We start from the raw sequence: 140,270 nt of genomic DNA on the forward strand, positions 1-140,270 counted from the left end.
AGTAAAAAATATGAGGGGGGCAATCAGAAATAAATAAATACATACATAAAATAAAAAGGAAAGTCATTCGATGTTGTTACAGGATAATGTATCATCTTAAATAAAACATTTTTTGCCAGTTGCTGGTGGCTCATGTCTGCAATGCTAGCCACTCAGGAGACTGGGATCTGAGGATTGCAGTTCACAGCCAGCTCGGGCACTAAAATTCATGATACTTTTATCTCCAATTAACCAGCAGAAAACTTGAAGTGGTGCTGTGGCTCAGTATGGTAGAGCAGGAGCCTTGAGTTGAAGAGCTCAGGGACAGGGCCCAGGCCCAGAGTTCAAGCCCCACAACCAACCAAAAAATTTATTCCAAAATCAATGGATAAACAATTTTTTTCAAATATAAAAAAGTTAGCCAGGCACTGGTGGCTCATGCCTATAATCCAGGTACCCAGAAAGCTGAGGATCACAGTTTGAAACTAGCCCAGGGAAGGAAAGTTCATGAGACTCTTATTTCCAATTAACCACCAGAAAAACAAAAGTGGAGTTGTGGCTCAAAATAGTAGAGCACTAGCCTTGAGCTGAAAAGTTTGGAGACAGCACTTCAGCCCTGAGTTAAAGTACCATGACCAACATAGAAAAAGAAAAGTAAAAAAGTAACATTTAAAACATATTTGCAAGAACATTTTCCAGAAATTTTGGTTAAGGATAATAATTAAAAAAAGAGAGAACATGCAGTGACACTGTCGCTCAAGGGTAAAGCACTAGCCTTGAGAAAACTCAAGGACAGTGCTCAGGACCTGAGTTCAAGCCCCAGGACTGTATAAAAAAATAAATAAAGGTAAGATAAGCTAGATGCTCATGTCATTAATTCTAGCTACTCAGGAAGCTGAGGTCTGAGGATCAAGGTTCAAAGTCAGTCTAGGCATACAAATCTGAGGGATGCTTATTTCCAAGTAACCATCTAAGAGCCAGAAACAGATGTGTGCCTCAAGTGGTAGAACACTAGCCTTGAGCAGAAAATCAAGTGGGAATATGAAGCCCTGAGTTCAAGGCCTATACTGCCACCAAACACATGAAAGACAAAATGATGATCATCTTTAGTAGTGAAGGAAGTAACTGAGGAACACACAGGAGCTTGCTTTCATTTTAACTTTTTTTGCCAGTCCTGGGTCTTGAATTCAGGTCATGAGCACTGTTCTTGAGCTATCTCAAGGTTAGAGCTGTACCACTTGAACCACAGCACCACTTTTGGCTTTTTTATATATGTGGTACAGTGGAATTGAACCAGGGTCTCATATCTCGGCCTCCTAAGTAGCTAGGATTATAAGTGTGGGCACTGGTACTTAGCACAGTGTCTTCTTTTTGATAGGTTTGAATATTGGAAATACGTTAAATGTGTATTTTTAAATTTTTATTAAAAGATTAAAATAACCTTTTGTGATATCTATGATAAGAGATATAAATAAAATTAAGACAAAGAACAGAATGAAAATTTCTTATTATATGTAAAAAAATTAAAACTTTAAAGATATGAGGAAGTCCAATAAATCAATGGAAAAAATTCAAGTAACCTATCAGAAAAATCATTAAATAACATCAATATATAGGGCCAGGCATAGTGGTATTCATTTGTAATCCCAAGTACTTGGAAGGCTGAGGCAGGAGGATCATGATATTTTTTTTGCCAGTCCTGGGCTTGAACTCAGGACCTGGGCACTATACTTGAATACTTTCTGATTAAGGCTAGCGCTCTGCCACTTGAGCCATAGCACTACTTCCAGCTTTTTCTATGTATGTGGTACTGAGGAATTGAACCTGGGTCTTCATGTATGCTAGGCAAGCATTCTACCACTAGCCCAAACTCCTGACCAAGGATCATGATTTTAAGGATAGCTTGGAAAACAACTCCACACTTCAAAAAAATATATAAATAGTTGACATGAAAATATATTTAATCTCACCATTATTTAGGGAAAAAACAAATTAAACAATAATGGAATGTTATTTTTATCAATGTCATTAGTAAACAACATAAAAGTATAATTTTATTCATTTAAAACTATAGATGTGTTTATATATATATATATAAATCTTTGAAATACATTCAAATAAATTGTTCACTGGAGTTATATCTTTAAGAAAATCATAACTTGAGGAAGATTAGCAATTGTAATGTATAACTTCTATATAATTTAAGTGTATCTGAAGATTTCCTAAGCCACAAAACATAAAAACATTAAGGTTTGCATAGTAAAGGGGGAATTAACCACAAAAAATAATATAATGTATAATTTAGAATGAATTTGATTGGGACATATTTAATGAGTAATCCAGATACTTTTTGTTCTAATACACTATGGATAATATGAAATCACAATCACAAAATTATTTATCTCTGACTCCTCCACCATCTGTTCAGCAGTTATAAATAAACCCTCCTTAAGATCTTCTTGACTATTTCCAGAAATAAGTACTCAGAGGCTATCTCCCATGTGTTCTGAAAATGAGCTTGCTTTGCTAGCATGTGGTGCATGTCATTTTCCTTCAGTAATGATGTCTCCTGTTCCTGTCATCACCAACAGTGGCTATGTCAACAATACACATTAACTCTGCTCAGACAGATGTCTGAGATAAAAGTCATTACTGTTGTTCCTCAAAGACAAGGCCAACAGAGCTGTAGTCGTTAACAATGGCACTGCTTATGAGAACCTAAAAATTCCAAGCTATGAGACCCTGAGAAGATTAGGAGTTTAGAGGGCATTCTCCAAGCATACTCTTCTGGAAAGGTCAATCACTACTGGCTTAAAGGGAATTCAGATTTCTATCCTAGATGTGAGCTAACTCCACCCTAAACTGTATGGGAGCCAGAATATAGACTTGGGTTTATGCAAATTGTCAACTGTTTACTGTATAGCTCCCCTCAGCATAAGGAGGTCATGTACTACTTGTATATAAAATATTGTCACCTGTTTATACCTTACTTTCTGCACATACTTCCCTGTACAAGACCAAAATAAACCTTGGTGAATGGAACTCTGGGATCTGAAGCCATCAGAAGGCTACAGGTCCCCTGGTACCCTAAACCTCAGTTCCATGGTCTTGTCTCTGTTATTGCCTTGTTCCTGGCCATAGCAGATTAAGGAGCATGCTTCAGGTTGCTACAACTGCTAATACTTCTGCTTCCATAATCTGTCTTCCCTCACCTACAAAGGACTCATGAATTTAACCTTCAAAATGTATCATATATATATATATACACATATATATATATGAAATTCTTTCCAAAGCCACTCTTAGCTATCTTGATTCAAGCCACCAACAAATCCTACTATTGCAATATTTTACAAATACTTCAATGGCCTTCCTGTTTCCATTCATGCAACAATCCAATACATTTTACCAAACAACAAGATGAATGATCATCCAAAATGGAAATGACAGGAGGCTGAGATCTAAGGATTACAGGTTGGAGCCAAGTAGGGCAAGAAAGTCCATGAGTGTCTTATAAAGTCTAAAAACCCAGAAGTAGAACTATGGTTTAAGTGGTACAGCACGAGTTTCAAGCACAAAAGCACAGGACAGCATTCAAAACCTAAGTTTAAGACCCAGGATTGGAACTGAAAAAAAATTGGAGATATGCCTGTTAGGTCTGCCTGGGGGGAAATGGCCTCTTCTTTTGTTTTCTCTTCAGGCAATGTTATCCTTAAAAGATCTCACGTTTATCTGAATTAGGGAAAGGAAAGGGAATAACAAGATGGTGAGACAAAGGGGGCAAATCAATGCAACAGAGATACTCATAAGATAGTATGTTGGAAATGAACTTTACAACAAGGTGTGGGGAGACTAGGGGAGGAAAAGTAGGAGAAAAATGAGGGGAGGGATAGCAATGTTTGACAAGAAATGTGCTCATTGCCGGGTGTGGTGGCTCAAGTCTGTATTCCTAGTTACTCAGGAGGCTGAGATCCGAGGATCATGGTTTGAAACTAGCCGGCTCTTACCTCCAATTAATCACTGGAAAACCGGAAGTGGTGCTGTGGTTCCAGGGATAGGCCTTGAACTGAAGAGCTCAGGGACAATGCCCAGACCCAGAGTTCAAGTCCCACGACCAACCAAAAAAAATGTGCTCATTACCTCTGTACATCACCTTGACAATAAAATTAAATTGAATATTAAAACACACACACACACACACACACACACACACACACACACACACACACAATTCTATGTGGCTCTCCTTAGAAGTCCCTGCCCAGAACCTGTAACCCAAGTAACAAGCACACCTGGAGACAGTGGGAGGTCCCCAAAGTTTGCGGTCACTTCCTCATCTGCCCTAGGCACACCTACTTCCAGCACTGGGAAGTCTGTAGGCTCTTAGGTCTCCTCCTCCACATATGCTCCCCCTACATCTCATCCTTTCTTCCCCTTATATAATTTCTCTTCACCATTAGTTCCCTCTCTGCCTACCTACAGCTGGTGCCAGCCAGCAGTTTGGTTCCCCAAATAAATTCTTTTCTGCCTAAACTGCAGGGAAGTCTCCTGCCTCCCACCTTTACAATACCTTAATTACCCTGCTCAGAACCATCTTTTTTGTTTTGCTAATCCTGGGTCTTAGACTCAGGGCCTGGGCACTGCCCCTGAGCTTCTTTTTCCTCATCACTCTACCACTTGAGCCACAGTGCCACTTCCAGATTTTTCTGTATGGGGTACTGAGGAATCAAACCAGGGCTTCATGTATGCTAGGCAAGCTGTCTGCTACTAAGCTACAATCCCAGCGCTCTCTAACATTCTTAAAGTTCATATTCCTTGCCATGATTTTCTAGATTGTATAAGATGGGGCCTTTGACTACTTGTAAAACTTTTTGTGCTTCTCTCTCTCTTTAATCAGTTTGGTTTAGCAGCACTTTCCTTTCTATTTCTCACATGTACCAAATATATAAAATGCTGTAGAACAAGTAGCATAGTCTATTTTGTTCATCTCCACATACTAGTTTCCATGATCCAAGAGAAAGAAGACAGTCCACCCTGTTTACTACCATGCCTTCATCATCTAGACTAGTGTTTGGTGCATAGCACATGTTCTCAGTAAAATTGGAAGAATCAACAGGTCACCATTTTCAACATACTGTATTGCTAATGCCAATGCCAAAGCTGTTGACTACTTGTGCATTTATTATCCTACTGAATTGATAGAGCATACTATTATTTCATCTTTTACTCTTATTATAGTCCCCTAGATCTGAGACTCAAGGTTTGACAATTCAAGTATGGCCTCAGGTCTGATACCCAGAAGCTCCTACAGACAGTCTGCTAGCTAAACATATGGCCAAGCCCTACTCTACCCCTGCCACTCTTGCCAGCATCCCTGCCTCATACATTTCCATCTGTAGGCTCTCATGTACTTCAGCAGAAACTCCCAACCAGTATTACCTGTGGGTAATAATATTTAAAAAAAAGTCAGACGCTGGTGGCTTACTCTTGTAATCCTAGATTCTCAGGAAGCTTAGATCTGCGATTCAAAACCAGCCTAAAACCAAAGTCAGTGAGACTCTTATCCCCACTCTTTTCTCTATCAGAAAATCAGAAGTGGCACTGTGACACAACCTTGACCTGAATAGCTCAGGGACAGTGGCCAGGCCCAGAGTTCAAGCCCTACAACTGACAAAAAAATGTACATAGATAGATAGATAGATAGATAGATAGATAGATAGATAGATGCTACTTTTAAAATAATATTACTATTGAATTTTAAATAATTGTATTATTAACACTAACATTAAAACACTAGTATTTTAACTAAACTCAGGATCCTAAACATTCATTTTATGATGTTTGAGTTAGGGCATTTTTAACAAATGTGGTAGGAGCAGGGTACCATTGTCTCCTGCCTATTATCCCAGCTATTCAGGAGGCTGACATCTGAGGACTAGTTCAAAGGTAGCTTGAGCAGAAAAGTCTGCAGTACTCCATCTCCAATTAACTAGCAATATGCCTGGTTGAAGGCATGGCTGAAGTGGTAGAATGACAGCAGTCATGGAGCAAGCAAACTGAGCAAGAGCACAAGACTACAAAAAGGAAGAGAATTCAAAATATATAAAAAAAGAGAAGTGTAGTATGTGCTTGTTGTCACTAGAGGGCTGTCAGATAAGGTAAGAAGAGAGGAAAGGATATTTTCAGAGACTCCATTTCCTAAGTTCTTATCATTATGATTACAAATCTAAGCATTTTGTCTCTAACCCTGTCTGCTTTGTAAATCTCCAGGGTTGTGGTTTCAAAAGCATCCCTGTTCACTTGGTCCAGATTGTCCATTACCTCACATTTAAGGAAACACAACAATGAAAACATGTTAATTCCCCAATCTGATTTCCCTTAGTGATTTCTTATTCTATTATCTTTGTATAACGTGAAACTTCTTGGTCCTGGGCTTCTCCATTTCCATGTGTGCCCTTCCTCCATGTTCCAAGCTGAGTTTATTTCCCAGGTACCTCCTACATTTCCCCTTCGTCCCCAATTCCATGGCCTAACTGCACGCTCACACCCACAGGACTTCTCACCTGGATAATTGTACTATCCTCCTAGCCGGTGTAGATGAGTCAGTATGGAGTCATCATTTCCTTCCGATACACTGCCCCAAACATGAGATTTTAAAACCAAAACACCTGGCATGACTATGACGGTTCGAGACATAAAACCCTTTTCTTACAGCTTCCATAATAAATTCATAAAGTATAAATATCAAGCCAAGTTCTGGTGGCGCCCAGCTGTAATCCTAGCTTCTCAAGAGGTGGACATGGGATTCAAAGCCAGTCCTACAAGAAAGTCCATGAGACTCTTGTCTCCAATTAATCCCCACAAAGCTAGAAATAGAGCTGTAGCTCAAGTGGCAGAGGAATAGTCTTGACCAGGGGCAGTGCCTAGGGACAGTGCCTAGGCTCTGAGTTCAAGCTCCAGGAGAGGTACAAAATAAAGTAAGTTCAAATATCTCTTCAGGATTTTTTTTTGTGGGGAGGAGGTCGTCATGATACTTGAACATTGGCCTGAGAGATCTCCCTGAGCTCTTCAGCTCAAGCCTACCACCCTACCCTAGAGCCAAAGACCCACTTCCCATTTTCTAGTAATTAATTGGAGATAAGAGTCTCTTGGCTTTGTATTGTCTGGGCTGGCTTTGAACCGTGATCCTCAGATCTCAGACTCCTGAGTAGCTAGGATTACAGGTATGAGCCACTGGCACCCGGCTTTCTTCAAGTTTCTTTATGATTTGGCACCTGAGGCACCTGCAGGTGCACAGGTACTGTGCAAATGCTATTTCCTCCTCTTCTTAATCTGATACTCAACATTCAAGATTCAGTTAAAGAATTTCTTTCTTGGGGCCAGGAGTGTGGCCTAGCGTGTACAAAGACTGGGGTTCAATTTCCGGCACCACATACATAGAAAAAGCCAAAAGTGGTGCTGTGGCTCAAATGCTAGAGTGCTAGCCTTGAGAAAGCTCTAAGACAGTCAGTGCTCAAGCCAGGACTGGCAAAATAATTTCCTTCTCTTTCTAGGTAATAGTAGTTACCTTTGGTGCCATCTGGACATCAGGATTTGGAAAGCTGTCCAGCCGGGATTGGTGGCTCACGCCTGTAATCCTTCCTACTCAGGAGGCTGAGATCTGAGGATCACAGTTCAAAGCCAGCCCGGGCACAAAAGAACTTTTTTAAAGTTATTTTTCCTTTTATTTAAATTTTACTATAAGAATGATGTATGGAGGGGCTACAGTTACATTTGTAATGTAGTGAGTACATTATTTCTTGAACATTGTTATACTTTCCCATCTTTTTTTTCCCACTTTCCCTCCTCCCACCCCTCTCAAACTGTAAAGACCATTTCCAGCATATTGTCTTCTAAATCGCACTGTTACACTGTTTCATCCTTTGTCCTTTGTCTTTTTTAATCTTTTCTTTTTTATTGTAATTAATAGAAGGGTTATATTATATTCACCAGATAGAAGGTGCATTCCTTCACAAACACTGATACCCCTTCTCATGTTTTTGTCTGAGACTCTTATCTCCAATTAACCTCTAGAAAATGGGAAGTGGGACTTTGCTCAAGGGTAGGGAGGAAGCCTTGAGCTGAAGAGCTCAGGGACGGTGTCCAGGCTGAGTTAAAGCCCTATGACCAAATAAAATAAAGCTTCCCAGGTGTCTCTGCTATGTACCCAAAGTTGAGAATCACTTCTATCATATACCTTTAACACTATAACAACCAGATAATTTTTGTAGTACTTGGCTTTGAACTCGGTGTCTAGTGCTTTGTAGGCACTCTGCCACTTGGACCACAGCCTCAGCCTTTTTTGCCATAGTTTTCTTTTCCTAATAGGGTCTGGCATTTTTGCCAAGGCTGGTATCAGACTGCAATCCTTCTACTTGTACCTCTCACATAGCTGGGATTATAGATGCAACCACCATGCCAGGCCTGTTTCACTTAGGCTGGCCTTGCAATGTGATCTTCCCAAACTTGCCTCTCAAGTAGTTGGGATTAAAAGCATGTACCACCATGTCTAGACTTCAAACAATAGTCTTCAGTTTATCTGCTCTCCCTTCTAGCCTATAAGGTCTTTTAAGGAAGAAACTGTCTTATTCACTTTTGCAATACCAGTAACTGATAATATAAATGAATGAATGAATGAATGAATGAATCCTACCAGTGATACAAACCCACAAATTTCCATTCATACTTTTGCCATATCATGACCATATGTAGTTGTCTTTTGTAAAAGTGTGATATGCTTTATAAAAATATGATTCCCTTATAAGACAGAAAAACTGTCCTGTACATTTGTACCTAAATATTGCCACCAATAGTCTAAAAAATCATATCCTCTTCAGGGATCATCTCAAAATGCTCCATGATATGCATATAATAAATTCTAACTTCCTTTAATAATTTATTGTAAAACCACTGTAGATAAATTAATAAATCTCTCCAGAACTTATTATTTTAACTGGTCATGTGTCCTGAGGATATATTTACTAGTGGCATGCAGCAACATTCCAGGGTCTGCTGGTGGACACAGAGTGTAATGAAGCCATCTAAAAATGTCCTTTTCTAGTTAGAACTTGATCTGGGCACTAAGAACAATTTATCCCAGAGCAGCTTCCCTACATGAGTTCATTACACCATCACATTCTGATCAACAGCTGCTTTGTTAAAAAGTCCTGAGGACATCTCAGCCAGCCCAGCTCCAAAAAAAAAACCAAAAAACAAACTTGAACGTATTTCTGGAATCACAAGGCAGTTTAAAAGACCATGGAAATAGAGGGCACCTGTTGTTGTCATTCCACAACAAAGAATATACCAGAAAACTTGAGCCTCTATCCTTGGTGAGAATGTTTAACCAGTTTAGAGGTCACTGGACATGGAGGCATGGGAAAACCTAACCTGTGTTGGATCTGACACATAACCTCTAACCTGCACCTTACTTTGGCAGAGGTTTCCTGGTAGAGGCCTTCTAAAGTCCTTCACCACCATGTGCTAGTAGAAAGAAAACTGTCTTGGTTTATTTTTAGTCAGATCATGAAAGACAAGATTGAAAAGTAATTGGGAAACATCACCACATATTTTTGCAGAAATATAGCCTGAAGTGTCAAACACAAGGAAACTAGTTACTGCTTCCAGTAAGCAGAAGTTTGGGGGGGGATTTAAAAAAAAAGACTATTAGGCCAGAAGTTTGGCCTAGTGATAGAGTGCTTGCCTAGCATGCACGAAGACCCGGGTTCAATTCCTCAGTACCACATACATAGAAAAAAGCTGGAAGTGGGGCTATGGCTCAAGTGGTAGAGCAGTGGCCTTGAGAAAGTCCAAGCACAATGCTCAGGACCTGAGCTCAAGCCCCAGGACTGGAAAAAGAAAGAAAGGAAAAAAAGCTGAAATTGGAGCTGTGCCTCAAGTGTCAGGGCACTAACCTTGAGCAAAAAAAACTCAAGGACAGTTTCCAGCCTCTGAATTCAAGACCCAGAACTCATTCATACACAGACACAGACACAGACACACACACACACACACACACACACACACACACAATGCCAAATGGATGGTTCAAAGGAAGTGGTAAATATAATGAAATGGACTTGATTTATTATGCGTGTGAGGAGGGGCTATGCGCTACCTCTTAAGTTGTTGTTTTTTTTTCTCACAGCTAGAATTTCACCACTTGAGTCACAGCTCCACTTCTGGCTTTTTGGTGGTTCATTAAAAGTAAGAGTCTCTTGGACTTTACTGCTAGGGTTGGTTTTGAACCACAATCCTTGCATCTCAGAATCCTAAGTAGCTAGGATTATAGGCATGAGACACGGGCACCACTACTAATGAACTTTCTCAGTCTATTCCCAAACTTAAACTGAAAGCATTGAGAAGACAATTTGGGGAAAGGTTACTTAATTTACATGTGCATTCATAGCAAATAGTGCTCGACTCTGCACAGGGTATTCACTGTTAACAGTGAATAATTCACTGTTACAATAGTCTTTCGATGCCCAACTTGCAGTTGTAGTTTTCCAAATGAATCTTCTCTCTCTGTGTCAACCCATTCTAGCTTCAACTATAGGCTTTAACTTCCTTTTTCATCTCTCTAGGGACAAAGTTCTTTGTTATCTGACTTTGAACAGACACATTTTTTTTGGCTTAATGTTGACTACTTCTCCTCACCCGGTTGGCTAGCTTCCCTCTGGCTGCTCCTAAGGTGTCCTGTTTCTCCTTATCTCCTCTCCCTGCTTATGAAAAAGGCCCTGTTCCCACACTGCTCCTGGGCCTCTCCCTCAGGAATATAATATCCAGAACTGGGAGCAGTTTTCTCGCAATGCCACCTTTCTCCCTGGCTCCTGTATATTGTACCCGCCAGCATGTATTCTGTACCCAGCTATTTTCATAAGCTTTCTGCCTCTGTGCCAGTAAGCCTACATGAATTCTGTCTCTTCTTTTTACACAAAAACACTTTTGGAGTTTGGATTTGTTTGTTACACTTAGATATGTCCTCTTTTGTCATGTCAGGCTGTATTTCGTTATTTCTCTGCAGTTTAACTTTTCTCCCTATTCAGAATTCAACAATATACATCTTCAAGGGTCCTTTCACAGGCACTTATTCTCATCCAAACATTTACAGATAGGGAAGCTTTTTTTTTTGTCAGTCACGGGTCTTGAACTCTGGGCCTGGGCATTGTCCCTGAGCTCTTCAGCACAAAAGCTACCAGCATACCCCTTGAGCACCACTTCCAGTTTTCTGATGGTTAATTGTCGATAAGAGTGCTACAGACTTTAGTGCAGGGGCTGGCTTTGAACCACGATCCTCAGATCCCAGCTTCCTGAGTAGCTAGGATTTCAAGTATGAGTGAGCCACCACGCCCAGCATGGAAGCTTGCGTGTGTGTGTGTGTGTGTGTGTGTGTGTGTGTGTGTGTGTGTGTGTCTGTCTGTCTGTCTGTCTGTCTGTCTGTCTGTCTGTGTCTCTATGTGCACTACTCCTGGAGGTACAATTCCATTTCTGGGTTCTGTCACTTAGCTTTTTCCATTCAAGGTTGACACTTTATCACTTGAGCCACAGCTCCACTTCCAGCTTTTTGCTGGCTAATTAGAGATAAGAGTCTCACAGACTTTGTTGCCCAGGCTGGCTTCCAAGAAAAATCCTCAGATTTCAGCTAGGACTACAGGCGAGAGCCACCAGCCAACTCAGGCAGGAGACAATGGAGGCGCATTTTCAATATGTTGTCCTTGGACAACCATCAGTTTGGAATCAAAGCTGAAAACAAATTCTTCCGTTTCATTCATTACAGAGGTCCATAGAACAACTTCCTTTTGACATTGCAAACATCCTCCTCTACTACCATTTCCAACCCTTACTTCTATAGTGGAATTAGCTCAACATATTACTAATCACTTCTTAATTTCTAGCCCTATCCTTTGATCTAAAGAATGGCTTTTGTTCTATAATATGAGTATATTCAAAGATCAGTAGATTCAGTGATCCTCAGTGCCAATATGAAACACAGCTTAGATTTCAAGTTTCACATATGTGGTACCTGACAGGGGAACTTATTTCTATTATTAGCACAGTTCAATTCTATCTACATTTATCTGTCTAGTAAATGTAGATTCAAAGGAAGAAGACAGACTCTGATCAAAGAAATAAATGACTCCTTTTTAAACAAAAGTTATGGCTCCTTGGTAATCAATAAATAATTCATTTTTAGACAAAGATTATGGCTCATTGAAATATATCAAAGCTTCACACTTCATCTTTTACCCAGTGTTTGACCAATTTTCTCAACTTCTCTAACCCAGAAAGTAACTGGTCTCTTCAGGAACTGATGTTAATAGAAGTAGCTCTGCAACCTAGGTCTAAAGGAATAGATATTCCCAGCCATAACAGTCAACCAATATGTCACACACAGGCAGGTTAGCAAATGGTAGATCAGATGACTGAAGCAGGCAAAGAGATCCTGCAGACAAGCTTGATTTTGAATCCTACACTTCCAAGGAAGATAGGGAGACCTGCAAGAGAAGGCTAATATCCAGAAGATTAGGCTTCAAAGGAGAAAATCATAAAGCAAATCCCATAAAACAAGTAAGGAGTTTGCATTTTTTGAGTAGAAAATGACTAATGAGTGCCCCATCCCCAAAGGACAGGAGTCAAATGTGTCAGAGTCCAGAAATAAAATACTGGAGCTACAAGTCAGAGCTCAAATCAAAAAGCTCTCGATGCCAGAGATAAGAAGTACAACCCAGAAAGGACTAAGCCATACTTTTGTCTACATAATATGTAGTATTCTACCTGGCCTAGAATGAGCCCTTAATCTGTTGTTCAAGAAAATAAAGTAGAAGGGTCCGTAGTAGATTGTCCATGTGTCCTAAATTGTCATAATCTCAAACTAACTGATATGGAATAATGCTATTTTTGTTGAAGAAGATATAAATGGTCAAGCAACCACAATACAACTAGATAATGACACTAAAAAGTCAGGACACTAGCATTAAGGAATACTGAGCAGACTTTAAGAAGAAAGAAATTAGCCAGGTTCAGTGGAGCATGTCATAACCCCAGCACTCTGGATATTGAGGCAAGTGGATCACCATATGGACTACATAGTCCAAAATAAGAAAAAAAGGGCGGGGGGAGGAGGCTGGGAGTATGGCCTAGTGGTAGAGTGCTTGCCTAGCACGCACGAATACCCGGGTTCGATTCCTCGGTACCACATGCATAGGAAAAAGCTGGAAGTGGTGCTGTGGCTCAATCGGTAGAGCGCTAGCCTTGAGAAAAGTCCAAGGACAGTGCTCAGGCCCTGAGTTCAAGCCCAAGGACTGGCAAAACAAAAGAAAAGAAAAAAGGGGGGGAGCAAATCCTGTCATTCCTAATGACCAGTCAATACAAAAGATAATATGTTAAGTAAAATAAATCAAGCACAGAAAGATAAAGATTACACCTTGTGGACTTTTTAAAACATCAAGCTTATAGGATAAGCCAGTAGAATGATGGTTGTCAGAGCTTGGAAGAAATAAGAAGAGAGCTCCAAAATAAGAGGAGGTCAAAGGCACAAAAGTTCAGTTAGACAAAAAGAATAAGTTCTGGGATCTATTGAACAATAATAATGTATTATATATTTAACAAATTCTAAAAGAGTATATCTTATCTCTTCCCACCACAACAAAATTGTAAGTTCATTAAATGATGGATATATGAATTAGCTTGATTTAATCATTTCACAATGCATAAGTTTATCAAAACATTAAACCAAACATCTTAAATATATACAATAATTAGTTCTCAATTACATGTTAATGATGCTTTATAAACTAATTTGAAATTAAAAAGAAAGAAAGAATTAGGCCCGAAGCTGGTGGTTCATGCCTGTGCTACTAGCTACTCAAGAAGCTGAGATCTGAAGATTGCAGTTCAAAACCAGACTAGACAGGAAAGTTCATGAAACTCTTACCTTCAATTAACTACCAGAAAATTACAAGTAGCACTGTGGCTCAAAGTGGTAGAATGCTAGCCTTGAGCAAACTAGCTCAAGTACAGCACCCAGATCCTGAGTTTAAGACCCATGACAGATAAAAAAAAAAAGATTAACATTGAAACTAAGCCTTAGTTCAAAAGTAAGTAGTTTTACTGATGGATAAAGATGTTACAGTAAGAATCAGTTTTTAGCCAGGTGCTAGTGTTTCACGCCTGTAATCCTAGCTACTCAGGAGGCTGAGATCTGAGAATCATGGTTCAAAGCCAGCTCAGGCACAAAGTCAGTGAAATTCTTATCTCCAATTAACCACCAGAAAATCAGAAGTGGCACTGAGGATAATTGGCAGAGCATTAGCCTTGAGCTGAAAAGCTCAGGGACAGAGCCCAAGCCCATTGTTCAAGCCCCACGACTGACAAAAAAATAAATAAACCAGTTTCTAACACCACAACAGTAGCAAGATGTCTGGGGTTCTGGAAAATATTTTGAATATTTTGTAAGTAGAGTTTTGCACTAGGCACAATGTACATGTGAGTATACAGGAAAGCAGACATTTCTTTTACTTTTTTTGTCAGTCATGGGGCTTGAACTTGGCCTGGGGACTGTCTTAAGCTCTTCAGCTCAAGGCTAATGCTCTACCATTTTGAGTCACAGTGCCACTTCCTTTACATTTTAAATGCATTTTAGTTTATCTTTTCTAAATTCATTGTTTTTATTTTCTGTTACATTACAACTTAATGTTCACCCAGTGTTCCATTAAATCACAAGTGCACTCAAGGACTTCAGAAAGCAAATATCTCTTGTTGATATATTGTACTTGTTTTTTTTAATCATGACCTACTTATGTCTATCTATGTTCTTACCTAGGAAACAGACTTTAGGATTATTTACCCCTGTATCACTTTTCTAAGAGTTCACAGCAAATTATCACAGATTAGTAGCTGAAATAATACCAATTTGTCATTTTATAGTTCTGTAAATCTGAGAATAGCTTGGCTAGGATCAGAGTCTCACAAAGTGAAAAACAAAGTGTAATCTAAGCTCCATTCTCATTTGAACATTTGGGTCCTTTTTCAAGCTCATTGAAGTAGCTGGCAGAATTCAAATCCCTGTTGTCATAGAACAGAAGCCCTGATTTCCTTGCAGGATATCAGCTGGGGGCCATTCTCTGATCTAGAGACACCCCACAACCCACACCCCTGTGGCCGGCCTATGAGGCAGCTCACAGCAGAGATATTTGCTTTCTTCCTGGTCAGCCACAATGCTTCTCTCTGACTTCCTCTGCTCTACAAGCCAGAGCTTTTAAAGAGCTCATATGATTAGATCAAATCCATCTGCATAATCTCCCTAATCTTAAAGTCAACTGATTTGAGATTCAAATTACATTTGCAAAATCCCTTCAAGACACTATCTAGATTAGTATTGGTTTGAATAACTGGGAAAAGTTGTGCATACAAGGTGGGAATCTTGGAGCAATCATTGAATTTGGCCTACCACATTCCCCAATGAAGACAACCATTTAGTTATAGCATACCATGATATGAGAGAGACAGAGACAGAGACAGAGACAGAGAGACAGAGACAGAGACAGAGAGGGAGAAAGAGAGAGAGAGAGAGAGAGAGAGAGAGAGAGAGAGAGAGAGAGAGAGAGAGAGAGAGAGAGAGAGAGAGAGAGAGAGAGAAGGCAGGCCAGGTACCCATGGCTCCCGCCTAAAATCCTAACTACTCAGGATCACAGTTTAAAGCCAGCCCAGGCAGGAAAGCCTGTAAGACTCTTATCTTCTTATCTCCAATTAACTAAAAAAAGTTAGAACTGGAGTTGTGGCTCAAGTGGTAGAGCACTAGCTTTACTGAAAAAATCTCAGGGACAATGTCTAGGCCCTGAGTTCAATTTCCAGGACTGTCAAACATTCACAAAAAAAGAGAAGTATCAAACTATTGCTCTAATTTTTACGTGTTGCAATATTATTCTGATAGATACTTCACTTATCAACATGAATTGTTACTAGTTATCAAAACTAGAACAGGGTCTGGAGAGATAATGATAAAAATGAAATAGTAAAAAAAAAAAAAAACCCTCAAAGTGAGGCTTGGCATGTGGCTTAGTGGTAAAATGCTTACCTAATATGCATGAAGCCCTGGGTTCAATTCCTCAGTACCACATAAACAGAAAAGGCCAGAATTGGCACTGTGGCTCAAGTGGTAGAGTGCTAGCCTTGAGCAAAAGAAGCTCAGGGACAGTGCCTAGCTCCTGAGTTCAAGCCCCAAGACTGGCAAAAAAAAATCCTCAAAGTGTGACCTTGACCCTGAACATCTAAACATGTTAGTTTTCACACTTATAAAGTGAAGATGATACGTTTTTTCCTTCCCTAAAGGGTAAGAGTTCAGGCCCCATATTCAGACTGTTTTGGCCCTAAATCCTAATCACTACATATTGTGAAACTTTGGAAAAGTTATTTACTTCTTTAAACCTATAAAATGAGGACAACATAAGCATCTTCCTCATATAGAATATGGGTTTACTGAAATAGTATACACAAATACTGTATCTAGTAAGCACTAATTTAATGATCATAAACATTATTTTGTCATTAAATAATAGATGAACTGTTTCAGAAAGTATGAAGTTATTCCAACGAAATATATTATCACAAGATTCACACAGATAAAATACCATTCATCATGTGCTCTATGTGTTTTAGTTGTGTTCAGTATGTATACACAACGTATATTTATTTTAATGTATCATCTTACAGTTTAAATTTTCATTTACTCTATCTCTAAACACATTCAACATAAACATATCAGTGTATATTCCTGTGATACACAAGGAAAACCAATCATTGCTATAGTTTGAAATGTGTCTTCCAAAGTTCAGAGGTTGGAAAATATTTTCAGAACAACAGTATGAGGAGTCAGAGCCTCATAATGGGTGATTAGGTCATGAAGTGATTAATGAACTGAACTGATTCATGTTTTCATGGCATAGGTTAGTTATTGAGAAAGAGTTTGTAATAAATGTAAATTCGGCCCCCTGTCTCCCTCTGTCTTGGCCATCTGCCTTCAACCTGGGGATAATGCAGCATGAAGTCCCTCATCTTGGGCTTTCAGATTCTGGAATTGTAAGAAATGAACTAATCATTACAGATTACCCAGTCTCAGGTATTCTGATATAGCAATACAAAACAGACCGAAGCGGGTGTCTTTAAATAGATGCATAGACATGGTAACCAAAGTTAGAATTAGTAAGTGTAAAATAAAGAACTGTAGATTTGGGATAAATAAAATAATCTGTTAAATGTTATTAAAAGATAGATTGAGCTGGGGGTTTGGCCTAGTGGTAGAGTGCTTGCCTAGCATGAATGAAGACCCAGATTTGATTCCTCGGTACCACATACACAGAAACAACCTGGAATTGGTGCTGTGGCTCAAGTGGTAGAGCTTTAGCCTTGAGAAAAAAAGTCCAAGGACAGTGCTCAGGCCCTGAGGTCAAGCCCACAACTGGAAAAAAAAGATAGATTGAGCCATGTGCTGCTGGTTCACACCTGTAATCTTAGCTAGTCAGAAGGGCTGAGATTTGAGGATTACAGTTCAAAGACACCCTGGGCAGGAAGGTCCATGAAACCACCACAAAACTGGAAGTGAAGTTGTGGCTCAAAGTGGTAGAGCACTCATCTTGCACAAAAAAAAAGCTCAGGGAAAATACCCAGGCCCTGAATTTAAGTACCACAACTGACCATGAAAAGAGATTGGGTAAATAATTTCATGTTCCTTGTTTAAAAAAAAAACATTTCTCAGGGAAGTTTGTAGAAGAAATTATGCATTGGACAGAAAGCTTGACTAGAAACCTCTCTAATGTTCCTTTCCTTCCCAAAGCCAAATACCATATGGATTTTGAGAGAAACAGTCTATTAACAACCTGTTATTCAAGTTATTATTTGTGAGCATGCATGAAAATGTGTATGTCTGGTGATGAAAATTTCTTTATAAAGTTGATTCTATGTAAATGTAAATGCCTGCCATTAGACTAAGTTTTAGCAAATATAAATGTATATAAGTATATGTGTATATGCGTGTATGTATGTATATATGTATAATACATACACATATATACACATTAAAAATATAAAATATGGATTTAGCATTTCTCCAAAGTTGCCTTTTCCAAAGGCAGCCAGTTCTAAGGACTGCTCACTAGCGACTAGGATTTATGGGTCTGAAGAAATATTCCTCCTTATAAACATCATCTGCTGAGATGTTGCACACACAAACTACCTATCCTTTTCCTTTCTCCATGGACCTACCTACTTGGATAGCATGTATCTGTCTATCAGTCCCAAAGTAAAACTACTTGTCTCCAGCTCTGAAGAGAGCAGAGTGATGATGAAAGAAGAAAAGAATTAAGGTCCAGGTTAAGAAACAGATGTGGACTGTATTCTCTCTGACTCAACTGACTATATTCAACATTAGGTTTCTGACACAGAAAAGTACCTCTGACTTCAGTATGTACCAAACCTTTCCAGCATACTCAACTAGAGGGTGATATATGAGATGACAGGAAAGTAAGTAGCTTAAGAATAGCAACAGTGTGACTCAGAAGTACCTACAGATTGTCCAGGCCCTCATTTTGTATATTACCAGAGGTGTCTGTTGAACACATCTGGATACCTTCCAATGTGGACTGACCAGACCTGGAACAACATGACATGGAATGTCTGGACCTGAACAGCCAGTTTAGGGACAACCAACCATTCCTGGCACATTCAAACCTGGAACAGGCCATCCTGGAACAATCCATTCTGTAACTCTGAAGAATCATCTCCACAGCCCTACACTCAGTTCCAACAAAAACTTTTTCTGTCTGTTATTTGGAGGTCACCTTGGAAACTGCTAGTGAAACACATAAGTATTTTAGTATTTCACAGGCCTTGGACTTCTTCCTAGATTACTTTGTGATGTGTGATTACTTAGTTTCTGTTGGGGCATTGACTGAATTCCTGCCTCCCTTGTAGGAATTTTGTTTTATTTTGTTTTACAATGAAGTATTTCTTACTGAAGATCTCACAGTGCTGGTTGTGTCAATTTAGGGAGTGAGGTAATAATTGAAATTCAATCCAATAACTTTACCAGCTATAGATGGCTCTAGCTACCGATAAGTAGATCTAATACAAGTATGGAAGGTTTTATGATATAGACTTTAACCCCAAATGTAAGAACTGAAAACTACAAAGACACATAATGAAGGATCATTCCCATTATTCATTATTGAGAGGCTTTAGTTATTTAAAAAAAAACACCAATTTTCCAAATGCTTAATATCCAGTATTTACAGGGAACTCAAGAAACGAATCCCTCCCCCAAACCCAACAAACCAATCGTTAAATGCGCAAGGGAACTAAAGAGAGACTTATCAAGAAAATAGGTTAAAATGGCAGAAAAGCATATGAGAAAATGTTCATCATCCATGGTCATAAAAGAAATGCAGACAAAAAAACCCTAAGATACCCCCTTACCCCAACAAGAATGGCCAAGATTTTGAACTCAGACAATGACAGATGCTGGTGGGGTTGTGGAGAAAAAGGAACCCTACTGCTAGTACAGCCACTTGGGAAAGCAGTGTGGAGGTTTCTTAAAGAACTGAAAATTGACCTTCCCTATGATCCCGCCATACCACTTCTGGGCATCTGTCCTGAACATCATAACCCAAGATATGATAGGGACACCTGCTCAGCTATGTTCATCTCTGCACTATTCACAATAGCCAGGCAATGGAAACAATCCAGATGCCCTACTGCAGATGAATGGATACAAAAGATGTGTTACATATATAAAATGGAATTCTACACAGCCAACAGACAAGATAAAATAGTGGCATTTGCTGGGAAGTGGATGAATCTAGAGCAAATCTTGTTGAGTGAGACAAGTCAAGACCAAAGGAACAAAAGGATACCATGTGGTATCCTTAATATGTGGATATTAGATCCAAACAGTACAAGAGCAATGACTCAATACTTGGGTACCCAAGGTTATGTACATGGTCTTGGAGATATTAACATAACTACATAGACATAAAAAAACTATGATGGGCTATATATTCTATAGACATAATGTTTTATTACATAAATTAATATGTATCTATGACATACAAACACTTAGGTTAATTTTAATTATGTTCTAAAATCTATGTGCCAGTGATTGTATATAGAGATTTCCTTCTTGATAGCTGGGCATGGTGGGTCATGCCTGTAATCCTAGCTACACAGTAGGTTGAGATTTGAGGATCAAGGTTCAAAGCCAGCCTGGGCACAAAAGTACCTGAGACTCTTATCTCCAATTAACCTCTAGAAGTGGGGCTTGTCTCAAGTGTAGGTCAGTAGCCTTTAGCTGAAGAACTCAGGGTCAGTGTCCAGGCCCGGGGGAAGGGTGGTAGACTTGAGCTGAAGAGCTCAGGGACAGCACCCAAGCCTAGTTTCAAGCTCCATGACCCGCCCCCCCCCCACAAAGATTCCCCTCTTGAATACTTGTTTGTTAAACATGACATTTGAAATATAATGTAAAAATCAATGTTAATAAAATCTTTTAAAAAAATAAATTGTTCAGGGGGCCAGGATTGTGGCCTAGTAGTAGAGTGCTTGCCTAGCATGCATGAAGCCTTGGGTTCAATTCCTCAATACCTCATACACAGAAAGAGCCAGAAGTAGTACTGTGGCTCAAGTGGTAGAGTGCTAGCCTTAAGAAAGCCAAGTACAGTGCCCAGGCCTTGAGTTCAAGCCCCAGGCCTGGTCAAAAAAAAATCTATGTTCGAATGAAGGGTCTTTATACATTGTACTTCACTGATTTCCTCCTTTGGGCTCATTTAAGTACAAACTACTGATTTTTACACACACATACACACACACATACACACATATCGTATGACAGTATGACATTGAAGGGAACTGCAAAAAAGTCTCCAGAGTGATTTTTTGAAGCATAAAGTTCATATGTTTATTTCTCTTTATATTAGGCCCTAGATACTGCTTATTGTTTTGGAAAACAAAATTATATTTAGTCCACATTATTAGATTAGAAGTATAGTATGCCTTGCTTTCAGGAGGTTCACTTTAATCCATCATTTTATAACTGCTTTGGAAAATTATCATTACTTATTCTACTTATGTATCAGGCCACTAGTGAAGGAAATGTGACATATCACCAGCAGACTATTTGCATTCAAAAATGTTCTTTTGAGTTGAGCTCAGTGGCTCATGCTTATAATCCTAGCTACTCAGGAGGCTGAGATCTGAGGATCACAGTTCAAAGCCAGCCCGGGCACTAAAGTCCATGAGACTCTTATCTCCAATTAACCACCAGAAAACCGGACGTGGCACTATGGCTCAAGGAGTAGGGTTTTAGCCTTGAGCTGAAGAGCTCAGGGACAATGACCAGGCCCAGAGTTCAGGTGCCATAACTGACAAAAAAAATTTCTGTTGGTGGTTTCTTCAAATTTATTGAGCAGTTTAACAAATAGTCAAACAAATTAACAGTTCAATAGTTTTTAATAAATACTACTGGCATTTATTGAACTATTATAGAAACTAAAGTATATCTACAGTAGGCCCATGACTTATAAGCATACAAGACATTGCAGATAATTTTCAGATCTTAATTTTTATGCAAATATTCAAATATATAATGGGTTATATATGTTCATTCAGTATTTTCAATTGTGAGTGACATTCGACATAGTCACTAGAAAATTCAGTCTTTACACAAAAGTACAAGTAAGGCACAAGTCTCCTGTTTTAATCAGCAACCCAAGATTAGCACCATCAATCCTTCATGAAAATTCTGCAAGAATTCTCTACATATGCAGTTATACACACATAGAAAAATGGGTAAATGATTTCTCATGAATGTAGTATCCTATAACATCTGCTTTTATTTAACATATCTGGGGATCTTCTCATGCAAATGAATATAGTAATTTTTACCAAAGAACTAATAGTAAGAATGTTGCTCCTGTCTTCTAGTGTCCTTTCCTTGTAAAATCACTCATTGCATAATCCATGTAATATGAATGAGGAAGACAATCAAGATCCACTTTCTCCACTTGGTGTGTGGCAGCATATCAATTAACCCAGGCCTGACAAATCAGTTTTCTTATGTCCCTAGTTAGGGGCTTCCTAAGTCTCCTTGAAACTTAATATCTAAAAGACAGTTGAAGAACATCCTACTTCCTTAAGGATTGAGTATTAACATATTATAATCTGAATTGATATTTACTAACTACAGGAAGGAAGCTATTTGCAATAGAAAAATTAAGACTGGATCACAGAGTTAGCAAAAGACGAGAGATGAACTTCAGGAGAGTACTGACCTAGATTGAGCCCAGAGGCAGTCATAGCTAAACAAACTTCATCTGCAATACTGTCTTGTCCAGCTATAAAGTGACCATTCCTCAAAATCACTCCACTGTGAAAAATGGATAAATAAAAGCTACAGAGATGCAGAGTGCTGGTGATTCATCCCTTTAATCCTGGCTGCTCTGGCAGCAGAGATCTGAGGATCTCAGATTGGGCAGGAAAGGCCCTGAGGCTGTTATTCCAATTAACAACAATAGCAAAAAAAAAGCCAGAGGCTGGGAGGTAGTTCAGTGGCAAAGTGCTTGTTTTGTAAGTAGAATATCCTGTATTCAATCCTCAGAACCGAAAAAGAAAAGACAAAACAAAACAAAGACTGACCAAAAAAAAAAAGCAAATACCCAGAATTAGAGCTATGGCTCAAGTAGTAGAGGACTAGCTGTGAGCAGATAAGGTCAGGGACAGCACCCCTTTCCTGAGTTCAAGCTCCAGAATTGGCACCAATAAAAAGCTACATGAAGCGGGGCCTATGAGCTGTACTAGACATTGATGAAATGGTACTAAGGAGCACAAGGGTGGTGATGGGAGGGAGGGAATGAAAGAAAGGAAGGAAGGGAGGAAGGAAGGAAGGAAGGAAGGAAGGAAGGAAGGAAGGAAGGAAGGAAGGAAGGAAGGAAGGAAGAAAGAAAGGAAAAGAAAAGAAAGATAGAAAGAAAGAACAACTAATACTAAGCAAAGGAAAGAAATGTATATATCACCCAATCTGGAAGAAATAGTTTTATTGTTAATATCCAAAGAGTTAAACTTTTTTCTTATGTAAAATTTGAGGTGTGTTTTTTGTTTTGTTTTGTTTGGATGTTTTGGTTTGAGTCAGTCATGGGACTTGAACACTGGGCCTTGGCACTGTCCCTGAGCTCTTCAGCTCAAGGATAGCGGAGTTACAGTACCACTTCCAGTTTTCTGGTGGATGACTGGGAATAAGAGTCTCAAAGACTCTCATGCCTGGGGTGGCTTTGAATTGTAATCCTCATATCTCAGACTTTTGAGTAGTTAGGATTACAGTTGTGAGCCACCAGTGCCATTTATTAATTTTGTAGATTAGAATGATGATGCTTATCATTGTGAAAGTTAAAATGTGTTTGTGATAAATCTTTGGAGGAAAAAAGCTACAAGACTTATGAAGAAAGTGGAGTTAGGGGTACAATATTCAAAAACAGCATCATTGATCTACACTATATACAAAACCTAAGAACCCAACAAAATGGTAGTACAAGTTTACACATGCTTACTAGGTAGAATATACTATAATAAATATGCCACTGCAAATATCTGAAGTAAATTTTTGGAGTGGCTATCAGAAAGGTTGCACTTAGTGAGTTACTATGAAGTGGTGGTAAGAATATAATCTGATGGGGCTGGGAGCATAGTCTAGTGGTAGAGTGCTTGCCTAGCATGCACGAAGACTTGGGTTCGATTCTTCAGTATCACATATACAGAAAAAGCCGGAAGTTGTGCTGTGGCTCAAGGGTAGAGAGCTAGCCTTGAGAAAGCCCAAGGACTGTGCCTAGGCCCTGAGTTCAAGCCCCAGGACTGGCAAAAAGAAGAGAAGTATATAATCTGAAGGCTGTAACACCAGTTATAGATAGATAGATCATAGTTCAAATATACAACACACAGAAATTGCTGATAAGACTTCCATTTTATGGATTCCATTTGTCTTGATTCAGCTTTCACCTAGTATTTTTTTTGGCCAGTGAAATTGTTCCTAAGGATATGTGAGACCAGGGCTGGGAATGTGACTTAATAGTAGAGTGCTTGCCTAGCATTCATGAAGCCATGGGTTCGATTCCTCAATATCACATAAACAGAAAAAGCTAGAAGTGGTGCTGTGGTTCAAGTGGTAGAGCTCTAGCTGTGAGCACAAAAGAGATTCAGGGACAGAGCCCAGGCCCTGAGTTCAAGCCTCAGGACCAGCAAAAGGAAAAAAAAGAAAAAGAAAAAGAAAGAAAATGTGAGAACAGTGCTGGTAATGAGGCTTAGTGTTGGAGTGCTTTCCTAGCATACATGAAGCCCTGGGTTCCATTCCTCAGTAACACATACACAGAAAAAGGTGGAAATGGTGCTGTGGCACAAGTGATAGAGTGCCAGCCTTGAGCAAAAGAAATTCAAGTACAGTGCCCAGATCTGGGGTTTACGCCCCAAGATTGGCAAAAAAAAAACAAACAAAAACCATTTTATATTTAACTTTAACCATTCTGTATATCACCTTTATGATAACAATAAAAAGGAAAAAAATTCATCTGAAAAGAAAATGCATTATTTATCTTATGCTTAAATTGTTCTCTAATATATTAAACACAATTGAACAAATGTGATAGAAATCTATATTTGATTTTGCAAGCTAATAAATTCCCTTCTTCTATTTAAGACAATCTGAGTTATCTTTCTTGCACAACACTGAACAATAGCAAATGCATGAATACATAGTATTCTTCATATAATAATGTATTTTGAATTTCAGGCTTGCTTTTCTCTGTCTCTTAATACATTTCTAGAGTTTAAGTTCTTGGTTGCTCAATGATTGAAAACTCCAATAAACATTCACATGAACTATCATGAAGAAGGTAAACTGAACCTGGAATCTGGTGGCTCACACCTGTAATTCTAAATACTCAAGATGCTGAGATCTGAGAATCACAGTTCAAAGCCAGTCCCAGCAGTAAAGTCTGTCACACGGTTTTTTTCCAATAAATCAACAGAAATGACTGGCCGTTTTAGATGTTTGGTTTTTTAAAAATTAATTAATTAATTAACTTTTCTGGTCCTGGGGCTTGAACTCTTGGCCTGGGAACTCCCTGAGCTGCTGCTGCTTTGTGTATGTGTGTGTGCATATGTGACAGTCCTGGGGTTTGAGCTCAGGGCCTGAGCACTGTCCTTGGGTTTCCTCAAGGCTAGAGCTCTACTACTTGAGCCAAAGCACCACTTCTGGCTTTTTCTATGTATGTGGTACCAAGGAATCGAACCCAATTGGGGGGCAATGCAAAGGTCCTGAGACTCTTATCTACAATTAATCACAAGAAAACGGGAAGTGGGGCTATGGCTCAAGGGTAGGGCGGTAGCCTTGAGCTGAAGAGCTCAGGGACAGCGCCCAGGCCCCTCCCCCCCAAATTTTTTAGAATACAAAATTAAATAATCATTAGGCTTTGACAAAGGTTTATACCCTAAGACTCCACAAATCAGTTAGTTGCAATTGTGGAAATGATAATGATTTGAAAGACAAGTTTTGTTTTGTTTTTAAGGAAATTATTTGACAATCGAATTAATCTGTCCTAAATTTATTTGGCAGTTGTATCTGATGTGGATTGAATGAATTTATGTATCAGTATTTACCTCATATAAACAATTAGACATTTAGTTAAAAAACTATTAGAAAATTAGCTTATGGAATGTTTTTTCATAAATACCTGATTGTGTTATAGAATATACAATATATGGTATTTGAATTTATACAAATTCATCAGATCTCACTAGATATTGCCTGAGATTAATTTAGAAGAGATTTGGAAACCCTGTATAGGCTTTCTTAAGGACAATTCCCTGTGCGCAATCTAATCGTTTTTTTTTTTTTTTTCTCCCATCATGAGTATCAGTTGAGGGTCTGGGCAAACAACTCCAACAGCCTTAGGTGTCATTCCGTGGGTGAAAGAAATGTATGTCATTCACAATTGATCAAAACGTCAATAGTATTACTGGTAGCCAATGAATAACCCTGTTCTTTATAGAAAGCATATACTGGTGTTTAAAAAAACACTATTCTATTGTCATCACTTGACATATAGACAGTCAAAGATTACAACTGAGTTACTGTATTATCCTTGCAATAGAATCTGCTCCGCAGATATTTACCATTTGGCTGAAGTACATGTTGGGCACTATGCCACTTGTTACATTAATGGGCAGCAATGGAAATGGGTGGAGAATACCTAACTGGAAGCCTTACAATGGCTCAACTCCAACTGTAAATCTATCATTACTCTATGGAACTGGGACACTCCCTGTGTATATTTCATGGACACCGCTCTCTGGTCAGCTGGATCATATGTAGGAATCTCAAAGATTTTTAATTGAATAGGACAAGGTTATCTCTGTAACCTTAGGGGTAGTGAAGCTGAGAACGCCCTAGAGATGGGTATTTCTAGCTTGGATAAGACAGCGTATGTACAAACCAAAATACCCAAACCAACGTTTGCGTTCTGCATATCTTCATAAGAAAACAAAAGCTGCATACTGAAAACCATGTGTCTCAAAAAGCCTCTCTTCTGACCTGTGGAGTAACTCCCAACAGCACACCGAACCACACCTAAGTCCCAAGCGCGCACTCCAAACCAAGAAACTCAGTGGCTACAGCGCAGGTTTAGACTCCGCCCCTTACCAGACTCATCTCCCTCTCTTGTCGACTATTTCCGGCCCCCACTAAATGTGCTCATGGCGCTTGCGCTGTTTTGATAGGCTTCTGGTCTATCATTAATCAGAGCTCTGCCGCTCTAGGACCGCCCCCGCCACCTCTTCGCTCCGCCCACGCCTTCCTGGCTCCTCCCGAAATCTCGCGAGGGTAAGGACGCGTCGGTATTTTGCGTGCAACTAGCTCTCTCCCAGCTGCTGCAATTGCATCGAAAGAAATTGGAGCTGCTGTCGCCGGGCACGTCCGCCCTCCCCCCACTCCGGAGAACCACCGCCTCTTCTCTGGTGCTGCTTATACACCTATCGCCAGGAGCGCCGGCAGCCACAATCCGTGGACTCACTGCCGCCTCCTCCGGCAGCCACTCTGCAGGTCATTCCCCGCAGCCGGGCAACTGAGAGCGACCCCCTGTCGCTATCCGGCGCCTCACTCCAAATCTTTTACTCCCTCCTCAGCCTTCTCTGGGATTCAAGCAATCTCCAGTGTCGCCGGGGTGGAGGACGACAAGGAGGGGACCAGAGAGTCACTCTTCCTCCAGGCGGCGTCGGCCCCCTCACCCGCGGGTGTGTCTTATAAATGGCGTCGGAAAGCGACACGGAGGAATTCTATGATGCCCCTGAAGATGTGCACCTAGGGGGAGGCTACCCTATAGGGTAAGTAACTTAAGCCATGGCCCACAAGTCCCGCATCCCAGGCCCCCAGGCCCCCGTTTTACCCTGCGCCTCCCCCCCACCTCCCCACCGCCAAATACCTCTCCCAAGTCCCACTGTGTCCGCCACAGCTGTTCCCCTCAAGCTCTCAGAACCCGGACTGGGTTTCTTAAGGCTGGCTGACTGGGTGGTAGGAGGATGAAAGTACCTTGGGTATCCCCCCCATACCTTTCCTGAGTGAACAGCATCAAGACACACTCAGATCCCTTTTCCCAGTGGTATCCAGCCTCCCAATGGACAGCTATATGCCTGAAAACCAGAAATACATATTTGTGGGGTTCAGAGTTTACCTTTCAAACATCCGTTTTGGCCTCAGGGTCCATGGATTGAAGGAGCAGTAATCGGAAGAATTACACTTGCAGTGTTTTGGTTCTGTTTGACCGCTAACTTACCTATCCATTTCAGCGGTATTGTAACTCTTCCCTATTTATCGTCCACTTTTCCTTGCACAGAAAGAGTGGGACAAGGTTGGATATTTATCTTACGAAGTCCTCTAGCCAATTTTTCAAGATCGACCGTTTTACTAAAATAGCCTCTTACTGTGAGCCAAAGGAAATCGCGGGCAAGGTCCTTACCATTAGAATAATGTGATCTAAGAGTAGCCGGAAACAAATGTACACAACTAACTACAGAAATGCAAACAAGTGCTGAGTAATCTGGGGTTTGGAGGGTAGCCTCAGCTTACTGCCCTTTATCTAATTTTGCAACATGCTTTAGTGGTGATTAATATGAGTAATTTGTACTAGGAAGTACAGTAGTGAGAAGTGCTTCGCTTGACCAGGACTCCTAACTTGCTTATCCACTCTTCAACTTTGCAAACGATGTTTGAAGCGATTCCACTCAACTTTTCTATTGTGTGTCTGAAACTACAGACAGAAATATCTTCTCATGCTGTAGGACCTTGAGAATTGATCAAATTAGTGTGTACATAGTACATGACTCTGTTCCACTGCCCTCAATTCTCTGCTTACTGTATTGTACAAATAGACTGACTTAAAGTTATTTGTACATTCTAGGAATTCTAAAATCGAATGTATTGTGAATAGCATATAGTTATATCAACAAAATCAGAAAGAAATCTATGTTGGTAAATTACATGTAAATGCATGTTTGTACCATCGACCTTCACATCACTATTGTGACATTTTGTGGTGGTAATGATGGCAATGCATCTCATGAAAATTTAATGTATGATACAAGTTCTTGACCACATACTAAACACTAAAGAGTGCATTTTGATTTTCACATATTTTAGATACTCCTGAAATTTGTATGTCTGTGTGTGCATGTTGGATTAGAAAAAGAGAATCAGTTTACAAGATTATTACTAGTTTGAATTTGGATATTGTTCCTTCTTATGAACTCTTTTTTTATATGCCAGTCCTGGGCTTGAGCTCAGGGCCTGAGCACTGTCCTTAGGACTTTCTCAAGTCTAGAGCTCTACCACTTGAACCCCAGCACTACTTCTGGCTTTTTTCTATGCATGTGGTACTGAGGAATTGATCCCAGGTCTTCATGCATGCTAGGCAAGCACGCTACCATTCGAGGCCTGGTCCTGGATATTGTTCTTTTTGACCAAATAAAATAAATTGAATCTAGAAGGATATTTATCTGAGGACCCATGTAAACTCTTTAGTATCTGGCACAGACAAAATGTTCAAATATTAATTCCTTTTCCTGCCTTTCTTGGCATTAGTCAGTTTGTTAACTTTATACAGTGCTTTCTACTTTGGAAGGGATTGTACACAACTTGAAGCTATTTGCTTACTTAAACCAAATGAGTCATTTTGATACAATTGATAATCTTCTCCCTGAGATAATGTAACTTCTCAAGCACTTGATACTGAGAAAAACCTTTTTTTTATTTTGTGGATTGTGAGGCTTGAACTCTTGGCCTGGGCGCTGTCCCTGAGCTTTTCAGCTCAAGACTAGTGCTCTTACCACTTAGAGCCACAGCACCACTTCTGGTTTTCTGGTGGTTAATTGGAGATAAGAGTCTCATGAACTTAAGTGCCCAGGCTGGCTTTGAAATGCAATCCTCACACCTCAGCCTTGTGAGTTGCTAAGATGACAGAAGTGAGCCACCAGTCCCCAGCTCAAAATCTTTCTTTTTTTTTTTACGTTGCTTGGGATCCAGCTTCCTAATTTTAACACTAACCTGAACAAACACTGAGCATAAGTGTGTATAGAATTCTGGAAATAAAATTATACGACCAATTTGGATTATGTCTCTCCAACCAGTGTATTGAGTGGATTGGGAAGAAAATAGACTTGTGGAGAATTGCATCTGAAAACAACTATTGATATTGAGAGGACTGTAAGGAAGTGAAGTAGCGTCATTTGCATTTTCCTCTGTCCTTTGTCATTTGCATGAACTATTGTGAGAAGACTCAGCCACACAGAAAACAACCTAGCGATTCTGTGAGAAATTTTGATTTGTGGAAACAGGTGGCATCCCTACATATTTGGTTACCTCAACTCCAACTGTCTAATGTTCATGAAGGAATGTCACAGTGTAAAAACTCTTAAGAGTTTAATAGACTCAAGAGTTTAATAGAACACATTGATGTTTCTTGATGTTGTATAATTTGGAAGTATGCAAATGATATCACCAAATTGTGGTAAATTGAATAGGCAGCTGAAAATTTGTTTAATTAATCAGCAGAATTTAAATAATTTCTTAAATTTAATTACTCTTGTCAGCTTTATCTTTCTCCTCTTTGAAAGCAACTTTAATAAGCTAAAGTCAATTTTTTTTATGAAGAGTTTAGATGCAGTCGACATCTCCATCCAAAATGGGCCATTTTCTCTTGTGTTACATTTATTATGCTTCATTTTAATTGGTATTTCATATCCAGTTTCCTTGTACTTATTTCATATAAGGAACCTCAGATTCAAAAATTAAGAGACACCAAGACATGTGGAAGGGTATCAATGTATGTGAATTAATGCACCTTCTATCTGGCAAATATCATGTAACTCTTTTATTAAATACAATAAAAAAACATTAAAACCAAAAAAACAAAAATTAAGAGACTTCTTAAAAGACACAGCCTTAAGTAGCACAGCTGGGTTTTGAAACTAGCTCCTTATACTGTAGGGCAGCATTTTTTTTCTAGCACAACAATTGCTACCCCACACTGTGTGGAAATAAGTAACAAAGATAGAGGAGTCCAATAGATTCAAAAGTGAAATGTCTTAGGATTGATCTGCTAAATGAACCATTGCATATATTTAAAATCAGCATTTCAGTTTTCTTGAGTTGAGATTACCACTTTCTCATTCAAGAATGTATATTTTTGTTTAATCAGATGGGTATTTTGTATGACCAAAATCTTATTCAGCTAAGAGGAACGTCTAGTTAAAATTTTATACAACGTTAAAACTGAAGCCCAGGGCTAGGAGTGTTGCCTAGTGTTTGAGTGCTTGCCTAGCATGCACGATGCCCTGGGTTCCTTAGTACCACATACACAGCAAAAGCCAGAAGTGGTTCTGTGGTTCAAGTGGTAGAGCACTAGCCTTGAGAAAGCCCAAGGACAGTGCCCAGGCCCTAAATTTCAAGCCCCAGGACAGGCAAAAGAGAAAAAAGAAACTGAAGCACAGAGAGGAAAAGTGATTTGTCCATGGTGCCACAGCAAACTAATGACAAAATTAGGGCTAGAGTCCAGAGCAGTTTCTCAATCTAGTCTTCTTTCTGCCACTATGTTTAATACAGCAGGAAAAGGAAGTGGAACTTTGTGATAGTAAAAAAGAGCCCCGGACTGTGAGTCATTTCATTTCCTCATCTTAAATTGAGATTACATTTTTTGAACCCTTCCAAACAGTGTCATCGTCTGTCATTGTATTGAGATTTAATAGTATGCCTTTACAGATAAGCTTATGTTATTGGAAAATCTGTATTTTATGTTGTACATACATATTTTTTTTCCTTTTAGTTTAACAGACTTGATGCCTTTTGTAGTGGTTCAAGATCTATGGGCTTGAGTTATTTACTGTGTAAATATTCTCCCTACAAATTCTAAAGGCTGTTACTAAGAATGTGTTATAAAAATAAATGTAATGAGCTACACAACTTGTGGGCAAGGGCAGAAGGGAGAATCTAGAAGAAAGTTAGGAATGGATGACATTGTCCAAAAGAGAAATTACCTTCCATACAACCTTAATAATAACAATACAATTATATTTTAACATTAAAGGTAACATTTCAAACACTCAACTTTTGTAATGATACCCAAAGTATTGTTTGAGGCCTTAGAAGAAACAGAATCATATGGAGATCATGTAGCCCAAGGGCCCCCCACACCTTTTTTGTTTTTGCTGGCTATGGAGCTTGAACTCTGCGCCTGAGTTTTGTCCCTGTACTTAACCATTTCCAGTTTTCTGGTTAATTGACGATGAGTCACATGGACTTTCCTGCCTGGGCTGGCTTTGAACTGCATTCCTCAGATCTTAGCCTCCTGAGTAGGTAGGGTTATACAGTGAGCCACCAGCACATTTAACCGAAAGTGAAACCTATGCTCAGAGAAAGGAAATAACATATTGCTGATCAGTGGTATAGTTAGAAATAGAACCCAAGTCTCTTGGTTCCTGTATCATTTGATAATGCTCCCATGACTGGAAGAAGGGAGAATAATAGATAATCCTACTACAGATTGTTAACACATCTACTATTAGCTAAGCAGCTAAGATCCTTTACTATCTAACATGACAATGCTTTGCCTGTCAAAGGACCTGGACAGTGTTGAGATCCTAACTATTGCTTGCTAATATATTTCAAGTCAAGAAGAAAAATGGTTGCAGAATAGCTTATATAAGAACAGTGGTTATATTATTTTGTTTTACTTTATGAGTGTCAAATGCAGTCAAATCATGTTAAGATTGGAATATTGGCAAAATCTTTTAAGTCATGGAAATTGAGATCAAAGTGTGTGGAAGAATTTTTAGATCTAAAAATCATCAGAAAGTTGCTCAGCTTTGTTGAAAACACGACATTATAATCATTTGTCCTTGAAGTGAACATTTATATGACGCTTTTCATTTGTTTTTTGGTTTGTTTGGTTTTGAGACAGTATCTCATTTTGTAACTCTGGCTGGCCTCGAACTCAGTCTTCCTGTCTTAGCCTCCCAAGTGCTAGTATTACTAGTGTATACCAACATGCCTTGTTCAGGTTTTAGTTTTAAAATATTGGTGTGACACAAATTAGGAAAATTTTCTTTGTAGTTGGATGTTTATGAGTTGGCATTTAATGGATTTCTGTCAACTTTGTAGATTGATAGAAATATAAGTGCTGTTTAATTACACTCCTAACACTGAAGTAGAGGAAAACTATATATATACTTATTAGAGATTTAAGTTCTAAATTTAGTGATCTCCAACTGTCAATAGGTGACTCATGGAGGTAGGACAGTTGATGGCAGTGTGGCAATTTGGGGGTTCAATTTGAATGTATACACTCTTTTTTTGCCAGCCTTGGGGCTCGAACCCAGGGCCTGGGCACTGTCCTTGAGCTTCTTCAGCTTGAGCCACAGCATTGCTTCTGGCTTTTTCTGTTTGTGTGGTACTGAGGTGTCAAACACAGGGCTTCATACATGCTAGGAAACTATTCTTCGACTAAGCCACATTCCTAGTCCAATTTATACATTCTTATAAGTCAAAAACTATTCTGTTCTTATGATAGCCTCCCTCATAATATAAAATGAATAAAATACAATTTAAAAAATGTTAAAAAGGATGTGTTCTCCTCCGTTTATTGTTAGAACTTTGACAAAGTTAGATCAGTTGTTACATCTCTTTAAGAACTGTTTCTTCAGTGTACTGTGATTATAGTCTTGGTAGTTGCTCCCTGGGTTTGCAGTGGTAGTAAGTAGAAAAAATGAGGAAAAGATCATACAGGTTGTGATGATAGAAGCAGAGGAGGTAAAAGCAATCCCAGCAGGGAGTGTAGGGTCCAGGTTCTATGATGCTGCTTCCTGGGGCCTGGATAACTGAAATAGCACAAATCCTACCACTTACTATTGTAGACATGTACATTCATAGTGTGAGTTCAGTAATTTTTTCTAAAATAGATTAATAACTTGCAAGAAGTACTTCAAGGATTACTTAAAGTGTAAAAATTATAGCTATTTTATGGTGCCCTATTTAACATGATAGCCTAAGTTTCTGTTGTCTATTCAGAGCTAAGCTTATTTTTATATATAAACTTCAGATATTATTCAGCTTAGTTGGGGACTGGGAGTTTGGCCTACTGGTAAAGTGCTTGCCTTCAATTCCTTGGTACCACATACATAGAAAAAGCTGGGAGTGGTGCTGTGGCTCAAGTAGAGCACTTACCTTGAGAAAGCCTAAGGACAGTGCTCAGGCCCTGAACTCAAGCCCAGGACTGGCAAAAAAAAAAAACCAACACCTTTAGTTGGTTGCTCTCATTTCCTATTCAGAATGGAACTGTATTATTTCAAACTGAGCAGTGTTTATGTTAATCTGTCATTTCATGATTCAATTTTGAGGAAAAAGCACCTAACACAAACAGTGGGCCTCATATCTGATAGCACCCCAATGATTTTTTTCCCAGTCTGTGTATAGTTTATCTTGGTTACTACTGTAACCAGTCTATCAGTTAGTCTTCTACTGTTTTGCTTTCTCTGATACTAAGATTACCATATAATCAGGTTCTGTTAAAGGGTTCAGAACTTAGCATTTTATTACCAACTGCAGGTTGACTACTTATTCTCATGGCCACCAATGGCCTTCCTTTACTAATATCAAGTAGGAAAAGATCACTGGTGACCACTTAGGAAATATACTTCCATATAGGACTTTCAGACTCAATAGCAACTCTAATTAGGTGAAGTACCTTGATCAAGTATCTTGATTCACCAGCAACTACCAAATAAATAATCAGGCTTTGAACAAAAAAGGTATTTATAAACTAGAAAGGATGTTTGGCCTTTAGATGAGTTCAATCTAATTTGAGAAAAATATATAGGTAATATTAGCTTTTGCAGCCTTTGGGTAAAAAGGAAAGGACTGAATAATTCTATGGCTCTTTAAGTTTTTCATGTTCACTTTGCATACTCATTTATCTCTTAAAAAAAATGAAATGGCAGTGTATGGAGGCGTGGTAAAGTGGGAGCCTTAAGAGAAAAAGCCAAGCGAGATTCTGAGGCCCTGTGTTCTAGCCCGAGTGCCACACCCTCAAAAGTTGATCATGTAAGCTGGGTGCTAATATTTTATGCCTGTTATCCTAGCTACTCAAGACTGTAGATTTAAGGATCATAGTTTAAGCCATAGTCTCTCCTTCAAAACTTATGTACCTAAAATATGTAGCTCTAAATTATAGTTATGTTTACTTGTCTTGCTGAAACATGATACCAAGGACATATTTGGAATATTTCAGTATATTTCAGTTGTTTTTTGGTACTCATGTTTGCTAATATTGCAAGGTGTAACTATAGCGTCTAAATGTACACTTGATCTCTTGGGTTAACAAAATTAGAGATGGTTATTTTGTCAATGACTTTAAAACAGTATTGGCATCATTCTCATAGGTAACATAGTCCATTTCTTTTTATAAGTCTGAAGGAAGCTGAGCCTAGTAACTTCTTGCAGCCATCCTGGTGCCTCTTGCTAGCAGAAGGAAGTTATCTACTTCCACCCAAGAGCTAAAATGCCAAAAGGTGAGAGAGGCCATTCATTGAATGCAAATGCCTAGCTCAAGGTCTGCTAAGAACCCAGCTTCATAGAAATGCAAATGACAAAGCCTCCACAAAGGTTTGCTTGTGATGAATGGGGGTCTGAGGACTGAGATTGTGGTGCCTCCCAACCCCCAGGTAATGGGTTTGCTTGAATCCCTGGAGGCTGGGGTAGGCACTGGACTGATGGGTTACTAGACTGTCAGTCCAGTGCTTGGGACTGGGAGTTTCCTGTGACCCTGTCCTGACCTTATTTAGGCCTACACCAGCGTAGTCACCATTATGCTGAGCTCCAACTTTGCATCACCATAGCATCCAGTTCAGCTGTCCATTGGCGCTGAATTGGTTTGTTGGTATTGTTTTAGTTCTTTCTTTCCTCTCTGGCCTGTCTGCTAACTGTATTAAGTGTATTTTCTAACTGCTGGTCTTTGAGATAGGAGTCCACCATGCAGTTACTGGCTTTTAATAAAGATTGCAAGATTAAACTCTCAAAATGTGGCTTCTCTGTATTCTCACCTTACAAAAAATCTAACTTAAATTTAAATATTTAGCTGTATATAAAGTTATGCAACATGATCATGTTTCAGTATTTGTACACATTGAATAAAATCTTTTTGTTTGTTTGTTTTCTTTCGGTCTGTCATGGGGCTTGAACTCTAGGCTTGGGTACTGTCCCTGAGCTCTTCAGCTCAAGGCTAGTGTTCTAACTGTAAGCCACAGTGCCACTTCCAGTTTTCTGGTGGGTAGAGATGAGTCTCATGTACTTTGGTGTTGGGCTGGCTGTGAACCCAGATCCTCAAATCTTAGCCTCTTGAGTAGCTAGGATTACAAGTGTGAGCCACCAGTGCATATCTAAACTGTATTTGGTCATATTGTGTAATCCTTAAATCTGAGTGAACTCATTCTCCTTTTCATGTCTTTATGATAAAAAAAATAACCAAAATTGGGGACTGGGAGTTTGGCCTAGTGATAGAGTCCTTGCCTAGCATGCATGAAGACCAGGATTGGATTCCTTGGTACCACACACATAGAAAAAGCCAGAAGTGGTGATGTGGCTCAAGTGGTAGGGGCTCTAGCCTTGAGAAAGCCCAAGGACAGAGTTCAGGCCCTGAGTTCAGTCCCCAGGACTGGCAAAAAAATCATTTTTCTAGCTTTTAAAAAATACTATACTGTATCTTAATATCTTCTGCCACCTTGTTAGATAATCACACACCAGAACTTGTGGGGGTTGGGGGTTTGGGCCCTAGCTCCATTTCTTGCCTTTTGGTGGTTAATTGGACATTGAGTCTATCCTGCCTTGGCTTGGTTTCAACTTTGATCCTCATATCTCAGCACACTTGGGAGCACCAGCACCAGGCCACACCAGAACTTCTTGCTCACTTACCTTAATGTAACTAAATATTTATTAATCATTCTTTTTCCATTCTACCTTTACTTCTTGTTTGTCCAGCCTCTGGACAACTATTCTATTCTCAACTTCTATTAAGTCTATTTTTCTTAATAAATGAGATCATTCTGTATCTTGCTTATTTTTATTTACCCATCATGACCTCCATTTTCAACCATGTTGTCACAAATGACAAAGTTTTGTTCTTTTTATAACTGAATACCATTCCATTGTATATCAGTACTGCGTTTTTAATCCATTTATCTGCTGTGGATACTTAGGTTGTTTCCACTTCCTGTCTATTGCAAATAATACTGCATTGAACATGGGTTTGACTTCATGCCCTTTGGAGAGTAGTAGGATTACTAGATCATATGATAGTTCTGTTTTTACTTTTGCGGAACTTCCATGGCGATTTCCATAATGGCTGTACTACTTTATATTCCCAACAATAGAGCATAAAGGTTCCTTTTTTCCCCCATCCTCACCAGTGCTTCCCATAATTTTTTGACAAGTATAGTTGGAGGAAAATCAATACTTCATTGTAGTTCTGATTTGCATTTTACTGCTGATAAGTGATGTTGAATATTTTTTCATGTGCTTATTGATAATTTGTCTTTTTAGAAACATCAATTTATGTCTGTTGCATATTTTAATTTTATTATTGGTGTTTTGTTCTACTGAGTTTGTTTTCTTTGTATGTTTTGGTTGGTAGACTTCTGTCAGATGTGTAGGTTACAATTATTTGCTCCCTTTTTGTACTTTGTTTCTTTAATTTGCTGATTGTTTCCTTTGCTGTATAGAAGCTTTCTAGGTTGACATCATTTCAGTTGTTAGTTTATTCATTTGTCTTTTTGGAGTCCTATCCAGAAAATCATTGCCTGTACCAATATCTTTTTTATTATACTTGTGTTTTGAACTCAGGGCCTTGTACTTGCAACATAAGTGTTCTACCACTTGAGCCATGCTTCCAGCTTCTTCTGGCTGTGGTTGTTTTTGAGATAGAGTCTTTTTATGCTTGAAAGGTCCATACTTCAATCCTATTAGTGCTTTCTTTTTTGTCACTACGATAACAGGTAGTAACCACTACATCGAATCATTGTTTTCTCTATAGCACATGATTACAAGTACATGCTACCTGTCCTAGCTGTTCGTTGAAATGGATTTTTAATTTTTTCCCATTTGCCTCAAACTTAGATCTCTGATCTCCACCTCCTACATAGCCAAGATTATAGACTTAAAACTACTTGCCTGAGCTGGGTACAGTGGTTCACACCTGTAATCCTAGCTACTTGGGGGAGGCTGAGATGGGAGGTTGAGATCTGAGGATGCATTTCAAAGCCAAAGCCAGCACAAGAAGCTCTTATCTCCAATTAAACACTAAAAAACCGGAAGTGGCTCTGGCTCAATGGGTAGGACAGTAACCTTGAGCTGAAGAGCTCAGGGACAGTGCCCAGGCCCAGAGTTCAAGCCCCATGATCAACAAGAAAAAAAAAAAACTACTTGCCCGATTTGGTAAAATTTAATCCTACATACTTTTTGTAGGTAATGTAAATGTAATTCATTTTTATATTTATTTTTCAGATATTTTGCTATTGGTATAATAGCAACACCACTGACTTTTATGGTTGTTAGAATTTAGATTTTCAGGTATTAACACTACTTTCTAAAAGCATCAATCCTCTCTATTATTTATCCATTTATTTTTATTTTATTTTTAAATTTTTTTTTGCCAGTCCTGGGCTTGAGCTCAGAGCCTGAGGACTGTCCTTGGACTTTCTGAAGACTAGAGCCCTACCACTTGAGCCTCAGCACGACTTCCAGCTTTTTTCTATGTATGTGGTACCGAGGAATCGAACCTGGGTCGTTGTGCATGCTAGGCAGGCACTCTACCACTAGGCCAAACTTGCAACTCATACCCATTTATTTTTGACAGTATTAGGGTTTGAACTTTGAGCCTTCTCTTCCTAAGCAAGTGCTCTATCACATCCCCCATCCTCTGTGATTAAGTTTATTGTTTTCAACTATGGTCTTTTGTGCTTTTGCCTGAAATTGGCTTCAATTTGTAATCCTACCACTACCACCACCCAAATGGAATGCCTAGAATTACAGTCACTGCCATTTTTTATCCCTGGTATTGGGGTTTGAATTCAGGGCCTTGTGGTTACAATAAAAGTACTCTGTGACTGTAATCCTAGCTACTCAGGATGAAAGTCCATGAGACTATTTATCTCCAATTAACTACCAGAATACCATAACTGGCACTGTGGCTCAAACGGTAGAGCAATAGCCTGGAGCTGATAGAGCTCAGGCACAGCATACAGGCCTACAAAAAAAAGTACTCTGATCATTTGAACCATGTCCCCAGTTCTCTTTGATAGTAAGCTTGTTAGTTTTTGCTTTTGTTAGTAAAGTGATTTTGCCTGTCTTGAATTTCTTTTTAAATCATGATTTAAATCATGTATTGTTGGCCGGGAGTTTGGCCTAGTGGTTAAAGTGCTTGCCTAGCATGCATGAAGACCCGGGTTCGATTCCTCGGTACCACATACATAGAAAAAAGCCGGAAATGGTGCTGAGGCTCAAGTGGTAGAGCTCTAGCCTTGAGAAAGTCCAAGGACAGTGCTCAGGCCCTGAGCTCAAGCCCAGGACTGGCAAAAAAAAATCATGTATTGTTTCCTACTTAAAACTAGGATACATTCTGATAGAGCTTATAGTATTAAATTCTAATAATGCTCAAGGAGACCTTTAATTGCAAAAGTAGACTCAGGAACAGTAACTTTCAACACAAGACCCCTGATCCCCTAAATTTTAAAAATGGGGTAACTGATTTTTTTTTAATCCAAGGGCAAGCTGGGCACTGGTGGCTCACTCCTATAATCCTAGCTACTTTGGAAACTGAGATCTTAAGTATGAAGCCAGCTGGTACAGAAAAGTACATATGACTCATCACCAGTTAACCACTAAAGAGCCAGAAGTAAAGTAGGTGGGTCAGAGCCTGAGGCTTCAAGTTTAAGCCCCAATAATGACACAAAAACAATTCAAGTATATGACTTCTTAAAATTCCTGATTTAAAATTATAACAATTTGTGCCATATATAGGTTATTCCATTATATATTCATTTTTTCCATATATAGGTTTTTCCATTATAGGTTTCTAGTTCAAAACTCACTGAATCTTGGACATTCTTAGTAACCACAGATCAACTTTTCCACAGAAACAATAAATAGTATATGTTGCTGTATTCAGACTCACTTGTCTGCACAAAGTGCAGATCTGGCATTTTGATCACTAAATATATTTAAGAGAGGGGGTGGGAGTGTCCTTTCTTGGCATCGCTCCTCAACCGGTAAAAATAGCTATGGATGAATTTAATATCATAGTCACCTTAAACCTTTCACTAAAAGTGTTTAAATAAAATTAAGAGACTGCAGAAATCATTTATTAATAGTACTATTAACCATATGTTTTTTAATGAACCTGTATTTAATACGTTTATGTACCTATGTCAAACTGAAATGGCAAGTTGAACATTTTTCCCCCAGCCCAATTTTGCTTCTCTCATTGACAACTTTCTTCTTCCTAGTTTACAAAGATTTAAAAAAAATAGTTATTATTAAGGAGTTGTACAAAGGGGGTTACAATTCCCTGAGCCAGGTAATGAGTGCGATGTTTCTTGTCGCTCATCACTAAGAAGTTGCCATGAGAGATGAAATGTAAAGAATGGAAACACTGGGAAAGACTAAAGGAAAATGGAGTTCAGTTAGATACAGTATGAGCATTGGATAGGATTGGTTAGAGTGTCAGTGAAAGTTGGTTACCGGATTAATGAAAGAAGGGCCCAGAGTTTGGCCTAGTGGTAGAGTGCTTGCCTGGCATGCATGAAGACCTGGGTTCAATTCCTCTATACCACATACATAGAAAAAGCTGGAAATGGTGTTGTAGCTCAAGTGGTAGAACTCTAGCCTTGAGAAAACCCAAGGAGAGGGCTCAGGGCCTGAATTCAAGCCCCAGGACTGGCAAAAAAAAAGATTGGTAAGCAGAATGAATTAGACAGTTTTTATAACATTAGTACCTTAATGAGTAAGAATAAGGTGGTTTGTTAGTATTTTGAAGTAGGTCTTTTATCTTTCTTAGACTGGCTTTAAGAGTTATGATAAATGATTTCTATCAAACCTTTTTACTGTTCTGATTATGACCCTGGTCATAGCTCCTGGCTGTTGATTTTAGCTTTTGTCTTAGGAAAATACCCACAGTTGAGAGACAGCAGCATTGGATGGTGTAGGTGGGATTTAGGTTGGTGTGTAGGCATTCTCTGAAGGTTCTACTTCTCTTCATAATTTCTTTTGGTTTGGGTCCTCTTGGCTTTCTCATATCATCACCCATTCGTTCCCAAACTCCACCCTACATTCTAACAGAAGGCAAGTAAAGTAAGGGCTGATCTGTCAATGGTTTGGATTTATGGGACCATTGGAGCCCAGGAATATTCTGTATTCAATAAACATTAAATATTAATCATGAATCTTTGTGAAGTGTTGCCATTAACCTTATATTCTTTTTTTTTTTGCAAGTCCTGGCTTTAGCTGAGGGCCTGAGCACTGTCCTTGGACTTTCTCAAGGCTAAAGCTCTACCACTTGAGCCTCAGCACCACTTCCAGCTTTTCTCTATGTATGTGGTAACAAGGAATCGAACCTGGGTCTTCGTGAATGCTAGGAAAGCACTCTACCACTAGGCCAAACTCCTGGCCCCCAACCCTATACTCTTATCTATTTCTGATAACGTTTTCCAGGAATTAATATGTTAAAAAATATATAGGGGCTGGGAATATAACTTAGTGGCAGAGTGCTTACCTAGCATGCATGAAGGTGTGGATTTGATTCCTCAGCACAATATAAACAGAAAAAGTGAGAAGTGGCCCTGTGGTTAAAGTGGTAGAGCACCAGTGCCCAAGCCTGAGTTCAGTTCCCAGGACTGGCCAAAAAGTATAATGTTACATGCAAAGAATGTCCACTGCCAAAAAAAAAGACAACTTCCATAATGCCAAGTAATGCTAGATTGCTGGATATTCATTTCAAAACTCTTTTACATACATAAACATTTCTAATCATCTAACAAGGGAGAGTTAATGCTAGATCATTTTCAAACAACTTTTATACACATAATCATTTTTGATTACCTTACAAATGCCAACTAATGTTGGATATTAATTTTTTAAAAACATCTACACATCTTAACATGTGATTATCTTGCAAATAGGCTGATTATTGACAGCTCTAGGTGGGACTTCTGTAATTGCTTTGCTTGCTTGTTTTACTGTATGAAAGATTGAACTCAGAGCCTCATCTTTACTAGGCAGGTACTCTGTTGCTGACTGACCCACTCCCCCAAGTCTAGAACCTCAACACTTACAAAGGTTTTGAATTGAGGAATGAAACTAGGTTCCTCCCTACTTTTCCTAAGCTATACACATTTTGCAATGTTACATTTTACATGTGAACCACTATAATGACAAAAATGATTCTCCTACTGCTTTAAAAACCAAAACAATATTTCAATATCTTTCTTGTTAAGCTTTGGAATAATTGATTGTGCTCCTTGCTTCCCAAAGAGCTGGGATCTCAGCACTTAATACCTTGCTCTTGGTGGAAATCAATTTGGATTTCAGTGCCTCCTCAAATTCTCCATTTCTATCATTTTTGTATTTCTTTTTCTATCTGTCTGTCTGTCTATTGCCAGTGCTGTTCCTGTGCTCTTCAGCTCAAGACTAGCGCTCAACCAGTTGAGCCACAGTGTGACTTCCAGTTTTCTAGTAGTTAAGTGGAGATGAGTCTCACAGACTTTCATGCCCAAGCTGGCATTGTACCACAATCCTCAGATCTCAGCCTCCTAATTAGCTAGGATGTCAGGTGTGAGCCATTGGTGCCCAGCTTATTTTTATTTTTTTAACCAGTCCTAGGGCTTGGACTCAGGGCTTGGACACTGTCCCTGAGCTTCCTTTTGCTCAAGGGTACTATACTCCCCTACCACTTGAACCATAGCGCCACTTCCAGTCTTTTCTATTTATGTGGTACTGAGGAATGGAACCTGGGGTTTTATGCATACCATATCACTAAGCCACATTCCCAGCCCCATTTTTCTGTAATTATTTTATACATTTTATGTTGTTTATAAATCTGATTCAAATTCAGAGCACAAGTCACAAATTTAAGACACCTTGTCTCTTTCTCACTTACCCCTTAATATATGTTTTCTAGTAGTCACAATCAGTTTATATTGTGGTTATTAACTTTTTCTACTCAATCATACCTCTATTGGATATCAACTTAATGGCAAAAATGCATTCTTGATACCTGGGTAAATGGAAAGTTGCATGAACAAAAAACTAGGTTGAAAATAGGATTAAGTTATGTTTATAAGTAGTAAGGACTTAAACTTGGCTTGTAAAATGTTTTATGCAGGTAAGAAATCCGGATAATTGAAGATTTTTCTAGACTATCAAATTCTTGATATATATTTCATAAAATGATGTAGAAGTAGAAATTCAAATGCATAAAGTATAAAGTTGAATTTATAAAAAAATGCTTAATATTAAGTCTTACTAAAGGTGTTTCGTTTCCATTATTCATGCTGTTAAGGGAGAAGGTGAATAATTTTGAAAGCTGCCAGTTATACTAGAATCTTAGATTAGTCATGATAATAGATTTTCCTTATTTGAAAAACAAAATGAATGGTTTACTTGGAATTTTTTGTTAATGAGCAGTGAACTCAGAGGGAAAAAAGCAATGAATCTTGAGTCCACGTACTCAGTTCACTGATAATAGAATTGATAGATTTAAAATTTTGGAGGGGTCATGGGGCTTGAACTCTGGGCCTCGGAGCTGTCCCTGAGCTCTTCAACTCAAGGCTACCACCACCTCTTGAGCTACAACCTCACTTGCTGTTTTCTAGTGATTAATTGGAGGTAAGAGCCTCACTTTTTATTTTAGTATCTGGGCTGGCTTTGAACCTCAGATCTCAGCTTCCCAGGCATGAGCCACCGTGCCTGGCTACAATTTTTTTTAAAGGAAGGTTGGATCCTAAGTTTTATTTTATTTTATGTTATTATTATTACTGTTGTTGTTGTTGTTGTTGTTATTAAACTGTAGGCCTGGGCATCATCCCTGAGCTCTTTAGCTCAAGGCTAGCACACTACCACTTGAGCCACAGGGCCACTTCTGGGGTTTTCTGGTGGTTAATTAGAGGTAAGAGATTCATTGACTTTAGTGCCCTAGCTGGCTTTGAACCACAGTCCTCAGATCTCAGCCTCCTGAGTAGGTAGGATTACAGGTGTTTTAGATAACTTACAGAACCATATTAACTTGATAATGCATCTGTAATATGGCCTGCTGCCTGACATCTTATTTGTTTAATTTTAAATAAAAATAATATAATGAAACCCATGATTTTTGTACAACTACTATATGCAAATAAAAACAATGCTAAGAAAAGTAAGCTACAAAGTGATTTAGCATGTTTACATTTGCTACTGATTTTTTTTACTTTACTAGAAATTGCTTTAAATCATTGATAAATGTGACTTTTATTCTAACTTACTTGGACAAATTGGAGCAATTGTTTTAGTACATTTATTTACTGAATGAAATGTTGCAAGTGTGCAGTTTTGAATGCTTTTAGTTTAGAATTCTTGAGTTGGCAAAGGGAAATGGTTTATATTTTGTTTTGATATTAATAAACACATTATCAAACACTTCCTTTAGGAGTATGGCCTAAAAGTATATTACAAAATTCATATTACAAAAATTACAAAATCATTTTGGTTGTTATTTAAACATTGAGTTAGGATTAGCAGTTTACCTTGTGTGTAAACACATTTATATTTCACCACAAAATTTTCTCTAATTTTATTAAAGCTTATTAACAAATATTGCGAACAAGGGTCAGGAGTTTGGCCTAGTGGTTAAAGTGCTTGCCTAGCATGCATGAAGACCCGGGTTCGATTCCTCGGTACCACATACATAGAAAAAAGCCGGAAGTGGTACTGAGGCTCAAGTGGTAGAGCTCTAGCTTTGAGAAAGTCCAAGGACAGTGCTCAGGCCCTGAGCTCAAGCCCATGACTGGCAAAAAAAAAACAAATATTGCTAACAAACCTATCACCATCTCTTTATTATTAATAATAAAATAATCAGTAAATATTTGGAGGTATATTCTATTTCTAGAATTTTTATAGTATTTAAAACTTGAAATGGCCATTCAGAAGATAATAATAGTAGTAGTTTACATTTTAAGTATGTAGTTAGTTCCTATTAGATGATTATTGTAGGCATATTCTCAGCTTTTTCTTAATTTTGTTAGTAAACCATTATTGGCTTGTATCCAGGGATATTTGAGTGATTATTTTCTACTGCCTGTTAAAATATGGCAGTTAGGAAAATAAGACAAGTTTATGTTCACATAGCACTTATTTCTTACCATTCCCATTTTAAGTGATTGACTTAAAATAGAACTATGAGAATGGGTTTGGTACTGTGGGTTTCAAAGGTCAGCGGGTGTTTGTTTTTTTTTTTCTGTTAGACACTATTTCATCAGATTGAGTACTGTTTCTAGGCTGAAGATGCTTCTTGACGTTACAGCGTCTGAGGAATTTTTGCACTTGAATGTAGAAAATAGTGACACATATTACATATGTAGTATACATAATACCTAAAAAATAGCACTAGTGTTAAACACATTAGCTCCCAATATGCAGTATTTAATACTAAAAGTTTAAAACTACACACTTGGGCCAGGAGTATGGCCTAGTGGTAGAGTTCTTGCCTAGCATGCATGAAGACCAGAGTTCAATCCTTGGGTCAATCCAGTTTCAATCCACAGAAAAAGCCAGAAGTTGTGCTGTTGCTTAGTGGTAAAGTGCTAGCCTTGAGAAAGACCAAGGACAGTGCCCAGACCCTGATTTCACGCCCCAGGCTTGGTACAAAAACAAACAAACAAATGTTGCCCAAAAAACTACACAGTTAAAAAGATTGTAAAAGTAAACAGATGTTTTGTTCTCTAAAACAAGTGTTTTTATTGTTCTCTCTCCCTCTCTCTCTCTCTCTCTCTCTCTCTCTCTCTCTCTCTCTCTCTCTCTCTCTCTCTCTCTCTCTCTCTCTCTCTCTGTATATGTATGTTTATCACTTTCCTCTTTTTTTATTTCCTGGCCTCGGTGGGCACACAAAAAAAGGCAAGTCAGTGTTTTAATAGCACTAGAAACCTTCGGGTTCCCTGTTTAAAATGAGCATTTTAGTGTTGGTCTTAGTTTACTATCAGATCTACTCATATCAAACCCTTTAATTAGCTTCTTACTTTAATGACTGGCTAAGACCTTATCTCAGTTCATATTCTGTTCACCTGAAGGACCTTAGAATCCCAGCACTCTATCTCTGTATACTGGCAAGTTGTTCTTTGCTATGCCTCTTTCTGTTGCTTGTCACTATGTATCTGCTCCTGTTATTTTTATATTTTTCTTACTGCAAAAGTACAAGATGGGGATACAAATCATAAAACAACAGCAAACTACAGGGCATTTCCCTGTTACACAGTCCTTTGTAGTCAGTTATCTTCATATAAGAAAAAAAAGATGTTTCCTAAGCAACTGCAGCTGGCTTTATTCCAGCTGACTCACTCTGTACTCTTCCTTCTCCATGTCTTTGCACCTTTTTACTTCTTTAGGAATCTGTCAAGAATTTTGCAACCTGACTAGAAAGTTCTTCAGAGCCAACCACATTTTTATTAGAGCCTAAGAAATTATGAAAGAAAAGACTTCATCAGTTTTTCTGTATTGCCCAATTGTTTTGATTTTTTTCATAAAATATAATGAAAACTTTGAAAATGGGGTCATTAAGGATGAGTAATATTAATATATACTAATGAAGTAGGTGGCTCTTTGAGTTTCTGGTTGTTTGAGTATAAAGTAGATGGCAGATATAGGTTTAGTCTGCACACTGATTCCTCTCTATTTAAAGAAGGCTTACAGATCCTATTTGTTTGTTTGTTTTCAGATAACCTTCAAGTAAAGGGTAGACAAACACCAAGCCCCAAATTAGAGGATCTACATTATAGCTAAATGATTAGGTAACAGAAGTTCTGATAGTTCTGATAGTTCTGAGTTCTGGCTCTTTGAAACCATAGATATTTAATGGTTTTTTAAAAATATAGGTTGAAGCACGTGCACCATGATTTTAAGTCCTGATTGCCCTAAGGAATGAATGATGAACATCAGAGTTTAAAATTGGAAATAATGGTGCCGTAATTACATGGAGTGAAACCACTCACTCATGTTCTCCAATATCAACTTAAATTCCAACAGCGGTCAGCCATGTCAGTAGCAGATTTTAAAAAGTTAGGTTTTTCAGTGAGCTAGGCAAAGTACAACTAGGTTCTTTTTGGAGAACCTAATCCTTGTTGTCTCTTAATACACATTTGTATCTATTGCTATTCAAATCTAGGAGCTATTATTATATCAGGATGTGGGAAGATGTTGAGATTTTGAGCTGACAGAATTGAGAAGCAAATTTTACTTTATAAAGCAGAAAGCTCATCAGGTTTTTGATTGATACAAAAATAGTGTGTCTGAAAGACTTCTGATTTTTTTATTAAGTGATGAGACTGCTAAAATAACTGTATATGTAGTAACTGAATCCATTTTTAATGACAAGATAATTTTAATGTGCTTAAACATTAAATAAATTAATGTTTCTTAATTTTATTTTGGTAATAGGGATATTAAAATTAAATATTTGTCTAGAAAGTTGGTCTTTTTTATCTATATAGGTTAGCTTCATTTTGAATTTCTTGAAAGACAAAGGTTTCATGAAAATATCTGTATATATAATATCTGTATATATATTTTTTATTGTAATTAATAGAAGGGTTACATTTTATTTGCCAGATAGAAGGTGCATACTTCACATACATTGATACCCTTTTTCATGTCTTGGTCCCCATTTCCCTCCCCCCACCCCCACCCCTCATCTTGTTTCCCCCTTTCCCTATCCAATTTCAAATAACCAAATACAAATATATCCAATTTATCAGATAACAAAGTGAGATACTGTAACAATATGAGATAACCAAGGGACAGCAAAAGAGATGAGACATAACATAGTACATTAAGGACAAAAATCACTCATTATATGACTTTTGTTTCTATATCCTAGAGGTTCATTCATTTAGTGTCATACTATATGGCCTTATGTATCTAGGTTTTGTTCTATTGCAAATCTCTGCTATGAGAGCCCAAGGTTTCTACTGATTATGACAAATGAGGGAAACCGTTGAGCTTAGGAAGATTTCAATACCAAACTTTAGACTCTATTACAGAGTCTTGGTACTGGCACAAGAACAGGCCTGAAGACCAATGGGTCTGAGGACCCAGATATTAAACCACAGACCTATGGCCACCTAATCTTTGACAAGGGAGCCAAAAAAATAGAATGGAAGAAAGATAGCCTCTTCAACAAGTTGTGACGGCAGAACTGGTTAAGCACCTGCAGAAAACTAAAGTTGGATCGTTCTTTGTCACCCTGCACTAGAATTCACTCCAAATGGATCAAAGACCTGGAGGTAAAAGCTGACACACTGAAAACTTTACAAGAAGGAATAGGAGATACACTAGGCCTCCTGGGCACAGGTCGAAACTTTCTTAATAAGGACCAAGAATCACAACAAATCAGAGAAAGGCTGGATAAGCGGGACTGCATTAAACTGCAGAGCTTCTGTATGGCAAAGGACATAGCTAGTAAATTAATTAGGAAGCCTACAGAGAAAATCTTCATCAACCTTACAATGGACAAAGGCCTCTTATCTAAAATATGTCAACAGCCCAAAAAATTGAATCACTCCAAAACTAATCTCCAATGTAACAACCATCCCATTAAAAGATGGGCCAAAGACTTAAAGAGAGTCTTCTCCGAAGAAGAAACCAAAATGGCCTATAGACACATGAAGAAATACTCAACATCTCTGGTCATAAAAGAAATGCAAATCAAAACAACTCTAAGATTCCACCTCACTCCAGTTAGAATGGCCAGGATCAAGAAAACGAATAATAACAGATGCTGGAGGGGATGTGGCCAGGAGGGATCACTACTACACTGTTGGTGGGAGTGCAAACTCATTCAAACACTATGGAAAGCCGTATGGCAGTGCCTCAAAAGGCTAAACATAGAACTCCCCTATGACCCAGCAATTCCACTACTTGGCATTTACCCAACCATCCAGAAACAAGGGCATACTAAACCCACTAGCACAACAATGTTCATTGCAGCACTATTCACCATAGCAAAGATATGGAACCAACCTAGATGTCCCTCAGTTGATGAGTGGATCAACAAGATGTGGTATTTGTACACAATGGAATTCTACGCTATCAGAAAGAATGACATCGCCCCATTTGTTAGGAAATAGAAAGACTTAGAAAAAATCATATTAAGTGAAGATGGCGGTGGAGCCGAGGTGAGGTATTGGCAGTGGCGAGGGCTTCGGTTGTGGGGACGCAGGGCAATGGCCCTCGCCATACAGCCGGGGTGGACAAAGATCTGTGACGCCGCAGTTGCGGGTAGTCAGAGCGTGACGAGGGTGTACAAGCTGGTGTGGCTGGAGCTGCAAGCGCTGCTCTGCCTGCGTGGCGTGCTCACCTCGAGGCTCTGCCTGTGCTTAGGCACCTGGAACTGGATCTGGCGGTGCTGCTACTGTGCAGCCTCTGCCGTGGTCCTAGCGCTACTCAGCTTCATGCTCCGCAAGTGCCCCGGAGGCCGGCCTCCCTGGTTCCTGCGGTGGCTGCCCGCCCCCGGCTGCGCTGGCGTGTGGCCAGACCCTGGAGAAGCTGCTGGTACACCTGGGCCTGGTGGTCACCGAGGAGCAGCCGGAGCCCAGCTTCTCGGACATCGCGAGACTCGTGGTGTGGTGTATGGCCGTGGAGATTTCCTAAGTGAGCGTCTACGACCACCAAGGGATTTTCAAAAGAAATAATTCCAGATTGATGGATGAAATTTTAAAAGAGCAGCAGGAACTTCTGGGCCTAGATTGTTCCAAATATTCAACAGAGTTTGCAAATAGTAACTAAAAAGATGATCAGGTTTTAAATTGCCATAGGGCAGTGAAGTGCGGTCCCCAGAAGATGGAAAAGCAGATATTGTGAGAGCTGCTCAAGACTTCTGCCAGTTTGTAGCCAAGCAGCAAAAGAGATCCACAGACTTGGATGTAGCTATGTTAGACAGTTTACTTAGTACGAATGGTTTCCCTGATCCTGATTTGGTATTGAAGTTTGGTCCTGTGGACAGCACATTAGGCTTTCTTCCCTGGCAAATCAGATTGACTAAAACTGTCTCTTTACCTTCCCACCTAAACATAAGCTACGAGGACTTTTTCTCTGCCCTTCGTCAGTATGCAGCCTGTGAACAGCGTCTGGGAAAGTAATGATCCCTGGTTGTGCAATTTTATTTCAGGCTTTTGGAGAAAAGGACTCAAGTGACTCTGATGATTACAAAGCACCTATGAAACCCTGCATTCACCTAGTTCATATTCCTCATAATTTATCAACAAACACAAAAAAGTGTCTTACTTGAGAGTGAATGAGAGAGAGTGTGTGTGTGTGTGTGTGTGTGTGTGTGTATGTGCATGGAAATAAACTTGTAAATGGGGGAGTGTCAGAACAAAGTACACAAACCTGCGACTTGGAGCAAATAGCAGCTATGTTTTAGGAGCTGAGATTTCAGATTAAAGACTTCAGCCCTTGCCACTTCCCTGTTTCTGTGGGGAGTGGAGGGAATGATTGGAGCTGTCTCGGTTGTCGTTTGGGGTTGAAGAAGGAATACCTTTTGTCCCGTCTTTTTCTAGTGACCAAACTTTTATTTTTTTAAATAATATATGGACTTGTTAAATGGAAACATTCTGAGTTTGAGGAGCTTCAGAGGAATGAAGTTGTTCAAAGTATCCTCACTGTCAGGCAGAGGGAATACCTGTCTTCTGCTCTCCGTCCATTCCATTTCTTTATTGTAATGTTATCTGAGAGTGTTGCTCTGGTGTCTGTTCTGAGGGGTGAAGATTATTTGAAAAAGAACTCATACACTGAAATATAGAATTAAAAATTTTGCTTATTGAATACTTATATATTGAATTAGTCATAATCAGATGAGTAAAGCAAATGTTGATCTTGAAAGTCAAGGTTAAAAAATTCTCCAAAAAAGGAAAGTATGTTTTAACTTTTTTTAATATAATGAATAGTATCCATGTAGTGCCCAAAGTTGGTTTACAAATAAGCCTATATTTTCATGAACTTTTTATTTAAAATAAACATTTGACAAATTACCCCCTCTCCCTCCCCTAAAGTAACTGGTTCCTCTTTGGAATAACATTTGGGAGCTTTATTCACGAAATCCCAATGGTAGCAGTATAAAAGAAAAGTACAATTGAGCCCTACATAGGAAATAAGATATTACCAGAGTCTGCAAATACTTAATTTTACATTTTCTTTTTTATGGAAGAGAAAGCACTGGTTCTGTTATTTTTAAAATGAATAAGTGATTTCTTTATGTGTTTTATTAGTATTCCCTCTTGCTGATCCTTGAACAGAAACTATTTGTATTTGATGGATGTTTTTCCAAAAAGAATCTTATCAAGAAGTATACAATGCTTATGCACATTTAGAATGGATTAGCTTAAATTCTAGGTCTCAGAAGTCCGCAAAATAACAATGGAAGACTGGATTTAGAAAGCATGGTCTGGAATTGCTTGCCAGATTCTAAAGTGATGAAGAAAAAATGTTTCAATGTTGAATTACAAAGCCCCATTTATGATTTTTAAAGTATATTTGAAATAAAGATGATTAAACTAAAAAAAATCATATTAAGTGAAGTAAGCCAGATGCAATTGGTAGATTTTTGAATGGTTGCTTGTTTGTTATAATACATGTGAACTCAGTTTATGAAATGTTCATTTTTATTACTTGAACTATAGATCTAAGTTTTAATTTGTTTTCATTTAGAAATACTAGTGGTTTAGCTGGGTGCAGTGGCTCATGCCTGTAATCCTAGCTATTCAGGAACCTGAGATCTGAAGATCACGGAACAAAGCCAGCCTGGACATTAAAAAGTCCCTGAGACTCTTATCTCCAATTAACCACTGGAAAATCAGAAACAGTGCTGAGGCTCAGGGATAGGACATTGGCCTTGAACTGAAGAGCCCAGGGACAATGCCCAGGCCCAGAGTTCAAGTCCCACAGCCCTAAACAACAAATATATATATATATATATATATATGGTTTAAATATATCAAATTAAAAGAAAGAAGAAAACAGCTAGAAAATGAATAAAGATCTGATTAATTCAAATAATGTAGATACAAGTTTTAGAATTCCTAGGGCAGAAAAATCACACTTTCTACTTTTTTTGCCAGTCCTTGGCTTGAGCTCAGGGCCTGAGCACTGTCCTTGGATTTTTCTCAAGGCTAGAGCTCTACCACTTGAGCCTCAGCACCACTTCCGGCTTTTTCTAAGTATGTGGTACCAAGGAATCGAACCCGGGTCTTCGTGCATGCTAGGCAAGCACTCTACCACTAGGCCAACTCCCGGCCCCTCTACTTTTTTAATTAATTAAAAAATTAGATTTCTAGCTTCTTTCCACATAAGAACACCAGTCATGTACCACATATGACTTTTTTGGTCAACACCCAGCTATGAATATGACATTGGACATGTAAGATTTTATCATGGTGAGTGATATCATAGCTGTCACTTTTCAATGGTCATATGACAATATAGTCATGTGATTTCTGAGATATTTCTCAGAAAGTGGCCCTATTGTTAATCGACAAAAGCTTGTGTATAGACAGTTTACAGTAACCACAAGTAAGTAAAAATTTGTTGTCAACAAGTACCAGTTTAGGGTATTAAACTGAACTAGTTCACCTAGTATTTACAAGCCTTTGTAGTTCTCTGTAGCTTGGTATAATTTTCTATTGCTACTTCAAGCTACTCAGTGAAGCCTTTCCAAACATAGCCTCTTCTTCCTCTTCTATACACTTGACTTTATACTTCCAGGATACCAAGAGCTTCATTCTCTCAAAGTATCACATTGTACTGAAATGACCTGTTCATACATTTGCCCCATGTACCAGGTTGTGCCTTTCTCATTCGTTTCTTCTCTTCATTACCTGACACAAATAGACAACCAATAAGGGTTTTTTGACTAAAGAAGAGACCTAAGGGCTCAACTAAATCTGATCCTTTCATTTTACAGTTATAGAAGCAGCTTTTGAGAGATTTTGACTTTAGAAATAAACAAGAAGGCTTTCTGTTTAGCCATGACTTCCCTATCAGGCATTTTACATTTGTCCCTATTATATTTCATTCTATTAAGATTTGATCCAGGGCCAGGAGCATGGCGTAGTAGTAGAGTGCTTGCCTAGCATCTATGAAGCCCTGGGTTCGATTCCCTGGTACCATGTATACAGAGAAAGCCAAAAGTGGCGCTGTGGCTCAAGTGGTAGAGCACTAGCCTTGAGAAAGCCCAAGGACAGTGTTCAGGCCCCGAGTTCAAGCTTTACTGGCCAAAGAATAAAAAAAGATTTGGTCTACTGTTCTAGTCTGTTCAAGTATTTTTTAGTCATTTTAGCGAGTATATTTTCTGTCCATTCTGTATATATGTGTCATCTGCAAGTTGGGTAGATATATCAATGTCCTCATCCAAGACATTAGTAATATGAAGTAGAATGGAAAACATAGGGTTTTGATTTTGGATATTTCATGTATAGTGTTTCCTTTATATTCTAGGCCAGTAACCATACCAGAAAAGGAAATTAGGTTAATCTTACAAGCTTAGCTTCTATGAATACCTTTTCAACTCATAGTATCTTTCCTCTTGTCTAGGGTTCTTAAACTTGGTTGTGTATTTAAGAAATTTATAATTATCATCAAATAAATCTTTCAATATTTTGTACCACTTGCTTTCTAGTGATTTTTTTACCATCCTTTCTGATTTTTCAGAGGCTTTAGGTAAGGATGGAATTATAAAAATTCTCACATACACTCAGAAATAATTTAGACCAGAGAGCTGAACATCAGAAACTTGAATGCTTTAGGTTCCAATTTTCTCATTTTGTATTTTGTTTTCCCTTGCTAGTCATAACATTATCTTAATTTGAAAAAATAAGTTAGGCATCATTTTACATTATAATAATGTATACATGTTTGTAACCATGGACAAGCAGTCCTTCACTTTGTTTTTGTTATTTTTGTCCTGAGTATAAACTAAAGAAAAACTTGTCCCAATTATGAGCAGCACATTATGAGAAGCAGATTTTATGAAACTTTTCTTAAAGGTTTTTTTTATATAATTTTCCTTAGAGTATACTGATTCCAGTCTTCAAATCTCTCCTGAATACTTCCTCCTAAAATGCTCCTGTGATTTCACCATGGAGATACAATAAAAAATATATACACCATGTGAAATTCTACAAAATGAACAACTTAGGCGCTCAAACTCAGGTCTTCATGCATGGGAAGCATCGCTATACATTTACTTTTGTGTTGATTTTTGTTTGCATAAAGTAAATGAATACTGTTCTTGGAATACTAAATTATAGAGTTGGGTTTAGCAAGTTCCAAAGTCTAGTCATATAAGAGAGTTGAAAAAAAGTTGCTTTGCTTGCACTTTTTACTGCAATTATGTTGCTTGCAGTACTGCTCTGTCAGATTTTTATAAACAATTTGACATTTTTGTACCTGTGGGACCTCAGTGAGCAACATTTGAATAAGTTATTGGTATTGTCATTAGATCTAAATCTTATAGCCTAATACTTAGGCTTAAGTATAATGACATATTTTCCATCATATCTCTGATACCTTCATATCATTAAATCAGGTCAGAATTTATAAAAGAAAATTCTTACACTATTTTACAAAATCATGACAAGCCACATCAGCCACATTTTAAAGCTTTATAGTTTTTGTTTTGTTTTGCTTTTTGCCAGCCCTGGGGCTTGAACTGGGGACCTGGACACTGTCCTTGGACACTTTTTGCTCATGGCTAGTGCCCTGCCACTTTAACCATTGTGCCCTCTCTGGCTTTTTCTGTGTATTTGGTACCGAGGAATTGAAGCCAGGGCTTCATTCAGGCTAGGCGAACAATCTATCATTAGGCCAAACTCCCAGCCCATAGTTTTGTTTTTGTTTTTGTTTTTTAATAATGACTGTGATACAGAAATGAGAGTACATAGGTACTGAATCCTAGCTGCAAAAGGAAAACTATGATTTAATTGCTAAATTAGGGATAGGAGACTCACCTGTAGAAAACAATTTATAACCAGGCAATGCTGACACATGCTTGAAAGTCCCTGCTACTTGAGAGGCTATGCTTCTGTTTAGCATTTAATCCGTAAGGTATGAATCTCCCCCATAGGATATCAATATTCATATAAAGCACACTTTCATCTAAAGCTGTTTCAGAGATTGCTTGTCTTTTTTTGTATTTGAATTTAATAGCAACATTGATAGCTACTTACTTTTAATATGACACAAAATCAAAAGAGTTACTGTTTTCTGCATTGAACTAGGCAGTGACTTTTTAAGTTTTCTTTTGTTTAAGTAGTTGTACAAAGTAACTATCATTTAACAAAGCAGTTTATGAATACAATGTATCTTGATCAATGTCACCCTTTTCAACATTCTTACTTATCCCTCTCAACCCACCCCTTCCTTGGCTTTCACCTGTAGGATTATATTGAATTCTTGGCTGTGTTCTCCCCCTTCCTATTCTCCATTCATCTACCACACTCCCCTTGATCCTACCTCAATCCTTTTAAAGTAGCTGGTTCCAAATGTATTTTGTTGAACTTGAGGTGTATTCCTAAGGAATTACACTATTTGAACTCTCCCTTGAATCTACCATATTTCAATTTGTATACATGTACATACCACCTAACTTATTTACTTACATGTTTATAAACTAATTCTAGCTTCTACATAGAAAGGAAAAGTTGCAACTTTTGTCTCTCTGTGCCCGACTTAATTCACTTAACACAGTTTTTCCAGCTCCTTCTGTTTATTTGCAAATAATACAATATCATTTCTTCTAATGAATGTGTAAAATTCCATTTTGTGTATATATGCCACATTTTTTGACTCGTTTGTCCATTGAGGGGCAAGCTTCTGCATAGCAAAGGAAACAGAGTAACAAAGTTAAGAAACAACCGATGGATTGGGAGAAAATAGAAGAGGTTAATATCCAAAGTATATCTGGATCTCAAACAACTGAATAGCAAGAAAATAAATAAACAAAATTAAAAAATGGGCAAAAAACACCCAAAGAGGTATTACTCCAAATGAAACAAAGAACCAACAGGCAGTTAAAATTAAAATCACAATGAAATATCAACTCATACCCATTAGAGGGCTGTTAAAAAAAAAAAGGTAAGTGTTGCCACTCAGCAGTTACTCATGACTATAGTCCCAATTAAGCAAGAGTCTGACATTTGAGGCTGAAATGGTAACCAGCCCAGGCAGATGCTTATCTGCAATTAACCCATTAGAAAGCCAAGAGTAGATATATAGCTCAAGTGATAGATCACTAACTTTGAACACAAAAGCTTGGGAACCTGCCTGAGCCCTGAATTCAAGGAATACACATACAAAAAAGATGTGAAGGTAAGGGAGCTCTTGTATATTGTTGTTAGGAATATAAATTAGTACAGCCATTATGGAAAGACAGTATAGAAGTTCCTCAAGAAAATTGGAAATAAAACTACCATGAAAACCAGTGATTCCACTTGTGGCTATGTATACCAAAGAGGTGAAAATTAGTTATCTAAGAAACACCTGAATTTGGGAGCGGCATTGTGGCTTAAAGTGATAGTGTTAGCCTTGAGAACCAAGAGCTCAGCGACAGCACCCAGGTCCAGAGTTAAAGCCCCATGACTGACAAAGTAAAAATAATAAAGAACAAAAACCTGAATTCCTATAGCACATTATTCATAATAGCCAAGACATGGAATCAGGCTAAATGTTCAAAGATGAATGTGTAAAGAAAGTGTGTTATATGTATACAATGGAATATTATTCCAACATAAAAAGAGAATTCTGTCATTTTACCAACATAGATTACTCTACAAGGCATGTTAAATGAACTGAGCCAGGCACAGAAAGAGAAGGCTTTATGATCTTAGTAATATGTAGAATCCCAAAATGGTATACTTATAGAAATAGGAAGTAGAATGTTTACCTGTGGTTGGAGAAAATGAGAGATATGGAGAGATGTTGAACAAATGATATATAGTTTCAGTTACGAGGAATAAAGGTAATATAGTAATATGTTAAATATATATATATATATATATATATATATATAGAGAGAGAGAGAGAGAGAGAGAGAGAGAGAGAGAGACTTGCTTTGTTTTTGCTTTTTGGTTAGCAAGGAACTATTTCCTTAAAGCTATATTTTTGTTCAACTTTGTATGCATTAATTGTTCAAAAGCCTTGTTGCTGGTGGAGTGGCTCATGACTGAAATCCTAGCTATTCAGGAGGCTGAGATCTGATGATCACAGTTCAAAGCCAGCCCAGGCACTAAAATCCATGAGACTCTCATCTCCAGTTAACCACTAGAAAACCAGAAGTGGTGCTGTGGCTCAAGAGGTCGGGCAGTAGCCTTGAGCTGGAGAGCTCAGGAACAGCGCCCAGGCCCAGAGTTCAAGTCTGACAACCAACAAAAAATAAAATAAAGCTTTGTCAAGCAGAAACTGAAAACATTAAAAAAAAGAAAACCAAACAATTGAGTTGAGCCCTTGTGAGTCAGGTCTGGTGGTATGTTTGTCCCAGCCCTCAGAAGGCTTAGCCAAGTGTAGCTAGGGTCAAGCCATCCTGAGCAACACAGTAAGACACTGTCTCAATACCCTGTGTTAAAACTTTTTCAAATTATGAGTCAACTTTTAAAGCTCTCATTTTTGTTTGTTAGGGTTTAGTTAAAATGGGATACACTACCAAGATATACATGTCTACATATATATATATATGCCTATATATAACATTAAGGTTTTCTTTTTTTTTTTGCCAGTCCTGGGCTTGAGCTCAGGGCCTGAGCACTGTCCTTGGACTTTCTCAAGGCTAGCGCTCTACCACTTGAGCCTCAGCACCACTTCTGGCTTTTTTCTATATATGTGGTACCAAGGAATCGAACCCGGGTCTTCGTGCATGCTAGGTGAGCACTTTAACCACTAGGCCAAACTCCCAGCCCAACATTAAGGTTTTCTAAAATAACTTCCACTTCTGTAGAGTGCAATAAAAGTTATTTTTTGTATTGATGTTTGGATGGGTTTTTTCTTTAAAAATTACTGACCTTAACCATGTAAAAAGGAGAAATCTTAAAACCAGGTGCCATTGAGTCACACCTGTAATCCTGGCTACTCAGGAGGCTGATATCTGAAGATTGTGGTTCAAAGCCCACCTGAGCAGAAAGTCCACGCATGATTTCCTTCCGTTCTTCCTTCCTTCCTTCCTTCCTTCCTTCCTTCCTTCCTTCCTTCCTTCCTTCCTTCCTTCCTTCCTCTTTCTCTTTCGGTTTTTCTCTTTTTCTTTTCCTCAGTTGTGGAGTTTGAACTCTGAGCCTGGGTGCTGTCCCAGAGCTCTTCAGCTCAAGGCTGCTGCTCTACCACCTCAAGACACAGCCCACTTCTGATTTTCTGGTGGTTAATTGGAGATAACACTCCCATGAACTTTCCTGCCTCAGCTGGCTTTGAACCATGATCCTTAGATCTCAGCCTCCTGAGAAGCTAAGATTGTAGGCATGAACCACCAACACCCCACTTGCATGAGACTCTTAATTCCAGTTAATCATCAAAAATGCTAGATGGAACTGGAGCTGTGGCTCTAGTGGTAAAGTGCTAGCCTTAAGTAAAAAGCCCTGGAACAAGCCGGCATGGTGGCTTACGCTTGTAGTCCTAGCTACTCAGGAGGCTGAGATGTGAGGATCAAGGTTCAAAGCCAGCCCAGGCACAGAAGGATCTGAGACTCTTATCTCCACTTAAACAGGGGAAGTGGAGCTTGGCTAAAGGGTAGGGTGGTAGCCTTGAGCTGAAGAGCCCACTGACAACGCCCAGGGCCAGGCTAGGGCTGTAGCATTGAGGTGAAAGCTCGGGGACAATGCTCAAGCCTAGTTCAAGCCCTATTACCCACAAAAATATTAATTTTTAAGTGCAATGCTTTGTTAGGATGACTGCATAGAATACAGTATAAATCTGTAGGAACCTTGAAATGGAAAAGATTAGATTGAGGATTGTGCTGCCTTTGCTTAGAAGGAAAGAATCAGACTTGGCTTCTGAGGCTTTGGCTCATTGTCAGTGCTAGGTAGATTCCTAAACTGGCTAGTACAGTAATATAATATTTGTTATAGTTTCTTGTTTGTTTGGTGTTTTCTGCCAGTCCTAGGCTAGAGCTCTACCACTTAAGCCTCAGCACCACTTCCAGCTTTTTTGTATGTATGTGGTACCAAGGAATCAAACCTGGGTCTTCATGCATGCTAGGCAAGCACTTTAACCACTAGGCCAAACTCCCGGCCCCTTGTTATAGTTTCTTTTACAGTCTTTTGTATGTCTCCAAATATTTCATTGTTAACTTTTTCTTAAGTGCAACAGAAAAACTGATAGAATGCCTTTGTTTTACATCATATCTTTTTTTCCCCTAAGAGGTGCTTTAATCATGTAAACCCTCCCATGACCAATACTTATGCCCACTTCCACTGATTGCTTATTTTCTCCTAATTCCCTGCCTGCAGAATATTTTGTAAAAATATTTTCCCAAATATGAAAAACTGAACATTCTGTATGTACATATCTGTGATAGTTTGTATAATACATCTCAAGGAGAAACTGCAGTATGTAAAGTTGAATTCATTAATTACAGTATAAGTCACCATCTTCATGTCCAGACTAATCAGAGTTCTTAAAATTTCCTTAAAATAACCATAAAAATTAATTCTTTGCTTAGGATTTTATAACTAGTTAGTAAAGAGCCAAGAGTTTAATTTTTTGCCACTCAGTGCTTCATTTGTCTTTTACATCCCCAAACTTGATCCGAGTAACTGTTTCTCTCTAGGCACATAAACACTCTGAAATGGTACCTTTATGTATCTTTACTTTGAAATTAGAGACTGAGTTAGAGAGAAGGATTGAGTCAGCCAAGGACTCTGAAGATTGTAACACCTCAGTGTGTGATGGCTACTTCTTTATAATGATGCTCAAACACAACTGAACATAAAAAAGTATTTTAAAAGCCTCTGAATAATAAACATTGTACCACAAAGCCCAAAATTAGAGCTCCTGGGTAAACTTCTATAATACCTGTTCTTCCTTTTACATACAGTTGATTTAAAAAAAAACTGGTTTCCCAGTTCAAACTATGTTAGATGCAAATTTTAGAAAGGCAAGAAAGCTTTTCAAAGTAACCACATAGGGCTGGGATATAATTCAGTGGCAATGAGCTTGCCTAGCAAGAGCAATGTCCCGAATTCCATCTCCTGTAGCAAAAAAGAAAAGATATTTTTAAAAAATACAGTTAAAAAAAGAAAAGGTGGATGGGAAGGGAAATCATACAAATGGTGGAAAAAAGGGTGAACCAATTCAGCCAGTGATACTACCCACTATGTTGGAAATGAACTATACAATTTGGAGGGGAGGGAGGTCTGGAGGGAAAAACTCAGGGAAAATGAGGGAAAGGGTGACACTGTTTAAAAAGAAATGTACTCATTGCCTGACTTAGATGACTAATCCATCAGTACATCAACTTTACAATGAAATTTTAAAAAAACTAAAATAAGTAAAAGAAAAGTAGGCACATGGACAATTGCAAGAAATTACCACTTACATTGATGAAGGAAACACAAAACATAGATATTCCAAGTAAATAAACAACTAACACGTTAACATCCTCAATGAGAAATTGTTATATTAAAAAATATTTGATTGCATTTGAGTATACTAATGTAAGAAGAAAAGAAAATTGTTCATCTTTGGTTATGAATGCATTTTCAAGACATACATTACTGAAACTGCAAGGCTCTATTCGCATACTTATTTACAAATTGCTTTTGAAATTATTTTGAAATAGTTGAAAGACGATGGCTACGATAATGTTGTAACTGATGCTATGTAATGAACATGCAAAAAGGGTAATTAGTGCTGCTTCATGAGTAGAACTAAACTGAGTTCCTGAATGTCTTTTAATCCTGACCTGCCTGGGGTAAATTAGGTACAGTGAGTACCTAAATGACTTGCCACTACAAGGGAATAAAATAATGAAATGTTCCATATTTAGAATTTCTAGAGAAATGAAGCTTTTTATGTGTGTGCCAAACTTATGGTAACAGTTTAAAACCTCACCCAGTTAAGAGATGGTTTTGCAAAGTGGTTGAGAGGCTGGCCTCTAGAGTCTGCCTGCCTATAGTCAAATTTTGCCCCTACAATTTACTAAGTGTGCAATTTAAATGACTGTGTCTGACCTCAGGCAGATTTTGTTCATCTCAGAACCAGACAAATAAGAAAAGTAACAGAACTACCCAATCAACAGGTTGTGAGTACCAAAGAAGGTAAAACACAATAGCCTGGTTTGGGCATATATTTCATAAATGATGTCCATTGTTTTATTATTATTTAAAAGGTCCCTGTTAGAAAATTGTGTCTTAGAGTGGGAACATTACAGATGATTTATGGCTTCTGCTTGTGAAATGAATTATTCTTTTCCTCATCTTGACAAATGATGCAGACAGATCATTTTAGCCAACTTTGCAAATTACAAGAATGTTTTCATTTCTTACTAGGCACTGATGTTCCGTGATGGATCAAAATTTTATCACAAGCTGGGCGCCGGTGGCTCACAGACTTGAGCTGAAGAGCTCAGAGGCAGCGCACAGGCCCAGAGTTCAAGCAACAGAACGCATACACACATACACACACAAAACCCTTTATCACATAAGAATTCTAGTCTTACAGAGTACTCTGGTAAAAGACAGTTTAGGCTTAATAAATTGAAGGTATAGTATTTGAAACACTTTGCTACCTATAAGACTATGCAGTAACAATTTTATAACAATCAAAATGTATTTCAAGCCTAAGTAGAATCATACCTTTCAATGTAAAAATCTGGCCTTTATTCATGTTCTCTGATGATAAATAGGCCAGACCTTGACAGGCTGTAGAGTACCTTTTCTGTGTTCCAGAAATTTGTCATCAGCTCCCCATTACTAACAGACCATCAAAGTATCTTTGAGAAACTTGGAGTGATTTGAAGCTGCTGAAGCAACTACTGTAGACTGAGTACTTTCATCAATCCTCACAGCTTGCCTAAGTAGGTTGTTTTACCTTTTTTTTTCCTAGAGGAAGCCATAGAGACTTAGAGAAACAGAATCATTAAATGGTTTGATCAGATGGGATAAACAGTAGAAACATTATTCAAACAGAGCTCATCTGCTTAAAAGCTGATTTTTATTGTGCCTCTTTGTCTCTCCGAAGTAGGTAATTACTCTGCCTAATCTGGAATATATCAATGTGTGTCATCAGTTGGCCAATAAGTCAGATCCTGTGAATTAGCTGCCAGAAAGTACTGTTTATGAAACCAGTTATATACAGTAAAAAAATGTAACTCCCTAGTCTTTTATTTTTATTATTTTATTTTGGGCCAGCAGCTAAAGAACCTAACCAAGTTTTAGCCAGTGTAAGGGTCTTCCCTTTTCTACCAAGTGTGGTACGTAATTTTTAAAAAATTATATTTACTTGCCTTTATATCTCCATTACAAGAACACTTTTTCCCCAACCTCTGTTGATGCTCTGAATTCACATCACAAATTTACACCCCTTCAAGGGTTTTTTTTTGTTTGTTTTGTTCTGTTGTTGTTGTGATTATACTTGTATTGTTCTAGCCAACTATTTTGTGGAATCTTCTTTCTTTTTTTGCAATATTGGAAATGCCTCAGTTTCAGTTAACTCTATATACAAGATTTTGTTATAAACAATACAAGTTTGCCAGATAAACCAAATAATTGTGATATAAAGTTTTTATTTCAGAGCTGACTGTGGTGGCACACCCTATAAATAAATCCCACAATTGAGGTTGAGGCAGGGGGGTATCTGGCTACTTAGCAGGTACCCAAAAACAAAAGAAAAAAAAGATTTCATTTGTGGAAATTGCCCTTTCTTTTAAACACAATTCATATTGATTCAACAGTTTGGTTAAATAGGGACTATTTAGCCAGGTGATGTTGACTCATGCACGGAATCCTAGCTACTAATCTCAAGGATTGTGATTCAAAGCCAGTCTTGGTAGAAAAGTCCAAGAGACTCCATCTCCAAAAATAACCAGCAGAAATCCAAGCTGGAGGTATAGCCCAGGTGGTCAAGTACCCGCCAAGCAAGCAAAACAGAAAGAGAACAGGATGAGAGGCCCTGATATCAAATACTGGTATGGATGAAAATAATGCACTATTTTATGACAGCTTTTTTTTCTGCCAATCATGGGGGTTGAACTCTGAGCCTGGGCATTGTCCCTGAGCTCTACAGATCAAGGCTGACACCCTACCCCTTGAGCCATAGCCCCACTTCCTGTTTTTCCAGTGGTTAATTGGAGATAAGAGTCTCATGGACTTTAGTGCCCATGCTGGCTTTGAATCGTGATCCTCAGATCTCAGCCTCCTTAGTAGCTAGGATTAAAGCTGTGAGACACCATGCCCGGCAAAATTCTATATTTTTTTTGCCAGTCCTGCTGCTTGAACTCAGGGCCTGGACACTGTCCCTCAGCTTTCTCAAAGCTAGAGCTCTACCTCTTGAGCAACAGTACTACTTGTGTCTTTTACTGTGTATGTGGTTCAGAAGAGTGGAACCCAGAGCCTCATACATGCTAGGCAGCCACTCTAACACCAGGCCATGCTCTTGATCTCCTTTCCCCCACACCCCCATCTTGGAACTTGAACTCGGGCCTGTGCACTGTTCCCTAGCTTCTTTTGCTCAAGGCTAGCTTGAGCCACAGTGCCATTTCTGGCTTTTCCTGTTTATGTGGTACTGAGGCATTGAATCTGGCATTTCATGCATGCTAGGAAAGTACTCTACCACTAAGCCACATCCCCAGCCCAAAAGTATCTTATTCTTGTAGAAGAATATCTGTAAAAGAAACTATGTGATTAGATGGCCTTCTATGTAGGTGCCTTTTAACCCAAAGTTGTGTTATCTGTGATCGTTGTATTTTATTTTATTTATTAATTGAAGAAGTTGCTGGGCACTATTGGCTCAAGCCTGTAATTCTACCTACTCAGCAGGCTGAAATCAGGATTGTTGTTCAAACCCAATCTGGGCAGGAAGGTTCCTTGGAATCTTATCTCCAGTTAACCATCAGAAAAACAGAAGTAGTGCTGTGGCTTAAAGTGATGGAGTGCTAGCCTTGAGAGAAAAGCTTAGGGGCAGAACTCAGTCCGTGAGTTACAAAGCCCCACAACTGAAAAAAAAAAAGAATGGCATGCTATTTGTTTAAAACTGTTACTACTTAACACTCGACTATAAGTAGCAGTAAGTATAGCACTCTCCCTTATACTTTGAAGCAAACACCAGAATGTTCCTATTCAGGGGGGAAATGTAGGAGGAGGGGAGTGAGTATAATTGATAAAAAGCTATTTTTTTTGAAATTGCTAGATCTAGAGTAGTAGACTGGGATGTAGCTCAATGGCAAGGTGCTTGTCTAGCAAGTGCAGCATCCTGGGTTTGATCCCCAGTACCAAAACAGAAAAGACAAAAAGAGCTTGGGTAAGCCTTGTGTGGTGGCTTACGCCTGTAATGCTAGCTACTCAGGAGGCTGAGATCTGAGGATCAAGGTACAAAGCCACCCGGGACACAAGGACCTGAGACTCTTATCTCGAATTAACTTCTAGAAAATGGGAAGTAGAGATGTGGCTCATAGGTAGGGTGGTAGCCTTGAGCTGAAGAGCTCAGAGACAACACCCAGGCCGAGTTCAAGCCCTATGACCTGCGCGCGCGTGTGTGCACATGGGCACAAACGTGCACACACACACACACATACACACACACATACACACACACAAAATGGGAAGTGAGGGGCTATGGCTCAAGGAGTAGGGCAGTAGCCTTGAGCTGAAGAGCACAAGGTCCAGATTTCAAGCCCTGTGAACCCCCCCCAAAAAAAATCTAGAGTAGTCTGTGTTTAAGGATAGTTTTGCACCAGTAGAAATAAGGTACTAGAAAGCAAAAATGATTATGTTCAATAGCAATATAAAATAGCAATATAAATATTCAGTGCATATGAAAAATTACAACCATAGTAGAAATCAAAGAGGTGCAACTTAAAAGGAGACATACTTTTTCCCTTTTAAGTTGGTAGTAAGTTTTAAAAACAAACAAACAGACACTCATTTTGGGGTTAGGAGTTTGCCCTAGTGGTAAGAGTGCTTGCCTAGCATGCACAAAGACCCAGCTTCCATTCCTCAGTACCACATATATAGAAGAAAAAAAAAAGGCTGGAAATGGTGCCATGGCTCCAGTGGTACAGCTCCAGCCTTGAGAAAGCCCAAGGATAGTGCTCAGGCCTCCAGTTCATGTCCCAGGACTGGCAAAAAAACCACACACACACACACACACACACACTCATTTTGGCAGAAGTATTCAATAGGAAGTAGAAGTATAAAATTGCTATTCCAGATAGCAATTTTAAATTTTTCCAGAATTTTTGAAAAGTTTGTATTCTTTTTGACCTGCAATTCTACATCCAGAGAAATGTAAGGAAATGTATCAGGAAGTTGCACAAAATTGTATTTATAAATCTGTTTGTAAGATGTCTTACAAGAACACAGATATACTTATCTCTTGGTGGTAAGATTATGTATGGATTCTTTTATTTTTCTTTTTGTTTTTCATATTTTTACTGCAAACAAAACTTTTCAGTCACAGAATATATACATTTCTAAATGCAGGCTTATCTTTAATAGTGTATAGAAATACTGGCATGCTTAGTCCTTTTATTCAACAGCTGCTTCCTTTTATTTCTGAACAGGTCCCCAGGAAAAGTTGGACTTTCAACCTTCAAGGTAAGTTGTGCTTTTAGAAATTTTATATACATTTTTATTCAGATAATTTGTCATTCTCTTGCTTTTTTTTTACTATTTTTATTTGTCAATATTGTAATTATATTCTATAGTATTCCAGAAGTACCTATTTGAACATTATGCTATAAGAAAGGATCTATAAGTATTTTTTAGATTTCCACTAATTTTTGTTTGATAGAGAGCTTTTAGAGTAAAATAAAAATATAAAGTAATTTATATACTTAGGTAAAAATAATAAATAACCAAAACATTTGTATGTTTTTTATGCTCACATGTATTAGCACGGTCACTATAAATAAAAATTCATCATTACCTAAAGTCCAAACTGAGGAACTTGTTCTTAAAACATACCATTGGGAATCTTTTATTTTTGTTCTGAGTGTCAATCTCAGGGCCTCTCATATACAAGGTACATGCTCTAATGCTGAGCTATACACCAAACCCTAAGAGTAAGCCATTTAACTATAAGAGCATCAGATACTATACACACACACACACACACACACACACACACACACACGTATATATCCTTTATTCTTTTTTGTGGGTCATGGGGCTTGAACTCTGGGTATGGGCTCCGTCCCTGAACTCTTCAGCTCAAGGCTACTGCCCTACCCTTTGAGCCACAGCCCCACTTTCTGTTTTCTAGTGATGAATTGGAGCTAAGAGTCTCTCCATCTTTAGTGCCTGGGCAGGCTTTGAACCTCAATCCTCAGTTATCAGCCTCCTGAGTAGCTAGGATTACAGGCGTGAGCCACTGCACCCACCTATATCTTTTTTTTTTGCCAGTCCTGGGCTTGAGCTCAGGGCATGAACTCTGTCCTTGGACTTTCTCAAGGCTAGAGCTCTACCACTTGAGCCTCAGCACCACTTCCAGCTTTTTCCTATGTATGTGGTGCCGAGGAATTGAACCCGGGTCTTTGTGCATGCTAGGCAGGCACTCTACCACTAGGCCAAACCCCCAGCCCCCCACCTATATCTTATATACTGCATGTGTATGTGTTTTTTAAATATATGTAGAGGGAGGGAGAGAAGTTTTTTTCCTTTCTTTCAGTTCTATTATAGCTACTTTTTTGTTGTTTTTCACGGGACTTAAACTCAGGGCCTACACACTGTCCCTTAGCTTTTGTGCTCAAGCTTAGAGCTCTACCACTTGGGCCACAGCTCTACTTCCACCTTTTGGTGATTAATTGGAGATAAGAGTCTCTGGGACTTTCCTGCCTGTGCTGGCTTTGAATTGGATCCTCAGATGATCTGGGCCTCCTGAGTAGCTAGGATTATAAGTGTGAACCACCAGCACCTAGCTACTTAATTTATACACATTGGATGCTAGTTTAACACATTGTACAGTATTTATATGGACTAGTCTACAGAAGTAGGAATGAATAAATTAGCTATTCACAGTAGCACAACACCAGGGTGTTCAAGGAGGTAACCATAGAAAAATGTCTACACTATGTTTGCACTTATATGAAATTCAAAAAGCATGCCAAATTTAATTATGTATAGTTTAGACATTGTTTAGAGGTAGTCTAGAGATAAAAGTAAAAAAGATCAAAAGAACGCTAAGCACAAGATGTGAGTTATCAGTGCTCTCTCAAGTGTGGAGTTTGTAATAAAAATAGAGAACCATACACATTTGAAACCTATGATAATATTCTTTTTCTTAAAGTAGATGCTTAAAAGACAACAAAATTTTGTGTTTCCTATATTGTATAAAATTATATTTGTTGAGAATTTAATGAAAATAGTTTAACAAAGTAATACATGTACATGGTTAACATTTTGCTCAGAGCAAAAGGTATGTGGTTCAAAATGTTGCCTTTTTTTCCATTCCATTTCTGCCTCCTAGACTCCAAAACCAGAGACAATTGCTTTTTATGTTTGTAGATTTTAAAAGCTACTTAGCTCTAAGATATTTTTAGGTAATAAGTAGCTCTAGGGAGTTTGCTTATCTCAGTAATTATAGGTTGATCTTTAAAGTTAGCCAGAAAATTTATATATACAGTAAATAAATATAGAGTTGAATAGTTTTACTTTTTTTCTTTTTTGCTAGTACTGGGGCTTGAACTCAGGGCCTAAGCTATTTATGCTCAAAGCTATGACTCTGCCATTGGAGCCACAGCGCCATTTCTGGCCTCCACTCTTTATGTGATACTGAGGAATCGAACCCAAGCCTTCATGCATGCTAGGCAAACACTTTTACCACTAAGCCACATTCCCAGCCCCTTACTTTTTATTTATATTATCATAATAAGCTTCAAAAATCCTGTGTATTCTTTATCCCCTGTCCCTAATGGGTATATCCTTATTATAGTACCATATTAAAACTAGTGATTTGACATTGGTACAATGTGAGCATATAGATGTTTGTCAGTTTATCATATATATATACATATATGCATGTTATCATCACCATAACCAAGATTCAGAAGTGTCATCATAAATAACTCAATCTTGTGCCTCCCATTTAGTCATAACAACCAACCCCCTATGTCATCAATAAATCTATTTTTCATTTATATTTTTGACTTTGAGAATATACAATACATGAAGTAATACAGTACGTGATCTTTTGAATTTAGGTAAAAAGATTGAGATTCATCAAATTTGAAGTGTTCAGATTTGTAGAACACAGTATACACTATAAGAAAGTTAGAGGAAAGCAGACAGAAGAATACCATCTAACATTGCATGTTAGATGCCAGTGCTCATGCCTATAATCCTAGCTACTCAGGAAGCTGAGTTCTGAGGATCATGGTTCAAAGCCAGCTGGGGCAGAAATGTCCCTGTGAGACTCTTATCTCCAGTTAACCACTAAAAAGTAGAAGTGGCGCTGTAGCTCATGTGGTACAGTGCTAGCCTTGAGCACAAAGAGGCTCAGGGGACAGCATCTAGGCTCTGAGTTCAAAAAAGGAAACAATACAAATAACTGAAAGCATGGGATTATCTAGGAGCACTGTGTGACAAGTATAATAGTTTCAGTGGTAGAATGCTAGAAAAGTAGATCAGAGCTAGATTATCATGTGCCTTGGATATTAGGTTAAAAAACATGGTCTCCTAAGATTTTGAAGAAAAACACTTTGTGTATGTGTTGCATAGTTGTGCTGGCCAAGGTTTTTTGTTTGTGTGTTGATTTTGTTTTTCCTTTATTTTTGTTTTGTGTTTGTGAATTTATTAATGTAAATGTGATGTACAGAAGGGTTACAGTTACATACATCAAGTTTTAAGTACATTTCTTTTTTAACTGTGTCACCCCTTCCCTTACTCTATCCCAGTATTTCCTTTCTGTCCCCACCTACAAATTGTATAGTTCATTTTCAGCTTAGTACCTAGGGAGTTTGTTGTTGTTTTGAGATAAAGTCTTGATAAATAGCCTAGACTGATCTCCTGCCTCAGCTTCTTTGTTCAGCCATGAACTGCCATACCTAACTGGTCAGGGTTTTTTTTCCCTCCTTGGGAATTGAAAATAGAAATGTGAAGGAAAGGGACTTAAGCATAGAGAAAGCACATTCAGAGGCAATTAAAATATTAGCATTTGAAATTCAGTAATGAGAATAGCATTGGAAGGAACAGATGAATACATCAGCCATTAATTTAATGCTTTCCTTTTTATGTCCTAAGCAAAACAATAGTGGCAGTCACATTTTTTGTGGGTCATGGGGCTTGAACTTGGCCTGGGAGCAGTCTCTGAGCTCCATATCTAGGCTATCGCCCTACCCCTGGGCCTGGGTGTTGTCCCTGAGCTCTTCAGCTCAAGGCTACTACCCTATCCTTGAGTCTAGTCCCACTTCCCATTTTCTAGAAGTTAATTGGAGATGAATCTCAAGTCCTTTTGTGCCTGGGGTGGCTTGGAACCTTGATCCTTAGATCTCAGCCTCCTGAGTAGCTAGGATTACAGGCGTGAGTCACCACGCCCAGCTGGCAGTCACATTTTAAAGTAATTTAGGTGTCATGGTGTCACTTTAGTTAATGTTTCCTCCTTTACTATTAAAAATTAGAAATAACCTGAATTTTTTTTTGTGCATCATGGGGCTTGAACTCTGGGCCTGGGCACTGTCCCTGATCTCTTCATCTCAAGGCCACTGCCCTACTCCTGGAGCCACAGCCCTACTTCCCATTTTCTAATGACTACTTGAAGATAAAAGTCTCATGTTCTTTAGTGCCCCTGTTCTTTAGTGCTGGGACTAGCTTTGAACTATGATCCTCAGATCTCAGCCTCCTGGGTAGCTAAGATTATAGGCATGAGCCACCCTGTCCAGCTGTAACCTGAATTCTTTACGTTTTAAATTAATGCTTTCAGCTTAGTGTTCTTTGACCGATACTAACCAATAATAGGCAAGTGCAAGTTATTGTGAATTATGAGTTTTTATTTTCAAAGCATATCGTAGTTGGGTATGCTTATTAAAATTAAAAAGTTCAAAACTTAGCTGGGCACAGTGGCTCGTACCTATAATCCTAGCTACTCAAGAGACTGAGTTCTGAGGATCAAGGCTCAAAGGTTCAAAGACAGTCAGGGCACAAAAGAACCTGAGACTCTTGTCTCCAATTAACTTCTAGAAAATGGGAAGTGGACTTGGTTCAAGGGTAGGGCAGTAGCCTTGAACTGAAGAGATCAGGGATAGTGCCCAGGACTAGTTCAAGCCCCATGATCCACCAAAAAAAAAAAAGCTCAAAACTTATAAAGAAGAAAGCACAAGCAGCCTTAATAAGCAATGTAAGTAGAGCAAGTTATGACATGAATTGCATAAAATTGAATAATATATTGTACTTGGGGTTTTTTTTGGGTGGGTGGTCGGTCATGGGGCTTAAAGTCAAAGCTAGTGCTCTACCACTTTGAGCCAGAGGGCCACTTCAGATCTTTGAGTAGTTAATTGGATATGAGTTTTTCGAAGACTTTTCTGCCCTGGCTTTGAACCATGATCCTCTGATCTCAACCTCTTGAGTAGCTAGGAGTACTGATGTGAGCCACCGATGGCCCAGCTTATTGTACCTTTAAGGAAGCATGTTTCTGATACTATGATTAGAGAAGTGGCTTGAGTGGGAAAGCTGAAGCTTAGAAATGGACAAAGCCAGAAATGAAGTCCATTTCTTATATAAGCCAAGTTGGTGTTAGTTGTCTGCAAGCACATGCTCGGTCCCATTCCCTTATCCCCAGTCCCTGTCAAAGGAACTAAGTGTATGTAATCTATGATTTTCTGCCAGTGAGTGTTTATTTAGTGCTTACTGATGTTTCACAAAGAAATCTGATTAACTTCTTTGGAAATCAGGCAATATTCTCTTTAATTCTTTGAGTTGGCCATTTACAAGAGCTGCTATCTTCAAAAAGTTCAAAAGTCCAGAAAAGTTTTGTTGAAGTCAAAAAAATAGATGTCTAATGAATGCTTGGTGGTTATGGTCAGTTTAAGAATGTTAATCTATGATCTTTGTGAGAACTGAAAACAAAAGTCCATGAATTATTAATGTATATTTTTACTTAGCTTACCTTAGGGAAAATATCCATACAATTTTATTGTAAAATGCATCTGACTTTTTTAGTAATGAACAATCAGAGGAGAATTTGATTAAAATAATTATAATAATGATTGGATGTGTTTTTTTCTAGTATGCTTTGGTGTGTGTGTGTGTGTGTGTGTGTGTGTGTGTGTGTGTATGAGAGAGAGAGAGAGAGAGAGAGAGAGAGAGAGAGAGAGAGAGAGAGAGAGAGAGAGAGTGTTCTGGGGCTTGAACTCAGGTCTTGAAAGCTTACAGCATGTATTCTACTTCTTGAGCCACACCTCTAGATTTGGAGGTTTTTCTGGTTAATTGGAATCAAGAATCTCTGGGATTTCTCTGCACTCGCTCTGAACAGGATCTTCACTTGTCAGCATCTTTAGAAGCTAGGATTATAGGCATGGTCCACTAGCGCTGGGCTGCATTAACTATTCTTTTTTTAATATTTTTATTGTAATTAATAAAAGGGTTAGATGATATTTGCCAGATAGAAGGAAAAAAAAGAGGGAGATGGGAAGTATAGCAGACATCAAATATGTTAGCAAGGACTGTGTCATGTTAAGTGCTTGCAGATAGTGGGAGACTTTGGAATTTATACTTCCTTTAGAGATGATTAATTTTAGATTCTTTCAAATTTTGGAGAATTGAATTAATTTTTCATATAAAAATATCCCAATGCAATAAAAATTGCACTACTACATTAAATGGATGATAATAACCTCTGGAACAATTTTATTATGGAGCCTATCATGATCATGTCCTGATACTTGTGTAAGTACCACCTCAATTCTTTTGTGGAAATCCTTATGTACATTGGGTAACTTGTCTCAGAAATAGAGAAGCCAGTTGCCAGTGGCTCAGGCCTGTAATCCTAGCTACTCAAGAAGCTGAGATCTGAGGATCGCAGTTCAAAGCCAGCACAGGAACAAAAGTCCATGAGACATTTATTTTTTTTTGTCTGAGGCTTGAACTCAGAGCTTGGGCACAGTCCTTGGACTCTTTGTTCAAGGCTGGCTCTCTGCCACTTGAGCCACAGCGCCACTTCCAGATTTTTCTGTGTATATGGTATCAAGGAATTGAACGCAGGGCTTCAAGTTCTGGTTAACTTGTGGTTGGTTCCTTTTTATCTAAAACACATAGAATGAAAACGAACTGTTCTCTGAGTATGTTTTCCTGACTTACATTCTTTTCTGTTTGCATATTTTTGGAATAGCACTTTGAGGAAAATAATTACATTTTACTTAAGTCTTTAATTTGTTGCAGCTACAAAGGTACTTGCAAGTTTTTTATCTATTAAGTTTTTGGGATTTTTCATTGTTGTTGTTGGTTGTGGGGCTTGTACTCTGGGCCTAGGAACTGTCTCTGAGCTTTTTACACTCAAAGCTAGCACTCTATGACTTTGAGCCACATTGCCACGTCTTGTTTCCTAGTGGTTAATTGGCATTAAGAGTCACAGATTTTCCTGCCCAGACTGGTTTGAACCACGATCCTCAAGTCTCAGCCTCCTGGGTAGCTAGGACAGGGGTAAGGCACCATTTCCTGGCTTTTATAGTTCTTTAATGTTAAAAAAATAGTTTGGTAGGATTTTATATTTCAAGGTAAATTTCTATTGTGGTACAAAAATAGGAAATTGCTGAATGTCTGCCTTCTTATGCAAATCACATTTTCCCAATTGGTATAAAATCTCCAAACATTTCTCAATATAAAGACATCTAAGCCATTTATGAGACTTCATTAATGCTATATTTTCTCATTTGTTCTTTTTCTTTTCAGGAGATTTTTTAAAGAAAAGATGTCATAGGGCCGGAGTTTGGCTTAGTGGTAGAGTGCTTGTCTAGCATGCACGAAGACCCAGTTTCAATTCCTCGTTACCGCATATATAAAAAAAGCTAGAAGTGGTACTATGGCTCAAGTGGTAGAGCTCTAGCCTTGAGAAAACCCAAGGACAGTGCTCAGGCCCTGAGTTCAAGTCCCAGGACTGGCCAATAAAAGAGATGTCATTATTTGTTTTTTTTTCTTTTCTTTAACAGGAAGCTGAGAGCATTGCGTATGAAGTTGAAAATGGTTCCCCTATACAAGAAATGAAACAAGATGTGTCTAAAAAGGTTGGAAAAATACAATATTAGTATTTTAGTGGATAACATTTATGTAGCACATTTTAAACAAAATTTCCTATGTTCTTTTAGTATAGTGCTCTACATGGCAAATGTTCAGTAAATATTTCTAGAATAGGTTGTCTTTATCATTGAGGGCACATCAGGTTTTTTAGGTGTCATTTTGACCTTCTAATTGGTAATGTGTTCATGACAGAGCATTTTATATTTTATAGTATGTTTTATGCATTATATTTTTATTTTATTAGACTAAATTGTACCTACTCGTGAGCTTGCCACCAAGAGTTACAGGTATTCGAAGGCCCACTGCAGCAAATCCTAATGTCTTTAAAAGTCACAAGTTTAAAATCATTTAAAGAATCAATTTATGCGGAAAAAGTGGCTCACCTATAGGATGATCCACCTAGCAAGCATGAGGCCATAAGTTCAAACCTCAGTACCACCAAGGGAAAAAAGAATCGATTCTATGAATCTTCAGATGTGAATTTACTAGAACTTGAAAGGCTGAGGATGTAGCAGTGGTAAACTTACTATGGGTCTGCATTCAATTTGTAGCACTATAAAATAGAATAAAAGTATGTATGTAGGAATGAAAGACAATTATGAGATTACTTATTGATAGTTACCTTGCATGGATAAGACCCTGGGTTCAATATCTAGCACCTCAAAAACAAAAAAAACCCCAACAACAACAAAAAGATAACAAGCCAAAAAAAATGGGTCTTGCTTTGCAAGAACTACTTTTCTGGTGCAGGAACAATTAATATGCAGAGATAATTTATATTTCCTATATTTCTCTTAGCATTCATATCATAGTGGAAGTTCAAAAAAGAGAGGCTGTTGTTAGAGAGAGAATTAGGAAAGAAGAGTTCCCATCTCATTTTGACCCCTCCATTGCATATACAGTGATTATGCCAACCTTTATACTAGTCTTAGGCCTGCTATACCTACTCACATCTCCTACACTTTCAGCAGGTAACCTTTTCTCCTGTTAAATGTAGACAGGAAAGGCTAAGAAGCTTCAATCAATTCCTTTCTATCATTTCTGGTTTCCATTACCTGCAAGCTTGTTTTTATCACTCACCTCCTTTTCCCATCATCCAAGTTGATAATCCAGTATTCTGTTTTTCCATCCTATAATTAATCGTATAGAAAACTGGGTTAAAGTAGGGTGCTGTGGCTCACACCTGTAATCCTAGCTACTCAGGAGGCTGAGATCAGATGATCTTGTTCAAAGCCAGCCTAGGCACTAAAGACCATGAGGCTCTTATCTCCAATTAACCACTAGAAAAACGGGGGTGGTGCTGCTGCTCAAGGAGTAGGGCTGTAGCCTTGAGCTGAAGAGCTCAGGCACAGCACCCAGGCCAAATTCAGGATCCACGACCAAACATAATAAAAATTGGGTAAAATTACCTTTTTGGGCAGTGTTGAGCCATGCCTCTAGCCCATTTTTTTAGTTTTAGGTTTTTTTATTTTGTTTTAGGTAAGCAGTTGGTTTATGTCGTAGCCATCCTGGGCTACTACATTCCTACTTGTGCTTCCCCTTGTTGCTGAAGATGGCAGCCCCTTGCCATTGTGCACAGTCATTATTAAATGAGATGAAATCTGGAGAACTATGACCTGTGGTGGAAAGGCTTGAACTTGGGCACTGTCCCTGAGCTCGTTTGCTCAAGACTGGTGGTATATCACTTTGAGTCAGAGCTTCACTTCTGGTTTTTGAGTCCTTAGTTGGAGATAGAGTCTTACAGGGACTTTTCTGCCCAGGATTGGCTTCAAACTGCGATCCTCTGATCTCAGCCTCCTGAGTAGCTAGGATTGCAGGCATGAGCCACTGCACCCAGCTCTCCAAAAAAAATTGTTTTGTGGGTCTTGGGGCTTGAACTCAGCCTGGGCATTGTCCCTGAGATCTTCAGCTCAAGGCTTCCACCCTTCCCCTGGGCCTGGGCACTGTCCCTGAGCTCAGTTCAAGGCTGCCACCCTACCCTTGAGCCAAGCCCTACTTTCCATTTTTCTAGAGGTTAATTAGAGGTAAGAGTATCTGTCCTTTTGTGCCTGGGCTGGCTTTGAACCTTGATCCTCAGATCTTAGCTTCCTGAGTAACCAGGATTACATGTGTGAGCCACCCAGCTACCAAAATTGTTTTTATTATTATCCTTCTTTCTAGTTGTTCTTTCCCTCCAGCATATAAACACTGGCTTCCTTTTTTGGGGGTTTTTTTTCCAGTCTTTTTTTTTTTTTTGCCAGCCCTGGGCTTGAGCTCTGGGCTTGAGCTCAGGGCCTGATCCCTGTCCTTGAGCTTTCTCAAGATTACCACTTGAGCCTCAGCACCACTTCCAGCTGTTTTCTATGTATGTGGTACCAAGGAATTAAACCTGAGTCTTTGTGCATGGGAGGCAAGCACTCTACCACTAGGCGAAACTCCCGGCCCTTCAATTTATTTTTTATTTTTTATTTTTTTTGCAGTCCTAAGCTTAAGCTTAGGGCCTGAGCCCTCTCCTTGGACTTTATTAAGGCTAGAGCTCTACCACCTGAGCCTCAGCACCACTTTCGGCTTTTTCCTTTGTTTGTGGTACCAAGGAACCAAACCCGGGTCTTCGTGCATGCTAGGCAAGCACTTAACTACTAGGCCAAATTCCCGGCCCCCTCAAAATTTTATACTCTTTTGCAGTCTCACCCCCTCATTAGACCATATCAGATGTCTCCGTGTATTTACTTCTTACTCATTCTTAAATTCATTGTATCTGGTTTTTTTTTTTTTTTTTTTTTTGCCAGTGCTGGGGCTCAAACTCAAGGCCCGGGCACTGTCCTTGGACACTTTTTGCTGAGGCTAACACTCTGCCACCTGAGCCACAACACCACTTCCAACTTTTTCTGTGTGTGTATTTCTGGGGAATCGAACCCAAAGCTCTGTGCATGCCAGGCAAGTACGCTACCACTAGGCCGTGCTCCTGGCCCCTGTATCTAATTCTTGTCAGTAAGGTCCTCAGTGCTCAGTAACCACTGGTAAAAATAAAGAACATTCCTAGAGTTAGAAAATGGAAGATAGGCCCAGGACTTTGGCCTAGTGTAGAGTGCTTGCCTAGCATGCACAAAGCCTTGGGTTCTGTTCCTCAGTACCACATACATAGAAAAAAGCCGAAAGTGGTGCTGAGGCTCAAGTAGCAGAGCTCTACCCTTGAGAAAGTCCAAGGACAGTCTAAGTTCAAGCCCCACTACTGACAAAAAAAATAGGAATGAAGGCTATTGATTAATAGTAATATCCTGTTCTATTTGTTTTTTTGTGGGTCATGGGGCTTGTTACTCTGCCTGGATGCTGTCCCTGAGCTCTTCAGCTCAAGGCTACCACCCTACCCCTGGACCTGTTTGTTGTCCCTGAGCACTTCAGCTCTAGGCTACCACCCTTCCCTTGAGCCAAGCCGCACTTCCCATTTTCTAGAGGTTAATTGGAGATAAAAATCTCTGGTACTTTTGTCCTTGGGGGGGTAGACTCCTAAGTAGCTAGGATTACAGACATGAGCCACCATGCCAGGCTCCAGTTCTAGGCAGCATGAAATTTTGCTAAGGTGGTTCTAAATGGGCCGCCGACAGATTTTATTAGCTACTTCTTTACATTAATGAAGCTAAGGAAATTGAGAAAAGAGAAGTTATCCATGGTTGGTATAGGGGAAGGAAGAACATGATGGGAGATTTAATGTGTTAGTAATGACAGGGTGGGGTAAAGAATATATATTTTCTTCTACATATCAGTAGAAAATGCAGATTGCTTGTGTGTATTGGATGTAAGGCAAGGTGAACTTAGGCCATTAGAATACTGGAATATTTCATGTAGTCTGCATCTCCTTGCTTTTTCTAACAAGCTTGATTTCATACCTAAACAGGGTACATTCTTAGCCTGGATGAATTTTATTTCTTAAGGTTTTGTTAACAAAGCAAATAGGTGATTAATTTGGCATACTTATATCTTTGTATTAGGAGTATTTAGACTTGTACTTGATTTTACAAGATTGTTTGAACTTATGAAATTATGTACTAAATCAACCTGTCTTCTGAATTCCCTTGTCTAGTTCTGCTGCTAACTGGATTAACCTAGTAAGCTACTTAGCATCCATGTCTAAGTTGCCTCACTAATAGAATGAAAATGTACTTTTCTTGAGGGTTTCATACAAAGTTGATTAAAATAAATTCTGGAATCAAGATTGCCTAATTTTTTTGTGCCAATCCTGGGCCTGAGATCAGGGCCTGAGCATTGTCCTTGGACTTTCTCAAGGCTAGTGCTCTACCACTTGAGCCTCAGCACCGCTTACAGCTTTTTTCTATGTATGTGGTACTGAGGAATCGAACCCGGGTCTTTGTGCATGGTAGGCAAGCACTCTACCACTAGACCAAGCTCCTGGCCCCAAGATTGCCTAAATTTTATGCCAGCTTTATCACTTAATAGTTGTGTGACCTTGGCCCAATCACTTGGCTACTCCCTGCCTTTGTTTCCTCATTTGTAAATTGATAAAAGGAATGATGCAATCTTATAAGGTTGTCACATAGATTTAAATATATGAAATATTACCCTGATGACTGGTTGATGCCTGAAATACCAGATGCTTAAGAGGCAGTGATTGAGAGGATCACAGTTTGTAGCAAGTTTAGCAAAAAGTTAGTGATATTCCATCTCAACCAATAAAGCTGATGTGGTAGTGTACAAACCTCATTCCAGATAGGATCACAGTGTGAGGCCAGCATCAGAAAGAAATGTAGGGCCCTACCTGAAAAATAACTAGAGCAGAAAAAGGACTGGGTTCAAAGATCAAATGGCAGAATATCTTCCTATGAGTGTGAATTTTGAATTCACATTCTCATACTGCAAATATATACATACACAAGAATTGTCAAGAATACTGTGTGGCACATAAAAAGTATGCTTATCAGTGGATTACCTGTTATAGCTTGTAGATGTTTATTTTTTTAAAAAAAAACCTTTTTAACCTTTCATTAGATAATTGAAAGTATTCTTGAAGAGAGTCAGAAAGTACTACAGCTTGAAGATGACTCTTTGGATTCCAAAGAAAAAGGACTCTCTGATCAAGCTACTGCCCATCCTGCTGAACCCAAGACAGATCTTATTAATATACCTGGACTATTAGCCATAGAACAAGTACTACAGGAAGATTCTAAAAAGGCTGAAAAGCAGAATGCATTTGAAGAAACTGAATTGGAATCTAAAAAATGCCCTTTTCCTGTTGATACCTGTGAGAAGACAAGAGATGAAACCACTAATTTAACTGAACTAAGTTCCACTGAACAGCTTAATGTGCCTGAAATGGAAACAGAAACATTGAACAAGGAAGCAGTGGAAGGCAAAGAAGGTGATGGTCTTGATCCTATCTCCTCAGACTCTTTTTCTACTAAAGATTTTGCTGCTGTGGAAGAAGTAGCCCCTGCCAAACCCCCAAGACACCTTACTCCAGAACCTGATATTGTAGCTAGCACCAAGAAGCCCGTTCCAGCACGCCCACCCCCTCCAACTAATTTCCCACCTCCTAGACCCCCACCTCCATCTCGACCTGCTCCACCACCAAGAAAAAAGAAAAGTGAACTGGAATTTGAGGCTCTAAAATCACATGATCTCGATGGCAAGTATTTATTTGGAAATAACTATGTGAATGGGAGGGATTTGAAAGTCAAAACTCTCTAAATTTCTGCTTTTGTTTCAATTGATATTTATGTGAAACCACACTGATGGCCAAGTTGTATACAGTGTTGTAGTAAATAGACAACCATAAAATGTTCTTTACTGTTTTTATTGAACAGTCAAACAGACTTGAAAACTTCACATCTGTTACATTATGAGAAACAGTGTGTCATATCGAAAAGAATGTGAGATTTAGAGAATTCAGTGCTGAATTCAAATTCCAAAACTAATGTATAAACTGTGTAATCTTGAGAAAGTTAAATAACATTTTTGATCTATGATGTCACTTGTAAAAAACTAGTGTAAGTCTGACGGGGTGGCTCACACCTGTAATCCTAGCTACTCAGAGCTACTCAGGCGGCTGAGAACTGAGGATCAAGGTTCAAAGCCAGCCCGGGCACAAAAGGACCTGAGACTCTTATCTCCAATAAACCTCTAGAAAATAGGAAGTGGGGCTTGGCTCAAGGGTAGGGTTGTAGCCTTGAACTGAAGAGCTCAGGGACAGTGCCCAGGCTGAGTTCAAGCCTCATGACCCATAAAAATAAAATAAAATAGGGGCCGGGAGTTTGGCCTAGTGGTTAAAGTGCTTGCCTAGCATGCATGAAGACCCGGGTTCGATTCCTCGGTTCCACATATAGAAAAAAGCCGGAAGTGGTGCTGAGGCTCAAGTGGTAAAGCTCTAGCCTTGAGAAAGTCCAAGGACAGTGCTCAGGCCCTGAGCTCAAGCCCAGGACTGGCAAAAAAAATACAAAGCCTCATAGGCTTTTTGTAGGAATCAAACAAAAAAGTTAAAACATTTTTAAGGAATATTTAAGCCTGTATATATATTTAAAGAATATATAAGCATGTATGTAAAAGCCAATTGTTGTTATTGTCATTATCATTATTATTACTATTATCATTATCATTTCAGTACCTAGAGACAATATTACAGCTGATTCTCTCCTAACTACCAACCTGGCTTCAGAGAGTACAGTTAGGGATTCCCAGCCTTCTCTTGATTTGGCAAGTGCTACCAGTGGAGATAAAATAGTTACGGCCCAGGTTAGTAAATTACTATTATATTTCATATAGGATTTATCAGACTTCCTGCAACTCATTGATTTATTTATTTTTGAACTCTCTTTCTTCTGGCCAAATATTTCCTCATCCCGAACCTGGCCTTCTGAATTCCCTTGTCTAGTTCTGCTACTTACTGAATTAACCTAGTAAGCTACTTCGCATCCATGTCTAAGGTGCCCCACTAGTAGAATGAAAATGTACTTTTCTTGAGGGTTTCATAAAAGGTTGAAATGAGCAAAGTTACGCCATGTGACAGGTTGTTGTATTAAAAATGATTCTTGCTGAGTACCAGTGGTTTTATGCCTGTAATCCTAGCTACTCAAGAGGCTGAGACCCAAGAGTTACAGTACAAAGGCAGCTTGACAGGTGAGGGAGACTCCTATCTCAAATTATTCAACAATGTAACTGGAAGTGGAACAAGTGGTAGAGTGCTAGCTTAGGACCAAACAAACAAACAAACAAGCAAATGCTCAGGACAGTCCCCAGGATCCTGAGTTCAAGCCCAAGGACTGGAGGGAAAAAAGTCTTCTTACTATGGTCTTTATTTATTTTTTCACTGTTACTATCTACATGCTTCATATACCTAACCTATATTGGTCAAAATTGAGGAGTTAAAAATGAATTCCTTTTCCTAATCATAAAATGTTTCATATACTAGATAGTGGGCTGTGTAAGTGACCAGACAACATTTTCTCACAGACAAATTTTTAACCACATATTTTTCCTTATATTGTAAAATATTATTTCAAAATATAGATGAATATACAAACTTGTGTCCCCTGGTCCTGGGGTTTGAAATCATGGTCTGGGTGCTGATCTTGAGCTTTTATGCTGAAGGCTAGTACTCTCCCACTTGAGTCACAGCTCCACTATCCAAACTTTATTAATGTAAAACCAAAAAAAAAAGGTTAGGATGTTTACTGGGATTTTACAGAAAAATGGTTTTTACAGTACCTTCCTTGGAAATAACCATGTATTACATGAATTAATAGCAATCCTACTAGAGCACTGCTTTTTCAGCCAAAGTCAAATAGAATATTTCCTCATTTTTTAATATATTTTTATTGTAATTAATAGAAGGGTTACATGATATTTGCCAGATAAATGGTGCCTTATTTCCCACACATTGATACCCTTTCACACGTCATGGTCCCCATTTCCCTCTCCCCTCCCCCACCCCTCATCTTGTTTTCCCCGTTCCCTATCCAATTTCAGATAACCAAATACAATTATATCCGATATATCAGATAACAAAGTGAGATAGTGTAACAATATGAGATAACCAAGGGACAGTAGAAGTGATGAGAGATAACATAGTACCTTAAGAACAACAATGAATATTTCCTCATTTTTAAGAGTACTAAGCTATTATTTCATGGCATCTAATGGTTTTCAGTATGCTGGGAATAACAAGGGACTGAAATGTAGCAGTTCATTTAAATTTTTAGTAGGCTCCATTATGGGATTTCTAGAATTCTGTAAAATGGTGTATGGTAATGAATAATTGAAATGATGGAAATTGATTCAATGTTCCATTTATGAAATTATAATTTCAGGAAAATGGAAAAGCAGCTGATGGGCACACAATAGCAGGTGAAATGATGGGTCCTCAGAGACCTAGATCCAACTCTGGGAGAGAGCTTACTGATGAGGTAGAATTTAATTTTTTGTATATAAGAACATTTTTATGTATAATAGTCAAAGTAGGAAGATGATAAACTTCTGTGGAGTGATTACGGTCTCACAGTAAGGTAAAATTACCTAATGATGCTGAACTACATACTTAAAAATAGCTTCTTTTCCTTGTGTAATTTATCACATACTTTCCTTGTGAAATTTATCAAAATAGGTACTTGCTCTTAAACTACCATTTAGTATTTGTGCATATTTATAGGTTGTACACTTGTGATATGATCCATGTATATAGTATGTAATGATCAAAATAAGATGGTTATTGTTTTAATTTTTTCAAGCATTTATCATTTTGGTGTGGAGAACTTTAGACTCGTAGTTATTTTGAAACATGTAATAAATTATTGGCAGACTAAAAGTCATGTTAAAAATAATGTGAAGATGTCTTGGTTTGGGGATTTTCTTGACAGGCTGAATCTTGTATCTCTGACTTAACTCTTGTGTTTTCATACTGGTATAAATAAATTGAAAGCAAAATCCATACTTTTATAAGAATTATGTTTAAAAAGAATGTGTTTCAAGTACATTGAGATTCTATTAGCCACGTGTGTATGACCAAGCCCAACGACATGGCTGGTGTCCTATAGAAGTAGCCTGTGAGATTAAGCATGGTTGCGCTCTCTCTCTCATCTTAGAGACAGCCCTGACCGATCAGTATGATTCTCAATGCTAGGCTACGGAATAAAGTTCTGTTTAACCTATCCTCCCCAAAAAAAAAACAGAACATGCTTCCAGGTACTAGTAGTGCATACCTAGCTACTTACAAGACAGGCTGAAATCTAGAAGCTCACAGCTCAAAGCCAGCCTGGGCAGAAAAGTCCATGAGATTTTGTTTTCAACATAACTTGCACAAAGCCATTCCGGAGGACTCACTGTAGTCCAAGAGTACTAGTCAAGCAAGCAAGTTGCCATGTTCTCTAAGTGAATGTGTGGCACTCAATTCAAACCTCAGTACTATCAAAAATCATAAAAGGAATAAGTATTGATACATGCTGTAACATTGATGAACATTGTAATAGCATGCTAAAGTGAAGAAGTACACTCACAAAAAGCTATAGACCATATGATTGGTTTTATGTGGAATGTCAAGAATAGACAAATACACAGAGATGGAAAGTAGATTAGTAATTACCAAAGACCAGGAGAAAAGGGAAATAAGTTGTATCCGCAAATGGGTAGATTTCCTTTTTGAGTAATGAAAATGTTCTTACTTTGTAGTAATGGTTTTATGATTTTCAATATACTGAAAGTCATTAAATTCTATGCTTTAAGTGCATTATATGGCATAAAATTGTATCTCAATAGCCAGGCGCCAGTGGCTCTCAAAGCTGGGAGCCAGTGGCTCACCCCTTTAATCCTTGGTTCTCACGTGGCTGAATTCCAAGGATTGCAGTGCAAAGCCAGCCAGGGCAGAAATGTCCTTGAGATACTTATTTCCAGTTAACCATCAGAAAAGCAAAAGTGGCGCTGTGGCTCTAAGTGATAGAGCACTAGCTGTGAGCAGAGTAGCAGAATAGTCTGGACAGCGCCCAGGCCCAGACTTCAATCCCCACACCCAACTAACTAAATAAATAAATATTGTATCTCAATAAATATATTACAAATTATTATACACAGGAGTAGATACATATAGACACTCTACCTGTTCTGAATCTACAGAATAGATTCAAAAAGATAATTAAATTGTAGATCATCTTGGTGTTATTTTTTACCCCAGGAAATTTTAGCTAGTGTAATGATTAAGAACCTAGACACCGGAGAAGAAATACCGTTAAGTCTTGCTGAAGAAAAACTGCCAACAGGTATTAATCCTCTGACACTTCATATCATGAGAAGAACAAAGGAATATGTAAGGTATGGCATAGTAAAAATTTGTATGTATGAACGACTACAGTCTGTAATTTAGTAATGCTTAGTCTTCTCTTTTAATCTGAAATTAAAATCAAATTAGGCAATGGGTTTATTTTTTTTTTTGCCAGTCCTGGGCTTGAGCTCAGGGCCTGAGCACTGTCCTTGGACTTTCTCAAGGCTAGAGCTCTACCACTTGAGCCTCAGCACCACTTCTGGCTTTTTTCTATGTATGTGGTACTGAGGAATCGAACCCGGGTCTTCATGCATGCTAGGCAAGCACTTTAACCACTAGGCCAAACTCCCGGCCCCAATGGGTTTATTTTTTATGTTCTCTCATACAAGTATACAGTTACTTGGGTAAAAAAATACTTTAAATCTTAAATCCCATACTATTTCATTTCTCTTGTTTTAAAATGATTTTATGACATTAGAAACAGTATAAAAACAATGAGACTAGGGGCCAGGAGCTTGGCCTAGTGGTAGAGTGTTTGAAGCCCTAGGTTCAATTCTGAAGCACCATATACACAGAAAAATCAGTGGTGCTGTGGTTCAAGTGGTAGAACTCTAGCCTTGAAAAAGCTCAAGGACCGTGCCCAGGCCCTGAGTTCAAGCCCCAGGACTGGCAAAAGAAAAAAAAAGCCATCTGGGAAGAACATTCTTCTGAAACCTCATTGTAAAGATGATAAATTTTTAAGAATCAGCACCTTTTTTGTAAACTAAGTGACTTTGTAATGAAATTTTATGGAAATCTTAGGAATAATTTCTTTTTTTTCTACTTGACCCAGGTATTGTGCTCTTTATTTGTATGGTTTTCTTTGTTTTGTTTTGCATTTTTTTATGGGTCATGGGACTTGAGCTTGGTCTGAGCGTTGTCCCTGAGCTCTTCAGCTCAAGGCTTCCACCGTACCCTTGAGTCAAGCCCCACTTCCCATTTTCTGGAGGTTAGATGGCCATAAGAGTCAGGTCCCTTTGTGCCTCGGCTGGCTTTGAACCTTGATCCTCAGATCTTAGCCTCTTGAGTAGCTAGTATTACAGGCATGAGCCACGGAGTCCAGCTTATTTGTATTGGTTTTTGAAATAGGGTCTTGCTGTCTAGGCTTATCTCCATTTGGTGAACCTCCTGCCTCTGCTTCTTGAATACTTGATTACAAGCATGGGTCACTATGTCTAGTTAAAAGCCCTTTCGTTAAATATACTACTGACAAGCTGGGAGAAACATCTCTACAATTTTAAATTATTGTTTGTTTTTCTTTTTTCTTTCTCTTTTTTTTTTCCTGGAACCAATCATGGCAAATACAAGTCTCTGCCAGCAGTTACATTCTTTTTTTTTTTTTTTGCTAGTCCTGGGCTTGAGCGCAGGGCCTGAGCACTGTCCTTGGACTTTCTCAAGGCTAGAGCTCTACCACTTGAGCCTCAGCACCACTTCCGGCTTTTTTCTATATGTGGAACCGAGGAATCGAACCTGGGTCTTCATGCATGCTAGGCAAGCACTTTAACCACTAGGCCAAACTCCCGGCCCCTCTTTTTTTTTTTTTTTTTTTGGCCAGTCATGGGCTTGAGCTCAGGGCCTGAGCACTATCCTTGGAATTCCTCAAGGCTAGAGCTCTATCACTTGAGCCTCAGCACCACTTCTGGCTTTTTTCTATGTATGTGGTAATGATGAATCGAACCTGGGTTTTTGTACATGATAGGCAAGCACTCTACCACTACGCCAAACTCTTGGCCATTAAATTATTGTTTCTATTCAAAACATTTTCACAGCAAAAAATGCCTTGTTTTTACTTAGGGTTTTTCAGACGTTACTATATTGCATTCCATTAAATTTTGTACATTTGCACCTTTATTGTATTCTTTAAACTCTGGAGCTTTTTAAGTTCAGGATCATCATTAAGTTAAAGTCATATAGAACTTATCAACATAGTATTTTATTCTTATTAGCTGATTATAGATTAAGTGTAGTAGAAATGGTTTCTTTTAAAATAACTATCCCTTGTAGTAATGACGCAGCCCAATCAGATGATGAAGAGAAGTTACAGTCTCAAGCAACAGATACTGATGGTGGACGGTTAAAACAGAAAACGTGAGTTACAATACATCCTTTTTCTTCTTTTCAATATATACTGAGCTCCCAAATTGTTTTAAATCTGTGTTCTGTCCAGTTTATATGACCACCTATCACATTACTCCCACATTCCAACCAACATGATTATGAATTCCTTGAAGTTGTACTGGTCAGTTTTCATGCATCTGGCAAGCAGTAAATGATCTGTACATTTTATATCAGATCTTTCCTTTCCTTTCCTTTCCTTTTTCCTTTCTTTCTCTCTTTCATCCCCCCCCCATCTCTCTTTTATTGTGGGACCTGAATTCTGAGCCTGAGCACTGTCCCTGAGTTCTTGAGCTCAAGGCTAGCACTCTACTACTTGAGCCACAGTGCCACTTGTGGTTTTCTGGTGGTTTAGTTGGAAATAAGATTCTCAGGAGTTTCGTGCCCAGGCTGGCTTTGAACCACAATCCTCAGATTTTGACCTCCTGAGTAGCTTAGATTATAGGCGTGAACCACTGGCACCGGGCTAGTCTCTTGATGGGCACATCATTTTAAAAAATACACCTTTGTAGTACCTGAACTCAAAAGAGAAAGAAAGCAACAAAGGATAACATGTAAATTCACATAGAAAATTGTCAGGTAATAAGCTAGATATAAGACAGAATCAGAAAATGGGAAGGAAGGAAGGATAAAATGATTCCTAAGCATAGCTATCTATATTCCCTACCACTCCTATCCTTTTCTTTGTTGACAGAAACTTATTTGTACTTTTTCTAAACAGTACTTTAGTGAACATCTTTGTATATATATAACTTAGCAAGTTTTAAACATTATCCTTAATAAGATAAATTCCTATGAGAAGGGAAAATTTTACCCTCTATATAAATTGTTTGATTTTACCATGTACTGGGCTTTGTTTTCTTTTTATCATCTTAATATATAAAATTTGAGCTTTAGTTAATTGAAAAATAGTAAATACTATTTGAGGAAGCATACAATTCATACTTGAGTTACTTGTGGTGAGAGTATTTGATGGAAAAGGTTAGCCTAATTTTATTACATGTATAGGATCAAAGGAACCAATTTAAACTACCAAAACATTCTACAATATAAGTAAGTAAGTTTTTCATTGAGATAGGATCTCACTATGTAGCTCAAAGGTCAGGCTGGCCTAGAATTCCTTATTTTCCTGTTTCATCCTACTGAGTGCTGGGGTTAACAGCTATGCACTACCACATCCAGAGGTGAATAATTTCTTTTTCTTTTCATTGGTAAAATTAGTTCTTAAGGACAACTCTCAGAAAATGATTTCACTTCAGGGCTGAGAGTGTGGCCTAGTAGTAGAGTATTCGCCTATCATGCATGAAGCCCTGGGTTCAATTCCTCAGAGAAAAAAAAAAGCCAGAGTTGGTGCTGTGGCTCAAATGGATAGACCTCTAGCATTGAGAAAGCCCAAGGACAGTGCCCAGGCCCTGAGTTCAAGCCTCAGGACTGGCCAAAAATGATTTCATATTCATGGCCCCATCCCAGATTCTCCAAATCAGTTTCTAGGGAAAAGATCCATGATATATTTGCTTAAACACTCCTATCCTACCTCACCTGTGCTGCTCAATTTTTGTTCACAATTGAAAATTGAAATCGTAAAATATCTGATATTGTAAATTTGGAGAAACTGCATACACTTTGTAGCATATTGACTTGAGTATATTTATTCCATAAAACAAAGGGATTGGGAATTCCCTTTATTTCAGAATTAACCAGTCATAGCTAATAAGTGTATCTGTGAATAACTGAACTTTAACAGATTGTGTTACTAATTTCTTACATACTTTTCTTTAGAACTCAACTAAAGAAATTCCTTGGAAAATCAGTAAAGAGAGCAAAGCACCTTGCTGAGGAATATGGAGAACGTGCTATAAATAAAGTTAAAAGTGTAAGAGATGAAGGTGAGTAAAATGAGAACATTTCAGCTCAATATTTAATTAATTTGCAATCATAAAGATTTATAGCTTATAGGAAACACTCTAGTTTATTGAATATAGTAAACCTTTATAGCTAACATCCTTAATATTTCAATAAATTATAAATTTCTCTACTGCTGGGTATCAGTGGCTCACACCTGTAATCCTAGCTACTCAGGAGGCTGAGATTTGAGGATTGCAGTTTGAAGCCAGCCTGGGTATAAAATGTCCATGAGACTTCTTATCTTATCTCCAATTAACCTCCAGGAAACCAGAAGTGGCACTGTGGCTCAAGTGGTAGAGTGCTAGCCTTTAGTTGAAGAGGTCAGGGACAGTGCCCAGGCCCAGAGTTCGAGCCCCACGACCAACCAAAAAATAATTGCTCTTTCAGTTGATTTCATGTGTATGAAGAAAATTAATTTATATGTCCTACGTATAAAATTGTACATGTTTTGTGATTTTGATAACCTGAAAATATTGATTATTTTTGTTTTCATGTTTTCAAAATTAGGTAAATTTTCACAGATCTTAATGTCCTGTGCCTTTGCTGTTACTATATTCAGTTTTTAAATTTAACAAATACTTATACAGTACTTATTCTGTGCCAGCTATGATTGAAGGCACTGTACCTGTATTAATTCATTTAATCCTGATAAAGTAAGCACCATCATTCATTTTCCCCATTTTATAGGTGAGAAAACTAAGAGGCATAAAAACATTCAGTAACTTGTCTGATCACACAGATAATAGATAACAAAGCTGGATCTGAACCCACACAGTATAGAACCAGACTCCATATTCTTAACTAATATAAAATATAATAATAGACAAATAGATTTTAACAAATTTTCTTGGTAAGTACTAGAGATGAAAATATGATAGCTGCTATATCTGTACTAGCTACTAATTATTTCTATTACTTTTCTCTTTAGTATTTCATACTGATCAAGATGATCCTTCATCAAGTGATGATGAAGGAATGCCCTACACAAGACCAGTTAAATTCAAAGCAGCACATGGTTTCAAAGGACCTTATGACTTTGATCAGATCAAAGTGGTACAAGATCTTAGTGGTGAACATATGGTAAACAACGTTTTCCTTTCTTGAGATCATTTTCATTGAGAGAAATACTTTTGGCTCCTGCTAAACTGATCTCTACCTATATATGTACTTTTGCTAACCTAACTCAAAATTATAGGCAGCCAGTGGCTCTGCTACTTGGGATGTTAAGTTCTGAAGGAGTGTAGTTCAAAGCCAGTCTTGGCAGAAAAGTCTGAGATTCTTCTCTCCAATTAACCAGGAAAAAGCTAGACTGGAGGCCACGAGTGTGGCCTAGTAGTAGAGTGCTTGCCTAGCATGCATGAAGCCCTGGGTTTGATTCCTTGGTAACACATACACAGAAAAGGCCAGAAGTGGTGCTGTAGATCAATTGGTAGAGCACTAGCCTTGAGAAAGCCCAAGGGCAGTGACTAAGCCCTGTGGCAAAAATCTGGACTGAAGGCATAGCTAAAGTGGCAGAGTGCCGGCCATGAGCAAGCAAGCTAACCAAACTCAAGGCCCTAAGTTCAAGTGCTGGTATCACCACACAGAGCCCCCCAAAAAAGTGTTTTAAAGGAAGGGTGAATTTATAAGTTAAATAATAGGTAATGTAGAGACTATCTCTAAAGTGAGGTTTTGAATATGTAAACTCCAGGCCTCTATCCTTAAGAAAGATATGGAGAGGAATGAAATTCTGAAGCAGTTATTTTAGAGGATAGGCTTATGAGTTCAAAAAGTATTTAAAATGTTCACCCCACTCTATTTTAAGCAATTTACATAGTTTTTCAGAAGCTCGCTTAGAACATAGAGAAGGCTAAATATTCATGTTCTCTCTCAGAATTCAAATGTACCAGGCTGAAAATGTAGCTCAGTGGTGGTAGAATGCTTGCCTAGCATGTGTGAAACCTAGGGCTCTGCCTCCAGCACTGAAAAAAAGTACCAATATAGACAAAAGAACCGATTGTATTATAGTTATTCACTAAAAGTCTACCAACATAGAGAAGAGGCAGTAAAACTCAAAACTGGGTAAATAATGCTATACACTTGATCAGGAAATTAATGGATAGTTTAATGATAAAGTTAACCTGGAAGGAATCGGCTATAAACATTAGATGAAAGCAAAATTGGAATTTAAATTTTGGTTCCTATAATCCAAACATAAAATATTTTGAGGCTGGGTGCCAGTGGCTCATGCCTGTAATCCTAGCAACTCTGGAAGGTGAGAACTGAAGATCAGGGTTCAAGGCCAGCCCAGACATGTAAATTCCCGTGACTCTTACCTCATCAGAAAACTAGAAGTGGCACTGTGGCTCAAGTGATAGAGTGCTAGCCTTGAGCTGCAGAGCTCATGGACAGTGCCCAAGCCCAGGGGTCAAGCCCCACAACCAACAAAAAAATGTTGAGTTGCATATTGTACCTTTACTAAGGAATCTGATTAGATGTCTTATAATGTCTCTTTATTTGTTTTCTTGCTTTTTTGTTTGTCTTGGGGCTTGAATTTATGGCCTGAGCGCTATCCCTGAGCTCTTTTGCTCAAGGCTAGTGCTCTGCTATTTGGAGCCACAGCACCACTTTCAGTTTTTGAGTGGCAAATTGAAGATAAAAGTCTTGTGGGGACTTTTCTGCCTGGGCTGTCTTCAAACCCTGATCCTCAGATCTCAGTCTCCTGAGTAGTTAGGATTGTAGGCATGAGCCACCAGCATCCAACTTATAATTTCTTGTTCAAGTAGTGGGGTCCAAATGATAATTTTTTCTATTTTTCTGAAGTTTTTATTTTTAGTATCAGAAACCAAACTCATCTTCATACAACCCCTGTACCTTTTCCTGCCCAAGTAACTGCAACTACCTGTGTGAACCACCACATGCACTTTTGGGTTTTTTTGTGTGTACTAGTCCTGGGACTTAAACTCAAGCCTATGTGCTGTCCCTGAGCTTTCTTTGCTTAAAGATAGCATTCTCCCAGTTGAACCGCATCTCCACTTCCAGGCTTTTGGTTTTTAATTGGAGTTAAGATCCAAAGACTTTCCTGCCTGAGCCAACTTCATACCATGTTCCTCAGATCTCAGCCTCCTGAGTAGCTAGGATTACAAGCGTGAGCCAGCCTCTAGCTCATAGGCACTTTTGTTTTGTTTTTAACTGTATTTTTTGTCTTTTCTTTTTTGGTGCTGGGGATTGAACCTAGGAGGATACACTTGCTAGGCAAGCATTTTGCCCCTGAGCTACATCTCAGCCTTTGTTTTGGTTATATTATTGTGGTTGCCACTTCTGGCTTGAACTCAGGGCCTGAGCACTGTCCATGAGCTTTCTCAAGTCCAGAGCTCTACGACTTGAGCAACAACACCATTTCTGACCTTTTCTATTATGTGGTACTGAGGAATCAAACCTGGGTGTTCGTGCATGCTAGGCAAACATTCTACCCTAGGCCAAACTCCTGGCCCCCTTGTTTTGTTTTTGAGATAGCTTGAACTCTGGGCCTGGGCGTTGTCCCTGAGCTCTTCAGCTCAAAGCTACCGCCTTATCCTTGAGCCACAGCTCCACTTTCTGTTTTCTAGAGGTTAATTGGAGATAAAGAGTCTCAGGTCCTTTTGTGCCTGGACTGGCTTTGAACCTTGATCCTCAGATCTAGTCTCCTGAGTAGCTAGGATTATAGGTGTGAGTCACCACGCCCAGCCACTTCTGGCTTTTTCTATGTATGTGGTACTGAGGAATCGAACCCGGGTCTTTGTGCATGCTAGGAAAGCACTCTACCACTAGACCAAACTCCCAGCCCCATAAAATGTCACTGGCTTTTATTTTATTTTATTTATTTTTTGCCAGTCCTGGCCCTTGAACTCGGCTTGGGCACTATCCTTGGACACATTTTGCTCAAGGCCAGAGCTCTGCCACTTGAGCCACAAGCACTTCCCGTTTTCTAGTGATTAGTTAATTGGAGATAAGAGTCTCTTCTTCTCTAGTTCTCTAGTGCCAGGCTGGCTTTTAACTGCAATCCTCAGATCTCTGCCTCGTGAGTGGCTAGGATTACAGGTGTGAGCCACCACACCTGGCTGTTTTGCTAATTCTTATTGGAACTATTCTTGATCCATAATCTAGTAATCCCAAATCTTTGAGATTACAGGTGTGAACCATCATTCTCAAACAGAATGATACATTTTTATTAGAATGGAATTTTAAGGAAATGAATGCTCTTTTGTAAATCAGTTATTGCTTCCAATTTGTATGTTTTTGCCATACCTATATTTATCTTATTATTTATTATAATAGGACTATCATTGTTTATTATTGGTCTAATTAAAGAATTCATATTCTTTAATACTTCATTCTCACACAGTTCCCCACTGTTTTCACTAAAATAATGCTGTAGAGGTTTTCCCTTAGGAGAAAATCATCTCAGAACCATACCATTTCAGTACCTTTTCTAAGTGCCCAGTACCATAAGGGTCTTGGTTCAGAGAGCTTTATTCTCTTCCATCTTGCTTAGAAGTCACTAATACCATGCAAAAACTTTCTCTTCCCCTTCATGTTCAGCCAACGGATTAAAGCCCCAAGCTTGAAGTTATACTTTTGTAATTATAATTACTGCTCATTTTAGAACTCCTGTTTTTATTAATATGTGATGGTGGCTTGAAGTTATGAGTTTAAATTTTGACAAACTGTAATTTTCCTGTCCTGCAATTGTTCTGAAATTCTTCGTTTGTGGTATTACAACAATGTTGGACTTCTGGCCGTGAGTAGTATTAGTAATGTGACCATTATCTTATTATGTACAGTTTAGAATATTTTTTTCAGTTTGTTTTAAAGTAATGTCTCTACACTTTTGAAGTAAAAACTTTAACCTTTGTTTTGTTTTCATAGGGAGCTGTGTGGACTATGAAATTTTCTCACTGTGGCCGATTACTTGCCTCAGCTGGACAAGACAATGTAGTGAGAATATGGGCTTTAAAAAATGCTTTTGACTATTTCAACAATATGCGAATGAAATATAATACTGAAGGTATATTTCATTCATCTACATACATATATATATAAATATATAAATCTAGAATTTTTATACTTTAGGTTCTAATCTGTAACTTGTAGAACACCAGCAGGATGCTTAGAATATTTCAAATTCGAAAGCATTTTGCATTTCAGACATTCATATTAGGGACACTCAAGTTATGAACTCTGTGCAAATGTTCCAAAATCTGAAAAAGCACAAAATGTAATAAGGAATACTCAGCATGTAATGTGGTTTCTTAACTGGGAGTCTTTTGTAATCATTACTTAGGATAATAACCAAAAATTGTTGAGCCTTTTTGTATGTGCCTGTAATCTCAACATTTGAGAAGCTAAGGCAAGAGGCCAACCCAAGCTATGTATCTTTTCCTTGTCTTCAAGAGAAGGCAATTAAGAGAGAAATGAATAGCAAAATGCCTCTAACTTCAGTGGAAAGAGTTTCCACAATGAAAAGCTTTCGATTTATCTCTTTTCAAATATATTCCTTGGCTAATTTTGTGATCCACTGGAAACAATTACTTTGTTTCCCCTAGCAACCTACATTTCTATCCTAGGTTAGAAGGAAATATCTAATTAAACTAGGTGAAGAATGAAAATAATACATATCCCTCTTCCAATATATAAAGAATGATTAAGGAAATAGCCATGCAAAAATGAATTAAAATTGTCAGCATATAAGGAGCATATGAAAAACATTCACTGGAAAGGTAAACTTCAAAATATTATACGCGTAAACACTGATTATATCTATGAAAAGGGCTTGTCTCATGATGTTATCATGAAACTATGTAGAATTGATGTAAGTAGGGATTCCTTATAATTATTTATATAGTAAATTTTCTCCACAAATTTGACCCCTCCCAGTCATCTAAGTCTGAAAACATTACATTAAGGGTTGGTAGAGAGGCCATGTGTGGAACAATAGAATTTAGTCCAGGAACCAAATGTCTAGAGAAATTCATTAAACTTGTGATCTAGGCTATATGTTCTTTGGAAAACCCTTGTGAACTGCCCCTAAAGGCAATGCTGGTGTCAGTGTTGTCCCATTTGTGTCTGTGGGCAGCATGGAGAAGAAAGGTTATGTCTACGCTCAAGATATTCTTACTATTGAATGATTAATAGTCTGACATGTGAGAAAAAAGAAAAGAAAAGCTTCATGAATTTACTTGTGTTATGTTGTAATACATAATTGAAGACGATGATGCCTTTGCCAAGTTAAACTGTGTTTATTGGATCATTTCTTTCCCTGCCTAGAGCAGAAAGACTATTTTAAGTGGCCCTTGCAACATAACTCCAGCTCAGACCCTCTCTTACTTAATCCCTTCTTATTCCTATTGTTACTTGTTACAATGAATAAGAATATTCACCATGGGGGCTGGGAGTTTGGGCTCCTGGTAGAGTGCTTGCCTAGCATGCACAAAGAGTGGGGTTCTATTCCTCAGTACCACATACATTTCAAAAAGCCAGAAGTGGTGCTGAGGCCCACGTGGTAGAGCTCTAGCCTTGAGAAAGTCCAATGACAGTGCTCAGGCCCTGAGCTCAAGCCCAGGACTGGCAAAAAAGAAGAAGAATATTCACCATGAATACTGGGGCTTTGACAGCTTTTTGCTTACTGGCTTTGAAATTTATAAATCATTTCATTTAAAATTTTTTAAATGATAAAGACAAATATTTTATGTTTATAAAGGTATACTTTTTAGCAAATTTATATTCTGTGATTATTAGATATTATTGTATTGTTTCTGAATGTTTTTGGTGGGTGGATATATATAACTTTGTACCTATAATTATTTTATGTATTTAGGACGTGTATCCCCATCACCTTCTCAGGAAAGTCTAAGTTCATCAAAATCGGATACAGATACAGGGGTATGTTCATTGTTTTATGGTTGAATTATAAAGTTTGATCATTTGTTTACCATAAAATAAATTTTGTTAATCAAAATTGGTTGTTGGAAGACACTTAATGAAAATTGAGATGTACCTTTAGAAAGAAGCATTTCTTCTATTAAAATTGATAAATGAAATTTGATATTTAGAGGTTGCCAGATTGTAAACTTTGATCAAGGTAGCAATCAACTATGTAAATTTAAATAAAACAGAATCACTTCACTTATATCCATACTATAGGTTTTTTAGAATAATAATAGATGTCATTTTGTTTTTCTGAGAGCTCCTTATTACCTCTGAAGAAAGTCTTTCCTTCTATTATTTCATTTTACCTCTCTACCATTGCTTTGTTTTACCTTTCTAACTCACTTGTCATTCCCTAGCACGTGTCCTGCTTGCCATGTTGGATATAGTCCTGTATCCTAAACACTTCACTTTTTTTTGTTTATGATGCTGTTATTTATTTTCTTTTTTCATATATTTTTATTGTAATTAATAGAAGGGTTACATTATATTCACCAGATAGAAGGTGCATTACTTCACATACATTGATACCCTTTCTCATGTCTTGGTCCCCAGTTCCCTCCCCCCACCCCCGCCCCGCATCTTGTTTTCCTCCCTTCCCTATCCGATTTCAAATAACCAAATAGGCATATATAGTATATATCAGATAACAAGGTGAAATAATGTAACAATATGAGATAACCAAGGGACAACAAAAGAGATGAGAGATAACATAGTACATTAAGGACAACAGTCACTCATTACGTGGCTTCATTTTGTCTTCTTCATTCACAAATGCATTGTATTTTGGTAGCATTCTTTTTTTCTCCCACATCCACTCTGGCAGGTATATTAAGAATAGACCCTAAGAGGATGTTTTACTCATTTTAGTATCCCAAAATAACCAAGTAGGTCAAGCAACCCTAATAATCTGAAATCTGAAAGCTCTATAAGAAGTTTCAACAGCAACATGACACAAGTAGGAAATAGTATACCATAAAACCTTTCTTTATGTACAAGATTATTAAAAGTATTATAGAACTGGAGATGTTAGCTCAACTTGTAGGATAAATACTTAGTATGCACAAAACCCTTGATTCTTTTCCCTAACACAAAAATAAATAACAAAAGTCAATAATATTTTATATGTGTACATATGGTATTAAAATTACCTTTATCCTGGTGTCCACCCTGGGTTTTTTATTATTATTATTTTGGAGATGAAGTATCATAGATTTTTCTCCCCTGCTGGCTTCAGACTATGATCCTTTAGATCTTTTGGGGTTTTTTTTTTGCCAGTCTTGGGCTTGGGCTCAGGGCCTGAGCACTGTCCTTGGACTTTCTCAAGGCTAGAGCTCTACCACTTGAGCCTCAACACCACTTCCAGCTTTTTTCTATGTATGTGGTATCGAGGAATCAAACCTGGGTCTTCGTGCGTGCTAGGCAAGCACTTTAACCACTAGGCCAAACTCCCAGCCCCCTGATCCTTTAGATCTTGTCCTCCATGTGTATGTAGAACTATAGATGTCAGCCACTAGCATCTGGCTAGAATGTACTAGAAAGTAGAAGGTATTTCTATGTGGCCTCAATATATACCTTTCTGCTTTAATCTTTTACTATGTCCCCATAAAATGTTCTCCACACTCCTCTTTCTATCCGCCTTTCTATAAATACTGCAAGGCATAGCTAGCAAACCATTTCTTTTCATAGCACATTCTCAAAAACAGTTGAAGAGGTGAAGTACCAGTGGCTCATTCCTGTAATCCTAGCTGCTCAGGAGGCTGAGATCCATAGATTGCGGTTCAAAGCCAGCTGGGGCAGGAAAGTCCGTGAACTCTAAACTCCAGTTAATCACAGACAAAGCCAAGTGTCTGAAGTTGTAGAGGGCTAGCCTTGAACAAAAGGAGCTTAGGGATAGTGGCCCAGGCCAGAGTTCAATAACCAGGACCAGCATAAATCAATCAGTTGATGGATAAACCTGGACTTAGTTTATTTATATTCCTGCTTTGTTTCTGATGTTCATACATCGCTGTGTGTCATTTTAACATCTTTATTCTTCAGTTATGTTCTAATTCCTTCATGTTCATAACATTAATGTCTACTTTAAGTAGTTGCTAGAAATCATGATGAACATAAAAAGCATGACATGTCTTATTCAGGGCATAAGCACCTATCTCTTTAACTTCAAATAACAGAAACCCAGTTGAAAATGGCTTACCACATGAGATAGCAAGTGTGGAAGTAAGGCTTTTCCCACTCTTTAAATTCAGGAACTCAATAGTATCATCTTCTATATCTTTCTTTTTATAACTGGTTTTATTCCCTCACACTTTTTCCCCCTCATGGTCCTAAGATGGCTACCACAGTCTAAGTGTCACATGAAGAGAACAATGTTCAAAGATAGGAAAGGGAAAGATCCATTAAGGGTGCTCTTTATTAAAAATGAATAAATCAATGTAGAAATGTCCCCTTTTTTCTCCACTCACATGAATTGTCCCTTATGTCTACTTCATGAAAATTAAACATGTGGAAGTGGTGCTATGGCCCAAGTGGTCTTCCACATGTTTAATTTTCATGAAAGTAGACATAAGGCGACAATTCAATGTGAGTGAGAGCCCAACAACCAAAAAAGAAAAAGAAAAGCAAAAATTAAACATGTCTTGTGCCTAACACCAGCCCTCACTACAAGGGTAATGAGCTAATTAGTTGACACCAGTCATGACTCACTCCTGTGCTGGTCCTGTGTCTCCTGAAGGAACAGATACTCAGAAATGAACATAGTAGAGCCTCTGTTAGAGGGGGAATTGGTTCTCTTCGGAAATGAGCCTGGTTTGTTAGGCAAGGAGATGAAAAGTTGATAATGAAAAGGGGAGTCTATGTTTGGTGGCTCAAGATTTCAGTTAAGGCTGTGTGGTGTTACATGCTTGTCACCTCATCACCTCATTTCTTGGAAAGTAGAAGCAGGGAGATTACAAGTTCAAGACCAGCTTGAGCTACACATAGTTCCAGGCCAGTTTGGAAGATTCTTCTGGAAAAAGCTGATGAGAATAACAGGTAGAGTCGACAGTGTCTGTAGCTTTGGTCAGGCCAGTTTTACATCTCAGCTTAAATCTTTGTTTTTATGTCTACCTAGGTATGCAGTGGAACTGATGAAGACCCTGATGACAAAAATGCACCGTTTCGGCAACGACCCTTCTGCAAATATAAAGGACATACTGCTGATCTTCTTGATCTTTCATGGTCTAAAGTAAGGAATTATTTCTTATATAAATTATACATAAATGTATATAAATTATGTAATGTTGACTTTGGGATAAAAAGAAATCTTTTATTTGTATAATCATCTTATTGCTGTTAAGGATGTTCACACATCCTCTGTGACGTGAATCTAAGTTTGAGAAAGAGATAGCAGGATGGGTAATGAGCAAAATGTTTTCTATAGATCTGTTTGTATATTTGTAACCTATCCTCAGCAAAGTGTATATGACATCAACTACAAAGGCAAAGCTAATCAATCTACTGAAGACTGCTAATCTACATTCATAAAATGTTTCTTGCTTAGCAATTCATTTTGTGGTGATTGTTTCCTTCTTTTTTTCCAGTCCTGGGGCTTGAACTCAGGGCTTGGGCTCTGTCCTTGATCTTTCTCAAGGCTAGTGCTCTACCGCTTGAGCCACAGCACCACTTCCGGCCTTTTCTGTGTATGTGGTACCTAGGAATCGCACCTAGGGCTTATGTCTGCAAGGCAAGCACTCTACCACTAGTGCATACTCATAGCCTGTGATTGTTTTCTTACAGAGCAGGAATAAAGGAACTATGTTCACCATGAGCTTCTTTTGCTCAAAGCTGTCACTCTACCACTTGAGCACAGCCTCACTTCCAGTTTTTTTGTTTGTTTTTCTTTTTTGCTAATTTAGTAGAGATAGAGTCTCAGGGACTTTCCTACCCAGGCTGGCTTCAAAAGGTGGTTCTCAGATCTCAGCCGCCTCCTGTGTAGGTAGGATTATAGGCATGAACCACAAGTACTCAGCAAGCTTGTTCTTTTTGCTCAGGATAGCTTTGGCTATTCATAGTCTCCTGTGCTTCCATGTAAACTTTAAAATGTTGTTAGAAGCTGGGCATGGGTAGCTCTTATCTATATCTTAGCTACTCAGGATCTGAGGTTTTTCATTCAAAGACAGCCCTGCAGGAAAAACCATGAGACTCTTATCTCTAATTAACCACCAGAAAACCAGAAGTGAAGCTGTGGCTCAAAGTGATAGAATGCTAGCCTTGAGCAAAAGAGCTCAGGAACAATGCCCAGGCCCTTAGAACCCCATGACCAACAATTTTTGTTTGCTTTTGGTCGTATCACCACCTTCACAGTATTTATTCTGCTGATTCATGAGCATAGGAAGACTTACCAAGTACCTTCAGTTGCTTTCTCCATTTTTTTATCACCTTAAGTTGAATCCTAGGTATTATATTAATTATTTTGGCAGTTTTAGGATTTGAATGCAGAGCCTTATATTTGTTATGCAGATGCTCTACCACTTATTCCTAGACTCTACCAGCCTTATTCCTGGATATTTTATCATTCAAAGGCTATTGTAATTAGAATTGATTTCCTGATTTCTTTCTCTGTCTACTCATTGTTGCTGTTTATATTTAAAAAGCTACTGCTTTAGCCAGGCACTGGTGGCTCACACCTGTAATCCTAGCTACTCAGGTGATTGAGATGTGAAGATCGCAGTTCGAAGCCAGCCCAGGCAAGAAAGTCCGTGGGACTCCAGTTAATTTCCAGTTTATCACCAAAAAACCAAAAGTGGTTCAAAGTGATAGAACACTATTCTTGAGCAAGAAAGCTCAGGGGCAGTGCCCAGACCCTGAGTCAAGCCCTATGACTAAAAACAAATGCTACTGATTTTTTTTTGCCAGTCCCAGGGCTTGAACTCAGGACCTGTGTGGGCTTTCTCAAGGCTAGCACTCTGTCACTTGAGCCACAGCACTACTTACAGCTTTCTCTGTGTCTGTGATACTAAGGAATCGAACCCAGGTCTTTGTGCATGCTAGGCAAGGACTTTACCACTAAGCCAAACTCCTGGCCCCAAATGCTACTGATTTTTGTATACTGATTTTTTATCTTGCTCTCTTGTTAACCTGTTTATCGGAGCAAATAGTTTTCAGTAGCCTTTTTAGGCTCTTTTACATACAAGATTATATCATGTGTAATTAGAGATAATTTGATTTCTTTATTTGATTCCCTTTAATTTCTTTGTTATGACAAAAATATTTTTTTACTTTAAAGCCTCAACTAATTAGATTCACTCATATCATCAAGGGTGATCTCCTTTACTTAAATGGAATTAATTTTAGAAATTATAAGTGTATCTTTAAAATCCCTTCACAATATCAACTAGATGAATGTTTGATTAGCTACCAGAGATGGTAGCTCCTATCTATATCCTAGCTACTCAGAATCTGAGGTTTGCCTTAGCTACATCAACACATAAAATTAACCAGCAAAATCACCTTCCTGTTAGTATTAATGTCTTTCCTTTGAATTCATTCTCTTAATCTTTGTCTAGCCTCAGATCATTTGATGCTGTCAGTCTTCCTTGAAATGTTCTTGGTTTTAAAACATTGTATTCTCTTCATTTCCTCCTTGTCTCCCTAACTATTTCTTTTTTTCCCCTTTATGGATGAAATAGCAAAAATAACATTACTATTTACCTCCTGTCTATAATTTAACTATTCAGGAGGCTAAAGATCCTAAGATTGTACTTCAAAGCCAACCCAGGCAGAAAAGGCTGAAAGACCCCATCTCCAAAATAACCATCAAAACGCTGGACTGAAGGTGTGGCAGAAGTGGTAGAGTGCCAACCAAGAAAGCAAGCTGAGCAAGTGAGAGACCCTGAGTTCAAACCCCAGTTACAGCAGAATGGGTGGTGGGGGTATGGGTTAGGGGGGATTACTGAAAACCTAAGCAGATACAGGTACACCTATTATATATCAAATACTTTGCATTCTCTTTTAATATTCACCCAAAGTTCATGTACTAATTGCTTTTGCCACTTAACAGTTGTAGAAGCTTGGACACGTTCCTTAATTTTACTGTGCCTCACCTGGGAAGTAGACATGATAAAAATAGCTTCCTAGCAGGGCGCTGGTGGCTCATTCCTGTAATCCTAACTAATCAAGAGGTTGAGATCTCAGGGTCACGGTTCAAATCAAATCTGAGCAGGAAAGTCCATAAGATTATTACCTGCAATAAACTACCCCCAAAAGACCAGAAGTAGAGTTATAGATCAAGTGGTAGAATACTATACTTGAATTGTGCTAATAAATACATGGCATTTGGCCGGGAGTTTGGCCTAGTGGTAGAGTGCTTGCCTAGCATGCATGAAGACCCGGGTTCGATTTCTCGGTACCACATACATAGAAAAAAGCTGGAAGTGGTGCTGATGCTCAAGTGGTAGAGTGCTAGCCTTGAGAAAGTCCAAGGACAGTGCTCAAGCCCTGAGCCCAAGCCCAGGACTGGCAAAACAAAACAAAACAAATAAATACATGGCATTTGCTTTTGCCTAGAGCACAGTAAATGCTTAATTAATATTACCATTGAGGACAAGAAAAATTTAGTTTACATGTGATCTTAAAATTTTCCTCAAAAAGCAGATGAGGTCAGTGATGTTTCTTGTTCAAAGAGTAGACAGTGAGGGTTGTTCCGGTTAACGGACTTTCCTAAAGACATGTAGCTTAAAGAACAGGGAAGTAGAGACCCAAATAAAGTATTACGTTCCAGCCCATTTCTATGGCATAGCAGCTGATCACCAGGATTATAGAAAGCAGGATTACAAAAATAATACCTTTTTGGACACATCACAAGAATTTTAAAAATCATACAATCCTTATAAACTTCCTTTCCTGTCATTCATTCTAAATCTCTTGGGAAGTAGAAGAAGTATGATTTAATATCTTTCAGCTACCTACTTGCTGCATTTATAAGGATTATTGTAATGTGGATCTGCCTGTTCCCTGATGATATGAATGCTAGTCTATCAAGAGATAAGTATAGAAACCAGGAGTAAACCATGTAAATGTTCATGGCACTTCTTCAGTGTCATTTTATACCTATTGAAGATACTCCTTTAAAATCCTTCTCTTCTACTTTTTATAATAGTAATAATGGGCCTTGTATTTTATATACCTTTACATTTTATTTTTCTAATGATTTCCTGTATTTCAATAATTCTACTCTGTTACTCATTGGAAATGAAAAAAGAAAACAGTTCTCTACCAGAATTGGTTTGAAAATCAGGAGTCTAAATGAGTTAAATAGGAATCTGTCCTATACAGAAATGGCCCCCAAGATTAGTTTATTACATCCCCAGATCCCTACCCTCAGCAGTGGAAAGAAACAAACTTTTTACAGTTTTAGCCTCACATACAGAGCATACAGCGTGCCTTTTAACTTTATTCCTTAAAAAAAGAAATCCGTCTTTAAAAATTTGTATTGTTACTATTTGGTCAATCATTAGACTTAAACTCAGGGCCTGAGCACTGTCCCTAAACTCTTTTACTCAAGGCTAGTGCGCTACCACTTTGAGCCACAAGGCCACCCCTGGTTTTCTGGTGTTTAATTGGAGATAAGAGTCTCATGAGGACTGGGAGTTTGGCCTAGTGGTAGAGTGCTTGCCTAGCATGCACGAAGACCCAGGTTTGATTCCTTGGTACCACATACATAGAAAAAAATAAAAGTCTTATGGACTTTCCTCACTAGGTTGGCTTCAAACCTCAATCCTCAGATCTCACCTTCCCGAGTAGGATTAGAGACATGAGCCATCAGCAAAAAGCCTTGATTTTTTGTGTTGTTATCATAAAGGTAATGTACATAGGAGTTACAGTTGCACTAGTCAGGTATAAAGCACATTTGTTTTTGAACAATGTCATTCCTTCCCTCCCTCTGCAAGTTTTCCCCTCCCATCCCCACTCACAAGTTGTAGAGTTCATTTTCAATATAGTATCTATCAAGTGGATAACATTGCTCCACTTGATCACCCATTTCTTTGCTTCCCCTTACACTCCCAAAGGCATATAAACAAACATATCGAACAAAAAGGAAAGAAAACAAAAACAGCCAAAAAAAGACCTCTTCCATTTTCTGGAGTTCATTCTGATGAATATTATTTTGGATGATCAGGAACTCATCTTTTAATGTTGTATCTGGACTCTTCTGTCTTTCCTAAGGCCATCCCTGACAACTAAATACTGACCTGGCTCACTGAATTCCTATTTAATCTTTTTTTGAACTTTCATATTTTTACCATTCCGGGGCTAGAACTCATAGGCAAGGCACTGTCCTTGGGCCACTTGAGCCACAGCTCCATTGCTGTCCTTTTAGTGGTTAATTGGAGATTAAAGTCTCATTGACTTTTCTGTCTGGGTTGGCTTCAAACTTTGATCTTCTGGGAGTAGCTGGGACTATAAGTGTGAGTCACCTGCACCAAGCAAACTTTCATTTTTACCTAAGTGTCACCTATGTATGTTTCTAGATCCTGTTTACAGTAATATTGTAATCTCCTTGACAGTAGGGACCAAATTTCATTTTACTCTTATTTCTTTTCTATGTATATCACAGGATCTGTTATTAGGTTTGTATTTGCAGACTTGTTTTGACAGGTAATGAGAATTATATTGTTAATTCTTAGAATAATATCCCTGCACTGAAGGTGATCTTTCATTTTATAGATGAGAAGACTGGATTGTGTGACCTAATTCGACAATACTAGTTTTATGAGTGGACCGTCAATTTGATCTGAATGTTATTTTTGTGATTTTAGACATCAATACTTAGTTTAAAAAGTTGATTAATTTGTTCACTAACAATTTACTGAACACTAAAACCTCTTGATAGAAAACAACTCATGTTCAGCACCTTCAATTAATAATTTGGGGATGTAAGTAGAGCAGCAGTGGCTCACACTTGAGGAGGAACACAGGAGGCTGAGATCTGTGGATCACAGTTCCAAGCCAGGCCCAACAGGAAAGTCTTTAGACTCTTATCTCCAGTTAACCACCAGAATATCAGAAGTGGTGCTGTGGTTCAAGGTGGTAGAGCACTAGCCCTGAGCAAAAAAGCTCAGGGACAGCACCCAGGCCCTGAGTTCAAGCCCCAGAGCGTGTGTGTGTTTGTATTATATATTATATATATTATATATATATGATATCTTCATATCACTTTCATATGACTATAGCAAAAAACTGAATGAAACTAGTTATTATCTTGTGGGGGGTTTTGTTCGTTTGATTTTGGTGCTGGGAATTGAATCTAGGACCCTACACATGCTAAGCATATAATTTACCACTGAACTCCATCCTTAGCCCTAAATAAAGCCAGTTTTAATAAATAGCAGTCCAGATGTTTCTTTTTAAATATTTTTATTAGTGTGTATTAGTTGTGCAAGAGGAAGTGCGTTGTAATATTTACATACATACAGTTTACCTTAAATTTACCCTGTGTCTTTCTACATTTCCTCTTCTCCCTTCCTCAAACAATTTTAACAAATTTCACTGTTCTATTTTCATACATGAATATAAAGTACTTTGATCATATTCGCCTTCTCTATTTGGCTCTCCTCACCCCTGTGAGGATCTATCCTATAACAGAGGCTGTTTTGCTCTCCCAATATAAATGAACTCTACAAAGGGATTTCACCATGGTAATTCACACATGCATATAGCAATATTAACGTAATCTATTGCACTCTCATTCGTAGTCCCGCTTCCCCTATTGTTGAACAGCTTTTGGTGATATTCCTTATACTATCCTCATACATAGACATAATGTATTTTGATATTACATTTAGACAGTTATTAATTAATAGAAAATTATAATACAAACTATAGATATACCTAAAACTTTTCTGGATGTGAGTAGATCTTGAAAGTAAAAATAATTCTTGTTCACATTTCAAAAAAATTTTTTTAGATCTTTCAAATTCCTTTTCTGTGATGTTTGGACTGAAACCCAGAGCCTCTGGAGTATTTGATAGGCAAGCATTTTGCCACAAAACTATACCTGGAACTCCCAAATTCTACTTTTTTTTCAGATAGAGTCTTTACAACCCAGACTGGCTTCAAATTTGCAGTATTCTTGCCTCAGCCTCCCTGAGTGCAAGGATTATAACAGTGGACCATTACATGTAGCTCACGTTCAAATTCTGTGTTTAATCATAAAGTATGAAATATACCTAAAAATAGGCATATTACATACAGTGCTTTGTACAGCAGCCAAAAATAACATATACATTTCAGTACAATTATATATCCAGGCCAATATATATCCAATATATCAGATAACAAAGTGAGATACTGTAACAATATAAGCTAACCATTCTTTTTTTTTTTGCCAGTCCTGGGCTTGAGCTTAGGGCCTGAGCAGTATCCTTGGATTTTCTCAAGGCTAGAGCTCTACCACTTGAGCCTCAGCACCACTTCAGGCTTTTTCTATATATGTGGTACCAAGGAATCGAACCCAGGTCTTTGTGCATGCTAGGCAAGCACTTTAACCACTAGGCCAAACTCCCAGACTCAGTTAGTCTTTTTACAAAGATTAAACATTCTTAATTACTTATAGTAACTGGCAATGCATCTTGGTATTTCTTCTAAGTATCTGTTCTGCTTAAATACTATGCTTAGCAGTGTCTTGGTTAGAGCATAGATCTAAAGCCAGACCACACCTGTGCTTGAATCCCAGCTCTACCTCTGACAAGACATATAGTTTTAAGTTATTTAATTGTTTCACTGTTCCATTTGTCAAAGTGGATAATAATATTCCTACCTCAGAGTTGCTGTATGCTGCTAAGAACAGTGTTTACCCAGTTGTGTATCCTCAGTAAATGTCATTATTACCTTGATTTGTTCAGCACCATTAGGCATATCAGAAAATACCAGCATCCCCTTTGAGTTTCAGTGTAACTTACAGCTCTCTGTCTTAAATAGATTATCTTTAGAAGTCACTGAGTCTCCACCAGATGAGTTGATCAGTTACACTACTTTTTCCAGCTTTAAAAGCTCTGTAATCTGTTCTGAGAGATTTGACAATTTCTGTTCTTTAATGTTCTTGCCTAGGTTATGACAGGCTCACAATAACACTCCATTTCTGTTTTGTTATAGAATAAATTTTCAAGACATTTTAAGTGACAGTTAAGATCCATGTGAAAGCCAGGTGCCAGTGGCTCATGCCTGTAATCCTAGCTATTCAGGAGGCTGAGATCTGAGGACTTCAGTTTAAAGCCAGCCTGGGTATGAAAATCTGTGGATTTCTTATCTCCAGTTAACCACTGGAAAACCACAAGTGGCACTGTAGCTCAAAGTGATAGAGCTCTAATCTTGAGCGGATGAAGAGCTCAGGGACAATGCCCAGGCCCAGAGTTCAAGATTCATGACTTGACAAAAAATAAAAAATGAAAAGATTCATGTGAGTTAAAGTTCACTAGTATTATCAGCGTATGAAAGCTGTAAGTTTCAGTATGTGCCCTATCTAGCAGCTAAGGTGTACTTTAGTCCTGTGCTGATACCTGCCACATTTCTTATCATAGATGATAATATTTGTAGTAATTTAAGGACAGGGAATGTGAAAAGGTATTAGAATCAATGAAATATGGTATTCAGCTGTTTGAAAAAATAAGACTTTCCAAGTGAACTAGATAATGTTTTTCTTTCTGTTTCTGCATGTAATAATAACAACACTATTGAGGTTCATGAAACTATGAAGTTCATTATTGTGTATATTTTTTTCGTATGGTAGTAAGTAATCAATATTATTTTCTCGATAGAATTATTTTCTGCTTTCTTCTTCGATGGATAAAACAGTCAGATTATGGCACATTTCAAGAAGAGAATGCCTTTGCTGTTTCCAACACATAGATTTTGTCACTGCCATAGCTTTTCATCCAAGAGTAAGTAATTATTTATACACTTGTCATACTGTAAGGAAGACAAAGGAGCTTGGTTTCTCTAGGGGTCAGTTAGACTGCAGGAAAAAATATTAATAACAACATAGTTAAGATCAACTTACATTACTGTTGGATTTCATGTTAAATTGGGATAATAAATAATTTCTTATACAACTGAGAATACTCTAAACATAATAAAAAGTCATCCCAGCAATGTGTATGGTATAACCAAAGTATCCTATTAATATTGGAGATGAATGAGAGTAAAACAGCAGTGAGTGTGGTAGCACACACTGTAGTCCCAGCACTGAGAAGGCTGAGGCAGAAGGATCATGAGGTTTGAAGCCAAACTTGGCTACATAAGAAGACTACTGTTTCCAAAAAGGAATTCTTCCCAGTCACTCCTGCCTACAGTGCTTGCTACTTGGAAGGCTGAGGTCTGATGTTTGTAGGCAGCCCAAGAAAGACTCTTATTTCCTTAACAAGGAAAAAATAAAGCAGAAACAGAGGCATAGCTCAAATAGTAGAATGCCAGCCTTCATTGAAAGCGCAGAACAACAGTAGGCCCTGAGGTCAAGCCCCAGTACTGTAAACACTCATAAATGTCATATGGAATTGAAACCCCTTTGTACAATTACTTGAAGATAATTTTTAAAAAGAAGAGGCAACAGCAAATGTAAAACGAGATGGGATAGCAGGCTAGAATTGTAAGAATGTTAGGAAGGAAAGAGACAAAACAAAAATTGAAAGAAGCAACCATCAGGATTCACTGTAAGACACACTGTATTTTTTCCAGCATATAGCTCAAACTGTCTTAAGATGTCACTCCATCTGTTTCATTCTGTCTCTGCCCCCCAATTTTTTTTGTTTTTGTGTTTTTGAGATGAGGTCTATTGTTACTTTGGTTAATAATTCTCCCGCCTCAGCCTCCTGAGTAGCTGGGACTATATGTATACTACCATCTTTGGATCATATTGTTCCATATAAGCCGGGCCCAGTGGCTCATGCCTGTAATTCTAGCTAATCAGGAGGCTGAGATCTGGGGATCGGGTTCAAAGCCAGCTCAGGCAATAAAAGTCCTTGAGACTCTTTACCTCCAGTTAATCACTAGAAAACAGGAAGTGGCACTATAGCTCAGGGACAGCAGCCAGGCCCAGAGTTCAAGCCCCTTGACTGACAAAGAAAAAAAAAGACAGTGTTCCATGGTATTACAATCAAAGGAGAAAAAACTATTGTAGAATTGAAGACCTGTGATATAGAATGGTATAGATGCCACCAAATGCTAAGAGTTTTGCAACTGTAAGTACATGGGAAATAACAAGTTGGTGCTAACTTCAATAGCTAGCCCATTAAAGTAAGTAGAGGACTTGAGCTGACCCCTAAGCTGAATTCACCTCCCTCTTTCCCTCCCTTTTTGATGCGCAGCAATATTTCCAACCACATCCTCATCTAATGGCCATTGTCTTGTTAATGCAACATCCCAATCCTATTCCCATTTCTTCCTCTTTTCCCTGGAGTTGGAAGAAAACATTTTCCCCTTAAGTATACTTTCCTCCCAATGCAATTTTATAATATAGAAAGTAATAATTCTGAACCCTTTAGAAGATTTGGTTAAGAACTTGAAAAATTTAAAAATGTCTGATTTAAGGTATCTCATCAGTCATTAAGTAAGTTTCCTATAATGTTATTTGCTGTTATTTTGTAAACATAAGCTTCCTCCTTTAGAAAACTGTTGACCTGGAGGAATTTTGAGAGGGGTTTAGGAAAGAATAAAGGCAATATGAGTCTACTATAATGTTAACTGTAAGAAAAGTAACAGTTGGAGAGAGCATGCATACATACACTTACATATTGAACTATATAAAATGAAGTATTTTTACTTGTTCATTTCTTTTGGTAATACTGGGTATAGCTTAATAAACCACAGCTATAAAAATAGCCATAATTTATTGATTGTCCTAAATGGGCTTCAGAAGTAGGTAGAAATCATAATCTTGCGTGGAAAATAGAATCTGTTTCTTTGTTTTGGTGTCCCAATTATTTACTCTTCAATTCTTCTTTTGCCAAAAATTAGACCAGCTGAAACAACTGGTTTGGTCTATAGCAAGGTCCCTCAACCTTGGTATTATTCACATTGTTATAGGTCAAAGGAAGGCTGTAAAACATTTATCAGTTTGTGTTGCTCTACCTATTACATGTAGTAGGTAGAGACTAAACATGAAACATATCTTCAGGCAATGATTTATATCTACTATGGAGCCATATTTGCCGGATTGAGAGCTTGTGGGCTGAGACTGAATAGTGAGGTGATTCTCTGCTGACCTTTTACCAGACTTCTGGAAAAGACTGGTTCCATAAGTTTCTAACTGGTGTTGCTCATATCCCAGGGAAGGGTATGTTGTAAGAACATAGGATAATGTTTCCCAAGCCATGGTCCTTAAACGTACTAGACTCTTACCTATTGCTACTTAACTCCCCTAATACATTGAGAAAATCAACTGAAAGTTACAATAAAATAATTAGAATGTTATCTCTCCCGAACAAGTATGATTTTCTCTTTTTTTTAAATAATACATAGAGGGGTTACAGTTAGCGATTTTTCCTTCCTTCCTTCCTTCCTTCCTTCCTTCCTTCCTTCCTTCCTTCCTTCCTTCTTTCGCCAGTTCTAGGGCTTGAACTTAGAGCCTGAGCACTGTCCTTGGGCTTTCCTCAAGGCTAGAGCTCTACCACATGAAGCACAGCACCACTTCCAGCTTTTTCTGTGTATGTGGTACCCTTCTGTGTATGTGGCACCGAGGAATCAAAGCCGCATCTTCACGCATACTAGGCAAGCAGTCTACCACTAGGCCAAACTCCTGGCCCTTCTATCTTTCCTTTTTTTACCCAAACCTGTTTTTTTCTGGGACTTGAACTCTGGACCTAGACACTGTCCCTGAGCTCTTCTGCTTAAGCAGCACTCTACTACATGAGCCATAGTTCCACTTCTGGCCTTTTTGTGGTTAATTAAATATGAGAGTCTCATAGTCTTTACTGCCCTAGCTGGCTTTGAATATAGATCCTCAGATCTCAGCCTCCTGAGTAGCTAGGATTACAAGCGTGAGCCACCAGCACTCAGCTCACAAATGAGGTTTCTAATTATGCTTATTATTCTGACGTTAGGTAACAGTTGCCTAAATAATAATGCTTTAGGAAGTGCATTATGGCTCATAGTGGTAAGCCTTGAAGTGAAGAGCTCAGGGACTACGCCCCGGCCGAGTTCAAGCCCCACAACCAATGAGACAGGGGGGAAAGGGTGGGAGAGGGAGAGAAAGTAATACTTTAGAGCCAGTAGGTATAATTTAGTGGTAGAGCACTAGTCTTTGTATATGAGGTCCTGGTTTGAATCCCCAACACACACATACACAAAATAAACAGAAGAAATAAATGCATTTTAAAAATAAAGACAAATAATCCAGGTGTGGTGGCTCACATCTATAAACTTAGTTATTCTGGAGGCTGAGATCTGAGGATCCAGGTTCAAAGCCAACTCAGGCACTAAAGTCCATGAGACCCTTATCTCCAATTAACCACTAGAAAACCAGAAGTGGAACTGTGGCTCAAGGGGTATAGTGGTAGTCTTGAGCTCAAGGAAAACTCCCAGTGCCAGAGTTCAAGCCCAAAGACCAACAAACAAAAGACAAATAAAGGGTTTGTTTTTTTGTTTTGTTTTGTTTTTTTTATTTGTTGGGGTTTTTTTGCCAGTCCTGGGGCTTGAACTCAGAGCCTGAGCACTGTTCCTGAGCTTCTTTTCCTCAAGGCTAGCACTCTACCCCTTGAGCCACAGTGCCACTTCCAGCTTTTTCTGTTTATGTGGTGCTGAAGAATTAAACTGAGGTTTCATGCATACTAGGCAAGTACTCTACCACTAAGCCACCTTCCCAGCCCAGACAAACACAGTTTTAGTATTTCTAGCAGATGTAAGTTTTTGTCTTACTGAGCTTTTCCTGATATAGTAACATGAAATCTTTCTCTTCTGCCATCTATTTAGGATGACAGGTATTTTCTAAGTGGATCACTGGATGGGAAGCTCCGCCTTTGGAACATACCTGACAAGAAAGTAGCTTTGTGGAATGAAGTAGATGGCCAGACAAAACTGATCACAGCTGCAAATTTCTGTCAGAATGGCAAATACGCAGTAATTGGGACCTATGATGGTAGATGTATTTTCTATGACACAGAGGTAAATAGTCATCTTGAATATTAATGGAATATTTAGGCACTCTGGACATGTTTTTTTTTTAATCTCTTGTTTCTTAACCGCCTTATCTGTAGATTAGGGAAAGTAATACACTTATCTGAAAATTGGATCAGATTAGCTATAAGATTTCTCTCCTGATATTTTTATGGTTTTATTTTAGCATTTGAAATACCATACACAAATACACGTCCGGTCTACTAGAGGGCGCAACAAGGTTGGAAGAAAAATTACTGGCATAGAACCTTTACCTGGAGAAAATAAGGTACTTAACATTATTCAAACTATTTCTCTCCATAATCTGTATAGATTTTTCAAGGTTAGTTTTCATATTAGAGCAAAGTATATATTCTCTTTCTATAGAATACTGTCTTTCCTAGTCTTAACATTTATTGGTTTGGAATGTGTGGAGCACTTTTGCTTGATTATCATTTCATTTAGATAAAAAGTTAATAGTTTAATTCTTCCTTTGATTTACTTTCAGATACTGGTAACCTCAAATGATTCCAGAATCAGACTGTATGACCTCAGAGACTTGTCACTGTCTATGAAGTATAAGGGTTATGTTAATAGCAGCAGCCAGATCAAAGCAAGTTTCAGGTAAATTGGCATTGAGAAATTCCCGAAAGGAAACACTTCCACATTTCCCCTATTTTTCCATTGATCTATGTCTGATGTTATATGGTGTATGACTGAGATCTCATTGTACATATCATCATACAATACTTACCTTGTCTACTTATTTGATGGATAACAGTGAAAAATATCTATACTGCCAGTTGAAAAAAAAACCCACAAGGTTAGGTCACAGTTGCAAAGCCAGGTTTAGAAGACTCAACTCCATTGTTTTTGCTTTTGTACCTCTTTTTTGTGTGCCAGTTCTGGGGATTGAACTCAGAGATAAGAGTCTCACAGACTTTCCTGCCTGGGTTGGCTTTGAGCCATGATTCTCAGATCTCAGTCTCCTGAGTAACTGGAATTACAGGTGTTCACCAAAGCACCCAGCATTTTGTACTTTTATATAAGCTTTTAAGAGGAGGCTTTTCACTATTGTGTTGGGATTTATTTAGATCCAGAAGCCAAGAGAGCATTTTATCAGCCTAACTTAAAAGTGCTCTGTCTACAATTTTACCTGTCATTATTATTTGAACTTTTAATTTGGGATTTATAGGCTCTCGGAGTAGGATTGCCTGCATGCATCTTTTGCTTACTATTCCTGTCTCAGCTCTTTTCTTGTCAGTTCTTTTTTCTCCTTCAGTTACTTAGTAATTCAGTTGGTAAAGTACTTCTCTGATCCTCCCACTGTGAATTAGCATCACAGTAAGGAGAGCCTTGATGCAAATGAAAATGCTGCAGGGCTGAAATGTGGCTTAGTAGCAGAGCATGCTTGCCTAGTGTATATGAGATTCTGGGTTCTATCCCCACCCTCAATGCATGAAAAACGAATCCACACAATTAGCCTAGTTGCCCAAGAGACTGCACAGTCAGTATAACAACGCTGGAATGAATACCAATGGCGTGTAGCCCTGCATCCTATCTGCTTATGAGATCTTAGTGACATTTAGTTTAATTTTCAATATTTCCATTATCCTCAGGTGTTGTTTTAGGAGAGAAGTGTGTGTGTGTGTGTGTGTGTGTGTGTGTGTGTGTGTTTGCATTTGTGCGTGCGTGCATTCATGAACAGTCCAGTGAGGTTTTTTTTCCTTCATTGGTGGGGCTTGAACTCGGGGCTTGTGTACTGACCCTAAGCTTGTGTGCTTAAGGCTAGTGCTCTTCCATTTGAGCCACACCTCCACTTTTGCCAGTTCATTAGAGATAAGAGCTCACAGACTTTCCTGCCTGAGCTGGTTCAGATCTCAGCCCAACTCAGCTCAGATCTCAGATCTCTACCGCCTGAGTAGCTAGAATTATAGGTGTGAGCCACCAGTGCCCAGCTTGTTTTAGGAATTTTGGATTAGGAAGCACCTTTACAAGGAAACCTAAAAATGCTTTTCTTTTATTTTTTCCTATCTTTTCCAAATATAGCCATGATTTCACTTACCTAGTTAGTGGTTCGGAAGATAAATATGTTTATATCTGGAGTACTTACCATGACCTAAGTAAATTTACTTCAGTCAGAAGAGATCGCAATGACTTCTGGGAAGGTATTAAAGGTAAGTGCCTACTTAATATATGTCTTATAAGCTAATAAACTTGGATTCTAATACAATCCATTTGTATTGGCAGTATTTCTAAGGAAATTTTGTACTTAAAACTAACTTTACTTTATATTTGGATTAAATATACCAATGAAGATTTTCCATGGCCTAACCCAGATGTGGTATTTTCTGCTTTCTACTTTTATTATTATGTATTGATTGCAATTTTAAGTGGTCTATTACGACATTTTCATAATAAATGCATATAATGTACTCTATATTCACTCCTCATTGCTCTGGTTTTTTTTGTTTGTTTGTGTTTGTTTTTTGCCAGTCCTGGGCTTGAGCTCAGGGCCTGAGCCCTGTCCTTGGACTTTCTCAAGGCTAGAGCTCTACCACTTGAGCCTCAGCACCACTTCCGGCTTTTTCTATCTATGTGGTACTGAGGAATCAAACCTGGGTCTTTGTGCATGCTAGGCAAGCACTCTACCAGTAGGCCAAATTCCTGGCCCTCATTGCTCTGTTTATGTCCTCTTCCTTTTCATTCCACCTCTCTAGTAGTGCTCCGTGTGTGTGTGTGTGTGTGTGTGTGTGTGTGTGTGTGTGTGTGTGTGTGTGTGTGTGTGTGTGTGTAGGCATATGCATATTTGTTTGTTTTTTCAGTTGATTGTGGGGCTTAGACTCTGGGCCTGGATGCTGTTCCTGAGCTCTTCAACTCAAGGCTATCTGCTTATCCCTTGAGCCACAGCACCACTTCCGGTTTTCTAGTGGTTAATTGGAGATAAGAATCTCACTGTCTTTAGTGCCTGGACTGGCTTTGATCCTCAGATCTCAGCCTCCTGAGTAGCTGGGATTACAGGTGTGAGCCACCATGCCTGGCTGCTCCCTATATTTTTATATCCTTATTTTTGGTTTTTGCTTAAGATTTCTCCCAATTAACTTCCATAAATGAAAGAAAACTTATGATACTTACCTTTTCTGGTTTATTTCACTTAACATGGTGATCTCCAGTTCTATCTACTTTTCAGCAAATGACAACTTCATTTTTCTTTATGACTGAATAGTATTCCATTCTGTATATAAGGCACAATTTTCTTTTACCCATTCATCCTTTGATGAGCTGATCCTGTAATTTGTAACTTGGCTATTATGATTAGTGCCGTGCTTTGGTGGGCAGTTATCACTATAATAAGTTGAATTCAATTCTTTTGTGTTATATACACAGACGTGATATGACAAAATTATACAGGAATTTTATTTTTTTATGTAACCTCCATAAGGATTTCAATAATGGCTAGAATAATTTTGATTCCTGCCACCACTGCGTAAAATCGCCCCCCCCACATCCTCACCCTTGCCAGCATTTGTTCTTATTGGTTTTCTAGATGTTAGTCATTTTGACCTGGTTAAGACATAGTGTCCATGTAGTTCCACTTTGTACTTCCTTTAATGGCTTAAGGTTGCTGAAAATGTTTACGTGTTTATTGCCATTTGTACTTTTTTTTTGAAAACTGTTGTGGGGCCAGTATGGCCTAGTGGTAGAGTGCTTGCCTAGCATACCCAAAGCTCTGGGTTCGATTCCTCAATACCACAGACACACAAAAAAGCTGGAAGTGTCATTGTGGCTCAAGTGGTAGAGTGTTAGAGCCTTGTGACAGCTCAAGGACCTTGCCCAGACTCAAGGTTCAAGCCCCAGGACTAGCAAAAAAAAACGAAAAAAAATATGTTTTTGTTCATTTGCCCAATTACTGCTTGGATTTTTGTTGTTGTTGTTATTGTTGGTGGTGGTCTTGGAGCTTGAACTCAGGTCTGGGTGCTGTCCATGAACTATTTTGCCAAGGCTAGTGCTCTATGACTTGGAGCCACAGTGCCAGTTCTGATTTTTGAGTGGTTAATTGGAGAAAAGAGTCTCACAGGTACTTTTCTGCCCAGACTGGCTTCAAACTGCAGTCTTCAGATCTCAGCCCCCAAATAGCTAGGATTTGGGGCATGAGCCACTGGCACCCAGCTTATTTGATGTTTAATTTTTTGAATTCTTTATATATTCTGGATAATACTTTGTCAGTTATTTTTCTCCAATTCTGTAGCCTGTCTCTTCAACTGTAGTTTCTTTTGCTTTGCAGAAGCTTTTGATGCAATCCTATTTGTCATAAAGTTGTAGAACCTGTATATATTTTTTAAAGAAAATACTTCTGGGTTTTAAGATGGTCTTAAGTTACTTCTATTGGCTTATAAAAACATTTGGCATATATATATTTTGTTAGTTTTAAAGGATACTTTTTATATTATCCTTTTTTCCTTAATAATATCAAACATCACCTATCATGAAATAATTTTTCTCCAGCACATAATGCAGTTGTTACATCAGCCATCTTTGCTCCAAACCCAAGTTTGATGTTATCTTTGGATATGCAATCTGAAAAATCAGAAGGAAATGAGAAAAGTGAAGATGCTGAAATTTTGCACACTGCATCCACTGGTAGGTACCTGTATTTTATTTGTCTTTTTTTGTCTTTAGAGAAATGCAAACAGGACACAGAAATATAAAACCTACTGTGTGCTTCTTGTACTAGACTGTAATCTCCAGGAGGAGAAAGACTTTATATGTTCATTTATTTGGGGTGGCACTGGAATTTCAACTTGGTGTCTATTTTATGGTAGAACAGTCGTTACCTACATATAGTGGGTGCTTTCATAAATACTTATTGGCTGATTAAATTCAGATACAAACAAGTTCTTTTTTACTTCACACAAATTTACAGCTTCCTAGGGAACATACTTAGTAACAAGGTTATGATTTCTTGCCATCTGTCATCATATATGCTTTGAGAATGAGTAGTAAGTCCAACTGTAGAAAATTAGGAAGTGAAGCCAAGCACCAGAGCCCCCAGAAGGCTGACACCTGGAGAATCACAATTTGAGGCCAGCCTGAGTAGAAAAGTCCAGTTAACCCAAAAATGAAATAGGCTGGAGATGTGGCTGAAATGGTAAAGCACCAATCATGACCAAGCAATTTCAAGGCCCAGAGTGATATAACAGGATCACATTGTTCCATGAAGGATAAACTCTTAAACCCAGGGTGTGGGATTATAAAACATATCCAATTACCCTATTTTCTTTACTGCTGACATAATAGCAGTTTGAGACTCAGTTTTCCACATGGCTAAAATGGCAGTGGAAACCTATGTCCAGCATTTTTGATAAGAATTAAAGGTAACATATGCAAAGTGCATAGCAAAGCACCTGGCACCTAACCAACCTTGTAATTATATCAACCTTCATTATAATTGAGTCTTACAAAGCACATCATTCATGACTTTTTTTTTCTTCTCCCACACCTTAACCTCCTTGTTACTGTTCCTACTGTACAGCATAACTTTAAGATATGCCAAATGGGTGGTAAGGAATGGTCAGTGGCCAAGAATATGTTTTTAGCATATCTAAATGAAACCAGTTTACCTGACACATGCTGGACCCAACTTTGCACCTAGTTTAGAGGACTTTCTTCCTTACTAGTCAGTATTTCCTACATTCATTGTTTTTCCCTATGTGTAACTGAGTCAGTTAACACAGAATGTGCATGTGTTAAATGATTTTACACAAGTTGGCAAGCATTTTCGCCAATCTACATAGACTCTAAAAGTAGAAGGTGCTGTGTGCTTCATTTCATAGCAGTTTCAGTGTGTCTGTGATAGAGCAAGCAAAGCCTTCCTGCCAGCCTCACGAGCAACAGAGTTGCCTAGCTCATCCCATTCAGCCAGTATTCCAGGCCTACAGATGAATAACGTGCTAGCCTGTTGCAATAAAATGAAAGCATTAGGTGACTTAGAGGCCTAGGCTATCTAGGAGTAAATCTAAGATCCAGCTTCAAGGCAAGAAACAGTTAACTAAGACAGGTGGAGATAGGTAAGGTACAGGAAGGATAGAAGGCTTCTGGAGCAAGCCAGAAAAGTTAGGAATAGGGTTATGAGGTTATGGTAATTTTGGCAACAGGGTGCATATTCCTTTAAAATCTATTAATACCCCTTTTCTGTGCTTTTAAGGTATTGGGAAGACAGATAACACAGAAGTTCTTCTCTCTGCTGACTTCACTGGAGCAATCAAAGTGTTTATTAACAAAAGGAAAAATATATCTTAATTTGAAATTACATTTACAAATAAACATATCAGTAAGTTTCTGTATGTGTCAGAACTGAAAAAAAAGAGTATGTAGTGTTTCAGGCTAACATCCTTTTTTTAAAAACCTTTTATTGAAAGTTGTTGAAATATAATATATTTTTGAGAGGCAGTGTTAGTAATGTAGGGAGCCATGGACTAATAGACTAGGCGAGAATGTGGCCAGATTAACATTGCCAAGCTTTAGGCTTTATTTTTTTTGTTGTTATGTTTGTGTTTTGTTATATAATTATGAACATGCACAAGTTTCTGCATGAAAAGATATTAATATATTAATCACATGTGCGTGCCTTTTGGTTTCATGCACTAAATCTAACGAAGTTAAATTATTTTAGTGGCTCTTTTGGCCTCTTACTGGGGGATAGTCTTGTTTTCTAGCTGAAACAATTTCTTTTGCACAACAAACTTTCATTTTTAAGAAAAGTGATATCTTTTGACTGAGTTATTGTTTTGAAAAATGTTATATAGATTTTCAGTAGGTCAATAACCATGTGTAAATGGTTTTTATAAATTTCTCAATTTGGAGACAAGATTTTTTTTTGTGGTCTAAATTGTGGACTTGAGATTCTTTTCTCTGTAAGTGTATATATACATATAAATATATAATTTTGTTTTCTTTGCCACACTGGAGCACAATGTTTCTATGTAAAGAATTCTTTTCACTCTTTATCCATGAGCACCAGGCTTTGCTCACTTAAAAATTAAGCCACATAAAGGAGTGAGTCTTCTTTTTTACAATAATGTAAAAATAAACTGTTTACATTTTTTAAAGCATTGTAGTTTTTAAAAATTCAGCTGTTTTGTTTTATGTTGTTGAATTTGGAAGCCTTTGTAAATATCAGCATAATGTACCAATGAAATAACATATGGGGCAGTAGAGCCCCGATTATGTTATTGATGGTTGGCATATGTTCCTGAAAATTAAACATGTATTATTAAAACTTGGTCGACAGCACTTGTTGAATATAACTTATTTTCAGATGACCAGTAAATCAAGGAATACAAGAAAAACAAACTCTTAGTAATTACTTTTAGCAAGCATAAGACCAGATTTAGATTCCAAAATTATATTAGCACCATGCCTTTAAACCTTTTTTTGAAAAAAATGTATTTCTAAGGTGAATACTGTTCAGATTTCATCTATATGCTCCCATAAGTACCCTTGGATAATTGGAGGTATTTTTATTTTGAAAGGACTGGGGTTTGAACTCAAGGCTTCTAACATTTAATAAGCAGTCACTCTTAAGCTCTTGAGCCATCCTACCAGTTTTTTTTTTGCTTTAGTTACTTCTTTAGGTAGAGTCTCACATTTTTGCCAAGGTAAGCCTCGCACCACTATTTTGTATATATGGTTCCTATATAGCTGGGTTACAGGCATGCATTACCACACTCAGCTAATTTGGTGAGATGAGGGTTTCATTTATTGCCCAGGCCTGCCTTGAACCATGATCTTCCTAATCTCCACTCCCAAGTAGCTAGAGTTATAGGAATAAGCCACTGTGCCCATCTTGATTTTGGTGTGCGTGGGGGCACAGAGTTTTACTGTATACCCTAGGCTGGCCTAAAAGGATTTTGTAATTCCTGGTTGGAATTACAAACAGAATCCACCACACCCAGCCCATATGTTCTTTACTTCACTTGTTTTCAGTATGTAAGGGAGAAGTTGGGAAGCCACTGTCATATTCTTGTTAATATAGCATGATCTTGGAGGGTCCCTACCGCTCTAATCAACTGCATATTCTTTGCCTGAATTTTACTTACATGCTACCTTTTTTTCTCTTTTAACAGTGCTAAGCTTTCTGCTTCTTTTCTTCTTCCTTTTCCTTTCTTGGCTGACTTTGATTCCTTCACTCTCTTATCCTCTTAACCTATGTCACTGGCATTTTAACCACTCACAAATTCTTAGTACCAAAATCTGGGTGGTAGTGGCATTCTAACCACTCACAAATTCTTCAGTACCCAAATCTAGGTGGTACAGTGTTTCTATTTAGTTGAGTTTTGGTTTTGGTTTGCCAGTCCAGGTCTTGAACTCAGGGCCGGAGCACTGTCCTTGGGCTTTCTCAAGGCTAGAACTCTTACCACTTGAGCCACAGCACCACTTCCAGCTTTTTCTGTGTATGTGGTACCAAGGAATCGAACCTGGGTCTTTGTGCATGCTAGGCAAGCACTCTACCACTAAGCCAAACTCCCAGCTTCTGTTGTGTTTGTTTTTAAGATTTTTCAAACATCCAAGAGGAAACTTTTTTGTTTTGCTTTTGTTTTTGTTTTGAAAGTGTCTCACTGTGTAGTTGAGGCTGACTTCAGAATTGCAGCCTCCTGAATGCTAGGATTTATATCTAGGATTACAGGTGTATGTCGTTGCATCTGGCCTAGTGTTTCTCTATCAAACTTGATGTCTTCAGCACTCTAAGGCCGCTTGCCTTTTGCTGCCTTCTGCCTGAGCACTTGTAGCCTGCCGTGATGCTAGTTGTTTGAACTGTAGAGAACCAGTGTGTTGCTATACAAATATTTCCTGATAGGTCTTGTATGGTTCCTTGAACAAAAGACAAAAAGTTAATTGGTTTTGAGCTTAACAGCATAAACGTGACACTTGCTTTCAGTGTATAAATACACTATGAAGTTTCAAGTCAGAAAGTAAATTTGCAAAGGGAGTATCACCCAGATGCATAAAAACAACTGAAACAAGGCACCAGTGGCTCATGCCTGTATATCCTAGTTATTCAGGAGGCTGTGATATGAGGATTCACTTCAAAGCCAGACCAGCAAGAAAGCCTAGTCCTGAGCTTGAGCTCAGGGCCTGAGCACAGTCCTTGGACTTTCTCAAGGCTAGAGCTCTACCACTTGAGCCTCAGCACCACTTCCGGCTCTTTTCTATGTATGTGGTACTGAGGAATCGAACCCTGGTCTTTATGCATGCAAGGCAAGCACTTTACCACTAGGCCAAACTACTGGTCCTATGAGACTTTTATATCCAATAAAACTACCAAAAATAAAAATGCCTGAAATGAAGCTGTGACTCAAGTGGTAGAGTGCTAGTCTTGAACAAAAGAAGCGCCCCCTTATTTCAAGCCTCAGGACCAGCGTGTGCGCGCGCGCGCGCGCGCGCGCACACACACACACACACACACACACACACACACACACACACACACACACAGATGTGAAAACTACTCCCCCATAAATGAATGTTAAAGCTATTCTGTAATGCTGTGGTATCCTAGGAAAAAGTATGGATGCTAGAGTTAGATTAACTTGAATTTGTGTTCCCTCTGTTAGAACACTTATTTGGCAAGTTATTTATTCAGCGTTCTCTTCAGCTTCCTTATCTGTAATATGAGAATACCTAATTCCATTAGCAAAGATTTGCTGAGAAATCATAGCTGTATTCCAACTATAGGTCTAGCTAGTTAGGTGTACTCAACAAATACACATTTCTCCTTGCCCTTCCCAAACTCCCAAACTCCCTCTAAGACAAAAGGATAATGTGTGGAAGCATCTCTAGATACAGGGATTTCTTGAACACATGGCAATTTTAAAGAATGAGAAAGATCTTTTTATTTCTAATTCGACGTGTCTTAACTCACAGTCCATTATCACTTATCACTTCATTAAAAAAAATTAAGCCAGTTTGGGTAGAAAAGTCCATGAGACTCTTATCTCCAATAAACTGCACAGAAAAAAAGAAGTGGTGGTATGGCTCAAGTGGTAGCCTTGAGAAAAAGGAAATTAGTCCTCAAGTTCAAGCCCCAGGACCAGTAGTAGTAGTAATAATAATAACAACAATAACAATAATAAAATCTTTTAAAATTATCTTTCTTTTTGTGCCAGTACTGCGGCTTGAACTCAAGGCCTGGGTACTATCTCTGAGCCTTTTTTGCTCGACTAGTGGTCTAACACTTAAATCACCGCTCCACTTCTAGCTTTTTTGGTTAATTGGAGATTAAGAGTCTCAAAAACACTCATGAGTAATATAATGCTTACCAAGTTTCTGCACTATAAAGTTAGATTTTTTTCCTCCATTCTATACTTGAATCTTTTCTGTCACTTACAGTACCTGAGGTTATCAAGTGATAAAGAAAATGTTTAGTCTTAGGGTTTTGGAGGTTCTTGTTTCTTTGGACCTGTGGCACAAGAACACATCATGGCCAAATCACAGAATGGAACAAAACTGCCAACTCATGGCCTGGGAGAAAAGCGGAAAAGGGGTGGGGTTTCACTACCCCTTCAGGGTACACCCTTGGCGACCTTGACATAGTATCTCATTAGGCCCCACCTCTTAAACTCCATGGGCTAGGAACCAAGCTTTTACCACATGGCCTTTTGGGAAGAATTCTAAATCCAAACCATTGCACAAGTGAACCAGTGAGCATAGCCCAAACTTAGCAGATGGGACGGAATTAATAAGCTCTACTTCATTGACAGACAACTATTTATGTAACTTACTTGGAATAATTCTGTGTAGAAGATAGGTTTTCTTTATTTACCCATTTGTGTTTTCATGGGCATTATGGGTATTTCATTCATATTTTGAATATAATCCAATATTGCATTGTTTTGTTATTCAACCTTTTCCAGATTTAGTTCCTTCAGGTTGGCTTCTGTGTGCTGTCAACATGTCCCTTATCCTTTCTTTCTTTTATTCTTTCTGTTTCTCTCTTTTTTTGTACTTCTCTACTGTCGTTCCTCTGTGCCCCAACCCTAGAATTATCCATACTAACATTATTCTGCTATTGGAGAATGATATTGCATATCAAAATCTAGGTAGATATGTGCATTGCTACTGAAGTATTGTTTCTATTAACCTCTCTTAGTACACAGATCAAAAAAAATCCCCACATGTATTTATAGTAAACTGCATATGTACATCTAAATATTTCTGAACATTTCTATTAAACTTGAACTCTCACTGATATCTCTATTATCCATTCACACATGGTTTCTTGCCTTCTGATTTAGCAGCATTTCCTTATTTGTTCAGTCTTAACACAGCAGTTACCAATTTCAGACTTGCTAACATACACCTTCAGGAAGAAACAACTTTTTACCAACTAGAGAAAAAGCCAGAACCTATCTTTTAAAATATAGCACAAGCAAGGTGCTGGTGGCTCACGCCTGTAATCCTAGCTACTTTAGGAACCTGAGATCTAAGAATTGCGGTTCAAAGCCAACCCAGACACAAAAGTCCATGGCACTCTTACCTCCTATTAACCACCAGAAAACTGGAAGTGGCACTGAAGAGCTCGCCAGGCCCAGAATTCAAGCCCTATAATTGGAAAAAAAATAGCACAAACATAGGAGGCTGGGATGGAAAGCATTTTTCAAGACCAGCCCAGATAAAAAGTAGCAAGACTTGTTTTTTCTTCAACCAGGTAGTGGCATGCACCTGTCACCCTCTATCTAGGAGGCTGAGATGGGGAGAATTGCTGGTCCAAGCCAGCCCAGCTCCCTCCCCCCAAAAAATGATATTCCGTGTGAATGGAAGAAGCTGGCATGGTTACTTGCACCTGTCATCCCCAATAGAGTGGAAGGCATAAAATAGATCCACAGTGCAGGCATAGTCCTGGACAAAATGCAATGAAATGCACTTTTGTGACACATGCATGAGAATAAAATGTTTTCCTGTACTTGTTTCTATGAACAATGCTTTTATGTTGGGTATGCCTCATCAGAACAGTCTTCTGCAAAGTAACATAAAGTAAAGGAGAACCATACTTAGGCTTAATGAAGCTCTAGGTATGACAAAAGTGATAAACTAAAACGTCTGGGGGAAGGAATGGGCACTGGTGGCTTATGCCTATTGTATTCTTAGCTTATCAATAGGCTCCGATCGGAGGATCACAGTTCAAAGTCTGCCCAGGCAGGAAAGGCTGGAAGTGGCACTATGGCTCCAAGTGGTAGAACACTAGCCTTGAGCTAAAGAGTTCAGGGTCAGTGCCCAGGCTCTGAGTCAAAGCCCCATAATGGACAAAAATAAAATAAATGAAGTTGGGGACATTGGGTGCACACAGACTGCATGTGATTGTACATTTGTGTGGATTGACTTCCCCCATAGACAGTAGCTGAATCAATCAGAGTCTTCCCAGGAGATATTCAACAAATGTTCCATCTAAATTGAATCTAATACAGAAGATGAAAAAGGTTAGAGTACTTGAAGGGAGATTGGAAACACTCGGTGACTTCATTGGCTCAATGTTTGCCTTCAGATGTGCATTCACTAAGTCAAATGAATAAACCATTAGAGGTTGGGTTCAGTCAGTCAACCTTTCATGGCTTTCCTACTGGGGAAAGATTTTATTTTAAGCTTACAAATGTAAACGACTACATGAAAGCACTTCATCTCATGCATTAGTGTCAAGAACAGGACATTTTGTTCTTTTATTTTTTTTCCTTCTTCAAAGTCTCTCAATCTGATGTCTTAAGTGGTGGGTGGCTCTGTTGGCTTCACTCTCCTTAAAAGTATGAGGCATGTACTAGCAGGAGGAATGTAGATGGTGGGGGAAGGATGTCAAACCTAAAGATTCTGGGGTCACCATAAAGTATAATCTCTGAAAAAGAGAGACAAGAATACTTTCAACAACTTGTCTAGAAAATTGTTTTACACCCTTAAGTTTAAGAATCCCTGATCTTGGGGCCGAGTATTTGGCCTAGTGGTAGAGTGCTTGCCTAGCATGCACGAAGACCCGGGTTCAATTCCTCAGTACCCCACATACATAGCAAAAAGCCGGAAGTGGTGCTGAGGCTCAAGTGATAGAGCTCTAGCCTTGAGAAAGTCCAAGGACAGTGCTCAATCCCTGAGCCCAATCCCAGGACTGGCAAAAAAAGAAAAGAATCCCTGATCTAGGAATACAAGGTCAAAGCTGCTAAGTAGGATTGTGGATTGTTCAATAATGTTATTGTTACATGCTATAAATGTTACATTGCTAATAAATGTTACAGTAATGATTTTAGTGGGAGGACCCCCTCAAAAAGTCCAGGTTTGTAACCTATAACGTTTGCCGATTTCCAAAGTGTAAATAATCCACCCATGGCTAATTTTAAGCTATTAATGCAACATCATTACCTAATATGGTACACTGGTAAAGTAATACATAAATACAAAATGTAAATATCTATTATATATCATAACAGAAAAAAATCAGGAAATGAGGTTTCGGTGATTATTTTTATCGTGTAACCTGCATTTTAATTATGACTAAGAAATGGCTTGCAAATATTAACAATCCGCTCTAACATGCCGGCACCAGTACACACTTCCCCTACCTGCAAACGTTCATAAACCACACACAATACTTCTTTGACCTGCATAGTGAACCTGAGCAATCATAGAGAACCTATGGTGTACAAGGCATGGGAAAGGCAGGGGAAGGCATTGTTTAGAGATGGATTAACCAGTAACCAACGTCAGGTAACACAAAGCCCACTAGGCAGCAGGCAACAACCTTAGCTTCATCCAGGAGGCTTGCCAGAGACCCTGACCTAAGAAGGGAAAAAGCCTATAACCTTCTCAAGTACCCTCTGCATTTTATGCTCTGATTGGACTTTCCTCACCTTAGGTGATCTGCATCAGAATGCAGAGTCTTAGGCCTCACTCCAGACCTCTGGAATTACAATGACTCAGAACAGGGGCTGGAATTTACCTTCTTAATGACCTCACCAAAATCTGATAAAGCACTGAATTTCAAGAAACCCTGCATTGAAATAATCAAAAACTATGCACTTAGTTCTGAAGACTCAAGACAGTATAGGAACACCTTGTTATTGTTTGGGATTTTTTTTGTTTGTTTTTAAAGCACCTTCTTACTTTGTAGTCCAGACTGGCCTCAAGCTCATAATCCTGCCTCAGTCTTTCAAGTGCTGGGATTACAGCTAGTATTGGCTGGATGAGCCACTGGCACCGGACTTTTAGATGTTTTAATTAAACTAACATAGGCTACTTAGAAGTATCATTTCTAAATTTATGACTACCATCTATGTATTATAGACCTTTAATAATCACATCTCCCTATAACCCCATCTCATAGTCATTCAACATTACAATCATTTGAAGTCACAAAACTAAGTTAAATCAAGACCATCTATCTCCCTCCATTTCCATTTTTTTGCCAGTCCTGGCCTCAGGCTCAGGGCCTGAGCACTGTCCCTGGATTTTCTCAAGGCTAGGGCTCTACCACTTGAGCCACAGCACTACTTCCAGCTTTTTGCTATGTAGGTAGTACTGAGGAATCGAACCCAGGTCTTCATGCATGCTAGGCAAGCACTCTACCACTAGGCCAAACTCCCGGCCCCCTCCATTTCCATTTCTACAGATAAAAAATTGTTCAGTAAGTATTCTTTAACCAATTTTCAAAATAAATTGGGAATAGGATGGAATTATAACATATTTGGGGGGGGGGTATTTCATGAAAATGAAGTTCTGACAAAACGTGCAATATATAAATGAAATACTAAAAATTCCAGCCAATTCTGCATACTTCATAGAAAAGTTTTCAAGAATTGTTTTAAAATGATGAGATATTCTAGGGAACAGATTGTGCTCTGAATCTGCCATCAAATTTATGACTTTGGGCAGGGGCATTTTTTTCCCTTGGCATCACTTATGTATCTGCAAAATAAGGAATTGGACACAAAGATATTTCAAATTTTTCCAGCTCAAACTGTGCTGATCTCATCACCTAATTCACCTAAGCTGTATTTTCCCCTTGCTATGTGCAGGCCTTAGGATGATTTCCATTCACCTCCACTAGAGGGTGACTGGGGAAAGGAGATGAGTCTAGACCAATTGCTTGTACATCTGGCAACCTATTCTGATTCCCCCAAAAGAAGCGAGAAATCTGTATTGAATGAACAAAAATTAAGTTGAGGTTTCTGTATGCTTCATTTGTGTTAATACTATGGTTCTATTTATACAAAGAAAGTATTATATATATATAATCAGTATAAAGAAATCAGTTACATATATTCTTGATTCAGACTATTCATCTTCAGCTAAAAAATTCAACCTTTACTTAGTCTTAAAGCCCACTCTTTCTTATTATCTTTGTGTGTGTGTAAGAGGGGGGGGGGAGGGACAGACAGACAGACAGACAGATAGACAGACATATCCTGGGGCTACCACTTAAGCCAAATCTCCACTCAGGCTTTGGGGAGGGGACAGTTTATAGGATATAAGAATCTTACAGAGTGGCTTTAAACCATGACACTTTAGTCTTAGCCTTTGGATTCGCTAATGTTTGAGCCGCTGGCACACAGCTTCCCATTGTCTTGATGGAATTTAAAATTGAGGATTTTGATAGGAAAATGCTGTCAATTCTTAGTTGACCACAATATAAAATTCTAGCTCTATGGCCAATTTTCTAACCAACTTTGTTTCCAACTACTTTCCAGTTTTATACTGCTCCCAGAGACACAGCTTCCCATAAAAAATTTGTCAGTCATGGCCTTGGTGTTTGCAAGACTTGCCCAATTGTAGAGTAAGAAGAAAAGCCATACACTGACATCTTTAGAACTCAGGGCCTGGGTGCTGTCTTTAAGCTTTTGTGCCCAAGGTTCGCACTGCACAACAGTGCTACTTTTGGCTTTTTAGAGATGAATTGGAGCTAGAATATCATGGGCTAATCCGCCTGGTCTGACTTAGAACTGTGATCCTCGAATCTTAACTTCTGAGTACTTATAATTATAGGCATGAATCATCGGTGCCCAGCCAACTTATTTTGAAACTCACTCCTTCCTTCCTTCCTTCCTTTCTTCCTTCCTTCCTTCCTTCCTTCTTTCTGAAATCAGGAGACTGGGTCTAAATGGTATGCCTTGTGCCCATAGCCATTCTGGTGCCTTGCTGGTTGGTGGGGATTTTCCACCCAGCTCTGAAAAGCCTAGAGGGGAGATAGTCCATCCTTTGAATTGCAGATGTCATGCTGTTTAACCCTGGAGAGCTTTGCTCTTATCCCCTTTATATAGTTTGATTGGCTCAAACCTAACTTTCCCTATATAGAAAGGTTTGATCAGTCCTGAGTATTTCTCTGGATGAAAATTTTTGCTTATACCTGAGTATTCCCTTATATGGACTGCTTTTGTTGGGTTGTATCTCTACCTCAAATATATGGTTTGTGTCTTTAAAAGCATTGTGCAGTAGAGTGCTTGCCTAGCATGTGTGAAGCCCTGGGCTCGATTCCTTGGTACCACATATACACACAAAAAAAAAGCTAGAAATGGTACTGTGGCTCAAGTGGTAGAGTGCTAGCCTTGAGCTAAAGAACTCAGGGATAGCACCCAGCCAAGAGTTGAAGCATCACTACGGACAAGAAAGGAAAGAAAGAAAGAAAGAAAGAAAGAAAGAAAGAAAGAAAGAAAGAAAGGAAGGAAGGAAGGAAGGAAGGAAGGAAGGAAGGAAGGAAGGAAGGAAGGAAGAAAGGAAGGAAGGAAGAAAAGAAAGAAGAAAGGGAGAGAGAGAAGGAAGAAAGGAAGGAAGAAAGAAAAAGGAAAGAAAAGAAAGAAAAACTTTGTGCAAGCACAGTTCTGGGCTTCAGGATTTTGAGACAGGAATCCACCCACAGTCGCCTGGGTCCCTAATAATGACTCCTAATTCAATATCTCAAGCTGTTTCTTGCAACTGAATTCCTATACAATCCTTCCTTTCTTCCTTCTTTCCTTCTTTTCTTCATTCCTTTCCATTCTTCCTTCCCTCCCTCCTCAAGTCCTCCTCAGGGCCTGAGCACTGTCATTGGGTTTTCTCAAGGCTAGCGCTCTACCTCTTAAGCCACAGAGCCACTTCTAGCCTTTTTCTGTGCGTGTGGTACTGAGGAACCCAGGGCTTCATGCATGCTAGGCAGACACTCTACCACTAGGCCACACTCCTGGCCCCTTCCTGTTTTCTTTTATTGAGACAAGTCCTACCTCACTGTGAAGCATAGGCTGTCCTCAAACTTGAACTCCTCTTGCCTCAGCCTCCCAGTGGCCGGATTACAAGAATGTGGTATACCTTGCTGTAACTTTCGAATAAATAGGAGCTATCAGAAAACCTATAAATTCTGCCTCCCCTTCAAAGCTTCAGGGAGCAATCAACCTTTCCTCACAGAACAAAGGTAAGGAAGCTTCTACTTTGCATGCTGGTGATTATATTGAACTATCAGAAAATGCCCAGGCCATAAAGCATCTTGGAAATAAAAGCATTAAGTGCTTGGAAAATTGTTTAAAAATTTAGTTAACTGATTTCTTTATTGAATTACTGGGGCTTAAACTCAAGGCCTTCTACTCTACCACATGAGCCACATCCCTGTCTCTCTTGCTCTTTTAGGGTTTTTTTGTTTGTTTGTTTTTAGTTTTTTACGTAAGTTTTCATACTAACTTTGCCTAGGTTGCAATTAAACTATGATCTTCCTACCTTGGCCTCCTGAGTAGCTCAAATTACAGGGTTATAGTACCCCTCCACACACACACACACCGCCATTTACAGGAACTTTTGCTATAACTGAAGACAGAATTTTTAAATGTGGGTAATTTCCAGTCTTCTTTGACTATTGGTTCCTGGCAAGGAGAAACTGGTTTTCTCAAAGGAGAAAAACATGCCATTAGAAATGAAACATGATGACACTCTTCTTTTGGGATCACAAGAGAGGTTACAAATGCGGTAACATTGTGAGATAGAGACTGAAATGCATACTAAATAACACAGAGAACTCACATATTGTTCTTAGTGCCTGATGCTGGCGCCACTTTAAAGAGGAAATAAAAATAGATAAAAATAAGAACGTTTGCTGGACAAAAGCAAGAGGTAATCTGTGTTTTGTGTGGGAACAGTGTCTGTTTTGGCTAACTACTAGATCCCAGCCCATATCATGATGCTTTCCATAGAGCAGGTACTTAAAAGATTATTTTTTTAAGATGGGCACAGTGGCACATGCCTAGCTACACAGGAGGCTGAGATCTGAGGATCACAGTTCAAAGCCAACCCGGGACCAACTAAAGACCCAGAAACTCTTTATCTAACTAATCACTAGAAAACCAGAAGTGGAGCTGTGGCTCAAGGGGTAGGGTGGTAGACTTGAGCTGAAGAGCTCAGGTACAGCACCTAGGCCCAGAGTTCAAGGCCCACGACCAAAAAACAAAAAGATTAGGTTTGGGGTTTTTTTTTTGTCAGCCATGGGGCCTGAACTCAGGACCTGGGCACTGTCCCTAAGCTCATTTTTTTCTTTATTAACGTTGATTTTTACATCATATTTTAAATGACAGGTTTAACAAACGAGGGTTCAAGAAGAGAATGTCTATTTACAATCACTGGGTCTTAGCCTGAGCTCATTTTTGCTCAAGATTAATGTTCTACCACTTTAAGCCACAGCTCCACTTCCAATTTTTTTCCAGTTCTGGGGCTTGAACTCAGGGCCTGAACACTGTCCTTGGACATCTTTTTTGCTCAAGGGTAGTGGTCTGTCACTTGAGCCACAGCACCACTTCCAGCTTTTTTCTGTGTATGTGGTACTGAGGAATCGAACCCAGGGCTTTCATGCATGCTAGGCGAACACTCTACCATTAGGCCAAACTCCATTTTTTTTGCTAGTCGTGGGCTTGAGCTCAGGGCCTGAGCACTGTCCTTGGACTTTCTCAAGGTTAGAACTCTACCACTTGAGCTTCAGCACCATTTCTGGCTTTTTTTTTCTATGTATGTGGTACCGAGGAATCGAACCCCGGTCTTCGTGCATTCTAGGCAAGCACTCTACCACTAGGCCAAACTCCCGGCCCCCAAACTCCAATTTTTGAGAAGTTAATTGGCAATAAAAGTCTTACAGGAACTTTTCTACCCAGACTGGATTCAACCTACAATCTTAAGATCTCAGCTTCATGATTAACTAGAATTACAAGTATGAGCCACCAGTGTGCAGCGCTGCAGTTTTTTTCTAGCCTTTCTCTGACTTTATTGCCATAATAGAGATCATACTACATATGTAAGTTTTTAGATGGAATTTATCAGTTAATATTATAGCATATCCTCATGCTCTTTAATGATTACTTTTAGTGACTACACATTGTCCCCAAATCCACATGCAACAGAATTTACTCAATGATCCATTTAATGTCAGAAGTTAAATTGTTGTCATTGTTTTCAGTTTTCCACATTAAAACTTACATGACTACTTGTGATCATAAAATTTTGTTCACACTATGAAATGCACATTTAGGGAAGTGTGTTATAGTGGGGACCAAAGGATTTGCACATCTTGATACATACATACAAGGTTCTTGGTCACAAGCATCACAAGCTGAGTGATTGCCAGATGGAGATGGCTAATGCATGCAATCTGAGGATCATGGTTCAAAGCCAGCTCAGGTAAGCAACTCCATGAGACTCATGTCTCCATTTAATCATAGAAAAAGCTGGAAGTGGCACTGTGGCTCAAATGGTACAGCACTAACCTTTAGTAAAAGGAGTTCAAGGCTCCAGTGGCTCACATCTGTAATCCTAGCTACTCAGGAGACTGAAATGTCAGGATCATGGTTCAAAGCCAGCCTGGGCACAAAAGTCCCTGAGACTCTTATCTCCAGTAAACCACCAGAGAACCAGAAGTGGCACTGTGGCTCAAGTGGTAGAGCACTAGCCATGTGCTGAAGAGTGCAGGGACAGTGCCCAGGCCCAGAATTTAAGCCCTGCAACTAACCAAAAATAAAAATAAAAAAAGAACTTCAAGGACAGCACCCTAGACCAGAGTTCAAGCCCAATGACAAGCAAAAAAAAAAAGAATGACTTTTAAAAAAGAAGTAGAGGCAGGAAAGGATTAGGAAATAATATAGTAGTACATACAGTCAAAGAATTATATGTGCATCATGGAAATTCCTAACAAAGTCTTCACAATAAATAAGTAATCTGTACTAATGAAAATGTAGACAAAAAGAAACACATGCACCTATGAAATAATGTATTCTTTTCATAATTAATTCTCACATACTATTGAGCATAGCTTAACCTAATACTGTTACACTGTTCATTTCACTGATGATGATTTTAGCGTTCATTCTTCAGCAAAATAAATGTCATCTCTAATGCATTCTGCTAGTCATGGAAAGCATTTGATTGCTTTTATTTTTTTCCTTTTGTGCCCCATTAGCTTAGCTGTCTGCATCTTTTCCCTTCTATGGCCCTAAATAGAATGACAAAATAAAGCTCACTGTATTACCCTTGTGTGAACAGGCTCTGCCTTTCTATGCCTGGATTGTTTCAAAATGGGGAAAAAAATGTTCTCCACTGAGTTTACTTATCCTGTCATTAGGATGTTTGGTCAGTGGAAAATCCTAATTTGCATCATATAGTCAAAGTTGTCTTCCCATTTTCATAGTCTTTCCAGGCTTTTTATTTTATTTTATTGCCAGGATAATGTATAGAGAGGTTACAGTTACATTCATCAGGTGGTGGGTACATTACCTTTTCTTAAAAAAAAGGGGGGGGAGAGGAAGACGGCACCAAGACAATAGGGACACTGCTTAGCTCTCTACCACAAAAAGAACCAGGGAGTCCCACGAGCCATCTACCTTAAGAAATCCACAAACAACAAACTCAAGAAGCAACAGAGAAGGACTCAACCCAGAAAAGAAATCCAGATAAAGCTCACATCCAACTTTCTCAAAGAATTCAGAACGCGAGGACCCCTCCCCCACCCCTCGCCATGGGCTCCGAGCTGTCCGCCGGGCTGGGCAGTCCTGAATGCTGCAGGAACCAGCATAGATCTGGCCAGCAAGCAGCAGAAGTCAGACACAGGAACCAGCGCAGACCAGAACAGCAAGCAGCAGAACCCAGACGTGGACCACAGGCGGCGGCTAAGATCAGAGGGGAGTGAATGACTCCCCAACACAGTGGAGCACCCACAGCCAAATGCAGAGGTGTAAGTAGTGCAGCGGGTAGCCCAGTGTGACCCCAAACCCATAGGGAAAGCAGAGCTGGTGGCGAGCTATAGAACTTAACTCAGACCCCTCCACCCCACCCGAGAAAGACTGGCAAGGGCAGGGGGGCAAGGAATTTAGAATCCTGTCCCTTTCCTCAACAGCCCCCTCCCCCAGGCCATTGACTAGAGACTGACAGGCGGGCGGCACTAAGAGCCAACACCCCACCAAGGGAGGCAGAGGTGTCCCATCCCCCACTCTCCCAACAGCCTCCTCCCCCAGGCCATTGACTGGAGACTGACAGGCAGGCGGGCACTAAGACCCAACACCCCACCAAAGGGGGCGTGGGTGTCCCAGCTCCCACCCACCCAACAGGTTCCTCTCCCAGACCACTGGATCTGGAGAGTGGGGGGCGCTGAGACCCTGCCTTCCAACAGTGGGTGGGGTGTGTGGGAGTCTAGGAGCCAGCATCTGTCCCCCTCAAATCTTGAGCCGGGCATCCTCCAGCTGGGAATCCTGAGCAAGACATCACCAAGGGGCCCCCCACAGTCACAGGCTCTGGCAAAGCAGCGGAAACACAGCAGGGTTCTGAAGGGCAGACCAGTAGCCAAGCTCACCTTCTGAGAATCAGAAAGGCGCCGCTCCGCCCTTGGAGCCCACGTCCTCAGCTGGGCCCCGCTGGGAATAGAGAGGACACCAGCTGGCCTACCTGAGAGCCCCTAGAAACTCCCAAACTCCAGACCCTTGGCTGGGGGCCGCCCTGGAAACAGCGCAGGAAAACCAACCATCCGCCCAGCACGCTGAGACTGAAGCGCGTAGATCCATCCCACGGCCCACTGTGAGGCCACTGGTTGGGCTGAGAGCTAGTCGTGCAGCAGCACACAGCCTCTGGGAACAGGCTGAACACCTGCAAAAACTGCAAACTCTGACCTAGTCAGCAGTGGAAGAAAAAAAAAAGGAAAGCCGTTTTGCTGTATTTCCCAGAGTGGCCTAGGGCCTAGAGTACTTGTGTTTATCTGCTGTTCATTCCTGCTCTGCCTTACACATAGCCATGATTATCTCACATACAAATATTTTCCATATTCTGGACATGTTTATAACCAACTATTGGTATCTGCAATACTTCAAATGATGTTAAAAGGAATTCAGAAGACAATGTTCCCAGTTGTGCTGAACAGGTGTGCACACACACATATGGAATGATGGGGATACTGACAGATGTCTGAAATGGATATTCAGATGTTCCTAGTTAGTTTGGTTTTTTAGACATATTTAATTTAATTTTAATTTAATTTTGGTGGTACTGTGTTTTTAACCCAGGGACTTACACAATTTTTCTTTTCTTATTTTTTGCCAGTCCTGGGGCTTAAACTCAGGGCCTGGGCATTGTCCTTGGGCTTTTTCAAGGCTCAAGCTCTATCATTTGAGCCACAACACCATATCTGGCTTTTTTCTGAGAAATCGAACCTCAGGCTTTGTGCATGCTAAGCAAACGCTCTACCACTAGGCCATTCTCCAGGCCCAGGGCCTTACACTTTCTAGGCAGGTACTCTACTATTTAAACCATGCCTCAGTCCTCAGAATGCCATTTCTACACTGGAATGATAAATCTTTGTGGTGGTGGTGGTGGTGGTTGTGGGGTTGAACTCAAGGCCTGGGTGCTGTCCCTAAGCCTTTTTACTCAAGGCTAGTTCTCTACCACTTTGAGCCATAGCTCCACTTCCAGTTTTCTAGCGGTTAATTGGAGACAAGAGTCTGACAGACTTTCCTGCCTGGGCTGGCTTTGAAGTACAATCCTCAGATCTTGGCCTCCTAAGTAGCTAGGATTACAGACTAGAGACTCCAATGCCAGCTGGATGGTAAATTTCAATTTCCAGTTTATGCTACACCTTCTGCTCACCAATAAATACTTAATATGTGAACTTCTCATTGAAAACTACAACACATTGAGTTTGGGTAGTGGATGTTGAGTTCTTTATTACATTAGTGTCTATTACTAAAGTACTAAAGCAATAGGAAAGTCATCAAGTTCTAGGAATCAAAGAAGACAATTCCCTCTCCACCCTTATATTCCAAACTGTATAGTCCTTGCTTTCCCATTGTTGCATTGGGTTATGATTTCTAATCGACTATATCGTTGAATAATGTATACATATGCAATGCTTAATGCGCTATGTAGTATTCAATTACTCAAGTGCTTTACAAGTTATTACATTTAAATATTCTAACAATTCTATGGCATAGATGATTCGTTATGTTAATTTACAGATGAGTGAACTTAGTAAATAATGGCATGGTATTTGAAGGCCATAATCATACCCAGAGAATTGATAGATTTTAACATAGATGCTCTTTTTACAAACATTTTGAAGTCAGGCATTGTGATGTATGACTTAGAAGAGTAAAGCAAAAACATCACAAGCTCCAAGGTAACCTAGACTACACAGTGAGACCACTCTCTCAAACAAACAATGCTGCCCATAATTCCTGCTTGTAATCAGGTCTACTAGGAGACAGAGATTGAAAAGTCTATAATTTGAAGACTGCTTATACCAAGAGCTACCGAGGCGTCTGGGAGCATGACCTAGTGGTAGAGTGTTTGCCTAGCATACACAAAGCCCTGGGTTCGATTCCTTGGTACCACATACACAGAAAAGTCAGAAGTGGTGCTGTGGCTCAAGTGGTGGAGCTCTAGCCTTGAGAAAGTGCAAGGACAGTGCTCAGGCCCTGAGTTCAAGCAGAAAGCTAAGCTGGATGTGGTACTTAAAATTCTAGCTATGTCAATGTCATAAGTAGGAGGATCACAGTCTAAGGCCAACCCCAGGCAAAAAGTAGAAGATACTATCTGAAGAAGAGTGAAGGTAAACAAGGGTTGGATGTATGGCCCAATTGGTAGAGTGCAAGCCTAACCAGGATAAGGCAGAGTTCAAACCCCAGTACCACCAAAAACACTGTGTATATGCATGTAACAGAGAGACAGAGACAGATTTTTATTTCTGAAATGTTGAATGAAGAGTTGGTCACCAGTGGCCCATCCCTATAATCCTAGCTACTCAGGAAGCTGAGATCTAAGGATAATGGTTTGAAGCCAGCCTTGGCAGAAAAGTCCATGAGACTCTTATTTCCAATAAACTATTCAGAAAAAGCCAAAAATGGTGCAGTGTCTCGAGTGGTAGAGCACTAGCCTTGAGCTGAAGAGCTCAGGGACAGTGTCCAGGACCTGAGTTCAAGCCCCAGGATCTGCAAAAAAAAAAGTGAAATAAAGATTTTACAAAGACATATATATATATATATATATATATATAGTGTTTTCTTTATATGTTAGATTTGTAAGTCTTATTATATTTTAGATACTTACAAATTGGTTGTTTTTTTTTCTTTACTATAAGGTAGTTTCTCCCATATGTCCATTTCTTCACTGATAGAGGATTTGGAAATTGTTCACCTAAACAATTTGTAAATCTTCACTTTTGTTTCCTGTCAACAAGATGATGTTGTCTCCTTTTCTTGTTTATTTTATTTTTGGTTGTAAGGCTTGACCTCAGGGCCTGAACACTGAGCTCTTTTACTCAGATTATTCATTCTACCACTTTGAGCCATAGCTCCACTTCCAGGTTTGGGGGGGTTTTTTTGCCAGTTGTGGAGCTTAAACTCAAGGCCTGAGCACTGTTCTTGGACTTTCTCAAGGCTAGAGCTCTACCACTTAAACCTCATCACCATTTCCGGCTTTTTTTTCTATGTATGTGGTACAAGGAATGGAACCTGGATCTTTGTGCATGATAGGCAGGCACACTACCACTGGGCCAAACTCCTGGCCCCACGTTCAGTTTTTGAGTGGTTAATTGGAGATGAGTTTCACAGGGGCTTTTTCTGCACAGGCTAGCTCTGAACCTTGACCCTCAGATCTCAGGCTCCTGATTAGCTAGGATTATAAGCATGAGCCACTGGCTCTGGGTGCTGTCTCCTTTTCTTGTTGTTATTGTTGTTTACACTGACATTTTTTTACAGTGTTCTGTTTTTAAAGATTACAATCTTTTGCTGCTGAAAGTATTTGATTCATGAAAGAGAGACTTTTTGTCCCATTGGACAGAGCCTCAACCCCCTCACCACTAGAAAGCAAGAGGCCCTGCGTTCAAAGTTCAATTCTACCAAGAAAAGCTTACATATAAACAAATATGATTCTCAATGTTAATAATACTTTAGAAACATTTTCATTGATGTAGAATATCCCTATTTTTGAGTACTATCTTGAGGTTCTAGCTAATGCAATAAAAAACAAAAGTGTAAGAATTGGAAAGGAAAAACAGACAAAACTATTATTACATGTAGATGACATGCTCATCTACTTAGAAAGTCCACAATAATTAGATAACCTACAAAGTATTATGACAAATAGAGAATTCAGCAAGACTACAATATTAAACATTCAATAGGGCCAAGCAACAGTGGTTCGTGCCTACAACCCAAGCTACTCAGGAAGCTGAGATAAGAGATATCAGGTTTCCAAGCCAGCCTAGACAGGAAAATTTCTCAGACTTTCCTGGAGACTTTAACCAGAAGTGGAACTGTGGCTCAAATGGTAGTGTGCTAGCTTTGAGCACAAAAGCTCAGGGATATTGCCCAGGCTCTGGGTTGAAGCCCAAGGATAGGCACAAAAAAATTCAATAAGGTTCTATATACTTATTATAACTAACCAATGAAAATAAAACAATAACTTATTCACAATAGACAAAAGCTATTAAATAACTAGCTTTTGCTAAACAAGCTTAAAAGATGTGTAAGACCTTTATTTTCAAAGTGTTTGTTTTTGTCAATCTTGGGGCTTTAACTCAGGGCCTGGGCGATGTCCTTGAGTTTTTCAAGGCTAGCACTCTATCACTTGAGCCACAATATCACTTCTGGCTTTTTCTGTGTATGTGGTACAGAGGAATGGAACCCAGGGCTTTGTGCATGCTACAAAAACACTCTACCTCTAGGCCACATTCCTGACCCATATGCAAAGTTTAAACATGATGGGACTAAGGAAACAGTATAATAAATTGACATAGAAACTTAATACAATCCAACCAAATTCCTAGATCTCTCTCTCTCTCTCTCTCTCTCTCTCTCTCTCTCTCTCTCTCTCTCTCTCTCTCTCTCTCTCTCTCTCTCTCTCTCTCTCTCTCTCTCTCTCTGCTGTTTGCAGGGCTTGAACTTTGGGTCTGGATGCTGTCCCTGAGCTCTAGCACTCTATCACTCTGTGCCACAACACCACTTCCAGCTTCCCAGTGGTTAATTAGAGATAAGAGTCTCATGGGACTTTCATGCTTGAGCTGGCTTTGAACTGCAACCCTCAGATCTCAGCCTTCTGAGTAGCCAGGATTACAGGTGTGATCCACCAGCATCCAGCTTGATTTTTCTCTTATAAAGACATTGAAATGAAGACATGATGGTATTGACACAGGGATAAATATTCTATGGAGTAGAACAAAAAAGCCAAAGCAGATTCACCACATATGAAAATATATACCAGAGGTCACTTCACAGACAAGAGGAAAACACTTGGTTTTCCAACGTGAAACAGATGCATCACAGGTTAATGAAATGCTTGAAGGTGTAAACAGAAGACCAATAATTTTAGAAGAAAGTCTGGTAAGTATTCCTGAAGGCAGGCAAAAATGGGACATGGGAAAGTTTTAGATTTGCTTGTGCAGGAGGGTACTTTGAAAAACAATCATCTGGATTATGGATTAGGTAAGAAAGGGCAGGTTAAGCAAATCCACAGAAATTTACATATGTATACTATGGAACTGTGGGAATGTAGCTTAGTGGTAGAGTGCTTGCCTAGCAAGCATGGAGCCCTGGGTTCAATTCCTCAGTACCACATAAACAGAAAAAACCTGAAGTGGTGCTATGGCTCCTATTTTTGAGTACTATCTTGAGGTTCTAGTTAATGCAATAAGAAACTAAAGTATAAGAATAGTCTTAAGCAAAAGAATCTCAAGGACAGTGCTCAGGCCCTGAGTTCAAGCTCCAGGACTAGAAAGAAATAAAAAAAAAGAATGTTCATCTGGATATCATCTATGACTGGAAAAATTAAAAATAAGTTGTTCCTAATTTTGCTAAGTATATTTTATTCATATAAGAATATACTGTAGGGCCTGGAGTGTAGCTTAGTGGTAGAGTGTTTGCCTAGTATGCACAAAGCCCTGGATTTGATTCCTCAGTACCACAAACACAGAAAAGCTGGAACTGGTGCTGAGATCAAGTGGCAGAGCTCCAGCCTTGAGAAAGTTCAAGAACAGTGCTCAGGCCCTGAATTCAAGCCCCAAGATTAGCAAAAAAAAAAAGCATGCTATACTGAAGTTCAACAGAATGAACTAGATATATATGATTTAAATGGAGAACACTTGGCCGGGAGTTTGGCCTAGTGGTTAAAGTAATTGCCTAGCATGCACAAAGAGCCGGGTTCAATTCCTTGGTACCACATACATAGCAAAAAGCCGGAAGTGGTGCTGAGGCTCAAGTGGTAGAGCTCAAACCTTGAGAAAGTCCAAGGACAGTGCTCAGGCCCTGAGTTCAAGCCCAGGACTGGCAAAAAGAAATGGAGAACACCCAAAATCATTATGATGGCAGGAAGGTGATAGAAAAGAAGTAAAGTACCTGCTTAGCATGCTCAGGCCTTAGGAGTCAATTCCGTGAACAGCAGAAAAAATGATGAATTACAATTATAGGTTGCAGAATGATATACATAATGAACTATGTAACATCTAAATGTACAAGCAATAATTTAAATGTACAATTATATACACATGTAAATATATGTATGTATGCATGTGTGTATATGTGTGTATGTGGTGCCAGTCCTGGGGCTTGAACTCAGAGCTTTTTTGCTCAAGAGTAGAGTTCTTCCAATTTGAGCCACAGTTTCACTTTTTTTGGGTGATTCATTGGACATAAAAGTCTCAAGGACTTCCCTTGACAGAGCTTTAAATTGTGATCCTCAGATCCCAGCCTCCTAAGTACTAGGATTACAGGCACAAGTAGCCATTGCCCGGCAATACCATATATATTTTAGAGATAGATAAGTGCATGTGAGGTAAAAGTATAAAACCTTACTTGAAAGTTTAAATCTAGGCTTTAGATAATCCTAGCACTCAGGAACTGAAGACAGGAGAATTTCAAGTTTGAGGCTAGCTTAAGCCATATAGCAGGACCCCCCCCCCAAAAAAAAAGAAATAAAGAATAGGGTTGAGTGGGCAGAAAAGCCCCTGGTCCCTGCGAACTTATCTCCAATTAATCACCAGAAAATCAGAACTGATGCTGTGTCTCAAAGTAGTAGAGTGCCCAAGCCCGGAATTCAAACCCCATGACCACCACTAACAACAACAAAAAGAAGAGGGCTGCAAAAATGTACAGAGGGGACTTCAAATGCATTAATAATGTTTTATTCTTTGAAAAATTTGGTAGTTCATATGACAAAAACAGAAAAGGTCATACAGTTAGTGGTGGTGAATTTGGAGTTTATTCTCTGTCCTTTTCTATGAAATATTTTATAAATACAAACTACTTCAGAATACGAGCAGGTGATTGCAAAACCGTGAGTACAAAGTCAGGAAGGAGTCAGAAATGACTCACATTTTTGTTTCTGGTAGGGATATCAGTGCTATGAAAAGCCAATCAAGGAAGCTTGCTTCACAGAGAACAGTGCGCTGCTGCCTTTCACATATGATAAGCTTGAGGAAACAATAAAACATCAGCCCGAAAGTTGTGCTCACACAAGAGAATGTGTGAAGGTGGAGGTTGGGACAGGAAATGAGCTTGCAAAGATAGAGTGGCAAAGGACTTTTGCCTACAGCAGCCAACATTTCATATGTCCCAGGAAGCAAACTTAAACGTGTTGGATAGAAAGAATATGGAGATGGAGGGAAGGGGAAGAATAACCAGGCCAAGTTATGGAGGAAAGGTTGCTGAAGAACAGCCAACAGGATTCAGTGGTAGCCATTCATTGTAGAAGATAGACAAGAAAGGCAGGGGAATAAATCTTTAAAATTTATGGATAATATATATGCAATAAAAGTATAAAGAAAACCTTTATGTACATGGATACACATTCAAACATGTACTTGTTTGGATATGAATTTTTTTATATTTGTGTATAGATACAGTGGAATTTTTTTAAACTAGCTGCCACATTTTTTATACAGTGGAATTTTAATCATTTACAGTACTAATTATCAAACTCCCCAATCTCCTACAATGAGCAAATATATAAATATATGCACAAGAATGACATGTACTAGTGAGATATGTATTATTTGTTTGTTTGTTTTTTAGGGGTTTGTTTGTTTTGTTTTTACCAGTCCCATGGTTTGAGGTCAGGGCTTGAGCACTGTCCTTTGGCTTTTCCTCAAGGCCAGTGCTCTACCACTTGAGCT

General features: G+C 38.8%; 1 protein-coding gene, 1 non-coding gene and 1 pseudogene across 3 annotated transcripts; all 3 read left to right on the forward strand.

The window, feature by feature from the left end:
- Positions 1 to 26,953: 26,953 nt before the first annotated feature.
- Positions 26,954 to 117,946, forward strand: Wdr44 (WD repeat domain 44). Of its 2 annotated transcripts, none has more exons than XM_090325909.1 (20): positions 26,954 to 27,426; positions 65,625 to 65,658; positions 73,200 to 73,274; positions 78,271 to 78,907; positions 79,880 to 80,010; positions 81,585 to 81,680; positions 83,438 to 83,574; positions 85,568 to 85,651; positions 87,458 to 87,564; positions 88,512 to 88,663; positions 92,471 to 92,609; positions 94,419 to 94,483; positions 97,641 to 97,754; positions 106,324 to 106,446; positions 110,471 to 110,662; positions 110,841 to 110,942; positions 111,162 to 111,277; positions 112,703 to 112,830; positions 115,160 to 115,294; positions 116,859 to 117,946. In XM_090325909.1, exons 1-20 carry the CDS (start codon positions 27,350 to 27,352, stop codon positions 116,951 to 116,953), a joined length of 2,739 nt encoding a protein of 912 aa, XP_090182035.1. In that variant the 5' UTR covers positions 26,954 to 27,349; the 3' UTR covers positions 116,954 to 117,946. The 2 variants fall into 2 exon arrangements, with proteins under 2 accessions (XP_090182035.1, XP_090182036.1); XM_090325910.1 differs by lacking the exon at positions 26,954 to 27,426 and adding an exon at positions 62,646 to 63,032.
- LOC150041397 (dehydrodolichyl diphosphate synthase complex subunit NUS1 pseudogene) lies at positions 49,099 to 50,013 on the forward strand (annotated as a pseudogene).
- On the forward strand, positions 93,622 to 93,745 carry LOC150041398 (small nucleolar RNA SNORA17). The gene has a single exon (XR_016533960.1). It is a non-coding gene; the product is annotated as a small nucleolar RNA SNORA17 (small nucleolar RNA).
- Positions 117,947 to 140,270: the final 22,324 nt, after the last annotated feature.

Source organism: Megascapheus bottae, chromosome X, assembly GCF_031878675.1.
Source record: "Megascapheus bottae isolate mThoBot1 chromosome X, mThoBot2.hap1, whole genome shotgun sequence".
Classification (NCBI taxonomy): Eukaryota; Metazoa; Chordata; class Mammalia; order Rodentia; family Geomyidae; genus Megascapheus; species Megascapheus bottae.

Bases quoted from the DNA above. Each gene is read 5' to 3' on its own strand.
- Wdr44 (XM_090325909.1), top strand. From the start codon at position 27,350: ATGGCGTCGGAAAGCGACACGGAGGAATTCTATGATGCCCCTGAAGAT. The intron at 85,652-87,457 runs GTGAGTTACAAT...ACTTTTCTTTAG, and splicing joins GGACGGTTAAAACAGAAAAC to AACTCAACTAAAGAAATTCC. The intron at 94,484-97,640 runs GTATGTTCATTG...ATGTCTACCTAG, and splicing joins AATCGGATACAGATACAGGG to GTATGCAGTGGAACTGATGA.